At 39.4% G+C, this 115,365-nt stretch overlaps 6 protein-coding genes and 2 long non-coding RNA genes across 14 annotated transcripts; 3 read left to right on the top strand and 5 right to left on the bottom strand.

Annotated features, from left to right (window-relative positions):
• Positions 1–12,659: 12,659 nt before the first annotated feature.
• Positions 12,660–14,304, bottom strand: LOC121750222. The gene is made up of 2 exons (XR_006039834.1): positions 13,923–14,304; positions 12,660–13,545 (listed from the first exon to the last, which is right to left on the bottom strand). It is a non-coding gene; the product is annotated as an uncharacterized LOC121750222 (long non-coding RNA).
• Positions 14,305–25,613: 11,309 nt separating this feature from the next.
• On the top strand, positions 25,614–26,627 carry LOC121750401 (calmodulin-like protein 3). The gene has a single exon (XM_042144931.1). It carries the CDS (start codon positions 25,711–25,713, stop codon positions 26,335–26,337), a length of 627 nt encoding a protein of 208 aa, XP_042000865.1. The 5' UTR covers positions 25,614–25,710; the 3' UTR covers positions 26,338–26,627.
• Positions 26,628–28,863: 2,236 nt separating this feature from the next.
• On the top strand, positions 28,864–32,615 carry LOC121750170. The gene is made up of 3 exons (XR_006039823.1): positions 28,864–29,495; positions 30,452–30,547; positions 32,416–32,615. It is a non-coding gene; the product is annotated as an uncharacterized LOC121750170 (long non-coding RNA).
• A 2,003-nt stretch (positions 32,616–34,618) lies between these two features.
• On the bottom strand, positions 34,619–39,025 carry LOC121753295. Its single transcript, XM_042148549.1, has 5 exons — positions 38,598–39,025; positions 36,772–36,907; positions 35,686–35,873; positions 35,304–35,477; positions 34,619–34,909 (listed from the first exon to the last, which is right to left on the bottom strand). The coding sequence occupies exons 1-5, from the start codon at positions 38,793–38,795 to the stop codon at positions 34,823–34,825; spliced, it is 783 nt and encodes a 260-aa protein (XP_042004483.1). The 5' UTR covers positions 38,796–39,025; the 3' UTR covers positions 34,619–34,822.
• A 119-nt stretch (positions 39,026–39,144) lies between these two features.
• Positions 39,145–40,657, top strand: LOC121753293 (putative pre-16S rRNA nuclease). Of its 5 annotated transcripts, none has more exons than XM_042148548.1 (7): positions 39,145–39,514; positions 39,618–39,677; positions 39,756–39,868; positions 39,956–40,024; positions 40,102–40,153; positions 40,231–40,370; positions 40,478–40,657. In XM_042148548.1, the coding sequence occupies exons 1-6, from the start codon at positions 39,254–39,256 to the stop codon at positions 40,366–40,368; spliced, it is 693 nt and encodes a 230-aa protein (XP_042004482.1). In that variant the 5' UTR covers positions 39,145–39,253; the 3' UTR covers positions 40,369–40,370; positions 40,478–40,657. The 5 variants fall into 5 exon arrangements, with proteins under 5 accessions (XP_042004482.1, XP_042004481.1, XP_042004480.1 ...); XM_042148547.1 differs by having other exon boundaries at positions 40,102–40,162; XM_042148546.1 differs by having other exon boundaries at positions 39,756–40,024; positions 40,234–40,370.
• A 185-nt stretch (positions 40,658–40,842) lies between these two features.
• LOC121752117 (putative clathrin assembly protein At5g35200) lies at positions 40,843–45,341 on the bottom strand. 2 transcript variants are annotated; one of them, XM_042147019.1, is made up of 16 exons: positions 45,184–45,341; positions 44,380–44,492; positions 44,228–44,297; positions 44,027–44,124; positions 43,663–43,804; positions 43,473–43,573; positions 43,229–43,312; positions 43,065–43,115; positions 42,914–42,979; positions 42,770–42,835; positions 42,598–42,678; positions 42,428–42,505; positions 42,202–42,354; positions 42,021–42,096; positions 41,478–41,587; positions 40,843–41,389 (listed from the first exon to the last, which is right to left on the bottom strand). In XM_042147019.1, the coding sequence occupies exons 2-16, from the start codon at positions 44,476–44,478 to the stop codon at positions 41,042–41,044; spliced, it is 1,623 nt and encodes a 540-aa protein (XP_042002953.1). In that variant the 5' UTR covers positions 44,479–44,492; positions 45,184–45,341; the 3' UTR covers positions 40,843–41,041. The 2 variants fall into 2 exon arrangements, with proteins under 2 accessions (XP_042002953.1, XP_042002954.1); XM_042147020.1 differs by having other exon boundaries at positions 44,380–44,483; positions 45,184–45,298.
• Positions 45,342–48,613: 3,272 nt separating this feature from the next.
• LOC121751446 (N-alpha-acetyltransferase 35, NatC auxiliary subunit-like) lies at positions 48,614–64,690 on the bottom strand. 2 transcript variants are annotated; one of them, XM_042146194.1, is made up of 16 exons: positions 64,442–64,690; positions 63,646–63,713; positions 55,645–55,800; positions 55,394–55,561; positions 54,370–54,520; positions 54,018–54,097; positions 53,159–53,431; positions 52,923–53,066; positions 51,546–51,680; positions 51,299–51,397; positions 50,676–50,732; positions 50,340–50,544; positions 50,123–50,241; positions 49,619–49,687; positions 49,197–49,295; positions 48,614–49,122 (listed from the first exon to the last, which is right to left on the bottom strand). In XM_042146194.1, exons 1-16 carry the CDS (start codon positions 64,554–64,556, stop codon positions 48,883–48,885), a joined length of 2,178 nt encoding a protein of 725 aa, XP_042002128.1. In that variant the 5' UTR covers positions 64,557–64,690; the 3' UTR covers positions 48,614–48,882. The 2 variants fall into 2 exon arrangements, with proteins under 2 accessions (XP_042002128.1, XP_042002129.1); XM_042146195.1 differs by lacking the exon at positions 55,645–55,800.
• Positions 64,691–74,978: 10,288 nt separating this feature from the next.
• LOC121753333 lies at positions 74,979–78,197 on the bottom strand. Its single transcript, XM_042148597.1, has 7 exons — positions 77,782–78,197; positions 77,038–77,526; positions 76,791–76,943; positions 76,239–76,367; positions 76,056–76,103; positions 75,524–75,957; positions 74,979–75,392 (listed from the first exon to the last, which is right to left on the bottom strand). The coding sequence occupies exons 1-7, from the start codon at positions 78,170–78,172 to the stop codon at positions 75,072–75,074; spliced, it is 1,965 nt and encodes a 654-aa protein (XP_042004531.1). The 5' UTR covers positions 78,173–78,197; the 3' UTR covers positions 74,979–75,071.
• Between the last annotated feature and the right edge of the window lie 37,168 nt (positions 78,198–115,365).

Below are 115,365 nucleotides of genomic sequence, written 5' to 3'. Positions count from 1 at the left end.
AAATACTAATAATAATCATTTTTCTTTTTAGTTTGTCTCATCTTTACTAAAAATATCATATTTTCATTTTAAAAAAAAATTATCTCTCACATTAATATAATAATTTTATTTCCTCTCTTCATTTAACATATAAAATAAAGCCTTCTATAATCTTGTATTATCCTACAAGTATGACATTTTTTATAGGATGGAGGGAGTATGAGATTGGTAAACTATTGAATATAAATATAGATTTAATAAGCGCACAAACAAAATTTTCATGAGCACAAAAAAAGGGACATATTAAGTGCGATAAGTTTGTTACTTTCTGAGATATTGTGTCCAATTAAGTCCAAATCAAGGCAAATGGGTTATGTTTGGGTCTTTTTTTTTCTTTAAAAATTACAAGTATTGTTTTATGCAATGGATGATGGCATACTGTTTTCCACAATATCTGAACTCTAGAACAACATGCAAAGACTATGTAGAGCAAAAACAAATTACTAAGAGCACCGTGCTCTTGCCAACGAGCACGGTTGTGGGCCCGACGCTACTATTCCTGCCTGCTCTTAGGCAAGAGCACAACACCCACAGTTGTGCTCTTCCGCAAGGACGAGCACAATTCATTTTAAATAAAAACATTCCCATAACATTAAAATTCATTAAAAAAACTGAAATAATATTACAAATTACAAATAAAATAAAAAGACATAATTAAAATCCTAAAAAATAAAAATTACATAATTAAAATCTTAAAAATTAAAAATTACATAATTAAAATACTAAAAAGTAAAAATTACATAATTAAATTCGTAAAATTAAAAAAACCCACTACGCGTTGCCGAATTTCGCCCACATGTATTTGATTAGGTCTTCTTGTAGCTCAACGTGGGTTCGGGTATCACGCATTGTGTGCCTTGTTTGGATCCTCTCACCCACCGTCGTATGCACACCTCGGCGTGGGAGAGAGCTCGCGCTTGAGCTTCCGGCTTCATCCTCGTCGTAGAAGCTAGCCGCCCTCGGTCCTTCGTCGGCTATAATGATTTTGTGTAAGATAATACACGTGTACATGATGTCGGCGATATTGTTCAAGTACCACAGCCGAGCCGGGGCCTTCACAATGTTGAATCGGGCTTGAAGGACCCCAAAGGCTCTTTCGACGTCTTTCCGCACGGACTCTTGACACTGCGCAAAAAGAACCCGTCTCGGGTCTTGCGGGTTGCTGAGTGTCTTCACGAAAGTCGACCACCTTGGGTAGATACCATCGGCGAGATAGTAACTCATGTGGTATGTATTTCCGTTGACGGTGAAGTCGATCGCCGGTGCTACACCATTCAACACATCATTGAAGAGGGGTGAAGAATAGAGCACGTTCAAGTCGTTGTTGGATTCGGCAACGCCGAAATATGCATGCCAAATCAATAGGTGGTAGTCGGCGACCGCCTCAAGGATAAGTGTTGGGCCGCCACCTTTGTGGCCGCTTAAGTGTTGCCCCCTCCAAGCAGTCGGGCAATTCTTCCACCTCCAATGCATGCAGTCAATGCTGCCAAGCATTCCGGGAAAGTCATGGACTGATTCGTGAAGACGAAGCAACCGTTGGCAATCATCGGTGGTGGGTGCCCGAAGGAATTCATCACCGAAAGCTGTACGAACGCCCACGCAAAAATTTTTAAGACAAAGGATTCCAGTGGACTCACCGATATGCAAATACTCGTTGAAGAGGTCGGCCGTTTACCCAGTAGCGAGTTGTCGGATGGCACATGTACACTTCTGCAACGGCGCGATACTTTGCCGGCCGGCTGCATCTAGACCTGTTTGGAAGAATTCAACAAGGGCGGACAATGTGTTGACAATACGCATAAACAAACGCTTTGACATGCGAAAACGACGCCTGAAGTAATCCGCCGGAAACCGCCGCTGGTTGGCAAAATAGTCAGCAACGAGCCTTTCGTGGGCTCCCTCCCGGTCACGATGGATGTAGCAGCGAGTTGATCTAGTTGGTTGAGGAGGAGGGGCGGATGTATTCGCTGCGACATATGCATCATAAGCGGCACGATGTTATTCGTAGTATTCTTGTTCTTCGCGCTCCGCTTCCGCAATAAGATGGGTGAAATTCATTTGAGGTTTTGAGTGAGAGATGAAGGTGTAGATAAGTTGTATGAAAAATATGAATGAGAGATGATTTGATGTGGAAAATGGATGATGAATGTGTGTATTTATCGATGATTTTGAGAAAAAATTTAAAAAAATAAAAAAATACAGAAAAACGGGCAAAAAAAACGGCCATTTTTTGGGATTGGAAAAATATTATTTTATTTTTAATTGATTTTTATAATTAAAAACCGAATTTTTGAAAAAAAAAATATTCAAATGCAACGGCTATGTGGTTGCCCAATCAGCCGTCGACACGTCACCTGCTCGTTGGCACGGACGTGCTCGATGCATCGAGCAGCGCCGTGCCAGCGGCGCGAGCGCAGCGGCGGACGACGTCTTCCGTGCCGCTGGCACAGACGGACGGACGCCGTCCGTCCACCGTTATGGGTGCTCTAACGTTTTAACGGTTTTGTTATTTCACCATTATGCATATTGAAAAATAGAATCTATATCTCTATAACCTTATTAATCATCATATAAAATGTACATATATACAACTAATTACTATATTTCTGAAAATACTAAATAATGGTAAATAGAAAAAATGTTAACACTATACTCTCAAATTTTAAAATAGGACACTTAATTATTAGGGAATAAAAAAACTAAAAATACTAGTATTGTTTACTTAGATAGAAAGGAGTGCCATTTTCGACGCGATATTAATATGTAGTACAACCTAGCTAGGAGAAATTTATTTGTATAGCAAACTAAAATTTGAAAATTCGTTCATCGAGATTCCTATAAATCATTGGGCCCGCCAGTGGATATATATATGGTAATTACCCAAAAAAAAGCTTTAAAATTAACAAGCCAAACAACGGATTTCGTTGATTTTTTTTATTTAAAACACTATCAACAGAATTGGGATATAATCTGATTTAACCTTATTTACAAATATGAAACATAAAATGGGATATTCTACAACGAAAATTTAAATTAATTACAGTCAAATTCCCACTAAACAACTTTAATGATGAAGCGGTAATTTGCATATGAATATATGAAGTTACCATAGGTGACAGATGAACTAACAAGGAAAAGATAATTGGTGACATCTAATCAATCTATGGACAAATAGTATTTAATAATAACTAATAAGGTTACAGCTGCTTAATAATACTCCATAACAAGAATTAGTGTTTGCCAGCTAATCTATACCATTAACACACACTAGTATTTACACCCGTGCTATGCACGGGGCATATAATTTTTAAATAATCAATATAAATTTTAATGAAATATAGAAATTAAGAATTAAAAACAATATAAAGATTTACAAAAACATAAATGTGATTATAAATAAAAGATTTATAATAAATGAAGAATTTACTCATCAACTATAAATGAAATATTTCATATTCGGTAATCAATTTTATACAAATAGAACAAACCATAAGTGGAGTAAAATAAATGACAAATAAGAGATGTATGCCTAATGATCTAATAGTATGAGTTAGTTAGAATAAGATACACAAATAAAGAACTTGTTATTTGAGTAGAGATTAAAGAGAAAAATTAGAACAACAACAAACCAACAAACAGTTCATAAGTTTTGAAAAAACATCTTTGTAAACAACATTAACAGTAGCATCGCTTCTATTATCATCTTCATCTCCACAAACTAAAATCTTAAGACCTCCACGACTCGTAACTCTGGATATAGCAAAATACAACTGTCCATGACTAAAGACTGGTTTTCGTAAAAATAATCCAACATGAGACAGAGATTGACCTTGACTTTTGTTAATGGTCATTGCATACGACACAGCCAAAGAAAATTGTCGTCGTTGGAATTTGAATGGCAACCTTGGATCAGATGGTATTAAAGACATTCGGGGAATCAAAACTTTATGACCAACATTATGGCCACCCAATACTTGTCACTTCAAAACATAATCACCCAAACGCGTAATTATCAGTCTGGTGCCATTACACAATCCATTTGAATGATCTATATTCCTTAACAACATCACAGGAGTACCAACTTTCAATAACAATTCATTATTAGGTGTACCTGAACACTTCAACTTATTAAAAAATTCAACAGAATGTATCTCAACCAATCCATTTGATGTCAAATATGAGTTTGAGATACTATCAGAACTCAAATAAAAGGATGATGATTTAACAATATTTGTAAAAGATTATACTGATAAAATAATCACTTTTTGTAAGCACTTTATAACATGTTAGCATTATTCTTGATTTACATGTAGATTATTCAATTTTAGTACTTCATAAAGTATTAACGCATATTTTTTAAAAATTACATACAAAATATTAATTTACGATGTATTTTGTTCCTTCCAATAAATGTGTATTACATGATATTGTTGGATTGCATAATATTGGAGGAACGAAGTTAGTTATATCAAGTGTGAATTGTAATCCATCGTCTTCTTTCTTTCTTCTTTATTTTTTTAGTTTATTGTTTTTGTAACCCATAATATATATAGTAGTTTATATTAGAAGACTCAATTAATCCAACATGCAAGCATATCCACTTGAAACAACCATTATTTAATTTCTTAACTCATAACTAAATATTCTTGTATGCAAAACAAAAATTAGTATTAAAATGGAGTATTATTGTATCATAAGAAATATATTCCAAGAAAACAATCATAATCAAGAAGTCTATATTTTATTAAATAAAAATATATCAAATAGTATAAAATTATACTTTTATAATTTAAACTTTAAACTATAAACTATAAACTATAAACTATAAAACCTAATACATTAAAAATCCGAATTAAAACATACATGGTATACATATATTAGTACTCCATAGTTTTCAAACTCTAAAAGCCCAACTAAAGCCCAAATAATATATTGTAGTATTACATAAATTTTCTAAACCCTAAAGGAGAGTAGCGCCTATTTCTCTCTCTTTCTCTCCCTATCGGCGCTGCCAGACCGGTGGCTTCTTCGTTCCTCGCCGGGGCTCTCTTCGCCGCCCGCATTGTCAGTTATTCCTCCCCGTTTCACGCCCACCGAATTTTCCAGCCAAGCTGTGGTAAGCTCCGGCGTCTCTCTCGGCTAGCAGCCGCCCCCCGCCGCCCTCTCCTTTTCTCATCTCTCATTCCATCGCCCACCGCCGACCGCCTCGCCTGTTTTTCTCCCTACTCTCCCTTTCTTCCTCTCGTTTTTTTATCTCACGCCTCTCTCACGTCACTGTCGCCACTGCATTCAGTGGCTGGACTCACCGCTGTCACCCGTGTCGTCTAACTTCATTGTGAAAGGGTGAAATCAACTGGGGTAAGATAATCGACTTTAACACTTGGGTGCAGCTGCCTTGTTTGATCAATTTTAATTGGCTATATGTATTAGGCGTGTAGCTTATTACTTCTCATTAATTAGTTGAATTTGTATATTCATAAGTTGTGGAAAATATCTTTTGGATAGTTTTTTTCCACATTTTCTTTTGCTTTTCTGGAAGTTGCACAGTAGGCAGGTTAGTAATCTTGAATGTGCTTCAATATAATGATTTAAGTTGTTAACTTGTAGCTCTTGAATTCTGGTTATGTGAGTAGCTTCCCATCACGAGATTTGTGGATTTCGGTGATAAATTTAGCTGTGTTCGGGAGTTTATATGATGTTCTAACTGAAAATATGTTCTTTTGATATCTTGCGAGCATTCTTGTAGTTTATGGAGAATGACTCAGTATCAATACCTGGTGTTCATATGGCTTGCTTTAGTGGAAATTTTAATTTCAGCCAAGTTTTTTCTTATAATTTGCTCTGCACAGAGTCAGACTTAAGTTTACGTGAACGGAGTGGTGGCATTTACTGTTGACTTAAACAAACCCCTTGTTTAATCTTATTTGAGAAGCTACTATGGCTCAATAGGAGCTGCCTCTTTTCTATCCAATGATTGTCATTTCTCAAAATGACCAAACGGGTAAACAAAATAGCTTCACATTTTCCCTCCAAAAAGGATAAAATTGTCTTTTTATCAAACTGTCACTTTAGATTAGTATAGATTCGTCATCGACATCTTCCATCACCTTATGCCCTAACATGGAACGCCCAATCACATGAACCTCTCTCATACACACAGCAATTGCTTTAAAAACTGTGCAACTCTGTCTTGACGGCTCAAAATTCTTTAATTTTTTGGATTTGGAACAAAAATTTATTCATATTTATAAGTTTGTTTGTCTACTACCGCGGATCGGATACAAGTGAAAGGGGAGAGCTAATTAAAAGCCTTAATCAAACTATTTTGTTACTTAAAATTATCTGAAATTATCTTTAGCTCTTACTTAAAAATTGGTCTGTTGTTAGAATGTAAGTAGTATAAGTTATACTCTGTCCACAAAAAATAGATAAGTTTTACTATTTTTGACCGTTCATTAAAATTAGACTAATTCTAAAATTAAAAAGTTTTAAACTATTATTACTAATTATACACATCATTGCAACATCATTCTAAATATGGACCCCACAGTCCACTAACACTACTTCCATCACATTTTTCCCTTCTCTTTTACTTTACCAATTATGCATAAAACACTTGTTTTGTAAAAATGATAATAAATGGTTAAAATAGAGAAATAGTAAAGTAAGATAGAGAATAAGGTAGATAATACTCTTCTTTATACTATTCTCTATTTTATTTTACTTTTTCTCTATTTTAACCATTTATTATCAATTTTTTAAAAATGAGTGCTCAAAATGAAATGCATCTATTATTGTGGAATGAAGATAGCATAATTTTAGCAGTTAGAAATAAAATATTGAGAGTGTCACGAGTACTTTTTTTACATAACAAATTAACAATAGTAGTATTTGAAGAGGTGGGATTGGGAAATGATATTGTAGAAAGAGAAGATGTCGAGCATGAATACCCGACAGAGGGACCTTTGTCCGGAAAATACGGAGTGCATCTCATCTGTGGGTCACCCTCACATGCTACCATGTGGACTCACTCTTAATTCATCATTATTATTATTAATCTTAATTTATTTATCACCATTCCCATCTCTTTTGGAGTACTATTAATTAATTAATTAATTAACGATAAAAATAAGGTTTGGGTTTCACAAATCGTAATAAGTTAGCTTCAATAAATATTACTACAAAAAACTTCGCCAACAATATTCGCATCCGTATACAATTATTAAATGCAAAAGTGAAAAATTGACTGAACTTAAATATAATCATTTTGTTATTGGTGCAATTGATTTTACCACAACTTCAAATAACGTCTATTTTCAGTAATTGTAGGCTTACATGGGTGTGCATATAGTATATAGTACTACTGTATATAATTTGGATGTACTATTCATTAATTTCTGTTGGTGGGGGCTTTGAACATATGATTACACGGTACATATATATATATATATATATATATATATACACACACATTAAAAATACCATGACGCTCTTTATGTAAATAAATTACTAACATTCACCATAAAAATGTTTTTTTGAGAAAATATACAAATGATCTATCTGAATAGTGAGATCGTGACAATTTCATGATTGAAATTCAGACAAAAAAATTATAGAAATAATGGTAGCGATGTATTATTAATTTATTATATATTGGTATATACTAGTAGACTAGTAGTAGCCAGGTATTATACACTCCATCCGTACAAAAAAAAATATACTACTAGTTTTACCATTTTCTGTCATTCCCTACAAAATTAAACTAAATCTAAATATAAAAAATATTTAACCAGTTACACACCAATAATAATGTGGATTCACAACTGACACTATTTCCAATACTTTTTTTTTCTTCTCTCTCTCTTCCACTCTTTTTTTTTCTTATCTTTCTTACTTTATCAATTACACATTAAAACTCGTGTCATATACAAGCTTGTTTAATTTTTTAGAACGGATGGAATATATATTAAGGTTATTGGGTTCGCCCTAATTTCTCATACTTAGGGACAAGCTAAAAAGAAAAGTGTGACATCTATTATGGGACGAAGGGAGTACTATATTACCGTAATGTAGTTAATTATAAATGTGACCTATTTGATAAGTTGGTAATGCCTAGATATAGATACTTAATTATATGACTATTTCCAAGTGTTTGGTATCATAGTTAACCTGTCATGTAAGCATGTGTTATCGTCTATGGCCCATCTAAGCCCGCAGTTTTTTCCTCAAAATACAAGGATATGTATCTCACAAATTTGGTCGGATGGCATTTATGCCTTATTTCTTGTCTACCAAACAACAACGAAAAAACTCTCATATGAACTTATCTTGACACGAAGCCCGCATTTATTATCTTACTTTGCAAATCTTCCTATACATATCTTCTAATCAAATGAGCTCTTAATGTTCTCATGTACCAGACATGTTACTTACAGAACTAATAAACTATTCTTGATTAATTTATTTAATTTATAATACATGTATCGTTGAACTCAACATTAGTTAGTGTTAAATGTGATTTTAAGGAGAATTGCATTAGGTGTAAATTAAAGAGATTCTAGAACATAAATACAAGTGATGGATTTTTAAATAGACAACTAATGCAAATCGATAATAGTACAAACACATATATGGAGTATATATGACTTATTCATGGTTAGATTGTGTAATTAAGACATTAATCTGAATATTCGAGCAGACACATCTATCACATAAAGAGAGATTAATTATAAAACCTGCTCCTCCATTTTATAATTTTGAATTTTATAATTCCCACAAATCAAGCAATTTGAATTTGGTAGCCGTTTTGATCACGTTCTAATTGATAATTTGAATATAACATACGGAAGATGTAAAATGAAATAATTTAAATTAAAGACACTCATTTATAAGATACTATAATAGAGATATAATTAAACACTGCGCCATAGATATAGCTAAATATAATTAAATTAAGATGATATATAAACTTAGATATACGCAACAAGCCCACGAATGGACAGATCTACGTAGGGACCTTTTCTTATGTGTCCCAAAAGTGAACCATTAGGGACCGTTGGATCCGCTACCTTGCATCGATCCTACCCACACATATAATTATCACACACACATTTGCTCGTGTCTCTCTTTTGGAAAATAAAATACTCCACTAAGTACTAAAAAATATTCGTTTGTTATAATTACAACACTTTATTTCGAAAAACTTGATTTCGGAAAATAATATTCCCTCCGTTCCATTTAGCAGTTCCGATTTACCATTTTTGGGTGTCTCGCTTTAGGAGTCTCGGTTGTAATATTACATAAATGGTAATATGCCCCACATTCCACTAATCATTTTTCACTTCCATTTTATTATAAAATTAAAGTAGGACCCATATTTCACTATTTTTTTTACTAATTTTTCTTCACATTTTTTAAAATTCATTCTGAAATCAAATGGAACTCCTAACATAGGACGGTGGAAGTACTGAATTGATGAAAAACCCTCTAAACTAATGTGTACTGCAACATTGAAAAAGTAAAGAATCAGCAATAATGACATATAAACAATAAGTTTTGCTAAAATCTGCAATAGCATTTTGAAATGGTATACTAATTGACAACATAGGAAAATAATAATAATAATAATAATAATAATAATAATAATAATAATAATAATAATAATAATAATAATAATAATATAAATGTAAAATTACATGTGATAATGGATTAAGTAGTCAGCTTTTGAATAGGCCATATATTCTTCTCGGGATTGGTGGAAATGACTTCCAATTCTCCTATAAATACTGCTATTCTTCTCCACTTTAACCTACACCTCTCTCTCTCTCTCTCCACTCTTATACTCACATATATATATATGGGCGAGTAGAAAGTAGAAACCCTATTTAGGGTTGCAGCAGTTTGTAGCAATGGCCCTCTTCTTATTCTTCCACAGCTTTCTTGAACTGCAGACCTCTAGATTTGCAGTTGATCATTCAACAATCATCTCTGTAGTTCAATAAAGTTGTGGGAAGATACGATGATGGTCAAATTTAACAACAATTCCTTCTCAATTCGCACCTTTTCACTCAACTCCATACTATACATATATATACTCTCTCTCTCTCTCTCCTCTTTCTCTCTCTGAGGCATGTGTATTTAGGTCTAGCAGAGCAGATCTGGTAATGCCCTCTTCCAAGTTCCAACCAATATTGTTATTTCAGATCTTCAATTATGTGATAAAAATGGACTAATTGTGAATTGATGATTTTAGTTACATGTATTTTTTTATGTATGTGTATACTAAAAACGTTACAGAAAACCTACATACTGTATAATTTATGCTGATTTTGAATTTCGTAGTTACTGCAACCAATTTATCCCATCAACTAAATTGCAATAAAAACCCATAAATTGCTCAATAATTTTTTGGCTAGTATGTATATAAATATGTCTCTTGGACCACACAATTGCACAGCCTTTTTTGTATTCAACTACTTCCCTTCATTTCCGAGCATTTTTAACATTCAGAAAAAAAAGTGGTGCACAAAAATCTTCGATTTATTGGGAAATTGAAAGAGAAGTTCTAATTGCATAGGAAAGACAATCAAAATTATAGGCTTTTCTAAATTTTTTACCCTAATCTTGTTTGTTTGATGAGGCTGTCATGACTACGGATCTGATCTAATGCTTCTGCCCACTATTTCGATTAAATGACAAACATATATAATCGGTTTGGTTTAATTATTCCGTATGATAAAAATGTACAACTTGATTCACTTGTATTGAAGCCAGGCTGGAATATAGTATTGTGTTAAATGACTTGCACTTGATTAATTTCAGTTCCTACTTGTACAAATCTTGATTATGGCATCATTTAATTCACAGCATTATGTTTTGTGGAGATTTCTGCTTTTGCAATATATTTATCATATCTAATTCAGTTGCTTCTTTCGTTTGAAATTTCAGAATGAACTTGAGTTGAGTCCATGAATTATTTCTGTTTTAAGTAATTCATCTCGTATGTATTCAATATTTTCTTAGTTTTATGTGTTATTTCATTCTTGCAACTATGCCTAACCAACTTTGCTGCCCCTGTGGGCTCTGTATTATTTCATGATTTATTGTTAAGATTTATCGTTGTACAATTATATTTTCATGTTTTTACTTTTTAGATTATTGTACATTTTCACCCTTTCTCTTGGTGCAGAAATGAATTAGTAATTAATTAACAATAAGTTTCTTTACCATTGCATTAGAGTGGTGCCTTTGCTTAGGATAGAGAGATGTCTTGTAGGGTTTAAAAATATGTGCCTTTCCATTTATTTTTGCATTAATCAGAGGCAGCATTTTGATCGTTCGAATAATGAATTCTTGTTATTGGTTCGCTGTCATTTAAGCTAACTAATTATTTACTATAATCTATATCTTCTATTGTGAAGATATTAGTTCCCTTAATTTGTTGATCATCAATTTCAAGTGTACGTGATTCTTTATTTTTTTCACTAGTAGTAATAATTTCGTAGGAAGTTCATATATCTCTTAAGAAAAACTTTTATGGGTAGTGATATTTTGTCTCAATATGTTAATTTCAAAATTTCGAATACTACATATGTAGATGTAGTATGGTCCACCACAACCAAATAATATGTAGATATAATTAAATTTGTGGTGGGTATAATTTTTGTGAGGCTTAATTTGGTGAATGATTACGAGTTGGATGGATGAGTAGGTGTGACAATGACTCCGTGCTATGCTATCGTTCCAAACACATTGGGACGGAATTATTGGCTCTCCGTCGGCATTATCCACGTCGTTTTTCACCGTTATATTTCAAATTAATTTCCCATTTTTACTACACTTGTCAATTTAATTACGTGTGTGAAAACTAGCTAAAGCTTATAGTGTTAGATGGAAAATAATTCCAACTAACCAAAATTTATAAACTAAATTTAAAACTATTAACTATACACACTTTTATAATAATAATAATAATAATAATAATAATATATACTTAATATAGGAGAATATATCGTATATCACCAATTATAGTATTCAAAACCAATAACGTAAAGCAAGGTTAATTATTCATAATACGAGCCAACTATGTTGGGCCTTGCTCACAAGTGTAAACTCGATATTAAATTAGTAATTATAGGTGAGATAGATGAGCTCGTAGAGCAAACATTATAGGAGCCTACACAATTTTCCCTTTGTGTATTTATAATTACGAATACAACATTTCACAGAACAATAATTCACTATTTTATGCAAACAACTTAATAGAAGCAAAGCTTTTAAATTAGATTATTAATCAGAGGTATGAAAGCCAAATCTATGTGCGCTATCAAGAATTAAATCCAAATCCAGTTTAAATTTTGTGTTACATTTCAATCAAAACGAAATGTAAAAGTAAATGCAGTTGACCTTGTTTTCTTGTCACTTTAGTTTGGTTTGTGGTAAATAGTCAATCCAGACCCTTTTGGGAAAGCAGAGAAACATAAAAACATAAAATAAAATTAAAAGTTAAATCTATTGGCCAATTCGTGCTCGTGTAATTTAAGCCAATAGATATAATGCTTGAAATCTCGTTTGGATAAATTTGGCAAAAATAAGTGTTCCACTCCACATAATATACTTGCTATTATCTCCAAAAATACTAATATATAACTTTTTTGAAAATCCAATACATTGATTCAACAACTTAAAACAGTATGTAGAAGAGATAAATATCACCAAAATATGAGCTTTTATCATAATTTTGTGCCCATATTTATACATACAAATATGCGAGGGGTGCTAAAATTGAGTTACTGCCTACATTATAAAAACAAAGTTTTTAAATTGTGTAAAATTGGCCGGGGGTGCTGAAGCTCCACCTAGCACCCCCTTGTGTTCTTACCACGCCGCCGAAACTTGGTCCACGATCAAACCAGAAGAAGAAAAATAATTGCTGCTAGCTTGAAATTAGCAGGTTATTGAAACAAGAAGAAGCATTTTACACTCCATATTTCTAGCCCAATAAATATTTTTAAATAAAGTAATAACTGAATATCAAGTGGTCCAACAAATTATTAATCCCTTCAAAAATAAGAGGGAAAATTCGAACAAAAAGAGGCGATAGTGTTCTGCAACACAACTATTATTAGTACTATTTTCTGACCTTTGCAAAATAAAAGCCATACCTATTTGTCTGATCTTCTCAAACTAAGTCACTCATTTTCAACTAAGCAACTGTCTCATTTGCATGAAAAAATACACCTCCTTCAATTTTTGGTACCCAATAGATATTAATCTTGATTTTCTAAACTCATCTCAAAATATTATTAAAGAGCTATCTAAATACTTATGAATCAATTAAATAGTTGAATATTGATTGAGAAGTAATCATAACTTTATTCATTGAATTTTGTGAAATTTTGTGAAGCAAGTATATATACATAGAAGAGGTAGATTGAGAGTATAAAAGAGTCATAATTGTGCAGTTGCAGTGACAGTTGAGAATGCAAGGGAGCATTAACGTCTCCTCTGCATATAGAAAACAAATTTACATGAGTTTCAGTGTGTAATGTTAAGTGAGTTTTTCACTGTAAGATAAAATGATGGATGACAAAATGAGGCCTTTTAATTATTTCCACAGAAATGTATGAAATGGGAGAGGGGGCCAAAAAACAAAAGAGCAAACAAGATCAAGTATATATCAATTATTGATGACAAAGAGGAAACAAAGAGCTGCAGGGAATCTTCTCTGCCACAATTAAACTCCAGTTTTCACCCATCATCACTAATTTATGTAACACATACTATAAAAAAAACTTACAAATCTAGATGTTTCAAATTGAATAGGTATATCATATATAGAATTGTAGTATACAATTCATTCACTATATCAAAAGTGTATATACCTCTGAAAAGAATGTGGAATTGAGGCGGCGGCGGCAGCGGTGGAGAGAGAATTTAGCCCAAAATCACCATGTTTTCCCACAACTTTCTTGAACTTAAAACCCCAATTCTTGAGAGAAATGAAGCAATTTGTAGTTCAAGAAAGCTGTGGAAAAGCATGAAGTGGGCTTTGTAATGCTTCTTCAAGACTTCAACTAGCTAGAAATTAATAGAAATGGAGGAAGAGAGTGAGAGTGAGAGTGAGAGAGAGGGAAGAAAATGAAAATGGCATGCCCATACATAGTGAGAAGGAAGGACCACTACAACACAAGGTGTGTGTGTGTGAGAAAGCAGCTTTATAGAGGAAGCAAAGTAGGGTTCACTCACAAACAAGCCCAATTTTCCCCACATGTAGTCTGCTGTTATTGTGAGTGCTTGTGGGGTATATATATGCATCAACACTACACTACTTACCTCATCATCATAACTACTTGTAACAACTATACATCAATTTTCCACATTTACATCCACATAATGCAAATTAATCAGTCACTAATGTCATAAGATATGGATGGTACAATTTTGATTAATTAATAGAATATACACTGTGTCCAATCATATCTTTACACCATCAACATAGACAAACAATGAGAGACGAAAGAATGAACAACGGTCTGTTAACAGCCACTTGAAGGTGACACGACACCGACTATATATTCCACTGGCACCCTCTCATAATTTTTATGTAATTATTTATCGTACTCACTCATCAAAAATCATAGATACACTGCATTGTTAGCATCCCCGACATTTGATACTATTTAAGAAGTAGCATCCTAGTGGGGACCAAATTCTTGAGCAAAAAATGTTAAATCTCATTGGTTGAGTGAAATTGGCGTAATTAGGATATGAATAGCTGTAATTGATCCTACATATCACATGTCGTGCTCAATTGCTGGACCAACCTCTTGTATATAGAGACTATTTAATGATTAATATTGATATTCGTTAAATGTATTTGCTTTATATTTATAATAAGAAGAATATATGTAGAAAATAAAATAAGGTGCAACGGCATTATATTTAAAAGGTGGAAATAGAAAGGGCAAAATGATAAAACTATCCCATCCCTCATCACATGCTTGCATGTGGGCATGATATGATCTCCCACCAATTTATTTTTGGTTTAAAAGGTATGGGGGCAGTTTATGGACCCCAATATTTGTGGTATTTTTCTTGTCATACACATTAATATATTAATATATATACATTCATGTGAGTAACATATGTTATCTTTGCTAATTATATTTGTCGATTGGGAGCTAGATACTTGAATATATTCGATATCTTTATGAATAATTTTGAATTGTCCACACGTGCATGAGGAGAGAAATTAGATTTGAAACATAAAATATCTCATCGAATTTCGGTTTTAAATGAAAATTTATGTATAAATACAATAAAATATGAATATATGTCTATAAGGCTAGAAATACTATACATAAACTCATTTTAACCTAAAAGTTAATCAATTGTACTTACAGCATCAGCAATGGCGTCCGTCCCGGCGGAATTCCGACCAGCGTGCCAAAATTTCGCGGCGGACGTCCGTCATTGTGCATGGTATGCACGGATACGGAATTCCGTCGAGGACACCGCAGTTCCGCGGTGTTACGCGGAATTCCGTCGCGGGCGTGCGGACGTCCGCCATTGCGTTGACTCCCACGGACGCCTGCGCGGAATTCCCGTTTATTGCATTAATTTTTTTTTTAAATTTCTATATATACGGCTCGTTGAACTGCATTTCATTCGCACCACTTGTTTTAACAAGTTTCTCTCTCTACATTTCTTTTATATATCCGGAATGGCTGATAGTGGTAGTGGTAGTGGTAGTGGTGGGCATTATGAACACATGATGCGCCTGATTCATGCACGTGTGCGGGAATCAGCGGAGAGGGGGGAACTAGCGGCCTTGGCGCCGGCGGTACCTCGACCCATCCATCGTCGAACTATAATACCCTAGGACCACCTCGCTGCCTACGCTCGGTTGTATGAGGATTACTTTGCGTCGGAGCCACGGTTTGGGGAGAACCTGTTCCGGCGACGATTTAGGATGCAGCGTCCGCTCTTTTTATGTATCGTGGGCGCTTTGGAGCGTCGATACGGGTATTTCAGGGTGTGGGAGGATGCGGCTGGTAAACCCGGCCACACGCCGATTCAAAAGTGCATTGTCGCAATCAAGCAGCTGGCATACGAAGGCGCGACCGACATGTTCGATGAGTACATCCACATCGGCGAGACGACTGCCCGCAATTGCCTGAAGTATTTTTGTCAGGGCATTAGGGAGATATTCAGGGATATGTATCTTCGGAGGCCTACCCCCGAAGATTGTTAGGCTCTGCTGGATATGCAAGGGAATCAGCACGGGTTTCCAGGGATGTTAGGCAGCATAGATTGTATGCACTGGGAATGGAAGAACTGCCCCGCTGCCTGGAAAGGGATGTACACTACTGGTTTCAAGGCCAAGAATCCCACGATGATCCTTAAAGCGGTAGCTGACTACCGGCTGTGGATTTGACATGCATATTTTGGAGTAGCCTGGTCTAACAACGACATCAACGTCCTCCAGTCGTCGCCCCTTTTCAACGAGCAGTGCATGAGCGTTGGTCCGACCGTTAAATTCGTCGCCAACGGCAACCTACACAATATGGGCTATTATTTGGCGGATGGGATATACCCTATGTGGCCAGTCTTTGTGAAGACAATCAGATGCCCAGGAGATGAAAAGAAGATATATTTTGCGGGTCGCCAGGAGGCAGCACACAAAGATGTGGAGGGTCCAACACGGCTGTGGTATGTTGACAGCATCGCCGACATCATGTACGCATGTATTATCATGCACAACATGATTGTCGAAGATGAAGGTCCAACACTGACTGATTGGACCAATGATGATGCTGGTGCTGCGGGTCCAAGCCACGGCGTGGCCACTAGCAATGTACGCATAGGGATACCCCATGATGATCTCGATTGAGTCCGTGCATTTGCCGACATGCGCCAACGACAAGCCCATGTTCGGCTCCAGAACGATATTATTGAAGAAGTATGGCAGTGGAGGGGTCGTCGTTGATGTAGTTTTAATTATTGAAATGTTTTTTTTTTAATTTGGTGAAATGTACTTTTCTTTTTTTTATTTAAGGGAATTTTCCCCCTTTTGTATCGAAATTTTAATTCCGTAAATTGTTTAATTCCGAAAATTGTTTAATTTGTGAATTTGTGGTTTTTTTAATTGTGGGAAGTCCTTCTGGAAGTCTTTGGGATGTCCGCCACTGTGCAGTGGGAAGTCCTTATGACGTGACAATGCAGTGGGAAGTCCGTATGACGTGGCAGGAGGTGTTTTTGAAATTCCGCGGGGAATTTCGCCGGGAATTCCGCCCCACTGCTGATGCTCTCACCATAATATAATTGCAATATTATGGTCTTGGGTCCAATCCCAAATATTTGAGCATGATTTGTACACCATTTATTGAGTATATATATTCGTTCTACATGTTTGTGTGGTAATTGGTAGCTGGTGCATCTTGTATTTCGCTATTGACATAAAAAAGAATTAATTGTTTAATGTCCAATGAAATAAAAGTTTTAATTAAGTATATTAAGTGCCGCTCATAAATATACATAGACTGATAGAATGCCCTAATTAATTAACTGCGGCGCCCGCCCGCCGGAGCTGCTTTGACGAAGCATTTGTTGCATAATTGTTACATTAACACTAAAATAATGAATAAATAAGTCTGAAAAAACAAATGAATAAACAAATAATTGATACATTAATATGATATTCACATTAAATAAAGATAAATATCAGTTGATCAATACATGCATGCTCAATATAAAATTCATAATTAAGATAAATGTAACGTTCCATGTGTTGGCAAAAATAAATAAAAATAACTATAACAATATTTCGTATCAGTGTAATGAAAGAACTGAAATTATTATATTAGTACTATATTTTAGGTCACTCCTACTACTAATTTATTTTAGGATGGATGTATATCATGATAGCTTTCTAAAAGAAATATGAGGATGTTATAATTAAGGATCACACCCACGAGGTTTACATGACTGTTGTCACTTTTACTACGAACATTTTTGAAGGAATTAAACCTCACCACTGATCACTTGCAACCATAAAAAGTTTTACACAAAATAAAGATTACAACAAATCTGTATACAGAGAATGTACAACGTATGAAGGCTCAGTTTCTAATGTTGAGCATTTTAACACTCATTGAAAAAAAACACTTTATCAATTTATCATCTATTCAATGATTAAAAGCATAGTGTTCTATTTTATTTCTATTTTGGGAATGTCATTTGGCTAGAGAGAAAGCTAAAGGCACTATTTATATATAGTGAAACATGAAAACGAAAAGAGCTCCAACGTCTGAGGATCTGTATTGTAGTTCATGAAGAAAAACGTAAATCAAAGGTGAATAGGATTAGGGGCTTCGGCCCCCACCAATAAATTTTCTTATTATTATAAAAGAATTAAAAAATTATTATGCGTGTTCACGAGCAAATCACCTAATTGAATAATAATATTGAATAATAATTTGAGTTATCGAAATTTTGAACTCGAAAATTGAAAATCCAGCAACAAACACCATTTCTTAAACTACATTATTTAAATTTAAGAACACTTTCCAATAAGTGGGCCTCATTTTAAATTTATAAACATAAAAGTTGTGTTCCAAAACTTGAGATAGATGGAGGGAATATCATTTATACCGATGTTAGATTTATGAATTTTAATTTTAGTTTTTTATTCACTTTAATTCCTTATTTTATTCAATCTACAACGAATACACGTAATTTTTGTTTTCATATACTTATAAAACTAATTATTGGGTTAATCAGACCCATAGTGGTCTCCATATTTTGGTTACATTTATGATGAAAATGGACCCTCTGGAGAAGAACAAATTAAAGACATAGTGATATTACAAATTATCCTTCAAATATACTACTATAGAACACGAAATAAAAAAAAAGAAAGAAGTGGCAATGATAAGTTAATAAAGATATATATAATCATTATAAAATTGGAGAAATACAGCATATCGTTTGTTGTTTAGCTTAATTATTACTCTCCTTTTTTTCTTTTTTAGGTGTCACTTATCAATGCATTACTATAATAATATGTGACAAACAATATTATCAACAAATTGAAAATGCAAAATAAAAGTTAAAAAGGGACCACAAACTTTAGTAGAGATGCCAATCTGTATTAGGGTATGAGTTGCCCACAATTATTAATTTGTACAAAAAAGTTATGCTTAAAGCTGCCCATTTTAATCCTTTGTCTACTTCTTCAACAACGCAACAACCTGTTGAAAGCGAAATTCCTCCAACTCCTACTAGCTTATTAATATTGCTTTTTCTCTGCAACCAATCATACAATGATAATCACATTATAATTCAAATCTATGTCCAATTATTTTCCTAGCTTGCCTACCATTTTATTGTTCATGAATATATACTGCTAAAGTTTCTTTTGCTATATAAACTTAAGTTGTTGATTGATTTACTGTGGTAGTTGGAACAATTGTATTTGTGTTTCAAATGCAGGTTAGGTTTGAGATAAATATAAGAGCACATAGTATTCTGATCTACAAATATTAGTAAAATCCGAATTTATGATCTTTCAGTTTCGAATTAATTATTCCATCGTGATATGATGAATTACTCATGTATCATAGACAATTAGGGCCATAGAATTGGAATTGTCAATTAAAAATGTGAAGTTTGGTATCATAAAATATTTGGATTTGGAATTGAATTACAGTCCTAATTTCTCTCAATACCACAATTTGAATTCTATATTAAAAATAGATAATTTGAATTCCAAAAATAGTTATTGTCAATACAACTGATAAAAAGAAAGTCATTATGATTTTTTAGTGAAGAGAATAAATTAGTTAAATAAGTTAATTTTCTGTAATAAGTATTGTGTTTATATTATTATTGTAGCTTTAAAAATTAATTAAATTAAATACATCGAAATACATGAACTCTTCCTTTTGGGCCATACTAGAGAAAATTTAAACATAGAGGGCAATCTCGTTGGTTAAAAAATAATTTGCTATGAAGTAGTATAAAAATTGAGTAGCAATTTTCTCCTCATCATAAGAAAACACGACATATATAAATAATTAAATATAATAGCAAGAACCGTTGCTGATAAATGATAATCACCCCAATTTCCAAAGTTGAATAAACTCCACCCCAAAATTCTGGAATGCATATTACATCATAGGCCCAAAGGCCCATATGATTAATAAATGGGCCATTTAATTTGGCTAATGGGTTGTACTATTATATTTTGGCACTATCATACGGCCCGTTTATGCTCTTGGGAAGAAATTCATGATTCATGATTTCATAAATTCTTTCACGAAGCTGTTTGTGTTTTGATTCAATTTGTATAAAGTAGATATGGATTTTTATTAGTTTTTTAAACCATAGTTGTTAATGTATAAAGTTTTTTTTATTGCAATAATAATCTCTAGAAAGTTAGGAATGCAACTAAGTTGCAATATTTTGGTTACTTAAATTAATTAGTTTCAATAATAATTTGGTTATATTTGAGACTATGTATGAACCTAACTATTTACTGCTAAACGTGAGATAAATTGTATATCCCTTTAACTTGATTTGATTAAAATGAAGGTAAACCAATTAAATAGTTGCATTATCTTAAACTTCTGCTAGGTTCAAGCATTTCTAATAACATAGTACTTGTAAATACAAAAGTTAACTTCGCATTAGATTTTCAAATAAATTTAACCTTAGTACTAAAGCTTGAGAGAAATTTAAATAGTAGCCCTTTTTGCTTAGATTGTGCTGAACTAAAATATCACGCCTAAGGGTAGGAATTAGTTGATAGTTAAATTGATTATGTGGTTTAACTCTATGTACAGTATAGTCCATCACAGCGACTTTAAAGTAATTAATTGTACAAGTGTCAAAAATTAAAGCAACTTAATTATAGGTTCGATGAGCCAAATTTTCAGGATTTTCAATCGTATTTTTTAATTAGAATTCATGCACTAAAATAATGGAATCGTACACACTGCCGTTAGAGATTGGTGTCTCAGTTTTCCCTTGTATGTATGCAATTTATAAATATATATATGTGGCTCACATCATAATATTTTATGTAATACACACATTCTAAGGAATTTTCCATTTAAACAAGAAGTGTCAAAAAATTATGATGTGGTTATGAGCTGAGCTTCACTATCTTTTAAATACGTGATTGTAGACAGGCTAACAAAACATAACCTCAAAATTCATTTAGTCGAAGACTTGAGACTTGGGACTGGGAAAATGTTTCTTAAATGCCCCACTAATCAAAATATAAATTTGGAGCAAATCATAAGTTTTTGTGAATTTTAATTGTCATGAAAATAAAAACAGAAACTCATTCGGTATGCATTTAGGGAAACATTGCTCATAGTATATAATAATTGCAAATTATATAATAAACAATTATTCATAAAAAAATCACATGCATGATGCATGTACTAAGACATGTAGAATTGTTAGTGAATTTAGTGTTCTTTTGCTAGGTAGTTAATGTCTGACTTTTGAGGAAAAAAGCTAATTAAGACCAAGACTTGGTACTTGGTAGGTTACATTAATTCTCGTGAACATTTTAGGATTTGAATAAATCTAGTTGGTAGAAATTGACATGGCCCAATATTTCCTACCCACTAGAATTCAATATTATAGGATTATATATAATATAACACGCTCCCGATTTCAGGGTATAAATTCTAAGTCATTGCCTAAACCATAGGATATTGAAAACGTAAGATGATATAAAATAAGTGTTTTGGAATTTATGAAAAGTGTGTAACTTATGCGTTTATAAATATAAATATATTGTGATTATTTGGAGATGAATCGGTATATAAGTTCAATTTAATGTTTATTTTATTGCTAAAAATCATGCATGAAAATCATATTTAGAAATTCACAGTTATATAGATACTAGATAAATAAAATATAAAGTGACGTTAGGTATTAAGTTTTGAATTTGGCATTAATCGTGCATTTTTATGTGAATTTCAATTGAGTAATTGAGATCCACATAAGAAAAGTTCAGGACCATTTGATATCTATTGATTATTAAATATATGTGCATATAGCAGTATAGTAGAAGGAATATATGTGCTTCACGATTTTCAGTTGAAGCCATAAATGCTAGTACTATCTAACTAAAATTTATGTGAAATAGTTGACAAGGAATAAATCATACTCATAGTGTGAATGTGTGATTGTGTTCTATCTGGAAAATTACTAAAGAAAACGATGAAACATGTCAATTAATACAAGGAATTAAACACTTTTACAAATTTTAACGCATCTGCTTAGCCGTGGATCGTACGTTACTAAGTGAGAGGGAAAGTGATGAATGAGTTTGGGCTTGCATTCAATTAGTGCTTTTTTTTTGGTTTCTAATTTCTTTATGTATAGGTAACTCATACTCCCACGTCCCGCTTTAGCAGTCCCAGTTACTTTTGAGCACTCGTTTTGTAAAAATGATAATAAATAGTTAAAGTGAAGAAATGGTAAAGTAAGTTAGAGAATAATGTACATAAGACTATTCTCTACACTATTCTTTAACTTACTTTATCATTTCTCCACTTTAACTATTTATTATCATTTTTTACAAAACTAGTGCTCAAAAGTGACTGGGACTGCTAAAGCGGGACGGAGGGAATACTATATAACGGGGAAAAGAACTAAATATATTTTGTGGTTTATTCTTTTAGGAAGACTCAACATGTTAAGGATAAATTGTCAAAGGCTATTGATCATATCATTTCTAAGTGGAGGTGTTCTAGTAGTGTTTGCTTCTTCTACCATTGTTGGACTTTATCATTTTGCTTGCATAATGGCCTAGTCTTATGCTTTCCCAATTGGATGCACACATGTTTTTCAAGTGGATAAAAAGTCATGGAACTCCCTCTCCTGTTGGATAGGGTGGTCTATCCAGCAGTTTAAGAACAAAATTATCTTTCAAAATATGAATCTACATAAAGAGTTTGAAAAACACACTTATTTCGAGATTAAGTTCGTGGAACAAAATGTGGTGTCCAAAGTTTCCTTTTTGCAAATGTATGATGATTTACTTTTTGGTTTGTTCGTTTCGTTTGAAGTATGTATTTTTCTTTTATTATCTGTTGGTCTATGTGTATTGACAATAGATAGCTGTTATTGTAATTTGTTGTTAGTTGTGAATTTATCTGCTTCCCATGTTTTAGAATATTTGATCACCGTTTTATAGTTGAATATTTTTGTTTATCAAAATAAAAGCAAATGCTTAAGCATGACATGCATGGTTTCACACATGCAAATTTTTGTTTTGGGAAATAAAACAAATACATTGAAATTTATGTGAGATCCCAATTAACTATTAATAAGTTATATCCACACAATCCTTTATGTGATTTAGGGTATCCACTATGAGACTGCCGCGCCTATAGCCCCGGCGGGGGCGATCCCGGGGCTATCTATAGTGGGGAGCACGTCCGCCCGAGGCGGACGGTCATCTGGCCTCTTCGGGGCGAGGACGCGCCGGTCTGGGGCGGACGCGGCGAATAGGCGCGCCGGCTATAGTGGGGCGGTGCCCGGCGCTCCGGTCCATATGCGAAAATATTTTTTTTAATTCAATTTAATTCACCTATAAATACACCTCATTCCATTCATTATTTTCACACTATTCCAACTCTTCATCACTCAAACTTTCTCACTAGAATTTGTGGACTGAAATGGACAATTTGTGGAATGGCGCGTGGAATTCTCTGATTCAAGAGGTGCAACACCAAGCCGCCCAGGAGGATGCGGCGCGCTTGGCGGAGGAGGCGGAGGCCGCGATCTCTCGTGCGATTACTCATCGGCGGACCATCCAACGAGACCACCTCGGTGCGCACCAGCGTCTAACGGCTGATTACTTTGTGGATAATCCAACGAGACCATCCAATGAATATTTGATCCAACGTTTTACTGATATGCGCAGGACCACAGCACATACCATACTCCAGGCCGATGTGATTGAAGAAGTTTGGGCACGTAGGGGAGGCGGCGCAGTGTGAACACCTTTGTGATTTGCACTAGATTAAATTTTCGTTGTATAATTTTGCATGTACTTTAATACGACGAAAATTTAGTGTTTAATTTTAATTTCTTCACGTATAGCCGTTTTCTTCTAATTGCGTATAGTCCGATAGATTTAATTATAATTGAATTAAACATAAATGAAAAAAAAAGATTGGGACTATTGGAAGTGTCCACCATAATGGCAGAAACAAATTTTTGAAGCCGTGGACAAAAAAGGGGACGGGGCTATTTAGGTGTTCTCGTGGACACTCTTACTAATTACAATCGCGCGTGTTCCAATTTTGGCTGTTTAAATGATCTCTAATTATTGGCCTATGCCCGAAACAAGCAACTTGTTTTGATAATTGAATAAGAATATTTCCAATATTAATTAAGAGATTTAAATATTCATTATATTTTCATGTTTCTTCAACCATTGTCTAGAGTCTATGAAATATTCAAAAAGTGGCATTCCATTTTATGTTTCGAAGACAATGTCAATCTGAATTAAATACTTTTGTATGGGGAATTTTCATTTGACCTCAACTGAATAAAAAAGTATAGACTTGTCAAGTCTTCCAAGACTTATTAATTACGAGTCAATGAAAGGGGGAGTCTATTCTAAAATGAGTACTATTTTTTTTTTTAAATTATGGTGCGAGTTAGTACATCTTACATATTAATTACGTTTTAAATATATTTGTTATATTTAAAACGTACACACACTGATATTGAGAGACGCAACATAAAAATTTTACTACTTTAATATATATGCGGATGCGTATACGCATGTGGTTATGGTATCACATATGTCAACGTAATTTTGGAAGACATTAATGTGACAAAAATAATTCCAATTTGCAACAATGTGAATTACTACAATTGATATGCGTTAGTGAGAGTTGTGAGTTTGTCTTTGTGATGAAATAAAACCGCATATGGAAAAGACCGACTTACCCCTCAGGGACAATGGGAATCTCCCAATGTTAACGTTTATTCGAATAGAATCTTGATATATGAAGAAACTGTCGCGATATGTGTGATTTGGCATCAAGGGTTAAAGAAAATGAGGTAAGACATTAGGCCATCCATAATATTATTAATTAATGGGCTCACTCCATCTTTTACCTCTCATCCCTAAATTCTCACAATCAAAGTATAATATCATCAATTTCTCTATTTATATGTCGAGTATTTTTAATTCGTTCGTATATCACATAATTTGTAATTATGTACTTATATATATTATGCTTTTGTGTGGACTTGAGGGCAGCATCTGCCTCCGACTGGAAACCATGCCATGCTTAAGCATGTGGATGTGAGTGAGTCCACACAAATTCTTGAGGGCACATCCACATTTGTAACCGCTCGATTAAAAATCCAATCTAATTATAAATTAAAGAAGAGCAAGTTCCACTAATTAAGTAGTGTCATTAAATCACCCCTTCCATCAAAACTATTTTTTTACAGTTATGACAGTTTCACGCGGTTTGTGGGATCTACAAACTCTTCCATCATATTTATTAGCCCTTTCAATTTTCCTTCCACTCCAACCCCCCATTTTCTCTCTCTCCTAAATTGGTGTTGCTATTACATCAATTCTGAGAAAGAAAACAACAACAAACAAAAGAAACACAAATGATTGCAGTGGTGCTCTACTTTCTCCTCTTCCTCCTCGGCCTCCTCTACACCCTCCTCTCCCCCACCAAGAACCTCCTCTCTCCATGGCTCAATTCACTCAAAGATCCCCCCGCCTCCCCTCCTCCTCCTCCTCCGGCGCCGATCGGAGGGCTGAGAGGCGTGTTCGCGACGTTCGACAAGAACAAGGACGGATTCATCACGAAGCAGGAGCTGAGGGAGTCTCTCCACAACATGGGGATTTTGGCGGGAGAGAAGGACGTAGAGGACATGGTGGACAAGGTGGATTTCAACGGCGACGGCCTCATCGACTTCGATGAATTCTGCAAGCTCTACGAGTCCATGGATGGCAGCGGAGGTGGAGAATCAGCGGCGGCGGAGGGAGGGGATGGGGATGGGGATTTGAGAGATGCGTTTGATGTGTTCGATGGGAACAAAGACGGGCGGATCACGGTGGAGGAATTGGGGATGGTTCTGTCCTCCTTGGGATTCAGTGAGGGGAGCAAGATTGAGGACTGCAAGGAGATGATCAGAAAGGTGGATGTTGATGGAGATGGGATGGTTGATTTTGAGGAGTTCAAGAAGATGATGAGGCACGGCCTTGGAAGGACTTTTTTACCGATTTGAATTCTTGTTTTACTCCAATTCAACTGCTACTACTGATTTTCCATCAATATAGGTAGTATCTAACTCTTGATCATTATCATCATCTGTCAAAGTTGATTAGTGACACTCTTGAATCTTGATTAGTGTGTTTGGATTGTTAATTGGGTGTACAGATGGCTTAACATGTGGGGTTTGGGAGATCCTCTGACTCTTGTTAGATCTGATACTAGTTTATTATTGTTGAAACGAGGATACATATGTTTACTTTACTTATGATATGGAGCTATGTTAATAATTTGTTATGGAATCAATCGGAGGGTTGAGATTATCAAGATTTGATCTCTGCAATGGTGTGCTAATAAATTTGCTATAACCAAGGTACAGTACCTCTTAATGTCACTAAGCTAGTTATAAATAAAATTGAATGGATAACATGAAAAAATAAACTTGAAAACCCGACAGTTTTATGCAAGATCGCTAGTTATCTACCGAAATTTCCGGATTTTAGTCCCTGCCCCAACCATTGGATAAACCATTGTTTATTATAGGGATGTCAATCGGGCCGGCCCATCGGGTTTCGAGCCAACCCTACTCGGGTTGCGGGTCAATCGGGTGCGGGCTAACCGGGTTGTGATTTCTTTCGGGTTATAAAAGTTCGACCCTAACCCTAAAAGCTCGGGTTTCGGGCTAGCCCAGTGAATTAATCGGGTTTCTACCGATAAGATTAAGATGCGAACAATCCAATAAATCATGATGAAAATTAGTTATATTTATAAAATATAAAATATTTAGTTACGATAAATTTGAGACAAATATGATCAAATACTAATATTTGAGATATTTTGTGAAATTTTAATGTATGATTTAGAAATTTAAATATTTTTTAGTGAGTTTAATTTATTTATTAATTATAATATTAATAAAAATTCAATATATAATTTGTATATTTAATATAAAAGTGAAAGCTATTTTTTTAGTTATCTATATCATAAAATTAGTCAATGAAGCGTCGAAATAGGAGTAAAAAAAATAGAATAATAGAAATTTTATCGGATTTTCGGGTCTGACCCTAACGGGTTGCTGGTTAATCGAGTGCGGCTTATCGGGTATTAATTTTACCGGGCTAGAATTTTTGGCCCTAACCCTGTAAATTTACCGGGCTATTCGGGCTAGCCCACAGGTTGCGGGCTATCCTGACATCCCTAGTTTATTACTTTATCCCACTCAATACAAATAGACTAATTGGAGTAGTACAAGTTTTAATGCATTATTAGTAAAGTAAAAGAGAATGAGAAAAAGTAATTGAAATAATATAATAATAAATAACAGGGCACATTAATAATATAGTATTCCATTCGTCTCCTAATATGTGTCCCACTCAGATTTTAAGAGAAGTAATAGAAAGTGAGTCAAAAAAATTAGTGAAATGCGAGTCTTACTTTTAGTTATTAGTTATATATAATAAAATGTAAGTGAGATTGAGTTAGTAGAATGCGGGATTCACTACCAAAAGTGATAAAAATAAAGTGTTATAATTAAGATGAGATAGACTAAAAAAATTAGAATACATAATAGAAACGAATGGAGTAAAAGTGATTTTTTTATCCAATTCAGGTTGAAATTTAGTGATCGAGATGAACCAAATCAAAGCTCAATTCTTCTTGAGTTGTAGTATTAGATTTCCGGGTTGTATTTCTTCTTTAGTTTTATAGCTTTGATCATTATTCTGTTAGCTCGTGATCATATCAACATCAGTAACAACGACCAAGGAGGGTTGTGCCACAATCATGGGATAATACTTGACTGAACACCTCAAGAACAATCGCACTCAAAAATTGTTGGCAGAGTTAGCTTCTAATTTTTGTTTCATTTTATCTTTTCTATCAAAAGTCTAGGAGAATATTTGTTTGGAAAATTTTTGCAAGACATTTTAAAGTGATGTTATTTAGATACCCTTGTGCAATTACACTAAAGATTGAGACTTCAGATGTTTTAGCTAAAACGCTAAGAGCATCCGCAATGGTGGACTTCGCAGCGGAATTCCCACGAATTTGCCAGAATTCCGTGGCGGACGTCCGCCATTAGGCACGAATGGCGCGGATACGGAATTCAGCTGAGGACGTGGCAGGTCCGGGGCCTTCCGCGGAATTCCGCGCGGAATTCCGCAGGGACGTCCGCCATTGCATCGACTCCCGCGGAATTACGCGCGGAATACCAATTTTTTTTTTGTAATGTCTATATATACTGCTCGATGAATTTCACTTCATTCACACCACTTGTTTTAACAAGTTTCTCTGTCTTTAAATTTCTTTATATAATAGTAATGGCTGGTAGTGGTAGTGGCCATCACGAAGACCCTATGGCTCGGATTTGGGCACATGTGCGGGAGGCCGCAGCGAGAGAGGAACAAGCGGTTGGCGCCGGCGGTGCCTCGACCCATCCATCGTCGCACTATAGTATCCCGCGACCATCTCGCTGCCCATCGTCGGTTGTACGATGACTACTTTGCTCCGGAGCCACGGTTTGGGGAGAACCTATTCCTGTAACATCCCGAATTATAGGCACCAATAAAAGGTTTGGATATGTGGTGAGGAATAGTAGTTAAGTTAAACCGTAAGGTATAAATTTGATACGAAATGCCGATTAGTCAATTTTCGGCAATTTCTTTTGTCCGTGTAAAATCATAAATCGAAGCTAAGGGGTAATAATTTTATAAATTACAAATTATGGCCTAGAATAATTGTTGATAATGTGAGGAATTGTTTTGGGCCATTTGAAGGTAATTAAAAAAAATTTCTATCGCCGATAATTTCAGTTTTTAACGAAAACGATCGGCGAAACTTTTGAAGATATAGACAGGAATAATTTTGCCTTAAACTAGAATTTAAATGCTAAATGATGATATAAAGAGTTCCTAAATGTGATATCATATGATAGGGCAATAAAATGTTACAAGATAATTAATTTATTTAAAAACTAACTAAATAATTAAATAATGATTAGAATTCTCTAGAGAATTCTTTTGTCTATCATCAACTCCAAACCCCCCCTCATTTCAGCCACAAGCACGTCCTCCCCCTCTCCATGGAAGACCAAAAGCTTAAGCTTTTTAATTTCCAAATATTTGTCATTTAATCGGTAAATCGATCGGGTAATCTTGTATCCGCCAGCAAATCGAGGTAGCCCTTTCTTCCTATTCTATTTTTATACCTTGAACTTGAGTATATGTTGATGTTGAAGGGCTGAAATTTCATTCACTCGGGGGTAGGAAAACTAACCGATTAAATTTCGATATATTGACGTTTACGCGATCATAGGCCTTCATTTGTCGTTGTTTGATATTTGAATTAGAAGTTTGATTACATGGATGTGAATTTGGATGAATATTGAACAGGGGGGAGCTGAATTGATGATATTTGATGTGGAATGGTTGGGTTTGAGATAAAAGCTTGAGAAGAATCAAACTCTCTAATCTGCCGCCTCCTAGTTTGAATTATTAAGCATTTTAAGAAAGGTTAAAACTTTTGTTTAACAATTTTAAAAATAACTATATTTAGTCTTGAGGTCCCCTGAATTTTATGGAGAATTTAGGAGTTCAGTTACTGCATGTATAAATTGTTAAGACAATACCGCCGGAAACTGTCAAAATTGTGGTAAACTGCCATATTTTAGTATGTTCTATCCGAATTATTCAGGGCATTTAAGGTCAATGAAAACTTGATTTCATAATTTCTAAATTAACTATAAGGTGTCTCGTTGTTCTCTGAATTTTGTGACTAATTAAAGAGTACAAATACTATTTATAAAAATTGTGTAGAAAATGTTGCCAGAAACTGTTCGATTTTGTTAGTCTCTGGTAAAAGGAGAATATCTCTCAAACCATTAGAAATTTTTGAATGAATCTTGTTGGATTATAAACTATACTTCTTTGGGCATTTAAAAATATTAGGTCAAGCCTCTAAATCCTTCCGAATGAATATAGAATTTTTATGACGAATCAGTCCAGTGCAGTTGTATAGTTAGATGATTTAAGTTAATATAGCAAATTAATTTATTTAGATGATTTAATGATGAAAACATGATCATGGGTAAATATGAGTTATTAATTGGTACGCTATTTATATTATGCATAAAGCGAAGGAGCATATAGTGCGTTTTGATCACAAAGGAGTGGATTTAGAGGGTAGAGAAGTATCAAGGTGAAATAGGCTTATGTTCATAAGCCTGCGAGGTAGCGTATCCTCTCTATGGTTTTCGATTCTTTAGGTTGAGATGATGTGTGCTATAATGTGATTATATGTGAGATGTTTAAATAATGTGCTTAAATATGCTTATAATTTAATATGTGGATTATTATGATTCTTATTAATTTTAATATGAATGATCTGTGGAAAAAAAATGGTACGAATATGAATAAAGACAATGGATATGATATGCAATGAAGTGTAATAAATTATGAAGATCTGAATAATGTGAAATATGTCTGAATAGATTATGAAAAAAAATATCTGAATATATATGAAAAAGAGTGTCTGTGAATTCGATAAGAATGATTATCTGAAGTGATATTTGGAAATGGAATAAATGTGAAAAAGAGATTTGAAAGAAGAATATGAAATAAAACGTCCTGTTTGCTTGGTCATATGTGTTGGGTACAATTGGCATGCCATAGGACAGCAGCGCTGCATTATCTGTGATCACTCGTCTTCTGGATAACCGAAGCGAGGATCGTCTGTTATCTGATGGGCCCCTATCTGATCTGTCTGATCTGCACCCTAATGGGTGGTCTAATTATCTGTCCGCACCCTCATGGGTGGTCTGATTATATGTCTGCACCCTCATGGGTGGTCTGATTATCTGTCTGCACCCTATGGGTGGTCTGTGCGGAGTCCTCTCGAGGACAAAATCCGCGTCTGCATCTGATTCTGTTTCTGATCTGGTCCGTGTACCCTGCCTGAAACCAAGTAGATATTGGGGCTATAAGATAAAATAATATCTGATGATTTCTGAATAAAGGATCTGTAATCTGTAATCTGTGATATATGATAATATAAGATAAAATAATATCTGATGATTTCTGAATAAATGATCTGTAAGCTGTAATCTGTGATATATGATAATATAAGATAAAATAATATCTGATGATTTCTGAATAAATGATCTGTAATCTGTAATATGTGATATATGATAATATAAGATAAAATAATATCTGATGATTTCTGAATAAATGATCTGTAAGCTGTAATCTGTGATATATGATAATATAAGATAAAATAATATCTGATGATTTCTGAATAAATGATCTGTAATCTGTAATATGAGATATATGATAATATAAGATAAAATAATATCTGATGATTTCTGAATAAATGATCTGTAATATATGATAAGATAAGAAAAAATTAATATCTGATGACTTGTGAATAAAGGATCTGTAATATGTGATATGTGATATGTGATTTGTGAAATATGATATATGATATGATTGTTGATCAGTCCTCACGGAGGAAATGATATTTTATGTTGAACGGTCCCCGCTCGGGGTAATTAACACGGAAGAATAGTATACGAAAATAAATGGTAAAATGAGAAAAATGTGATACGAAATGATATATGATGATATGCGAAATCTGGAGAAACCAAAGCTATAAGATACAATGAAAATGTTGTAGTATAGAAATAAATATATGAATATGTTATCAAGAGACCATAAGAGAAATATGACGAGGATGATATGATGAATATATATGGGTATATGAACAGGTATGCTTTGGTGTGAAAATTCTGAGAATTTGGAATATATATATTGTAATAATAAGTCAAGATAATAAGGAAATGGCATTAAGAATGAAATCTCTGAAGAGACATGAGTAAGAATATATGGAAAAGTTGTATGACGATAATACAAATAAGTTTGATATAATGTGATTGTAAGTAATTTTGGAAATCTGTGAAATTGAAATGAAAACAAGCAAAAGATTAAAAAGGAAATAATATAGTTATTATAGTTACTATTGTCTTAGCTGAGAGGGTTGGATTCTGTAGTTTGGATATTGCTACTGGGCTTTCGAGCTCACTCCCCCTCTTTCCCCCCTGCAGGTTAGAGTCGACATTATGTCAGTGGTGTTGCGCAGCTTTGCATCTTTGGCGAGTCACTGGTGGTCAACTTGGTTTAGTAGTCGTGGCATGTTATGTAATAGTTTAATCTTTAACCTTCCGCTGGATAAATGTTAAGTTTTTAAATGTAATAGATTTTAATTATGCTTTTAAGCTAAAAAGAAAAAGGAAAAATTTCAGCACGGGTTTTCGATACTGAAACGTGACATCACTTATTCGGTGGGTTACCTACCGGGTAAGGGGTGTTACAATTCCGGCGACGGTTTAGGATGCATCGGCCGCTGTTTATGCGTATCGTTGGCGCTTTGGAGTGTCGATACGAGTAGTTCAAGGTGCGGGAGGATGCAACAGTTAAACCCGGCCACATGCCGATCCAGAAGTGCACTGCAGGCAGTTGGTGTACGGAGGTGCGGCGGACATGTTCGACGAGTACCTCCACATCGGCGAGTCGACAGCCCGCGATTGCCTGAAGTATTTTTGTCAGGGCGTGAGGGAGATATTCAGGGATAGATATCTTCGGAAGCCTACTCCCGAAGATTGTCAGGCTCTGCTAGATATGCACGGGTCTCAGCACGACTTCCCGGGGATGCTGGGCAGTATAGATTGTATGCACTGGGAATGGAAGAACTGCCCCGCTGCCTGGAAATGGCTGTACACTACCGGTTTCAAGGCCAAGAATCCTACGATGATCCTTGAAGCGGTAACTGACTACCGGTTGTGGATTTGACATGCCTATTTTGGAGTAGCCGGGGCGAACAACGACATCAACGTCCTCCAGTCGTCGCCCCTTTTCAACGAACAGTGCATGGGCGTCGGTCCGGCCATCGACTTCGTCGCCAACGGCAACCAGCACAACATGGGCTATTATTTGGTGGATGGAATATACCCGATGTGGCCCGTCTTTGTGAAGACAATCAGATGCCCAACGGATGAGAAGAAGGTATACTTTGCGCAACGTCAGGAGGCAGCGCGCAAGGATGTGGAGCGGGCATTTGGTGTGCTCCAAGCTCAATGGGCGGTAGTGAAGGGTCCGTCACGGCTGTGGTACGTTGACAGCATCGCCGACATCATGTACGCATGTATTATCATGCACAACATGATCATCGAAGATGAAGGCCCAGCACTGACCGATTGGGCCAATGATGATGCTGACGCTGCGGGTCCAAGCCACGGCGTGGCCACGAGCAATGTACGCATGGGGATACCTCATGACGACGTCGAGCGAGTCCGTGCATTTGCGACATGCGCCAAAAACAAGCTCACGTTCGACTCCAGAACGATATTATCGAAGAAGTGTGGCAGCGTAGGGTCGTCGTTGATGTAGTTTTTAATTATTGAAATGTATTTTTTTTAAAAATTTGGTGAAATGTTCTTTTCTTTTTTTAATGGATTTTTTTCCCTATTTGTGTCGGAATTTTAATTCCGTAACTTGTTTACTTCCGAAAATTGGTTAATTTGTGTATTTGTGATTTTTTTTTAATGTGGGAATTCCGTCGGAAATTCCGCAGGGGAATTCCGCCACTGTGCAGTGAGAAGTCCTTATGACGTGGCAGAGCAGTGGGAAGTCCTTATGACGTGACAGTGGGAATTCCGCGGGGAAGAGCGCCGGGACATCCGCACCACTGCGGATGCCCTAAAATGATAGGACAAACCTGAAAATTGGTACACACCGAAATAAATTAAATACTTATACTACCATTATCTGCAAGAATTATGTCGCAGAAATATTAGGTCAAGTATCCAATTCAGAGGAAAGATTGATAATTAATGAATTTCATGCGAAACCCCCAATTAGGTAAATAGTAGATCAACCAAAAAGAAAAATCAGCATCATGAAAAGACAGAGAAAAAGAAAATGCACCCAGAAAAGAAAAGGCAATAGGAATATAATATAAGCTGTTTGAGTAAAAAGAAGGCAAGCTGCAGCTGCGAATATCATAACGTGTTACAAGAGGCATCCAAACCCTGTAGCTTCGATACAAAGATAAATTCTCCAAAGAGAAACGCATAAAACCAGAATGGAAGCAAATCGACAAGAGATCATGCTAACATCAATCAAAAGAGAATATTCAAGCTCGATGTATGTCGCTGTAATATTGAAGATGCTATATTAAAAGTAACGACGATTATAAGGGCATATGCACCGCCCATATCACGCTTAGGGGGAGGTGTGGAGGGGAAGAGAGAAATCCAAACGGAGCCATAATGTATAACAGCAATCGTTAATTCGTTCGGCATCACAAACCAGCTAATATTATAATGTGGTCTCACTCATACAAATTACGCATACCAGCTAGGGCCAGGAATCTAGGCTAGATCCAGGAATCTAGGCTAGATCCTGTATTATTGATTCTACTATAGCACACGCAATACACACTGGGATGAATAACTAAAACACATCCGGGTGAAAACGTCCAGGGAGTGAACCACTTTGTTGGGCCTGCTTGAGATGCATTGTAAGAGCATAGTTGTTTACCTAGAGAAAAAATATGAATGAATCATATACTGGACCTACTCTCTGTAAAAATATATATTCAAATATGATAACCCAATCTGAAAATTCAGATAAGGTAATGCCTAAAATCATCGCATTTTTTCTAGATTCTTTCATCAGCATGTTTTTGGGGTCTGGCATGAGCTGGTATTGAAGTATAAAACCTTTTGTTGAGGAAATAGTTCCCAGTATATTGGAATACTGTACATTTAAGGTGGATGGTCTCAACCTCTTAGTTATGTTTTGTGTATTTGAAAGGAATATTTTGTTCATTTGCATTGAGCCTGATGATCAGAGCAAGGACGAAAATAAAATAGTTTCGCTAGCCAACTAAACTATCGACAAGTTTATGCATGTTTTACACTGTAAAACTGACCTCGAGAGTCCGTAGTTGCTCCTGGTATTGAGACACTAGCTGCTTCAGCTGATGCAACTCATGGCCCGTTTCCTCGAATTCCTTCTGTCGTTCATGTTGTATAGAAACTGCTCGCTTCAAAATAGTATTTTCCTGTATGAGTGCCTCTAGTTGCTGCTTCAGCACTATGTTCTCCTACAAAGCATTACAAAAGTGTAAATGCAATTAGAAAAGTTACCAAGCATAGAATCAACTTCCATTTTAATTGATGACTGATACTCATTTCGACGAGCTAGCATAAACAATAATTTACTCACAAGAGAGAGGCAGACTTTAGGAAATTGAATATCAATTGAATCTGTGTTATATTCCATAGGAGGTAGGCATTGATTAAACGACTCACCTTCTGGAAGCTTTTAGCTGCCTCTGCATTAGCATTCGCACAAATTGACTTCTCTAATGCCTCAAGTGCTTGGGACAAACGTGCTTTAGCATCCTCTACACTGGCTGCAGTCAAGACTTCTCTAACCAAAAGCTCCACCCACTCCGCTCCATCTACAGGAAGATTGTTTACACCAGGTGGTTCCTCTCCTGAAGCAGGGCCCCCATTATTCACCACCGTACATGAATAATGAAATAAAGTTATTCATGATAAAAGTACTCATTTGGGCAGACACAAAGCACATAACAGAATGGATATAAATGGTGTCCAAGTTTAGTAAAAGAATAAGGTGCTTTTGTTTGATATGAAGGATGAGAAAATCAAATACTATGTCGTACGACAGGTGGATAACTAAACAAAGAAACATGCGTTTTAGAATCATTCAGTCACCCAGCAAAAGAACTAAAATATAAACACGGTTAAGATGTCAGAAGTCATAGGCAAAAGTCCAGTGTTTCTGTTCACTTGGGACAGGGCCACAAGGAGATATCCAGGAGGACTCCAATAGAACAAGCTTCGGGAGTCAGCTCGAACAATAAGGGAATAAAGCAGAACTAGAATAATTAAAATGAGGTGGGCTATGCCAAGAACATGTGCCTCCATGTCGTACAGAAATTTGGAAATGGCAGCAGAACATAATGGATATGCAGAGAACCAATGACGATTCACATAGTAGGCCTGGAGCCTACACATCTTCAGAAATTTAACATTTACTTATTGTTATATATCATTGAATTTACAAGTATTAGGGCATAAAACATATACTTAGAAACATACTACCTCCGTCCTTTAAAAATAAAAACTTTTGAAATGACACATGTTTTAATGCACAATTGGTAAAGTAAGAGAGAGATAAAAAGAAAAAATTATTGAAGTATTGTTAGTGGAGAATGAGTCACACCTCATTAGAGAGAATTTTTTTTTCTTAGAATAGAAAGTGCATGATTTCAAAGAAAGGAACAAAATGAAAATAGTAGCTAATTTTCAAGGATGGAGGTAGTATGAAGCATGGGTTACCAAACAATGCACTAAAATTGAGAAAAACACCTTTAGCCAAAAACTGATTGTCAATATCCTGGGTAAGATCTGATGAACTTGCGACAACACTCAGTTGAAGATCATTTAATCTCTTGATAGCTAGATCCAAATCATCACCACACTCTTCCAGGGCATTTTCCAGAAACTAGAAGCCAAAATCATTCATAATGAGTTAATAAGTTTAACATTTTAAGCACAAGAAATAAGAATAACGTATATCAGATTGTCGCTAAACAGTACTTCCATTCTAGAGTTAAATCAGAACTTGATGACACATATGACATATCCATTCACAAAGAACGAAGAGCAATTTTCATACCATACTTTGATATTTGTTAAAAGTAAATATACTATGATTCAACTGATCATGTAATGGGTGTTATGCAAAGCAATTGGGTATATAAAACGAGAAAGCATAATGATGGATAACATAAGGAAAGTGCCCTGTCAGCACTGGAAAATTATCGAAATCCAGAAGATGACAAAATCCAATTAATAAGAGAAGGCATCATAATTAATAGATTATGAGATCCACATTCTTTCGTCCACTCTTAAGGGAGAAATAAAATGCGAAGTATAGCACTTGCGGTAATATGATGAGAAATGCAGCAGTGTGGCATTCATCACTTCCTGTGTAATGGAATCAAATTTCCCTTATAAGTAACTACATGGCAAATAATGGTTGCAATTTGAAGACTAACATACAAAATTTTGTCTCACTTGCGCAACAAGATCTCTCAAGTAGCTACCATAACCACGTCACAGAAATATGGACAATCTTAACATGTACTTGTGCACCAACTTAATCATATTCTTGATTCTGCTATGTATCACTATGAAAATACCCACAAGATATAAAACTACAACTATCAAACATATAACCACAAACAGGAAGTACCAACTTAACAATTGAACATGCTCAACAGATTCTCACTTATAAAACTACTAAACCTGATCGTTTCTCAAGAATTATAAGGCAGAACAGGGCCTGTCGACCAAAAATCAAGAACCCACTTCAGAAAGTAAGAAGGGGTAAAAATGGGTATGAGCACTATTGTGACTTGAGAAAAAACTAGAAACTTGAATACTAGACTACTAGTATACTACCCCTCATACAAATTCCTAACTGAGTTGCTAATATTATGCATGCTTTCACTCTTTTTCCTTGTTCGATTCAAACCTGGTAAGAGTAACGAATGTGATTAGTTTCACAACCAGTTGAAATCAAAATATAACCTTTAAGCTGACCAGTTCAAAATTTTCACAAAACTGTGGTGTGGAGAATAGCATAGCAATGTAGGTCAACAAGAATGCAACATGAAATATTTCATGAGAACATATCCACTATTTATTAGCCTTAAAAATCACAATCTAACCATGAAAAGAGATTGAAAGGTATAACAATCACAATCTTATCATGAAAAGAGAATGAACGGTACAAGGCCAAGCAATTCAATGATAGTAGTAAAGTGTCTCAAACATGAAATTTACAAAACTCAACATTACCAGGTAAAATGATCAGATAAATTCACCTGTCACTAGTCACTACCTACATTGCACATTTTCAATTCCAGCGATTACAAATTATGAACAACAATACAGACTCACATCAGCCTAAATAACATTTCCTTTTTCAATAACTAAAGCAATAAAATCCCACAAAATAAATAAAAATTCCTATAAATTGCAACAAGAGTGCTAATTTAAGATCCAACCAGGAACAAATTTCACCACCATTTCCTCCCAATCAAATAGCTGGAAAACACACGTGCGAGAACCATAAAATCTCAAATGCAGAGTGACATCAAATTAAGAAGAAATTGAAAAACAATAACCTGTTTGTCCATATCAGGAAAGAGGGCGACAAGATGATCGATCGCAGAAGTGGAGGAGGTATAAGCAGCAGCCCTCGGCGGAGAAAAAGTACGGCCGGGCGACGACGACGATGAGCAGCGGATCCTTTTAGTAACAGGCGGCGACGACGGAGATTCCTCAAAGATGTTCGATCTCTTTCCGCACACTACGGCAGACATGTTTCGCTACCAGAAACAAAATACTCTCTCTCTCTCTCTCTACTATCTCTCCACCACCACTTTTCTCATGCAGATTCAGCAAATTATTTCTACACAAGCTAAGAATAAAATCTCCAGAAAAGGAATCAGATCAGTTCAATCGAGATTATCTCATTCCAAAACCTTCTATCAAAACCATACTCAAAAAGCTTTACTAAATTGGGAAATTTACTGTTTTGTATTGCTAGAATTGAATAAATTAATGCTGTATACTTTCTATGCACCATATACCATACAGAAATGGATTAAAAAAAGTGTGCAGACACATTATTATAAATTTATATAAAATGACGTGATTACGTCATTAACTTCATCCATTCATCGAAAGCGCGCTAATTCAAGTAGCGATTTATAAACCAAATTCGCGCTCTTATCTGCCAGCCCTTTGGCATGGAGGGAATAACAAAATTGAACCATCCATGGCGATTCAATTCGTCGCTCTAAAACCCCTAAACCCTCTTCTCCCTCCTCAATGCAAAATTTCAATTTCTCAGCGCAGACGATCGCAATTATCGGTGTCCGCGGCAGAATCAGTAGCGTGGGAGGAGCAAATTCCCCCAAACGCCGTTCGCCGGAAGCGCGATCCATCGTGGCGCGGCGGCTTTAGCCTAGGGGTAGATTTAGGGCTGTTGCGGACGGGCGTTGCTATTAGCAAAGGCTTCACAGTTCGCCCCTTAACGGTAATGCCGCGAGTGTTAGTAATAGAAATATGCACAAACTTCGATTCCAAACTGGTAAATTGCAGATGTTAGTCTTACAAATGTGTTGTGGTGGTGTGATTAGGTACTTGAATTACGAGGGCGGAAGCTCGAGCTCAGGCTTCTTGATCTTGCTGAAAAGCAGGTTTGTGCTATAATGTGAGATTGCAAAAGCTAATATCAGCTTCGTATTGATTGATTGAGTATTGTGTGATCACAATAGGAAGTGGATGAATTCATCATTGGGCTTCCGAAGAGCAGCGATGGGAAGGAAACAGAGCAGTCGAATAAAGTTCGTAGCGTGGCCGGAAGGTTTGCAGTCCGAGCCGCAGAGAGGTGCATCAAGATTCTTGCGTGGCTGAGTAAATGCATAGATAAGAAAAGCTTAATTAATGGAGGTTTAAATTTAATGAGGAGGTGCAGGGGTTGGAGAGTCTACCTTCAGGATGAGCACGGGACCTCTTCGGAGGCGCTGGAGCATATGATAGCCAAGTTATGATCTCCTCCAAGCTCCATTTCCTCTCACTTTTTAAGCTTTGTTATATTAGTGATGATGATGTTGATTGCAGAGGGGTGAGTAAATCTGCGCGGGATGGAAAACTTGATGCTTATGCAGCTATGGTGAGTGAGGTTGGTGAATGGTTATGATGATGATGATGGTAGAGTGTAAAAATGATGGGGGTAAGCGGGTTTTGCAGAAGGTGCTTGAGAGATATTTTTCAGAAGAGGGGAATGGGATTGAGGTTGTTGTGCCAAAGCAGCTAGAGCTTCAGAACAAGCTCAGGGAAGGTCCCCCTAAAGATGTAGACTTTTACTCACCCACCACCAACACTTAGTAGTGAGTTGCATTAATCTTCCCTTGTTTTTTTACTTTGAAAAGCTTGATTCTTGCAAAATCAACCTCATGCTTTCTTACTCCTTTGAGATGTTTGATTTCCTGAGCAGGATGGAAAAAGAATTGCCCTTTATAATGCCAAGGCGCGGATAAGCTGCCACGTGGAGGATTGTCTTGGCGCGGAAAGAGCAAAAATGGAGTATTCTTCTTTTCGTAATTCTTGAATGAAAAATCACATTTTTAAACAACTTTACTTTTATAGAATTCTCAAGTACAACCATTTTTGGAAACAGTAAGCGTCTCAGTTTATTTATCCAAGAGCAATGGTATATATAATTTGAGGAGAAGATATCATCCATCGCAAGATTTATTACGTGACCAAATTTCGATTCATTCATCAATTAAAAAAACAGAGAAAAATAATAAACGGTCCAAAAAAAAAACATCAACCACCCCAGCCAACATGGTATACAAATTTTGACAAAGAATACAAAAAGATTATATTACTTGATTATTCAAAAATGAATTTTGATCTAATCTACTTCATTCGCACAACATATGATACAAACAACCATATCTATCTCCGATGCAATACATAAAATAATAATAAATCAAGAGAGCTAACCATCTTAAAATCCTAGTATTTCCAACAATTGAATTTAATGAATTTTCGCTCAAATGAGGCCAGAATAAGGATTGTAGGCTTGCACGGGCATACCAGCTCCGTACGGGTGGGGCTGAACACCAGTCATGTATGGATTCATTGGTTGCTGTGGGGCCATCATCATCATCGGCTGCTGCTGCTGCGGCTGGAACATGAACATATTCGGCTGGTTCGACATCTGTACGTTTGGTGGAGCAGCCACTGCGTTGGACGCGTAGAATGGGTCGTGTCCCATCATGGAGTTCCCCATTGGGCCTTGCTCCCACGGGTTGTAGCTCGTGACCTGGTGATTGTGGTTGCTTTGTCTGATTGCGTCGTCGTATAGACTGTCCAGTGTGAGCATGTCCAGCCCTCCAGCCTTTGGAAATAAAGGGTCCGTTTGGTCAGTGAAGGACGCTTTTGACTGTGGATGGAAAACTCATTGTGACGGGAGCGGAGAAACGTACCAGTTTGCTCGTTGCAGCAGCGGTCTCATTGGAGCTTGGAGCTGTGACAAGCGCTAGCTCCCAGCCGGTGGCTCCATTTGAGAGGTTTGGTCCGGTTGAGGCCGGTTGTTCTGCAACACACGTATTGGTAAGGAAGCAAGGAGTTACAAAGACGACGTTTTGTTACTATATATCAACCTTATCCAAAAACTAAAGGCGAGTCGAGGTGAAGTCCCATTGCAGAAAGGATTTAATGCTTAAAATTTACGAACATTGACCTAATTTCAGCTTTTTGAAATGTTTTACTATAAAGTATAGTAACAATGACTCCACTCTGCTCAAAACATTCAATGCGTTTCGAATAAATCTGCTCAAAACCAAATCAGATCAAAGTTCGAGACTCTTTTAGCAGGTAAGCATTGCAAAAAGTTGCAACTTTGTGTTTATAGTTGCAAGGTTGTAATAATCGCCCTAGTTGTATTATTCCCGCAATTAACATTTCTTTAACTAGTTAAAGAAAAGCCTAAGCTGGACACCGTTAAACTCAAGTCAAGGAAAACTTACCAGTAGTAACAATGGCCAAAGCCAGAGAATTTTTCTCATCCAGCTCAGTTGCAGCAGGGGTGGGCTCGTTCAGGCCCTATGCACAATGACAAACACAGTCACTCGCTTGAATGTTGGAAATAATAAGATGGCAAAGCTAAATGAATCAGTAGTTCCATGCATTGAGTATATGAATAATCACCAGCAAATCAGGCGGTTGTTCAGGAACTGCAGTCTCCACTTTAACAGGCTCTGGTTCAGGTTCAGCTGGAGGTGGCGTCTGAAGATACTCTTCTTTTACCTCTGAAATCGTTTTGTACTCAATAGCCAAGACTGCCTTAGGCTTATCGTCACCCTGTTTAATTCGAACATATTTAATACTCCATATAGAAATTCCTATATATAAATCGGAGAATTTAGATCAGTACCAGATCTTTGCGGGCTGTGGAAGCACGTGGTGCTTCTCGAACATACTCTTCCATAGCTTGCAGAAATGATGCTGGTGGCTTTACCATTCATCACCATAATAAACAACGTGAGAAACATATCCAAAGCTAGAAGTGATATAGTTGGCAAAAAACAGTATTTGGAGGCAAACCTGTTCGATCTTGATAAATCGCTCTCCACGCCCAACATCAAGATTTTTACATATTTCATAGAATTCCGACAATCTCTCAGCCTAGAAAAGTTGCATTGCAACAAAATCAGTTAATTTGGGAAGAAGCTTTGCTTTGTCAATCCGGCATGAAATAACTACTTGAAGGCTGTACCTGATTTCCAGCTCTTTGATATATATCCAAAGATTTAAGAGCATCGTGTTTTTGCATCTCGAAGAACTGTTGGAAAAAAGTCGTAAGTTTGATGCCACCAAAGCCAGTGATATTTAGAGTAGTAAGACGCTGTTTTAGTTATACCTTGTCGACCAAATTAGCAGTACCATCGCTTATCGCGGTGTACATTTTAATGCTTTCAGAAGCAACCTACGAGGGGGAGAAAAAAAGGTACAGGATTATGGACAGTACGAACGAGCCATTTTATCTGTAGCAGATTAAAACCGGAACTCACCATGGAAAGTGCTAATTGAATGATGAAATTATGAAGAGCTGCTCCTTGGGGCTGCATTTTGAAAATGTCGCACTTCAAGTTACTATGTAAGGGAGAAGCTAAACGAGGACATTACTATTTTACAGACGATCTACCATCATTGAACTGATTAACTATAGATCTACCTGACAGCCAATCACACGGTGAAGAAGTTGCTGTAGTGCCGGTAAATGTTCGAGTAGATCTGGAGTGTCAACGTCTTTCGTTCTCTGCAATTTGATGAAATATATAAAAAAGGTAGACGAAATTTATCCATGTAACAAAGTTCTGTATTCCACGATATATTGTTTTATCAGTCTATGAAAGAAGAAAAATAAATTTTTGGAGAGAAAAAGTTAATGTAAATCGATGTTCGCAAGAGAAACCCACCGGACGGTCAGTTTCTATGTCATATTTCAACACTCGATAACATTCCATCCTCTCCTCCAAAAATAGTGCATAGCAGCGTACCCATGCAGAATAATCCCAAGCTGCTCAAAAGAACAAAATGCAATATATTAATGATAAGTTTGTTTCCTTAATATATTTTGCCAATATTCAAAAGCAAATTAATCCATACCATTAGGGCTGGAATCATCCTTGAAGTGGGCTAAGTTAAGCATATGACCTCTGCTCCTACCATAATTAATGATTTCTTCTTGGAATGTTGGGTCTACCTCTCTCAACGCACGATGTATAACAATTAGAGTCTTCAAGGCAACCTATGCAGTTCGACAAAAGAGATATACATATATCAGAATCTGGCAGTTCATTTCTTTTAACAAGACAAGCATCATAGTGACATAGTGCTTTCATGAAGTAAACAGCATCAATAATACCAAGATCTATATTTAACGCATCAAAATCCTAATAATTGAAGCATCTATTACAACTATCCATGAAACCATTATCATGCAATGCTCAACATGGCCATAATCACATACCGCCCAGTTATGAGTTTTTGCCAATCTTCTTGCAAGAGCATGTATACAATAGGCAACATCAGCTCGAGGCCTGGTGGCCGATACAGCAGCAAAGACAGCTGGAAGTTAGATTGAAGATACAGTTAAAGATGTTTCCTTCAAAATTGGACTCCGTTAGAACACAATGAATAAAAGTACATTAAATATTTTGTGAATAACAACCTTGAATATGCCTCTCTTTTGCAGGGCGTTCAACATGGTTCGTTGCCTTAACAATAGCAATGTCCAACTCCTGTGAAACAAGAATGAAATAAAAAAGTCAGCAATTAGACTAGAATTTGAGTTTTGATCACGTAATAGGACCTAAATACTACCTTGTAGTCACTGTTTATTTTCGCCAAGCTAACAGTCGTGGTGTCCTTGAGAGCACCAAGGGTTTTTCTTATACTGCTCTGTGTACCGCCACGTGACATTGTGTCTGCAAATTCTACAAACATAGATCCAATGAACTAATAGAACTTACTTCATTAAGTATATCTCAATTTTCAATTATTTATACCATAAATGAACTTATAAGAAAAGCTCATACTACCAAATCCACAATCATGCACATTTAAAACGGCAAACATCTCCAGATAATAAATCATGAAAGGTTCAAACAATAATGAAATATGAAGTAAAATGTTCCCACATCATTTCCTCAACAAAATGGACTAAAAAAATCCAGCTACACTTCATTCAATCTACAAATAAACCCTAATCAAACTCAAAATCCAAATTTCAATTACCATAACCGAAGCTTGCTGATATTTACTCATAAATGCTTTCACGCATTGCGATTAAATCACAACCAAAATTCCATCACCATAAACATCGCATAATACTCGAAACAGTGAAACACACATATATAAAACTGAAAATTCAAAAATAGCAAAAATATCACCTCATATGCCAAGTAAAAAAAAAGGAGAATCAGAATTAACAAAGCATTTCTCCACAAAACAAGAGATAATAAACCATAATCCGCATGAATTAAACACTTAAAACAACAAATCAGCAACAAACACTGATTCAAAGAAGGAAAGGATCCAAAACAAGAGCAGATTTCTTCACAAACACTTAGCCTTTTCAGCTCAAATCCTTCACAGCTAGGAATGGAAAAAAGACAAGGAAAATACCTCAATCAAGAGATGGCAATACAGAGATCAGGAGCCGAAAATGTTCTGGCTTTTAACTTGGAATTGAGAGAGAGAGAGAGATGGTCCTTTTATTTGTTTGTTGTCTCTGGAAAAAGAATAGTCTGCAAAAAAGACTTCCATGAATCTTTTCTGGTTGGCCGTCGGCATCATTATTTTTTCTTTTTTTTTAATTGCAATTTGCAAACACCAATTATTCTGTACCTGTATCGCACTGTCAATCGCTATTTTGTTTATTATAAATAATTTTATTGGGTTATATTGTAATTTGAATATTAAATCAATCGTTTTCTGCCACTAATATTAGTAAAAGTATTTCTTGGACTTCACTTTTAAGATATTACTTATACATATTCTGGACCTGCTTTTCTGATTTTTTTACTTTTTTTATAAGAATTTCAGAGCTATAGTTAAGGAATCAACGACAAGATAAGCAATTAATTAATAATTATTTTTTTTGAGAGAATGGTCATTTGTGAAAATTTATTTCTCATTTACTAAAATCCTCCATCTAATTATATTTGTATCATATGCCCACATCAGTTTTTTACCAAAATTAAAACTTATACTCAAAGAGTGCAAAAATTGTTTTTGAATAATGGTGTTTGCATGAAAACTTATTTGTAGCTCAGAGTTTTAATGGAGTAGTATTTTCTTTTGATTGGGCAATTTTTCCAATATATAAATGTCTATCTCATATTTTATTAAAAATCATGTTTTATCCAATATTGGAGTACATTCTTAGTAAACGAAATGAGTATAAAATTATGTGATTATGGTGATTCTGACTTCTACATGTCACCTAAAATTATCGAAATAAGATGAAAATGTATATTTTGCATATATGATGTATTTTTATACCGCGCAAATAAATCTATAGCTTCATGAATATATTTTACATAAACTATGTTAATAATATGGATAAATGCAACGTAAATCACATTAGTAGCGTCACGTCCAAAGTGCTCTATGTATTAAATATTGGAGTATTTATTTTTTGGACTTTTAATTTCGATCACTAAGTTATTAACCTAATTAAGAATTACCATTATATTTTATTATATTTATTTTTTTCAAAAGTTTGAGTGAATCTGAATCTGTCGGTTGATACTTGATAGTGACACATATATCAAATTATGAAATATGTGGGTCTCAATATAAGGTCTGCACTCTGCACTTTGTTTTATAACTGGTTTGAAACTAGTCGATTTTGTATATGGTCAGAAATTCAAATTACAGAGCACCAAAAATAGACAATAGTTGATAATATACGAAAATAGAACATGTATTAGTATAAAATCATTTTGTACAGTATGATTTTGGTTTATTAAGAATTTCGACCACCAACTTTTATCCCATCGTCAGATGTTTTTTATACTAGTATTTTTTAAAGATTTTCGTCTTGAATTTGCACTATAAAATAAAAATTTGTAAGCCTCGTTATTAAAAATCCAAATTATTATGCCTGAGCTGCCAAATTATAAATCATGTTTGTTGTGTTTTTTGACTCAGTAAATACATAATCGGAGCAGAAGAATTATAGAGTATTTGATTGGGCATTATTAATATATTATGTAATTTAAGGAATTGCAATGATTTATGTTTTTACTGTATTTACTACAACTAATGAGAACGCAGACAAAATAGGCCTCCTGCTTTATCTATATACGACTAAAATATATACTTATAATTAAAACTTTTAATATTTTAACCCCAATTGTGTAATTGGTTAAAGTATAGATCAAAACAATCTAGAAGATTTGACAATATATTTGTTTAATTTTATGTGCGTTTGATTTAAAATTATTGGTCAACAGGGCACGTTGACAGCTGAATTAGTTATTCTGTCAAGATTATCTCCAAACCATGTTATTTGAGGTGTTTTTGTATTTAATAAGTGAAATAAAACAAAAATAGAGTGAATAAAAAAAGAAAATAAGTAAAATTAGATATTTTATTTTAATTTAATTTTTTTTACTCAAATAACTTGAGACCGTCCAAAATAAAATAACTCATATTGTACTATTAAATAACTAGGTATATTAGGCTATTAAATATTCAACTACAATTACAGGTTACCCACCTAATTTAAAAAATTAACTGAAGCTATAATTCTAGTTGCGCGTTTTAACTCAATTAAAAATGTCAGGTAAATCCAAAATAAGAAACACAAAGTGCAGAGTTAATAATGAATATATCTTGCAGAGTTGCAGTGTTAAAAGTTGTTGTACTTACTAAATTTTAAGCTCTTAAGACTCTCAATTTAATGAGATTTTACAGTATTTTAAAGTACTGAGCTACCGATGTTAATCTCCAATAAGTATTCGCGTTATAAATTGTAGGGGTGGCAAATCGTGCGTGTCGGGTCGTTATCGTGTCGACACGATAACGACACGAACACGATAACAACAAATAGGAACACGACCGGTTAAGAAAACCCCAAACACGAACACGACCCGCTACCCTCAGACCCGAACACAACACGAACCCATTAACGACACGATAACAACACGTATTGAAAAGTGATTAAATATTTAAATGATTTAAATGAGATATGACCATATGAGACTATGAGAGTCAATTTAATAAATATTGAAAAATGAAAATAATAAGAATTAATAATATTAAAATATTATTTGTTAACGGATAACACGAACCCGACACGTATTGTTAACGGATAACACGAACACGACACGAAATTTTCGTGTCCTTAATGGGTCGACCCGATAAGGACCCGATAAGGACACAGACCCAATAAGCTCTGACCCAAACCCATTAATTTCGTGCCGGTTCGTGTCGTGTTATCGTGTCGTGTCAAAAATTGCCAGCCCTAATAAATTGTACTTAATTGACCAATTAACCCTAAATAAGTAGGTGTTATAATTATTATAGGAGCCATTAGCCTCCACAACACAAAGTTACCCCCCTAAGCATAGCTGTTGTTTATAGAATTAATAAATGCTAATTACCTAACATGGTGTAATTAATTTATTTTGAATTCAAAAGCTTTCATTATTATAAAGAGATCAGTCAAATACATGCATATCATTTTTAACGAGGGGAATCCTCCACAATCACATCTATGACAATTTGAAATTGATAAACACATTATTAGACCACAAGTATATAGCATATATACACACAACTTCCACACAAAAAACAAACTCCAAAAAGAAGCTTGTAATAGTCAACAGAAATCAACCATCAAGAAAATATAAATACTCCCTCCGTCCCGCACTACTCGCACGTATTTCCTTTTTGGGCGTCCCAAGTTACTTGCACTCTTTCAATTTTTAGTAAAAATTTTCACCTATAGCCGTCATTTTTGACTTTCCTATACACTCATTCCTTAATCTCCGTGCCGAAAAGGAAATGAGCGAGTAGCTCGGGACGGAGGGAGTACTTTATGAACTAAAAGAAACATGATCACATTGTACTGCAATCAAGAAAAACAAGATACAAGACTTTTCCAAGTAGTATATGTTTTCTATAAACAAACTCCAATATCACAAAATTGCTAGCAAGAGAAGCTTCTAAACTATGGTTGCTGTATATTCATTTAATAACTTCCACCTTCTAACAATAGTACAATTCTTATCTTCAATTTTTGGGGTGAAGGTCCAAAAAATAATAGAATGGCTCAAAAGGTGGGTGGTGATTAGTATCAAAATTTTGAGGTTATCAAGACCTCTTCACAGAAGCTGTGGCAAAATGTGGATGGTGAATAAAATCGAAGGAAACTTTGAGCGATGGTTCAAGACTTCCTAACCGGCAGAGAAGGTTTAGAGCAACATGGTTATGTTCAGCTACCTGTTCTATCCGGCGAAGCTCAGCCAGTCTGTCTGGATTATTGGCAAAACCACCGCGCAGATCCTTAGCAATTTTTTGTGCATCTTTGAAGCAGTTATGCATGGATACGGTCTGGGAAATGATAAGGATCACAATTTATGGAAGAAGATAGTTTAAGGATGTATAATACAATGACAAATACTTACAGAAAAACGAATATTAGCTACAGTCTCACTGAAGGAAAAGAAGGACGCATGATCAGGAAGGCAAGCCTTCTGCAACACCTCAAAGTGCTGGACAAATCTCTGGAAACATTGTGAACGTCAAGGAACCATCATTGTGTATACTAGTTTTATATGAATATATAAATGGGAAAAAGGAAATTGTGGAATGCTACTGACATAGCCCTCTGATGCATGCCATTTAATATCAAAACTAAGGAGTTGAGGGGAGGGAAGATGAGGTTCTAACAAGAAAGACTCATATATTGATATATAGTTGCCAGAAAACAAAGATACAAAAAAGGTATGAAGCTTGGAAAGTTTGACTTAGCCACTAATGGATATAGTATCTATTTTCCAATTAAAGAACTTAAGCGCAAACAATGGAACCAGTATAGTAAACACACCTCATGCTCGCTGTTGAAAGGACCCTGACACAAGAAGATCTTGTTTTCGTTCCGTAAGGAAGCAAGCATCTGAAAGTTTTCAATAAGAATTAGAGCAGTTAGTGTGCAATTAATAATAGTTTTTGTAAAAGATAAGTCATTCAACTTGGAGTAACGCACTCGAATGATAAGATTGACGTTTCCTATATCCAAGTTCTGCATTGCCATTTTGAGCAGGTTTAGACTAACTGAAGCAAATATTAATCTTATCTTTTAAGGTTAAAGTAAAAAATCATAGGGTCCACTGATTAATACGTATAGGGACCAAAGCTCACTGTAACATAATCTAGGAATTAGTGTCGATCTATATACAGTTGATAAGAGTAGCATTATCTGTCATCTGACTGAACTAACCACTGTTGCTCAAATCCATACACATTCTACCGAATCTAACAAAATCTGGCATAAAAAGAATTAGCTGACCTAAGTAACTGGGGATTGAGATACTACAAAGAGTATAATTACCATCATAAGACCTTGTGCAACATATATATAGCACTGAATTAACTGGACCACAGGTGGAACTTGATAGTCTTTGCCAACATCCTTTACAAAATCCTTCTTCTTTTTCGATTTTCGTCGACCTGCTCATGAAGCAAAAGAGTTGATAAAGCTCATAAAAATGTAAATGTTATGCATCATAATGTGACATGAAAAGAAGAGAATCTTTGCATTTACTCACTAGAATCATTGCTCAGCATTATTTTGAGATGAGTTTTCTCAGCTAGCTTGATCAGGTAGATATAAATGTACCAATATACCATGCAATATTCATCGGTTGAATATAGATCTAATTCAAAACCAAGCATAAGGAAACGTAAAGCTATCCAATATGTTTGCTCCTCTACCCAAATAAGGATATGTTTGCAGACCCTTAACAACAAGTCCTGCAAGAAGGGAGCAAAAGATTCAAGGACATGCAACTAGACTCTTGAAAGGCTTAACAAATTAGAATAAGTACGGGCATGCAGTTGCCAAGAAAATAGATGTGATGATCAGAAAATATGCAGATATCTACCTGTTCAACCGGCGTACTTGCAGCCTCCCCAAACACCTTTCTAAAAGCTAACTCAAGCTGTTTGAGATAAATTGCAAACAAAAATATCAATCAGCCACAAGTATAGGTAAGCAATCAGATAAAGCTGTGAAGACTGAGGCAGCAGCAATGCTAGTCAATCAAAAACACCAAAGAGGGACCAATGTTGCTATATATTCAGTTATACGTCAGGATGATAGAGAATGCTATTTTGCTAAGGCTGGGTACCCCAGAATTTGGATTTTAACTACAATCATGGCAAACTTCTTAATCATGCCTGCATCTAATCACTTCCGAAGAGATACACCTATTTCATTTAGCTCATTCTTGGGAAGAAATGTCTGTCCCTTCTTGGCACTAAACACTAACAACTAAACAAACCAAAACTTCACAGAAAATGCTATATTCATGTTTGGAATACCATAGCTTAGCTACCACCTGTAAGTTTAGGAGTTAACTACATTAACCTCCTGCAAGAGACTTAAGAACCAAAGTTAAGATTTAAATGGGAACATGGATGCAAAACCAATACGAGACAACAAAACAGCAGGTTCATGGAAAGCAGTACATTGCGATCTATAGTTTTATTGAGAATATCGGCAAACCTGGACATATATTATTCTCCAATCCTGTAAGATCTTCCCTAGTTTACGCCTCTGCCAAGCAGTGTTAGCACATAGGACTCGGAACAAAGTAATAAGTAACTGCATCAACAAGGTATGCTTTCATCAAATTTTATAGGCTAACAATGTTGGGGAGAATTTTTTTTTATAAAAGCCCATGTTATGCCAATATAGGAAGGGACAACACTTTTAGAAACTTTGAGTATCAGGAAGACAATTGGCACTCCACCTGCCCTAGTTGTTGAACACTCTCATTCTTCTGGATATCATGATTCTTTGCTCCTTCAGGTAATAGGGCAGCCTTGCATATGACAGCAAACAAAGATTCACGTCCATAAAGCTTCCCATCTTGTACCAGCAGAAGCTGTTCATTAGCTATTCGCATGAGAATCCATTGCATAACATAAGACTTAAATCACTAATCAGCAAAACAGCAGAAGGACAAATCTTACTGAAGACTAACCATACACAGAAAAAAAAATAGAGGGCCAAAAATCATTGAAGTTCACTATTCAAAAATGAGATCTCAATAAGAAAATGAAAGATAAGGTATAAATCGCTAGTTTGAAATATAACTCAAGAAAATGGTAAAATCTAAATCCACCACAGATAAGGAAACATTCGTCATAGTCTCTCTTTCACAGAAGAGTATCTATACTCTAAAAACAGCACAGAAAAAATGCGCTTCATAAACCTTAATAAAAATATTTTTAACTAAAATCCTCTTCCACGTAGTAGTGTAGTACTAACTTATTTGCATCCATATAGGCATCCTAAACATTTGAACTCATTTGTGTTCAGTTAGTGTACAGTTACAAATGTGTTCGAGGAGGCAAATCCACTTGGTCAATTGAGGCCATTTTGCTTTATCCCATTGGCTTTTGTTGCTTAGGGACATTCTAAGTTGTCCATTTCCATCATTGTACAGACTTGGCCACTTTTTGTGTTGCTTGGGTATGACGACTGTATTTTTCACAAATTAAGGGAGGCATAACCAACCAAATTAAACCTGGTACCACCAACTAATTGTAGCTTGTGACTCACTTAGTACCGTTAATTCAGACTAATGAAGACAGCAGCAGGATATTTGCAGAAAGAAACTAATGAGAGGGAAAGAGAGGTGGCAAGTGAGCTTGGCTTTACTGTAGAAGAGTTTGAACTTTGGGTGACAGGCATTACTGTAGAATTCAATTTTTAGCTGTACTATACAGTATACACTTTCCACCACCCATCTATGATCACATATATATATACCAAGTAGTCGTTTTATCAAATATCTTGGTCGTTGCTCTACCAGATTATGCTTCATAAATTTTACAAGTAGTCATCTGATAGCATACTGGACTCTTGATCTTAGTTCCAAGCTCTCAGAGAAACCTTCAGAATACTTGCATTAAAGCTGCACAATATACATTCCCCTTACCATCTTTTCAGTAAGAACATTTCAATTTTCAAGAAGCCAGAACTTGACATTTATATTTAGTCCCTTATCCAGTGAAACACTCTCCATAAATTAATGATTATTTTTATTATTCTTTTAGAGTGGTACAGTTCTAGAAGAATTAAATTATGGGATCCAAATTTCAAAGAAGTACCAGACTCGAACCTGGATATGAGCTCTAGCCACCAAATCTGGTTGAAACTTCTGAATGTCAACCACAAAGCGCATGGCACCTTCGAAAACAGGATCTAAAGGGTAGGAACATATAACACCCAGATCATGCAGAAGCTTCTGGAAATAATTGACTGCCTGACAGAAACAGAAGCGAAAAGAATAACAGAGTTACTTCCATGTCTGTGATGGATGATTGAAAGGTTAATTAAACAGCAAATAAAACTAACCTTTTTCCAGCTTAGTAGTTTAATTGCACGGGGCGGAGTTGGGGCTGCTGACCTGCTGTTTAATGTAGAATCAAAACCAACTGGTTGACAACCTGAGGCAGTTGTTTTCTCATCTTCATTCTTAACAGTTCCACATGCAGAGTTGTGCCTCAGAAATTCTTCAGTGTTAAGCATGGAATCTAGCTCAGATAAGCAGGAAATAATATGTTTCTTTGCCAACTCCAAGCCTCTTCCTTGGGGTTTCCTCAAGCATGTTAATACATGGTAAAAGTGCTGAACACACAGAAGAATCCCTAAATGTTAGTGGAGGAAAAATGATGGACATCACATGCAAAAGAAGTCACATTAGAATTGGAAAGAGGGACAGTTTAAGGTTAGACAAAAGGACAACAAACCCAATGCCTGAAAAGTATAAATGATAAAAGCAATGAATGCAGATTCCAGGTAAAAGAACCTATTATTACCTACTCCCTAGTCCAACTCGATGACTCACAGTGTCTCATTTCTTTTGGACATGGGTGTTAAGAAAAAGGTGATTAGAGAATAAAGATAATAGCCCACATGTGTTTTTAGAGAGAGGGAGAAAAGAATTGGCAATTACACAACTAAAACCCCTACTGCTTCCTAAATGGAATGCTACAACTCAAAACGGAAAGTGTGACACTTCAATGAGATGAAGGGAGTATTATCTTTTGAAGGCATGGCAAAAAGGGGAAGAGGGGGAAAACAAGTTTATGTGATAGCTAATACGAATATTAAGGGTGGGAATTGAAGAAAATTCAAAAGTATCTCAATGCATCTCATATTCACAATTAGAAAAAATGCTATTGAAGATAATACAAGAAATACAAGATAAGACCTTACGAAAACGAATGCGGCACAAAACAGCTTTGCAAAAATCTTCTTCAAGATCGAGATGGGTTTGCAGAGGCTCTATATCTGCACAAACAACCACATTAGCCTGAAACTTGTATACAGTAGTTTTGAAAATATAAGCTACTCACAACCATTCAAAAAAAGCATATCATGTAATGTAATTCTTGCATGTGTTTCTTTTATTTGTTATGCCAAAAGTAGCTTGTGCCCAATTTCATATGTATACTTATTTGCAGGGCATCTGAGAAGCCACAAGCCAGTACAAAACCATACTGGAGGTCTAGTAATTCTCTGATAGGTCTTGGAAATCAGTACGAAAATTCTAAGTTTCATACCTTCGAGGACTGCTTTTTCTGACACTGGTGCACTACATGCCTTCAGTTGCCGACAGAGTGTTTCGTCTACTGCATGTATCATAGATAAGCATTTTTCATCTCCATTGGCCTTTAACGGTAGTCCATAAGCCATAGTAAAAAGATCTTCTTCCTGAACAACCATACTTCATTACTGGTCAAGATTAACAATATATACCCATAAAGTCTAAGACATTTAAGTTTGAAAAGAATACACGCACTGATAGCCAGGCCAAAATGCTGCGGAAAAAAAGAAGCAAGGACTGATATCTCAGTATCTTCAACCCAGATGTAAAACTTCGCAAACGAGGGCATGATACCCAAAAACAGAAACCACGGAAAATTCAGACAAGGAATGAAGCATACACACACACAACAAAAAAATGAATTCCAGTACCAATATCCTGCTTCCCTTCATATTGGGTAGTTTATGATATAAGAGAAGTATCGACACAGAATGGATAAATCTATTAGCTTTTTTGAAAAAGAAAATAAGAAACAAAGATATTTTATTAGTAAACACTAAAGTAGTAAAACGGACAAGTCATCCTTTGAATATAAATATCATCCTATTTTATTATACAACTCCATCTCTAAGTCTGATACAAAATATGCTTTAAAGTCAAACTTGATATTTGCCAGCTAGTCTAAACATAACCCTATCCCAGATCACCTCTAGTTATTCCTCATGACCCTCAAAAGTCCTCCAACTCATTTCAAGCCAAAGAGACCACTTAGTTGTGTAATTGCCTTTTCTTTTCTCCCTCTCTCTAAAAAGTAAAAACACATGTGAGCTATTGCCTTTAATGCTGAAACAATTAGCCCCTGTACAACTTTATTCTTTTTGCTAAAGAGGTAGGTACTAGGGAACTTCTGACAATTCTATCTCTTGAAGAAAGAGCTGAAGATTCATTTGAGTACTTACGAAATAATAAATATATAAATATTTTAAGCACTAAAAGTATCTTTAGAAAATAGCGAGCAAAGATTCGTTGAAGTACTTTACTTCATTTGTGCGTGCATCTGAAACAGCTGAAACAAGAGCACTACAAGTAGCACGTATAACTCTGCAGAAGGAATGCAGCAGGGCATGAGATGATGTTCTCTCAGGCCTCAACAGGTAGATGCAAGAATACACTGTTTGCGCTAATGAACCTCCTTTATGCCATGTTGCCTGCGTCAAAAAAATGAACTTAAGAGGGGTATATTGGTCACCATTTATGAGTGCTATCTAGAATGGCTACTGATCGACGATACCTCACAAGCAAGAAAATGATCCATTATATCAATAACACATTGAATATCACTTGTTCTATCAAAGTTCAATGGAATAGGAGCAGCACCATTCTCAATGGCTTCATCAACGGAATAATAAGTAGATACAATACCTGAATCCATCTTCGGGTCCATTATCTAGTAAAAACAGAAATTTTATCAATAAAACATAAGCACAATATAGTAGGAACTACAGCCTAATACAGAGCAAAATGTCCAATGCCACACCATTTAACATAAAAATATGCATAAACTACAGCTGAATATTGTAGTAAAAGCAGAAATTGTATTAACAAAACGTAAACACAATCTGATGTTAAATATTTTGCATGCCACGTCATGCTATTTACTCCATCTGCCCCTTAAATTTTGTCACATTTTTCCATTTCCGTCTGTCCCACAAAATTTGTCCCATTTCACTTTTTACCATTTTTGGTAGTGGACCTCATATTCCACTAACTCATTCCAAGTTTCCAACTCACATTTTATTATAAAACTAATATATAAAACTAGGACCCACTCTCCAATAACTTTTTCAACTCACTTTCCATTACATTTCTTAAAACCTGTGCCGTTCAAAGTGTGACAGAATTTAAGGGATGGAGGAAGTAACATTAAAAAGGAAGAAAAATGTCCTATATAAGTATGATGAACATGTACTCCTGCATACCAAAGACAAGAAGATGTGCTTAATACACTGTTGGTACTTTTTCTTAGTAAGAAAACTACTAGTATAAGATGAGGAACCACAAATTAAAGAAGACCTGAATAAACTAAATAACACTACTATAACAAGCTCGTGCTACATTGGTCCCAGTATATTTAAGCAAAACAATGACAGTGTTAAATTACTATTAGCATAGAAAATAGCTATTGTAAATTTTCCTTTTTGACAACTTCCAACATGAGATCATAGTTATTCTTAGCCATGCTGGTGTATAAAGTCTAGAATAAATTTAGTTTTCAATTTAATCATTATTTTTTTATACTATATTTTTTTCTTCTTAGAGCAAAAAAAAGACAAATTTCAACCATTGATGATGAAAAACATAGAAACAACTAATCTGAAAGTGGAACCAATGGTGTCAAAAGTGCATCTGGGTCGTGCGGGGCTCTACTGGAATCTCCCCAAGGTGGCTGAGGCAAGCCTGGGGCGAGCAACATTCAGGGGACGAGCCAGGGTGACAGGGGAGATTTATAACTTTTCAAATCGCTAAACTGTAAACCCTCAAATCTGATCAGAAACCCTTCAAATCGCCAAAATTAATTACTTTTGCATTCCTCCAAAAATAATGAACTTTCCAGCTCTTCTCCTCTTCTTAAGAAAATAAATCTCTCCTTTCTTTTTTAAGTTCTTCTCTTCTTCTAAATTAATTTTTCCATCTTCAAATCAAATTCTTAATGGACGTTGCAGGAAAAGAAGAACCCGCTTCTGGATGTGTTGTTTTCTATGTCTCTTTTGAATACAAGGAATATCCACAATGGCCAAAATCTATAGAAAGTGAAGTCATGTTTGAAATTGCCCATGTATAGTTTTCTTTTGTTTTTTTGAAGGGAAAAGAAAATTGGCCTATGTTAACTTAGCCACCCTATTCTTTAACATAAGTAGCAATGATTGGATATTATGATTTAATTAGAGTCAGTAATGTCTTTTTCCAAATTGAAAATATATCGCATCCCATTTTATTTGTGAATATGTAAAGACTAAAGAAGAATTCTAGTGTTTTTTTATCTAGTGTAGATTGACTATTTTTGAACTGCTAGTGTGCCCCGTCGCCCTGCATCCTGGCAATACTTAGTGGAACCGAGAGTTGATTGGATGTTTTGTAAACAATTGAGGAACGATTTGAGTAGCAAGATCAATCGGTTGAAGATTGGAATGAAATTGTAAAGGAAATTTTATTCACTGGGATGAGAAAAAAAAACGAGAGCGAGAAGATGAGCTACAGTATGTAAAACTAACTACTGAAAAAAGCTATTTAACAGAAACTAAAACTAACGGCTAGTTTCAATCCTACGGCTAGGATTAAAACTTGACTAACAAACAGATCTAACGGCTGCCGGAAACGAGTTGTCATAACAGCCGAGCTGCCGAGCTGCCGAGCTTGACGAGCTTGACGAGCTTGCCGATCTTGACGAGCTTGCCGAACTTGCCGAGCTTGACGAGCTTGCCGAACTTGCCGAGCTTGGCGAGCTTGCCGAACTTGCCGAACTTGGCGAGCTTGCCGAACTTGGTGCTTGAGCCATCACAATCTACCAACAAACTCCACCTTGATTGCTCAATCACCAACCAAACTCTTCCTTTCCAGTCCCACTAGTTTCAAACATAGCAGAAACTTTTCCTTAGGCAATGGTTTAGTTAACATGTCTGCCGGGTTCTCTGAAGTATGAACTTTGAAGACTTTCACATTGCCTCTTTCAATCTCCTCCCTGATGAAGTGATACCGCACATCAATGTGCTTTGATCTCTCGTGATAAGCTTGATGCTTGGCCAGAAATAGGGCACTATTATTGTCACAGCCAACTGCTATCGCCCCTTGCTCAATCCCAAGATCAGACAACATTCCTTTCAACCAGAAACTTTCTTTGATTGCAGCAGCAAGTGAGATAAATTCTGCTTCCGTTGTGGAAAGTGCCACCACACTTTGGAGACTTGATTTCCAGCTAATAGCAGACCCAAACATTGTGAATATGTATGCCGACTGAGACTTCCTGTTGTCTAAGTTACCAGCAAAGTCCGAGTCACAATATCCCACAATAGCATCAGCTCCACCTCCATCATTCACTCCATATAGAATGCCTACATCCCCAGCACCCCTTAGATACCTCATCAACCATTTGAGAGCAATCCAATGTTCTCTTCCATGATTTGCCATAAACCGGCTGACAACACTTGTGGCTTGTGCTATATCTGCTCTGGTGCTGATCATAGCATACATAATGCTCCCTACTATATTAGCATAGGGTATCTTCATCATTTCTCTGGACTCAGCCTCACTGTTGGGCCTCTGATCAGCCTTGAGCTTGAAGTGCATTGCTAGTGGAGTAGCCACTGCCTTCATATTCTCCACCTTGAACCTTTTCAGCAACTTTGATATATAATCAGATTGTGTGAGCCATAATTGCCTTTTAGCTCTATCTCTGATAATGTTCATGCCTAAGATTCTCCTTGCTGGCCCGAGGTCTTTCATTTCAAACGCAGCATTGAGTTCATCCTTCACTTCTTGCACTGCCTTCCTGCTAGTTCCAGCAACAAGCATGTCATCTACATAAAGTAGAAGATATGTAGGATGTATGCCCCTTTTTCTGACATATACACAGGAGTCATAACTTGATCTCTGAAAACCAATCTTGATCATATAATCATCAAAAGTCTTATTCCACTGTCTACTAGCCTGCTTCAAACCATATATACTTCTTTTCAGCAAGCATACTTTATTTTCATTCCCTGGTTTGATGAAGCCCTCAGGCTGGGCCATGTAGATAGTTTCCTCTAGTCCTCCATGTAAGAAGGCCGTTTTCACATCAAGCTGCTCCAATTCCAGATCCAACTTAGCAACCAAAGCCAGCAACATTCGAATGGAAGAATGCTTTACAACCGGTGAGAAGACCTCATTGAAATCAACTCCATGCTCTTGAGTGAATCCTCTAGCCACTAACCGGGCTTTAAATCTGATCTGATCACCCTCAGCACCTTCCAGCTTCTTTTTGAATATCCATTTACAGCTGATAACCTTCCTTCCATCAGGTTTCTCAACCAATATCCAAGTGCCATTTTTCAGTAGAGAATCAATTTCATCCACCATTGCTTTCATCCACTTTTCCCATTCTTTGCTCTCCATTGCTTCCTTATATGAGGATGGCTCTATATACTCAACATCTTCAGCCACACATAATGCATAAAATAGCATCTCAGAATCATCAAATCTTGATGGCAGCTTGATCTTTCTTCTGACTCGATCCCTAGCCAGCTGGTAGTTTTCCAGATTATCTTGAGGCTGTGTTTGTGTCTCATTCTGAGCACTCTGAGGCTCAGTGACTTCTTCACTCTCCCCACGTTTCTCATGCCTCCCATGCTCCACCTCAAAGTCAGCTTTATCAACAGAATCAGTCACAGAATCAGGCTTCTCAACTATCACTTTGTTCTTATCCAGAAAAGGCATTTCAGTTTCAGAGAATACAACATCTCTACTAATCACAATCTTGTGATTCCCTGGCTCTACACACCACAAACAATATCCCTTCACCCCAGGTTGATATCCCAACATCACACACCTAATAGCCCGAGCATTCAACTTCCCTTGTTTGAGATGAGCATATGCCTTGCAGCCAAACACTCTCAATGTGGTGTAATCTCCATGGCTGCCATACCATCTAAAATCAGGTGTGTCTCCCTCTATACTTGATGAGGGACATTTGTTGATAAGTTTCACAGCCGTGGATGCAGCCTCAGCCCAAAACTTCTTCTCAAGTCCAGATGAGAGGAGCATACACCTCACCCTCTCTAATATGGTTCTATTTGCCCTTTCTGCTATGCCATTCTGCTGAGGATTCAGAGGTACAGTCCGGTGCCTTTTAATTCCCCTCTCCTTACAAAAGTTATCAAACTCTTTGGAGAGATACTCCAAGCCGTTATCAGTCCTCAAACATTTAAGAACCACTGACTTCTCCTTCTCCACTTCCAGGCACCATTGCTTGAACTTACTAAAAGCCTCTGATTTCTCTCTCAAAATGTATATCCACATTTTTCTAGAGTAGTCATCTATGATACTCATATAATACTTCCCTCCACCTACTGACACCACAGATGCAGGACCCCACAAGTCACTATGGGCATAATCAAGAGTGGATGTGGAAGTGTGCTTGCCTTTGGGATAGGGCTGTTTCTTGGACTTACCCAAAATGCATTCCTCACATGGAGTAGTGTCCATCTGCCCAGAACTTTGTATAATCCCCTTCTTGGCCAGCTCCTTAATGCTTCCCTCAGCTGCATGAGCAAGCCGCATATGCCAGATTTTGAAGTCATCAGCCTTCACAATATTTGCCTGTGCAGTAGGGATCTCAACACTAGCCAGTAGATAGTACAAGCTTCCCCTCCTTTCAGCTTCCATCACCACTCTTTGATCCTTGGAAACTGTCATTTTTCCCCCAGTAGAGCAGAATGTATATCCCTTGCGTTCAAGAAGCCCAAGTGAAATGAGATTCCTCTTGATATCAGGTATATATCTCACTTCACTTATAATCTTCACAGATCCATCTTGCATTCTCAGCCTGATCTTGCCTATACCTTGGATGGTACAAACTTGGTTGTTGCCCAATATAACCGATCCAGTCATCTCTTGGATCTCCTCAAACCAGCCAAGATTCGGACTCATATGTAGACTACACCCCGAGTCCATGATCCAAGATCCTCCCAGACCACCCTCCATCACATTCAGAATTTCTGGCACATCAGTTTCCTCAACACAGTCAGTGGATGGAACACGGTTTCCACCACCATTTGCTTGCCTTCTTTTCCATGCGAAGCAATCCTTTTTGAGGTGACCCGGCTTCTTGCACCAATGACATGAGCGGGTTTCCTTTTGATTATTTGATGGAGTTTTCTGATTTTCTTGGCTCGGCTTCTGAAACCTCTTGACTCCCTTGAACTTCTTGACATTTAGGCTCTCAGCCATAGCCTCTGGATTCTTAGAGCCTGACTTCTGAATTTCTTTTGCTCTTATGGCCGACTGAACTTCAACAAGGGTGATAGTACCCTCTCGGCCATACAATATGGCATCTCGTAGCTGATCAAATGACTTCGGCAGAGCATTCAAAAGTAATATTGCCTTATCTTCATCCCCTATCGAGGCGTCGATATTTTCAAGATCATCGACCGCCTTATTGAAGTCTTCAAGTTGCTCCAATATCCCTTTATCATCCAAGAATCGATAGGAGTATAACCGCTGCTTCATGAGCAGCCTATTGGCCAAGGACTTAGCCATGTACAAGTCTTCGAGCTTCGCGATTATTCCGGCTGCAGTCTTTTCTTTTGCAACCTCTCGAAGAACTTTATCCCCGAGGCATAGCACAATTGCACTATGAGCTTTCGCCTCGATCTCAGCTCGTTTAAGGATCTCCTTTTCGTCAAGATCCATCTTCTCCCCTTTCTCCGACTTGTCCTCCTTTCCGCCCGCCTCCAACGCCGAAGCAAGGCCTTGATGAATCAGCATAGCCCGCATTTTCATCCGCCATAAGCCGAAATCATTCCTACCCGTGAATTTCTCGGCCTCAAACCTAGAAGCCATAACACCCTCCAATCTCACCACCGAAAGAACAAATCAGAAATCAATCGCGCCTCCCGATTCCCACAGACGGCGCCAATTTGTAAACAATTGAGGAACGATTTGAGTAGCAAGATCAATCGGTTGAAGATTGGAATGAAATTGTAAAGGAAATTTTATTCACTGGGATGAGAAAAAAAAACGAGAGCGAGAAGTTGAGCTACAGTATGTAAAACTAACTACTGAAAAAAGCTATTTAACAGAAACTAAAACTAACGGCTAGTTTCAATCCTACGGCTAGGATTAAAACTTGACTAACAAACAGATCTAACGGCTGCCGGAAACGAGTTGTCATAACAGCCGAGCTGCCGAGCTGCCGAGCTTGACGAGCTTGACGAGCTTGCCGATCTTGACGAGCTTGCCGAACTTGCCGAGCTTGACGAGCTTGCCGAACTTGCCGAGCTTGGCGAGCTTGCCGAACTTGCCGAACTTGGCGAGCTTGCCGAACTTGGTGCTTGAGCCATCACAATCTACCAACATGTTTCAATGAGTTGCTAAGAGACTCAAAAGATTAAGATCATCAATCACATACTTTAATTTATCCAATATTCCAATTACACAAACATATGGTCAAGTAATTTGAGAGAGAGGTTGGGGGAATGGGGGTCAAAAATTGGAGAGTTGAAATGGAGAGGGGAAGGTTGCAGTTTGGGATAGAGAGGGTGATGACCTATCCGGTAATCTTTTGATGTGCTATTTAAATGAATAAAGGGCAGGGTAGTTGATATTCTGACTGAAAGCTGTCTTTATGGGAGTGACAAAAATAAAACATTGTTCTATAAAAGTGGTTATTTAAAATTGTCTCCCAAATTAATTGAAAGGACTTAGTGCATGAGCAATGTAAATCATTTGTACCTGTTCTATCCTCCAAAATCTCTTTGACTTGTCCTCGTGGGTGGTTTTCGTAATATTTCTCAACTTATGATACAAAACATATAGAAATGCTAAGCATTTCATTCAGATATCAAAAAACAAGGAGAAATCTGAATGTTTCCAAACTTTCTTACTTGACATGGGTCTCATTACCTAGTGATGATGCAGAGCGTTACACTACTATTCACTCAGTGATATCAATATCTTAAAGATAAAGGAGGGTTTCATAAAGAGGAGGAGAAGGTGTGAAAGTTCAGGATTATTATCAAACCACATGTTTCATCAACAATCAACCTAGTAGTAAATGCTAAGTTTAGACAAATAAAGCCAACATATCTATACCTGAGTTCTAAATAAACTGATCACTGAATAGGCTCACAACCAAAGTTTAATAGAGCATCAACTATCTAAAATAGGGAAATAACAATTAGAAAATTTCATGCATAAGCCAATTAACAGAAATGTGTTTAAGATATGCTCTTGCCCCATGTCTCGTGATAATAATAAATTCCATTTCTGATATTGCCATAACTTCTAATGAAACAAGAAAATACATATATCACCTTTCTTTTATCATTAAGAAGATAATCTAATAGTAAAATCTTTTACTGAAAATAGGATGCATTAACAGTTTGTTCAGCCATAGTCAAATTGACATCTATTGCTGATATTCCTGATATTCTTTTTTCTCTGGATCACTGGAGCTCTACCGTTACTTGCAGTATACCTTAATTCAAAATTAATTTCATGAAAGGTCTTCGACTCTTCGGAAGAAAAACAGTATTACCTCTAAAGCAGACATGGCAGCAAACAGATTGAAATCATCCCCTGTGATAAGCTCATCATTTCGAAGATCTGTGAATAAATTACAAGTAAAAAATAAATAAGATGCTGTATTTCTTACTAACTTTTTCTGGGGGTGGGGACGGAAATTGGGCATGGAAGGTGGAGGGGGAAGTACAGAATAGAGTTACATATGAATATATATATATATATATATATAGGGTTTTGATCTATGCAAAACTGGATTTAAATACAGAAACGCAGAACAATATCATAATTAGGGCACTTTTAGGTCATAATTAGGTAATTTGTAGGTCATGCTAACAAAGCATGACCTAAAACGATCTTAGTATGACATTAAATCCAAATATTATAATATGACCTAAAATTGCTTAATTATGACCTTCCGTGTTTTTGGTTAATTATTGACCATTAGATCATCTAATCCTAGGGCTGAGATTTGGTCTGCATTTCTGGATTTAAACACATACTTATTTTGATCATCTCCCTATATATATATATATATATATATATATATATATATATATATGCAAAGTGTCAGCTTAATTTTGCTGCATAAGAAAAACATACATATCTCCCTAACAAAATAGTAGTAGATCGTTTAGCCTAAGAAGGGAATAAATACTGCTGCAATTGAATAGAATCATAACCGAAATTGAGAAAACAGCGAATGTTACCCGGCCTGGGCAACCCTCTCATTCCAATTTATAAATTTAAAAAAAGAGTAAAAAAATAAAAGCCAGAAAACATTAGTGATCGCAATTGAGAGAGAAACGGACCGTGGGAGGCGCGATGGAGGAGAGACGAGACGTCAAACCAGGCGGTGTCCTTGCCGGAAGGGATGGGAGGGCTTAGAGGTGCTTTCGCGTCCTCTCCTCCGTCAGCTTCAGCCATAATTGGATTCCTTCCTTTTCAGTGAGAGAGAGAGGGGGAGATTGTAGAGGTTTATTATGAGTGAGAGAGCGTTGCTCAGCTATGGAGTTCGGTGTGCCCGAACCGCTCAGAAGTGAGTAACAGAGTCGCACGAGAAGTTTGGGGGCGGGTTGGATATTTATAATTTGAGAAAATTGTCATTTAAATCAATACTTTTAATAATTATTATTTTTAAATTTCAGTCAATCTCATCATTTTTAAACCCGATGTAGTGAATCGTAAATTTTATGACGTTTGCAATTGTCTAATGTGATTTATTTTGCAGCAATTTGTTAGGGACGATTGTTGATTCTACATCACCGTTTTTGCAAGTTAAAACATAGTGGGACAATGCAATGCAATGCAATGAATATGAAAACTTTAGTGTATCTGAAATACATTAATGACACGCCATTAAATAGCATCACATAATCGTGGAAAATAAATCATATGGAATAAAAGCGTGAGATTTAAAAAAAAATGTCTCAATTCGTTGGCATTTCGGACTTTGAGATTAAATTCATTGATATGTCAAAATATGAGATCATGTCATGCGAATTTTTGGAAAAAGTTCTCTCTCACATTAATATAAATGAATTACTATTTTCTCTCTCCGACTGCTTAAAATACAAAACAATATCTCCTAAAATCTCGTGTCATTGTCCAAATATATCATCTATTATAGGACCGATGGAGAAAGTACTACATATTAAAAGGATTTGCAGGAGCAATGAGTAAATCTTTTGTACCTATTCTATCCTCCAAAGTCTCAAGTCTCTTTGACTAGTCCTCGTGGGTGGTTTTCGTAATATTTCTCTAACTTATGATACAAAACCTATAGAAATGCTAAGCATTTAATTCAAATATCAAATTAAACTAAATAACAATTTATAATGTATTAACATAAATTAAATAATAATAAAAGAAAATGTTAAACATACATCAAATCAAATGAGACTAGTACTATGTAACAGTTATTTTCATTTTCCTACATTAGGCTATTTAAAAGTGAAATAATTTGTTGTTACAAACTGATGTATCTACTGAAACCAGTATACATAGTAGCAATAAACAAGCCCATAAATTACAAATACAAGTACAAACCACTTGATCTTCTTAAGAACAGCATGCATGGGAAATTGGTAATAGAAAAAAAATCTTATGGTAACAACTATGACTATATATGAGGTTATTAGAGAATGCAATTGGTCTTCTTATTAAAAATGCTAGTCATAAGTTGAAATAGATGACATGTATAAGGAGTGAGAATTGTAGCAAGACGGATGATGCAATGAGCTGGTAAGCGAAGGCCGTGAGAAGCACCATAAATCATGCACATCTCGTTGTCTCTGAAGCACCAGATAGAGCGTAGCACTAAATGCAACCAACATAAATGTAATGGACATGAAGAAGGCCCAAGCTTAACCTCTTGGGTAAAACATACAAAAATTCCTCTTTTTTTATAACGTCAAGTCAGAATGGAGAGGAACAAGAGTAGACAAGTTATGGAAGTGAACAATGATATGACATCCGACACTGCAAACAACATGAATGAAGGTTTGTTTGAGAGAAGTGAGTTGCCGGCTGCTGCAGCGAACATGATTATTGCAATTAGTGTTGCCACAATGGTTGCATGCATTAGCCGTGTCTTTCATCCACTTCTCTCCGGCTTCTTTTAGCTTTTCATGCTCCTTTGTGAATAAAATCTGTGGAGTTTGCTTTTCGTGGTTGGGCCATGTTCTACGTGAAGCAAGGACAAAATATTCCCTCTCCTGTATATCAAAGTACTAATTTGATATATATATTAACTTGTTACTTTTTCTAGTCAGCTGCTACTAATGTCTCGGTTTCGTTCATGTTTTAAAATGTTGAAAGGTAATTGGGTTTTGATTTGAAATGGTACCTTTAGCCATTGCGATTCGCACTGCATCTGTAGAGCGAGACCAGCTACAAGATGGAGCCGGTAAGGGGCTAGTTTTACACATATGTGCAGTAAATTGTTGTCATGATGGCATGTGGAGCTGCAAAACATATATATGTGGTCATTCATATTATATACAACGTTGATAACATTCTCAAAGCGATTGGCCATTGCTACCGAAAACACATCCTTGTCCGTGTCAGAATCTCTATAATAAATTTCCTCATGATATTCGTCTATTATCATTTCCACAAGCTCACTGATCCCATAGATTTCCGCAAGATGTATAGATTTCTCAAATATCTTCAAAGCCTCATTTCCATGCAAAGTCGCTATTTGGTTGCACAAGTGCTTTGCAAGTTGTAGTGTTTGTGCGCGCATTGATTTCTTCTCCCTTAGCTCTGTCACGTTAGGCACTGAATAATTAATTATTATATTACTACATAAACAAGATGAGTTTGAAACGCTAACCACCAAATCAGCCTAACAACGACCTTAGATTTATGTCACAAACAACAAGAGACGCTACTAATCAATACAAATTTGGAAATGACTTTTTTTAAGTTTGAGCAATAATATAATGGAAATGAGAAATGCAGCTTTCCCCGAGAGAAAATGTGAATCGAGTACTTCCAGTGCACTGCACCATGGCTATTTAAATTTTCATTGTCACGTGTTGCATTTGCCTGTGCCGCATGACCATAATTTTCCTCTTTAGAAATACTAATTTTTACAAGGATACAAGTAAGCGTATATATAGGAAAAAATTTTAAAAATACTACTTCTAATGGTATATATGTAGTTACGATGGCAGCTAACAGATTGAAATTCTCCCCAGTGATGAACTCCTGTTTTCGAAGATCTGGGAATAAAACTAACCACATACATTAGGCTATATAAAAGTCATTTTCATGGGAACGAGAATAATTTGCGGTTACCAACTAATGTATCTACTGAAACGAGAATAGTAGTATTAAACAAACCCATACATCACAAATACAAGTATAAACCACTTAATATTCTTAACAACAACATGCATGGGAAATTGGGAGTAAAATGCAAGGAAATAAGTCCAATACTAACAACCATGACTATATATGAGCTTATTAGAGACGACGTTTGGTTTTCTTATTAAAAATACCAGGGCCATAAGTTGAATAGATGACGTCTACAAGGAGTGGAAACTGTAGCAGCACAAATGATGCAATGGGTAGACAAGCGAAGGCCATGAGAAGCACCACAAACCACGCCACGTCTCTTTGAAGCACCAGATAGAGTGTAGCACTAAACGCAGCCAACATAAATATAATGGACACGAAGATGGTAACAAGGCCAATGCTTAACCTCTTGGGTAAAACATACAAGAAATCCTCTTCCGCATAACGTGAAGTCAGGATGGAAAGGAACAGGAGCAGAGAAGTTACGGAAGTGAATGATGGTTGGGCGAATTTTTGATGGTAGTAAATGCAGGTAATAAATATAGATCACGACACAAGGAATTACGTGGTTCGATTTACTGAGGTAAATCTACGTCCACGGGAAGAAAGGAGGGCAAGATTGTATTGCTTGATCTGGTTTACCAGCTTACAAATACAGACTTGCTATATGATATTTGATGTCTAGAGAGCTCTCTTTTCTCCTCTAGTCTATCTGATCTAAGTTCTATTTATACATTGAACTAAGATCGTGGCTTGCATCACCACTAACTAGGTCGTGGCTTACATCATCACTAATTAGGTCGTGGCTTACATCATCAGTAATTAGGTCGTGGATGTCGTGGAGGTCATGAGATCCTGCATGGGTCCACTATCTCTTTGTTTGGTCCGCTATCCTGCATGAGATCCTGCATGAGTTGACACCACTATCTCCCAGTTCGGTCGAATAATGAGACCGAACTGCTGAACTATTGCCGAGCAGCTTTTGCCGATCTGAGAGTAGAGCTTGATTGGTCGGCTTTTACCGAGCTGTAGGCTGGGGCCGAACTCTTTCGTAATGCCGAACTGATACTCTTCCTTGGGCTTTGGGCTGATGGGCCGTCACTGCTATTGGGCTTGTTTAGTACGTACCCCATCACTACCCCCCCGAAAAGCGAAGTGAATCACTTCGGCGAAGCGAGTCACTTCGGCATTCTGGATAAAGGTACGGGGGAGGCTGACGACAGGGGACGTGCCTTGCGCGTGACTGCATTAAATGCGACAGTAAAATCCGGCCGTTGAATCCTGAAAAGGTGGGATTCGAAACGGTGCGATGATTTTGAAATCTTCTCCGAATCTGATAAATACGTCCTTTCTTCATCATTTGAACACTTTTGCTATTGCTTCTTCTGCATTCTCTCTCTTTTGCGTAAAAATTTCCTTCCGCTTTCAAGAATTTCTTCAGAATTTCTTCAGACTTTCAAAGAGTAAGAACCATGTCTTCTTCTTCTTCTTCTGAGTCAGGTAGCGGTAGGAAAGGGGGTAAGGGGTCTTCTAGCCGGAAAGAATCCGGGGAGAAGACCGTAGAGTATTTTCACAGCATCTTGAGTAAGGATACTGTGATATCCTTACACGAAAAATATTTTTTTCCTGGGGGGAAGGTTGCGATTCCCGACGACCTTCATAGGGCTGACTCGCCGCCGGAGGGTTACGCCACCGTTTATGAAGCCGGCTTGGAATGCGGGCTTCGTTTCCCTCTTCCCCCTGCCTTTGTAGAGCTGCTAGATTTTTTTCAACTCCCTTTAGGTCAGGTGACTCCGAACTCTTGGAGGCACTTATCGGCCTTTGCTGCCGAACTGCGTAGGCTAGACAAGGATCTGTCTCTGAGGGCAATCCTTAATTTTTTCCAGTTTAAGAGAAAAGGATCTTGGTTTTACTTGATCCCTTTACAGCCTTTTAGGGCCTTCTGCAAAACCAAGTGGCCAAAGTGGCAACATCGCTTCTTTTTTTATAATAGGACAGCGGCTCCGGGCTTTCCCTGGAGAGGGCCGAAGTCCGTGATTCCTCATCCTCGGTTAGAACCGTTGGACGAGCTCGAGGGCGAGCTCAATAAGATTCCTATGATTAGGAAGCAGTACCTGGAGTCTGAGCTCGTCAAGGGCGACTTCGTGTTCGACTCCTCGTCTTCGGACGAAGAGACCGAGGGTGAGGAATTCTTTTTTGTGCCTTACTGCTTTTGTGGCGAAAACTAACCTTGCTTTCTTGCTTTTTGGCAGTGAACATGCTAAATAAGATTAGCCGCAAATCCTCCGAGCTTAAGGAGCCGGAGAAACAGAAGGCTACCAGCTCGGCGCCTGATGCCGAGAAGAATCCGAAGAGGCAGAAGACCTCTTCTTCGGATCCAAAAGAGCCGGAGTCCACTTCGGCAAAGAGGAAGGGGAAGACCCAGAAGCCCCCAAGAGCGCCGGAGAGAGACATCGTCTTGGCGCCCCCTTCGGAGCATGTCTGTGAGCCTTTTGCATGGCCAACGGACTTTGCCGAGGTAACTTCTCTTCTTGATTCTTTGGCTTTGCTTCTTTCCTATGTTTTTTTTTGGTGGCCCCTCTGTTGACTCTTTCCTTTTTCCATTTTCAGAGGAATAGCATGCTCAGCAAGCTCGTCGCGGTCGAACTCTCTAAAGCGTCCAGCGACTATGCTGAGATGCAGAGGAAGTTGGCGGCTGCTCGTCACCAGGCCGAACAGGCTAAGGCAGACTTTGAGAAGGCCAGAGCTGCTAGGATCTCGGCCCAGGATGAAGCCCAGTTTGCCAAAAACCAGCTCGTCATACAGCGAGAGCAGACGAAACGGAGGGATGCTGCCGCCGTGGTTGCCCAAGGGGAGGTTCTCCGTGCTTTCGCGGAGAAACTCTTTCTGAGCAATCAATTTTCGGCCTTTGTCGGTGATCTGCTGAAACTGATGACCGATAATGCCGAGCAGGGGCCCGAAGTCGTCCTGCCGCTGTACGGCCGAGAGATAGCAGCTCGTCTCCAGAGTCTGCCGCTCCTTGAGGAGCTTGCTTCGTCCTCGGTCCTGCTTTCTGCTGACCGAGTTCGTAGTTGCCGAGCTGACCGGGACGAGAATATGGAGGCTATCTTTGCCTCCTTAGGGCCAGTTTCACCCGCTCCAATTTTCCACGGAGAGGGTGAGACCGAGCAGCTTGATCAGCAGACCGGAGACAGGCAGGCCGAGCAAGAGGTGCTGCTGATCGGTGATGGGGGCACCGAGCAGGCTGGGGGGAGCAGGGAGGCCGAGGCTGAAGCTGAGGCAGACAAGGAGAGGGAAGCTGAACCTCACCGAGGAGCCGGAGACGAAGCTGGCGGAGTATGATTTCGTCTCCCTTCTCTTAGTTTAGTTTCTTCCTTGTTGTAAAATGGCCTTGAAGCCCTCCTTGTGTATAAAATTTTTTCTTATGAATGAAAAAATTCTTCTTTCTGCACTTGTGTCTTCGTATAGCTTTTCGTACTCTCTTTTACTCCTGTTGTGGTTTACTACCTGCTCAGTAAACTGAAATGCCGAACTGACATAGGCTGCTTTGTATTCTTAACTCTTAAGGAGCTGGAGGTACTTCACTGGAAGCGGCTGTACTCTTCCGCTTTAGACGAAGCTGAGAAAAAAGCCATAGCTGACCAGATGAAGAATGACGAACTCTTGGCTTGTTTAGTGAAGCTGGAGGCCGACAATAAGGACTTAGAGTCCGAAAAGAAAGATCTGGAGGCCGAGCTGAATACTGCCGTCGCTGAGAGGACTGCGTATGAGGATTTCATCTGCAGGCGCGGGGGAATGACCATCTCTGAAGTTCAGGAACGAGTTGACGAACTGTGGGAGGAATATCATGTACTCCGGAGGAACAATGCGCTGGAGAGCTCGGCTTGCCAACAAGTCGTGAAATCATTGCGGCGCTGGGCTTCTCGGTACGACATCATTCTTTCCCGGCGTCCCTCAATTGAGAGATTCCTTAGGCATTTCCCGCCAACAGATGCTCGCACTCCAGCTCAAACCTCTGATTCACTTGCTCAAAACCCTACTCCAAGTCAGCAACGAACTCAGGAACAACCGGAGACGTCAAGACGAGGACGGACTGAAGTTCGCAGAGGAGCGATGACTATGAGTGAGCAAGATCGGCAAATGATTCGTGAAGAGACTCTTCGCCGCCGAGGTGCTAGAGCTTCCCGGGCTCAGGGAAGAGGCGGTAGGTCGATTAGAGCATCTCGTCGACCTGCTTATTCTTCAGCTGCCCGGAATGACCGAACTCGGCTTCACGAGGATTTTGTGAATAGATGGCTCAACTTTAGCAACCATGGACAGTAGAATAGTCCTTTGTAATGGCGTAACGCCTTCTCGTAGGGCAGCAGAATTATATGCCGAACAAGATTTAATAAATGAAATTTTCATTTCGCTTCTATCACTGCGTATTTACAGCTCAGCGAAAAAATTTCATCGTGCTCGTCCTCGGTCTTATGAAGTAAACTTCTTTGACCGGACTCGTCCTCGGTCTTATGAAGTAAGCTTCTTTGACCGGACTCGTCTTTGGTCTTATGAAGTAAACTTCTTTGACCGGACTTGGTCCTCGGTCTTATGAAATAAACTTCTTTGACCGGACTCGTCTTTGGTCTTATGAAGTAAACTTCTTTGACCGGACTTGGTCCTCGGTCTTATGAAATAAACTTCTTTGACCGGACTCATCTTTGGTCTTATGAAGTAAATTTCTTTGACCGGACTAAGCTTGTGTCCTAATTTGGCGAGTTTTATCGCTCGGATCGGACTTTCCCTTGTCCTAATTTGGGGATCGGACTTTCCCTTGTCCTAATTCGGCGAGTTTTATCGCGTGGATCGGACTTTCCCTTGTCCTAATTCGGCGAGTTTTATCGCGTGGATCGGACTTTCCCTTGTCCTAATTCGGCGAGTTTTATCGCGTGGATCGGACTTTCCCTTTGTTGCAGTTCGTTTCAGACGAACTGCTTGTTTCTTAAGCTGAATTGTGGTCTTGTATCCTCCTTAGAAGCTTGGACTCACAATCGTTGGCTTATACATGTTCTAAAAAGGGGATCAGCCTTCGAAGAACAAGATACCTCAGTAACATTTGTAAGAGACGACACGCACATAGACAGACAAAACGCACATAGACAAACAAAACGCACATAGACAAACATGAAAAACAAGTAAAAAACAAAGAAAGCACATACCCCTAGGACCGAACTAGACACAAGACTGACTGACCGGACTGTCTCTTACAAATGGAACTTCTTGAGGTTGGAAATGTACCATGTTCGGGGTACTTGTTCTCCTGACATGTGAGTCAATTTGTAAGACCCTTTGCCGAGGACTTCTGACACCCGATATGGACCTTCCCATGTGGGTTCGAGTTTGCCCAGCTTTTCTGCTCGGCTTACTTCGTTGTTTCTCAAGACGAGATCTCCCACTTGAAATTGCAGCTTTTTCACCCTTTGGTTATAATACCGGGCTACTTGCTCCTTGTACTTGGCTGCTTTTATGCAGGCCAATTCTCTTCTTTCTTCGGCCAGATCTAGTTCGGCTCTCAGTCCGTCATCATTCATTTCTGAGGAGAAATTTAGAGTTCGGGGACTGGGTACGCCGATCTCAACCGGAATCACGGCTTCAGTGCCGTACACCAGACTGTACGGAGTTTCACCGTTGGAGGTTTTGGGTGTAGTTCGGTAGGACCATAGGACTTGAGGGAGATTTTCTACCCATTGTCCTTTGGCTTGTTCTAACCGAGCTGAGCGGGCGGCTTCTCAGGATTGAGACGTGGCCCCAATCGGTCTTGCACCGGAGTCCTTTGAATCCTTTCAAAAGGAGTTCGGCGAGGATGTCCCTGATCGCCAAAAGGAGCTCGGCGAGGATGTCCCTGATCGCCAAAAGGAGTTCGGCGAGGATGTCCCTGATCGCTATGATCGGGCTTCCTCCTGTCTCCTCGGGATGAGCTGTCTAAAGACCGTTTGCGACGGTCTGCCTCATCGGCACGGGAGAACTGGTCCGCAATGTCCCACATCTCTTGAGCTGTTTGCGGACTGCATTCCACGAGCTTTCTGTAGAGAGCTCCGGGCAGGATTCCATTTTGGAATGCCGAAATGACAAGTAGATCATTGAGATCATCTACTTGTAGGCATTCCTTGTGGAATCTCGTCATAAAGTCGCTGATCTTTTCGTCACGACCTTGACGTATAGAAAGCAGCTGAGCCGAAGTGATTCGGGCTTCCGCTTTCTGAAAGAACCTCCTGTGGAAAGCATCCATTAGATCTCGGTAAGATCTAATGCTGCCTTGGGGGAGGCTATCGAACCACCTTCTTGCGTTCCCGATAAGCAGCTCGGGAAACAGCTTGCACATATGGACCTCATTGAGACCCTGGTTCGCCATGTTATACTGATAGCGTCCCAGGAAGTCATGAGGATTCACTAACCCGTCATAAGTCATCGACGGAGTTCGGTAGTTCTGTGGCAAGGGAGTTCGGGTGATATCGTCCGAGAACGGAGTCTTCAATGCTCCGTACATGGCGAACCCGACATCTCTTCGGTATGGAGGAGATGGAGTTCTCCTGTGATTCCGGTACCGAGGAGGAACAGGAACATGTCGGGGTTGAGGATTCTTCTTCCTGGAAGACACGGCACTACTGCGGTAGTGACTTTCATGTCTGGATGAGGAGGGAGAATCCACCGTTTTCGTCTCCGGCTTTTGGCCCTTTTGCAGGAAAATTAAGAACTCTTCCTGCTTCTCGGCCAAAAACAACTTGACAGCCTCGTTCAAATCGGGCTGCTGGGAAGACTCGGTGCGATGAGTCTTTGAGCGGTTTGTTCCTTCTCCGTGAGAACTGGAAGTAGATTTCTCCCGAGGCTGTTTTCCAGACCTGCGGGCTGGACTAGCTTCCTCATGGTTATCACGAACGGTATTATGGGTGTTACGTGATCTGGTATGCATTTTTTTTTTTGGGGTGGAAAAAGGGTCAAAAATTCGCTTTATCACAAATTTGGTTCTCTGTTTCCCACAGACGGCGCCAGTGATGGTTGGGCGAATTTTTGATGGTAGTAAATGCAGGTAATAAATATAGATCACGACACAAGGAATTACGTGGTTCGATTTACTGAGGTAAATCTACGTCCACGGGAAGAAAGGAGGGCAAGATTGTATTGCTTGATCTGGTTTACCAGCTTACAAATACAGACTTGCTATATGATATTTGATGTCTAGAGAGCTCTCTTTTCTCCTCTAGTCTATCTGATCTAAGTTCTATTTATACATTGAACTAAGATCGTGGCTTGCATCACCACTAACTAGGTCGTGGCTTACATCATCACTAATTAGGTCGTGGCTTACATCATCAGTAATTAGGTCGTGGATGTCGTGGAGGTCATGAGATCCTGCATGGGTCCACTATCTCTTTGTTTGGTCCGCTATCCTGCATGAGATCCTGCATGAGTTGACACCACTATCTCCCAGTTCGGTCGAATAATGAGACCGAACTGCTGAACTATTGCCGAGCAGCTTTTGCCGATCTGAGAGTAGAGCTTGATTGGTCGGCTTTTACCGAGCTGTAGGCTGGGGCCGAACTCTTTGGTAATGCCGAACTGATACTCTTCCTTGGGCTTTGGGCTGATGGGCCGTCACTGCTATTGGGCTTGTTTAGTACGTACCCCATCAGTGAACAAGGATATGGAATCCGACACTGCAAACAACATGAATGGAGGTTTGTTTGACAGAAGTGGCTTGCCGGATGCTTCTTCAATCCCACCAGGAACAGTGAAAGCTGCAGCGAACATGACTGTTGCAATTAGTGCTGCCACGATGGTGCATGCATTAGCTGTGTCTTTCATCCACTTCTCTCCAGCTTCTTTTAGCTTTTCGTGCTCCTTTGTGAATATCATCTGTGGAGTTTGGTCTTCGTCATTGCGACATGTTCTGCGTGGAGCAGGGACAATATTTTCCATCTCCTGTTTTTCAAAGTGACTATTTTGTTATGTATATTAATTCTTCTTTTTTTCTAGTTAGCTGCTACTACTATTCTTACAGTTCACGTTTTAAAAATGTTGAAAAGTAATTGGGATTTGATTTGAAATGGTACCTTAAACCACTGCAATTCACGCTGCATTTGTAGAGCAGGACCAGCTACAAGATTGAGCCTGTCAGATGGGGATAATTTTCCACATATGTGCATTAAATTGTTTTTCTGATTGTCGCTGATGCCCCAAAATAAATATTTGCTGTCGTTCATATTATATAAGAGGTTGATAACATTTTCAAAGCGATAGGTCGCTGCCAGCATAAACATATCCCTGCCTTCAGTATCGCGATATAAAATAGCCCAAGGGCATATGTCCATTATCATTTCCACAAGCTCACTAATCCCATAGAATGCAGCCTTTTGTAAAGATTTCGCAAATATCGGATTAGCCTTATTTCCAGGCAAAATTCTTATTTGGTCGCACAAGTGCTTCGCTAGTTGTAGTGCTTGTGCACGCGCTGATTTCTTCTCCTTCAGCTCCTTCACTTTAGGCACTGATGAATTAACCAATAAACTATTAGAATTAATTACTACATTACCACATAAACAAGATGAGTGTGGAGTGATAACCATGCCCAGACTAAATTGTTACCTAAATTTTCGGTGACATACCAAATCATGTCTTCCAACTTCTTCCATACTGTAAATCAACCCAACAAGGATCTTAGATTTATGTCACAACCAACAACAGATTCTAATAAGCATTACAAATTTGAAAAGGACTTTGTAAAGTATGAGCGATATATATATAATGGAAAAAAGAAGTGTAGCTTTCCTCGAGAGATAATGTGAAACAAGTACATCCTATGCGCTGCACCATGGTTATTTGAACTTTCAATGTCATGGGTTACATCATGTGTCGTGCGACCAGTTTCCGCTTCAGAATTGGTTTTTACACTAATACCTACATGTATTCAGACAATAAATTTTTATGCATTAAACAAATGCTGTTTGTCGACAACAGACATGAGAAATTATCATTTTTTGAGGATCAATTAATTGGAAAATTGAAATCGTGATTAAAGAGCATAGCTTAATTTTATATTTTAGTTGCACCTTGTAATGGTAAGTATGTACTCATTCCGTTTGTGAATAGGAGTCCCATTTTTTTTTATTTTGGTCCGTCAGCGAATATGAGTCTCAATTCATAATTACTATAAATGGTGAGACCCCACATTCCACTAATCATTTCACTCACATATCATTTAAAACTAATATACGCAAGTGAGACTCATATTCTAATAACTTTTACCCATTTTCTAAACATTTTTTAAAACCGTAGCGAAAAGAAATGAGACCACTATTCATGGATGGAGAGAGTACTTACAATGGTAAACAAACTGTTGCCACCAGGTGAAAGCTCCTGTCCTTGAGAATAAGGAGTCGTTCTGAGCAATGATTGATAGTGCGTAATTACCGGTCTCATAATCTACCATTTGAGCCACATTTGGGTATTTGAGAGTCAAATCCAATGCAATATCTAATTATAAACAAGGATATACATATAATTCAGTTATGGTATGAAATGTGTATAATATATATTAGAGCACTGAAGCAATTAATTTGGAACTCACCAAAATATTCGGAAGATATTATTGCATTCAAGACCCTGATTCCAATTTGACCCAGAAATATAGAAGGGTGATTGCTGGAGTTGGTCTCGTGCTGCAATATCCAATATTCTAACGTTTTCTTTTGGTAATTTCCAGCTGCTATGACCACTGGCAACTCATTATAATTGTTCATAACATGCAGTAAATTTGGATTTCTGTCAACCAAAGCAGTTGCTGCTGCTGTATTTCCAACCTTGGCAGCTTTGTGTAAGGCAGTTTCCCCTTTGGAATCCATGAGGGCCAGCGCCTCTGGTGGTATTATTTCCACCATCTTGATCACTAAATCGTTTGCATTTCCTGTCAAAACGGCTATGTGCAGAATTGTATCCAAACGTGAAGATATAAAGGTGGTGCATAGGTCGTTTATGTCTGGGAAGTTATGCTTAGTGGACTGCCAGTTATCTCTCATTATTGCCTGGTATAGTGGCAAATATCTGTCATACTCGTCACCTGCACAATATTCTCTGTTATTTTTTAATCATGTATGTTCATGTTTGATTATTTGAGATGACGCTGAATAATCTAAGGGTGGGGAAAAAAATGCTTGGATTGATATAAAAAAACCAAAAATATTAAAAGGTATTTTTTATTTGATAAACCAATTTGGTTAACAAACGAAACCAATTCTTCCTCCCCTCAGCCATCCTAATAGCTAATCACTATTCAATTCAAATGAGGGAAATTGGAGAGAAAATGAAAACTGACCGGTCATTTCTTCTTCTTCTTCGTCTTCTTGTTTGAAAATTTTGTCTAGTAATTGTAGCCATACGTCCCTTGCAGTTTCACAACCCTGCAGTTGGTGAAGCACGTCTGTTCCGATCGATCCAAGAATCCATCCTTTGACAAGTCTATCCGTTCTGCTCCACAAAGAGTACTGCTCAAAGCTGGCGAAGCCCGTCGGTGCCACAATTTCACCGTTGACGAACCCCATCACACCCTGGCTCTCTAGAAGGAAAATCATCTGCTTTTTCCAGACTTTGAATTCGTTTGTTTTATCATCTCCCTCACTGCTCGGCCGCACTGTCACAAAGTTTGCTACGTTCACACTACACTGCCATTCATATTTCACTTCTGAAAAAGCCATTAATTCAAACATGACTCTATCAACTAATTAACGCACACTATAGATTTGCAATTTTACATATATGTTGTACGTATTGAATATATATAAGCTCTTTGCAATAATAGTTGTACCTGCTGTAGTAAATGATCCGCCAACTACTTTTATACAAAGAAACGTCAAAACCGTCAATTTCTTAATTAATGTAATTTTAAATTTGATTATATTTAAGGTCAAACCGTCAAAATATCACAAAGTTTGGTTAAATTTTAGTTAATTCCTCAACTTTAAAAATATCATCTATATCACAAGTTTGATATTTTTCTTAATTGTCCCATTATAGATTAATTTGAGAGAGAATTATGTAGTACTCCCTCCGTCCCAAATAATGTAAGAAAAATAGTAATTGAATATTTTAATAAAGAGAATGGAGAGAGATATTTATTTTCAAATATAGAAAGTGGACATTTTGAGTGAGACAAATTAAAAATAAAAGATGGACATCTTAAGTGGGATGGAGGGAGTATGATCTAGATGCTGAAACTTTTTCTATTTTGCAAAATTGTATACCACTCATAAAAGCCAATAACTTTGATATAAAAATATATAGAATATAAATTAGGCTAAATTTTGTTTACTTCCAAATCATAAAAAATTTCCCTCAGATATACATCAATGGGATAATGGGAAAAAATTCAAAAATTATGATATATGATGGACCCGCGAATTTCTGATGTTAGTAAATGCTGGTAGAGAATGAAGATTACGACACAAAGAATTTACGTGGTTCGATTTACTGAAGTAAATCTACGTCCACGGGAAGAAGGGAGGGCAAGATTGTATTGCTTGATCTGGGATTACAGCTTACAACACAGACTTGCTATATGGTATTTTATCTCTAGAGAGCTTAACCCTTTTCTATCTGATCTAAGTTCTATTTATACATTGAACTAAGATCGTGGTTTGCAGCCCCACTAACAAGATCGTGGGTGAGCAATAACTGCTCAATAACTGCTTCGTACCACTAAATAGATCGTGGGTATAGCGGAGGTCGTGGAGGCCTTTCATGAGTCCACTAACTCCTAGTTCGGTCGAATGCTGAGACCGAACTGCTGGACTTTACCGATCAGCTCTTGCCGATCTGAGAGGAGAGCTTGACTGGTCGGCTTTTACCGAGCTGTAGGCTGAGTCCGAACTCTTTGGTGCCGAACAGATACTCTTTCTTGGGCTCTGGGCTGATGGGCCGTCACTGTTATTGGGCTTGCCATTAGGGTTTAGTTCGTACCCCATCACTACCCCCCCCGAAAAGCGAAGTGAATCACTTCGGCGAAGCGAGACACTTCGGCATTTTGATAAAGGTACGGGGGAGGCTGACGTCAGGGGACGTGCCTTGCGCGTGGCCGCATTAAATGCGACAGTAAAATCCGGCCGTTGAATCCTGAAAAGGTGGGATTTGAAACGGCGCAACGATTTCGAAATCTTTCCCGAATCTGATAAATATGCTCTTTCTTCCTCATTTGAACACTTTTGCTGTTGCGTCTTCTATACTCTCTCTTTCTCGAGAAATTTTCTTCCGCTTTCAAGAGCTTCTTCAGACTTTCTTCACCTTCAAAAAGTAAGAAAAATGGCTTCTATTTCTTCTTCGGAGTCGGGTAGCGGTAGGAAAGGGGGCAAGGGGTCTTCTAGCCGGAAAGAGTCCGGGGAGAAGACCGTAGAGTATTTCCATAGTATTTTGAGTAAGGATACTGTGATATCCCTACCCGAAAAATACTTTTTTCCTGGGGGGAGGGCGGTGGTACCTGACGGTGATCATAGGGCTGACTCCCCGCCGGAGGGTTACGCCACCGTGTACGAAGCCTGCTTAGAATGCGGGCTTCGTTTCCCCCTCCCTTCTGCCTTTATAGATTTACTAGATTTTTTTCAGCTTCCTTTAGGCCAGGTGACTCCGAACTCTTGGAGGCACTTGTCGGCCTTCGCTGCCGAACTCCGTAGGTTAGGAAGGGATTTGTCTTTGAAGGCGATCCTTAAATTCTTTCAATTTAAGAGGAAGGGGTCTTGGTTTTACTTGATCCCTGTACAGCCCTTTAGGGCCTTTTGTAAAACGAAGTGGCCGAAGTGGCAAAATCGCTTCTTCTACTATGATAGGACCGCGGCTCCTAGTTTTCCCTGGAGAGGGCCGGAGTCCGTTATCCGTCATCCTCGGCCTGAACCGTTGGACGAGCTCGATGGCGAGCTCAACAAGATTCCCATAGTTAGGAAACAATACACGGAGTCTGAGCTCGTCAAGGGCGACGTCGTGTTCGACATCTCGTCTTCGGACGAAGAGGCCGAGGGTGAGGATTTCTCTTTATCTTTATGCTCTACTGCTTTAACGAAGAAAATCTGACTTTGCTTTCTTGCTTTTTGGCAGTGTACATGCTGAATAAGGCTAGCCGCAAATCTTCGGAGTCCAAGGAGCCGGAGAGGCCGAAAACCACCAGCTCGGCGTCTGATGCCGAGAGGACTCCGAAAAGGCAAAAAACCTCTTCGGATCCGAAGAAGCCGGAGTCGACTTCGGCAAAGGGGAAGGGGAAGGCCCAGAAGCCCCCGAGAGCGCCAGAGAAAGATGTGGTCTTGGCGCCTCCTTCGGAACATATCTGTGAGCCGTTTTTATGGCCCACGGACTTCGCCGAGGTGAATTCTCTTCTTGATTTTCTGGCCTTGCTTTTTTCCTGTATTTTTTGTGGCCCCTTTGTTGACTTTTTTCTTTATCCATTTTCAGAGGAACGATATGCTCTCCAAGCTCGTCGCCGTCGAACTCTCCAAAGCGTCCAATGACTATGCTGAGATGCAGAGGAAGTTGGCGGCTGCTTGTCATCGGGCCGAACAGGCTGAGGCTAACTTTGAGAAGGCCAGAGCTGCTAGGATTTCGGCCCAGGATGAAGCTCAGTTTGCCAAAAACCAGCTCGTCATCCAGCGAGAGCAGACGAAACGGAGGGAGGCTGCCGCCGTGGCTGCCCAGGGGGAGGCTCTCCGTGTTTACACGGAGAAACTCTTTTTGAGCAGCCAGTTCTCGGCCTTTGTCGGTAGTCTGGTAAGGCTAATTACCGATAAGGGCGAGCAGGGGGCCGACGTCGTGCTGCCTCTGTACAGCCGAGAGATAGCAGCTCGGCTTCAGAATCTGCCGCTCCTTGAGGAGCTCGCTTCATCCTCGGTCCTGCTTTCTGCAGACCGAGTCCGGAGTTGTCGAGCTGATCGGGACGAGAACCTGGAGGCTATCTTTGCCTCCGTGGGACCCGTTTCACCCGCTTCGACTTACAACGGAGAGGGTGAGGCCGAGCCGCTGGAGCTGGAGGCCGAAGTCGAGCGGGCTGGGCATCCGGAGAAGGAAGCCGATCAGGAGGCGGAGGCGAGGCCGGCAGGAGGCGAGGCCGAGGCTGAGGTAGCTCAGGAGAAAGAAGCTGAACCAGACCAAGGAGCCGGAGACGAAGCTGGTGGAGTATGATTTCGTCTCCCTTCTCTTAGTCTAGTTTCTTCCTTGTAAAATGGCCTTGAAGCCCTCCTAGTGTAAAAGATTTTCCTTGTGAATGAAAAATTCTCCACACTTGTCTTCGTATAGCTTTTCGTACTCGCCTTTATTCCTGTTGTATTTTACTATCTGCTCGGTACAGCTGCCGAACTAATATAGCTGCTTTGTACTCAAGGAGATGGAGATACTTCACTGGAAACGGCTGTACTCTTCGGCTTTAGACGAAGCTGAGAAAAGAGCTATAGCCGATCAGACGAGGAATGACGAGCTTCTGGCTCGTTTAGTGAAGCTGGAGGCCGATAATAAGGACTTAGAGTCCGATAAGAAGGATCTGGAGGCCGAGCTGAATACGACCATTGCTGAGAGGACTGCGTACGAGGATTACATCCGTGTGCGCGGGGGAGTGACCATATCAGATGTTCAGAGTCGAGTTGACGAACTGTGGGAGGAATATCATGTACTCCGGAGGAACAATGCGCTGGAGAGCTCGGCTTGCCAACAAGTTGTGAAATCATTGCGGCGCTGGGCTTCTCGGTACGACATCATTCTTTCCCGGCGTCCCGCAATCGAGAGATTCCTTAGGCATTTCCCGCCAACAGATGCTCGCACTCCAGATCAAGCCTTTGGTTCCCTTGTTCAAAATCCTACTCCAAGTCAACAACGAACTCCGGAACAGCCGGAAACGTCAAGACGAGAACGGGCTCAGGAACAACCGGAATCGTCAAGACAGGGACGGACTGAAATTCGCCGAGGAGTTGTGACTATGAGCGAGCAAGATCAGCAGATGCTTATTGCAGAGACTCTTCATCGCCGAGGTGTTAGGACTTCTCGGGCTCGGGGAAGAGGCGTTGGGTCGAGGATAGCATCTCGTCGACCTGCTTATTCTTCATCTGCTCGGAACAACCGAACTCGGCTTCCAGAGGATTTTGCAGATAGGTGGCTTAACTTCAGCAACCCTGGACAGTAGAATAGTCCTTTGTAATAGCGTAACGCCATTTTGTAGGGTAGCGGAGTTGTATGCCGAACAAGATTTGAAAAATGAAATTTTGTTTTCGCTTCTAACACTGTATTTACAGCTTAGCGAAAAAATTTCATCGTACTTGTCCTCGGTCTTATGAAGTAAACTTCTTTGACCGGACTTGGTCCTTGGTCTCATGAAGTAAACTTCTTTGACCGGACTTGGTCCTTGGTCTGATGAAATAAACATCTTTGACCGGACTCGTCTTTGGTCTGATGAAATAAACATCTTTGACCGGACTCGTCTTTAGTCTGATGAAATAAACATCTTTGACCGGACTCGTCTTTGGTCTGATGAAATAAACATCTTTGACCGGACTCGTCTTTGGTCCGATGAAATAAACATCTTTGACCGGACTCGTCTTTGGTCTGATGAAATAAACATCTTTGACCGGACTCGTCTTTGGTCTGACGAAATAAACATCTTTGACCGGACTCGTCTTTGGTCTGATGAAATAAACATCTTTGACCGGACTCGTCTTTGTGTTCTAATTTGGCGATTTTTGTCGCCGGGATCGAACTTTCCCTTGTCCTAATTCGGCGAGTTTTATCGCGTGGATCGGACTTTCCCAGTTAACCGAAGTGGTCTTATGCAGTAAACCTCTTTGACTAGACGTGGTCGTCCCCGGTCTTATGAGGTAAACTTCTTTGACCGAACTTGGTCGTCCTAATTCGGCGAGGTTTATCGCGTGGATCGGACTTTCCCTTATTGCAGTTCGTTTCAGACGAAGTGCTTATTTCTTAAGCCGAATTGTGGTCTTGTATCTTCCTGAGAAGCTTGGACTCACAATCGTTGGCTTATTGCAGTTCGTTTCAGACGGACTGCTTGTTAAGCTGAATTGTGGTCTTATATCCTCCTTAGAAGCTTGGACTCACAATAGTCTTTAATGATCGATCTAAAAAGGGGATCAGTCTTTAAAGAACGATATACCTTGGTACCATTTGTAAGAGACGACAAGCACATAGAGACAAAACACATAGAGAAAAAATGAAAAAGATGAAAGAAAAAACCTTAAACTTTTTATAAAACGACAAGTAAAAGGTACAAGTAAAAAACAAACAAATAAAAACATGTACCCCTATGACCGAACTAGACACAAGACAGACTGACCGGACTTTGTCTCTTACAAGTGGAACTTCTTGAGGTTGGAGACGTGCCATGTTCGGGGTACTTGTTCTCCTGACATGTGAGTCAATTTATAAGACCCTTTGCCGAGGACTTCTGACACCCGATACGGACCCTCCCATGTGGGTTCGAGTTTGCCCAGCTTTTCTGCTCGGCTTACTTCGTTGTTTCTCAAGACGAGATCTCCCACTTGAAATTGAAGCTTTTTCACCCTTTGGTTATAATACCGGGCTACTTGCTCCTTATACTTGGCTGCTTTTATGCACGCCAATTCTCTTCTTTCTTCGGCGAGATCTAGTTCTGCTCTTAGTCCGTCGTCATTCATTTCTGAGGAGAAATTTAGAGTTCGGGGACTGGGTACGCCGATCTCCACCGGAATTACGGCTTCAGTGCCGTACACCAGACTATACGGAGTTTCACCGTTGGAGGTTTTGGGCGTAGTTCGGTAGGACCATAGGACTTGAGGGAGATTTTCTACCCATTGTCCTTTGGCTTGTTCTAACCGAGCTTTTAGCCCTTTCACCAGAATCCGGTTCGTTACTTCCGTTTGTCCGTTTGCTTGGGGATGGGAGACCGAAGTGAACCGCTGTTGAATGTTCAGCTCTTGGCACCAATTCTTGAACGTCTTGTCGGTGAACTGAGTCCCATTATCCGAGATGAGGATGTGGGGTATGCCAAATCGGCACACTATGTTCTTCCAGACGAAGTCCAATGCCTTTGAGCTCGTTATCGTAGCTAATGGTTCAGCCTCCACCCACTTCGTGAAGTAGTCCACGGCAACAATAAGGAATTTCATTTGCCGAGGAGCTTGAGGAAGTGGTCCCACTATGTCTATGCCCCATTGCATGAAAGGCCAAGGGCTTTGCATAGTGTATAGATCGGTCTGCGGCATCCTTGGGACATTTGCATGAATTTGGCACTTCGTACACTTCTTGACGAGCTGCACTGCCTCTTGTACCATGGTTGGCCAATAATATCCCCATCTCAGAACTTTTTTAGCTAAAGCTCTGGCTCCGATGTGGCTACCGCACGATCCTTCATGAACTTCTCTGAGGATGTAGTCCGTCTCTTCTGGTCCTACGCACCGCAATAACGGCTGGAGGTAAGACTTTCTAAAGAGGACTCCTTCATGAAGTTCGTACCGAAGTGCTCGGCACGTGATCTTCCGAGCTTCTCTCTTATCCTCGGGCAATTGTCCTTGATCCAGATACTGCAAGATCGGCGTCATCCAGTTCGGCGAGCTGGATACTGAATGTACCTCGGCTTCATCAATGCTTCGATGCATTAATTCTTCCGCCTTTGAGCTCGGATCTGAGGCCAACTTACTTAAGGTATCTGCTCGGCTATTTTCCGCTCTGGGAATGCGGATTATCCGAAAATAGGAGAAACTTCGGCTGATGCTTTGCGCTTTGTCCAAATACTTCTTCATTCTCTCGTCACGAGCTTCACTTGTACCCAACATGTGATTTACTATGACTTGTGAATCACAATGGACTTTGAGAGATTTGACGAGCAGACTTTGCGCTAACTGGAGTCCGGCCAGGAGGGCTTCGTACTCGGCTTCATTATTAGTAGTGGGGAATAGGAACCGAAGTGAGTAGGTTACCTCGTGTCCGTCGGGAGCGACAAGTAAAATACCATCTTGTTTGAAGCTCCATCTACGAATCCGCTCCAGCAGTCCGGCGGCTCTACTTCGAATTCCAAGGGCTGTGCTAGTTCGGCATTGGCAGAATTCTTATGTTCGGCAATAACAGGAATTGCTTGATCGAACTTTGCTTCTGCAAGAAAATCTGCCAAGGCTTGTCCCTTGATGGCTTTCCGAGGTAGATATTCAATTGTGTGCTCTCCCAGCTCTATGGCCCACTTGGCGATTCTGCCTGATGCTTCTGGTTTGGTCAACACTTGCCGAAGTGGCAGATCAGTTAAGACGCATACCTTGTGAGCATAGAAGTATGGCCGCAGTCTCCTTGCTGCATTTACTAATGCCAGAGCAATCTTTTCCAGAGGTTGATACCTGGTTTCTGGACCTCTTAATGCTCGGCTTGTAAAATAGATGGGAAGCTGCTTTAGGCCTTCTTCTCGTACAAGCACCGCGCTGATGGTTTGATCCGATGCCGCTAAGTATAAGAATATTACTTCAGCTTCGGTTGGAGCAGAGAGAATAGGAAGCTCGGCTAGATAACTTTTGAGCTCGTCAAAGGCCTTTTTCTGCTCGGCTCCCCACTCGAACTTTGGTGCCTTTTTCAACACCTTGAAGAACGGCAGTTGCTTTTCGGCTGCTTGGGAAAGGAATCGATTCAGTGCGGCTAGACATCCGGTTAGCCTTTGCACGTCATGTATGGACTTCGGCATTGCCATGTTCTGAACGACTTGAACTTTTGAGGGGTTTGCCTTGAGTCCGTCCTTTGAAACCCAACAACCCAGAAACTTTCCCGAATCTACCAAAAAGGTACACTTTTTGGGATTAAGTTTGAGGTTGGCTTTCTTGAGCACGTTGAGAGTGGACTTGAGGTTGTGCTCGTACTCCGAAGTGCTTTTGCTTTTGACGACTATATCGTCAACATACACTTCGACCTCCTTTCCAATCAGGTGCCGAAAAAGCTTGTCTACCATCCTTTGATAAGTGGCTCCGGCATTCTTTAAACCGAATGGCATCTTTTTATAAGCGAAAATGCCGAAATCAGTAATGAAGGCCGTTTTTGAAGCGTCAATCTCATCCATTAAAACTTGATGGTATCCTTTGTACAGATCAAGAAAACAAAAAATTTCAAAGCCTATCAAAGCTTCTACTTTTTTATCTATGTTCGGAAGGGGATAGCAATCTTTGGGACAGTGCTTATTTAGATCGGTGAAATCTATGCACATCCGCCATCCTCCTTCCTTTTTCTTGATCATGACAGGATTGGCCACCCACGAAGGATACTTCACTTCGAATAACACATCCGCCTTCAATAATTGACGGACTTCGTCATGGATGACTTGACTTCGTTCTGCCGCAAAGAGTCTTTGCTTCTGTTTTATCGGCCGTACTGAAGGATCAATATTTAACCGATGAGTGATTACCTCGGGGGGTACTCCGGTCATGTCCAACGGAGACCATGCAAAGACGTCTTTATACTCCTTGAGGAGCTGGATGGTTTTTTCCCGAAGTAGGGGCGTTCCCGCGAAGCCGATCTTAACCGTTCTGGATGGATCGTCTTCGTACAGCTGAACTGTCATCGAGTTCGGCTCCGGTATGACTTCGGTCATCGCCTCAGACTCCGGCTGCTGTGATTGCTATGCTTGGTGGTGCCGATCTGACTGCTCGGCACTTCTAAGCGCAATTTGCAGACATTCCTTTGCTCTCTTTTGGTCACCTCGGATGACCGCTATCCCTCCTTTAGTAGGGATCTTGATGGTGAGGTGATAGGTGGAGCAAACGGCCCGAACTGTGTTGAGCCAGTCTCTTCCCAGGATGACGTTGTACGGGGACCGAGCTTTCACCACGAAAAACTCAATCATCGTACTGGAGCTAGTAGGCGCTTTCCCCACCGTGATCGGAAGGCTGATAATACCTTCAGGGCGGGTGTCCTCCTGGGTGAAGCTCTTCAGGGGAAGCGGAGCCGGACTGAGCCGAGCTGGGTCCACTTCTAGTTTGTCGAAGCACTCTTTAAAAAGAATGCTAACCGACGCTCCTGTATCCACAAACACCCTGTGGATCAGTTTGTTTGCCACTCCGGCTTGGATGACAATGGCGTCTTGGTGAGGAGAGATGGCTGGGACGGGATCAGCAGCCGAGAACGTAATCACTTCGTCCTGCTTCAGCCTTTTATGCGTTGGCTCCTCTCGATTGGAGCCTCTGCGTTCTGACTTTAGGGACGACTTGGTCTTCCCGGCAGGGAGCGCGTCAATAGTCTGGATTACTCCATCATATTGCGGCTCGTCATCGTCTTCGGGATCCGGCTGCCTTTTCGGATCCTGAGGAGCGCAGTTCGCACCACTCTGCTTTTTATTCTTCTTTGGCTGCTTGCTTCGGTATTTTTTCAATGTCCCTGCCTTCACAAGAACATCGATACCTGCAGCCAAGTTTCTGCACTCCTCAGTATCGTGACCGTGGTCTTGATGGTAGGAGCAGTAGCTATCCTGTGGTCGGCGCGCGGCTGATTTCGTCATCCGCTTTGGCTTTTCGAATAGGTCAGAGTGCAGTTCGAAAATTTCCGCTCTCGGCTTGTTCAGCGGTACGAACTGAGCGGTCGGCTTCTCGGGATTGAGACGGGGTCCCAATCTGTCTTGCACCGGAGCCCTTTGAATTCTTTCAAATGGAGTCCGGCGAGGATGCCCCTGATCGCTATGATCGGGCTTCCTTCTGTCTCCTCGGGTCGATGAGCTGTCTAACGACCGTTTGCGACGGTCTGCCTCATCGGCCCGGGAGTACTGGTCCGCAATGTCCCACATTTCCTGAGCTGTCTGCGGACCGCACTCAACGAGCTTCCTGTAGAGAGCTCCGGGCAGGATTCCATTTTGGAATGCCGAGATGACAAGCAGATCGTTGAGATCGTCTACTTGCAGGCATTCCTTGTGGAATCTTGTCATAAAGTCGCTGATTTTTTCGTCGCGACCTTGACGAATGGAAAGCAGCTGAGCCGAAGTGATTCGGGCTTCCGCTTTCTGAAAGAACCTCCTGTGGAAGGCATCCATTAGATCTCGGTAAGATCTGATGCTGCCCTGGGGGAGGCTATCGAACCACCTTCTCGCGTTCCCGATGAGCAGCTCGGGAAACAGCTTGCACATGTGGACCTCGTTGAGACCCTGGTTCGCCATGTTATATTGATAGCGCCCCAAGAAATCGTGAGGGTCCACGAGCCCATCGTAAGTCATCGACGGAGTTCGGTAGTTCTGTGGTAGGGGAGTTCGGGTGATGTCGTCCGAGAACGGAGTCTTCAGTGCTCCGTACACGGCGAATCCGATATCTCGTCGGTATGGAGGAGATTGAGTTCTCCTGTGATTCCGGTACCGAGGAGGAACTGGAACATGTGGGGGACGGGGATTCTTTCTCCTGGGAGATGCGACACTACTGCGGTAGTGACTTTCTTGTGCGGAGGGAGAAGGAGAATCCGCCGTTTTCGTCTCCGGCTGCTTTTGGCTTTTTCGCAGGAAGGTTAAGAATTCCTCCTGCTTCGCCTCCAAAAACTGCTTGACAGCCTCATTCAAATCGGGCTGCTGGGAAGACTCAGTGGGACGATTTTTGGAGCGGCTTGTTCCTTCGCCATGAGAACTGGTGGTGGATTTATCCCTAGGCTGTTTTCCAGACCTATGGGATGGATTGGCTTCCTCCTGGTTCTCACGGGCAGGAATACGGGTACTCTGCGATCTGGTATGCATTTTTTGGGTGGAAAAAATGGATCAAAAATTCGCTTTATCACAAATTTTGTTCTCTGGTTCCCACAGACGGCGCCAGTGATGGACCCGCGAATTTCTGATGTTAGTAAATGCTGGTAGAGAATGAAGATTACGACACAAAGAATTTACGTGGTTCGATTTACTGAAGTAAATCTACGTCCACGGGAAGAAGGGAGGGCAAGATTGTATTGCTTGATCTGGGATTACAGCTTACAACACAGACTTGCTATATGGTATTTTATCTCTAGAGAGCTTAACCCTTTTCTATCTGATCTAAGTTCTATTTATACATTGAACTAAGATCGTGGTTTGCAGCCCCACTAACAAGATCGTGGGTGAGCAATAACTGCTCAATAACTGCTTCGTACCACTAAATAGATCGTGGGTATAGCGGAGGTCGTGGAGGCCTTTCATGAGTCCACTAACTCCTAGTTCGGTCGAATGCTGAGACCGAACTGCTGGACTTTACCGATCAGCTCTTGCCGATCTGAGAGGAGAGCTTGACTGGTCGGCTTTTACCGAGCTGTAGGCTGAGTCCGAACTCTTTGGTGCCGAACAGATACTCTTTCTTGGGCTCTGGGCTGATGGGCCGTCACTGTTATTGGGCTTGCCATTAGGGTTTAGTTCGTACCCCATCAATATATTAATTGACTATTTTTAAAAGTTTGTCGTGATTTATTTGGCAATTTGCCTATATTTTGTACTCCGCACAATTTAAACTCAATAAAAAGTTGCATAGTTAAATTCTAAAATTATATAAAATAAAAAATTACATAATTATAATTACAAATTGCATAGTCATTAGTACAGAATAAAATCTAAGATTACATCATTGAGCCGTTTGAATGGTGCTCAAATTTATTCACATAGATTTTGTTGGGAAAATGAATTAACATTCTTATGGCAACCGGACTCAAGATGTTGTTGGAACACTCGGAGTGACGCACTTGGATTGGAGTGTCGGTTGCAATGGAGCTTGAGGTGACAATTGTACATTGTCCAAAAATTCAGAGACCCCAATCCTTCGTCGTTGACTATAATATTATATATTCATTATGATGCCACTAATGCTTATTAATTTGTTATCGCTTTATTATGTATTGGCTAATATATCAGTACATAAATGGAAAACAGATAAACTATAGTCCCCTTCTTATATTAATCAACGACTAATATAGTTTTTTTGTCAGGTATTTTGCAATATAACCAATCCCCTTATATATATATTTACACAATTGTATTTAATGTCGAACAAATTTTAAAGATTGAACTAGAGACTAAGTTTCAACCATTCATTTTTATAATCAAGTGGATAAAATAAATCAAGCAATTGATTTACTTCATTTTTAGATTGTTGTACTTCATTTTATACCTACTTTATTATTAGACCGTTTTAATTCACTGCAGAAAGACCGAACTAAAATGATCTTAAAATGAAGTATCTCATACCTAATAATGAACTATATTTTGGTTTGATGGTTCGGCACTAGAAATTAGTTCTGGCTATATTACAACTCCTAGGGACAATATTCAAATTCCAATTAAATTTTACTCCATGTTAACTAACCAAATTTGAATCACTGGATTTTAAGATCCAGCGCTTATAAAATGCGCATGTTCAATTTCGTGTTTTCTAAAAGAGATATATATACATAGAAAATTGAATTTGGTATACTATACTGCCAAAAGCAATCTGTATTTTATTCAGCATAGATCTAAATATTGTAACTATTGTTCAACATAGATTTGTATTGTTCAAAATAAATATGCATTTTACTTATATTGTTCAACATTGATATGTATTTTACACAGCATACATATATCTATTTCAAACTAAATCAATATATATTTGATCAATACAAAATTAATTTTAAATGCGGAACGTGGAGCTAAAAAATAATACTACTACTCATTATAACGAAATAGTATACTCCTACTATCTAACGGGCATGCTTACAAAGTAAAAATAAATGTTCTTTTCTAGTAGCTTATTTTTTTTGGTTCTCCGTTTTTCAATTTAAAAATAATTTAGTAAAAACTGATATGGGTTTTCTCATGTTCAGCCCTACTCCATTCAAATTTATTTCAAACGGCGGAACAAAAAAATGTTGAATGTTTCTCCCACAAATTTCAAACGAGTATCAGTGTATTAGATAATTATGGATATTTATATATTAGATATTTATTGCATTAGCAAAACAAACACAACAACTTTATTATTCTTTTTATAAAACCTGTGTTGAATTAATTTTATGTATTAGACATTTATGCGATTTTTACAATTTTATTATTATGATTTTTTTAAATATATATACATATAGAATCCCTCCGTTTATGAATAGATGTCTAATTGTTGGCCGGTTCGGGTTTTAAAAAATTGTTTAACTCTGTGAAGAAAAGTGGATGGAAAAATTTAGTGAATCTGGATCCTACTTTTGCATAATAGTTTTATAATAAATGTGAGTGGATGTAGGATTAAAAATAGTAAAAGCGAAATGAGATATTTATCTATGGACATACAAAAATGGAAAAAATGAGATATTTAATGGCGTAAGGAGGGAGTATATAGTATGAAAAAATTTAGTAAACCCCCTGCCAAAATTTATTTCTGCGTCCGCCATTGTTTTATATTGTTGTGTTTTACATTATAAATATAAATTATTTACAATGAAAAATAAACGATATATAAATGTAATTCGTCTATATATATAATACAAAATAAAAAGTCTATGTCTAAAATGCAAAACTCAAAATAAAAAATGCAATATGTCTATAACTAAAATGTAATTTGCGAAAATTCATCTACAACTTCCATAAATATAGTTGTGTTTATAATATTGCATATTACGTGTCATATGGCAGCACGAGGTTGGAACTACACTATGTATGCATATTATATAATGGAATCCTAATAATTAGATTTTCTTTTTTTCAACCCTTGTCAACTAAACACTGCATAAATAATGGAAACCAACAACCTCATATTTAAATGTTTGCATATTTAACGGGAAACCATGAACCTGAGAGTACCTCAATAATACTCCCTCCGTCTCCTAATAGAAATCGTTGTTTGACCGGGCACAAGTTTTAAGAAAGGTAAAGAAAAGTTAGTTGAAAAAGTTAGTGGAATGTGGGACCCATTTTTTTATATTGATTTTATAATAAAATGTAAGTGAAGTGAATTAGTGGAATGTGGGACCTACTACTATTTATGGTAAAAATAAAGAGTGACTCTTAATGGGGGACGACCCAAAAAGGAAATTAGCGACTCTTATTTGGGAACGGAGGGAGTAATAAGCAACAATGCCTGCGTTGTCCGTACGAGTGAGACGATGGACATGTGTTGTACCGTAAATTAGTTTGCATTTATTCTTCTTAGCTAACCCCAGCTTGGTACCTGTGATTGGTTAGCATTTATTTTTCTTATCTAAACTTAGCTTCATAGCTGGATACCAGAGTAAAACTTACTCTATTTTCATTAAGTTGGCCACATTTTTTTATTAGGGTGATTTTCCTATCATAACCAATCGGCGGCCACAGCTTGGCGATCTCAACGATAATGTCCATCGCGGGGCTTCCTGTCGAGCAAGACTTTGGTTTTAGGGTTTTGCTTCTTGCGACTTGCGTGAAAGTAAAGAAATGAGAAAAAATAGAATATTGATTGATGGGGTGCGTACTAAACAAGCCCAACAGCAATGACGGCCCATCAGCCCAAAGCCCAAGGAAGAGTATGAGTTCGGCATTACCAAAGAGTTCGGCCTCAGCCTACAGCTCGGTAAAAGCCAACCTATCAAGCTCTGCTCTCAGGTCGGCATCAAGCTCTACTCTCAGATCGGCAACCAAAGCAGGAGTATGAGTTCGGCATTACCAAAGAGTTCGGCCTCAGCCTACAGCTCGGTAAAAGCCATCCAATCAAGCTCTGCTCTCAGGTCGGCATCAAGCTCTACTCTCAGATCGGCAACCAAAGCAGTTCGGTCTCAGTATTCGACCGAACAAGGAGTTAGTGGACCCATACAGGATGTCCAACACACCCACTACCACGTGGTGTCAACTCAGGCCACGATCGTAGGCCATGACCTACGCTACATCCACGATCTTAGGCCATGACCTACACGACATCCACGACTTGGGGTGGTGATGCAAGCCACGATCTTAGTTCAAGATATAAATAGAACTTAGATCTGATAGAAGAAGGTTAAGCTCTCTAGAGATAAAACACCATATAGCAAATAGCAAGTTTGTATTTGTAAGCTGTAGAAAACAGATCAAGCAATACAATCTTGCCCTCCCTTTTTCCCGTGGACGTAGATTTACTTCAGTAAATCGAACCACGTAAATTCTTTGTGTCATAATCTTCATTCTCTACCAGCATTTACAAACATCAGAAATTCGCGGATCCATCACTGGCGCCGTCTGTGGGAACCGAAGAACAAAATTTGTGATAAAGCGAATTTTTGATCCATTTTTTCCACCCAAAAAATGCATACCAGATCGCAGAGTACCCGTATTCCTGCTCGTGAGAACCAGGAGGAAGCCAATCCATCCCATAGGTCTGGAAAACAGCCTAGGGATAAATCCACCACCAGTTCTCATGGCGAAGGAACAGGCCGCTCCAAAAATCGTCCCACTGAGTCTTCCCAGCAGCCTGATTTGAATGAGGCTGTCAAGCTGTTCTTGGCTGAGAAGCAGGATGAGTTCTTAGCCTTCCTGCAAAAGAGCCAAGAGCCGAAGACGAAAGCGGAGGATTCTCCTTCCTCATCCAGACATGAAAGTCACTACCGCAGTAGTGCCGTGTCTTCCAGGAAGAAGAATCCTCAACCCCGACATATTCCTGTTCTTCCTCGGTACCGGAATCACAGGAGAACTCAATCTCCTCCATACCGACGAGATATCGGATTCGCCGTGTACGGAGCACTGAAGACTCCGTTCTCGGACGACATCACCCGAACTCCCCTACCACAGAACTACCGAACTCCGTCGATGACTTACGACGGGCTCGTGGACCCTCACGATTTCTTGGGGCGCTATCAGTATAACATGGCGAACCAGGGTCTCAACGAGGTCCACATGTGCAAGCTGTTTCCCGAGCTGCTCATCGGGAACGCGAGAAGGTGGTTCGATAGCCTCCCCCAGGGCAGCATCAGATCTTACCGAGATCTAATGGATGCCTTCCACAGGAGGTTCTTTCAGAAAGCGGAAGCCCGAATCACTTCGGCTCAGCTGCTTTCCATTCGTCAAGGTCGCGACGAAAAAATCAGCGACTTTATGACAAGATTCCACAAGGAATGCCTGCAAGTAGACGATCTCAACGATCTGCTTGTCATCTCGGCATTCCAAAATGGAATCCTGCCCGGAGCTCTCTACAGGAAGCTCGTTGAGTGCGGTCCGCAGACAGCTCAGGAAATGTGGGACATTGCGGACCAGTACTCCCGGGCCGATGAGGCAGACCGTCGCAAACGGTCGTTAGACAGCTCATCGTCCCGAGGAGACAGGAGGAAGCCCGATCATAGCGATCAGGGACATCCTCGCCGAACTCCTTTTGGCGATCAGGGACATCCTCGCCGAACTCCTTTTGAAAGGATTCAAAGGACTCCGGTGCAAGACAGATTGGGACCCCGTCTCAATCCCGAGAAGCCGCCCGCTCAGTTCGTACCGCTGAACAAGCCGAGAGCGGAAATTTTCGAACTACACTCTGACCTGTTCGAAAAGCCAAAGCGGATGACGAAATCGGCCGCGCGCCGACCCCAGGATAACTACTGCTCCTACCATCAAGACCACGGTCACGATACCGAGGAGTGCAGAAACTTGGCTGCAGGTATCGATGTTCTTGTGAGGGCAGGGACATTGAAAAAATACCAAAGCAAGCAGTCAAAGAAGAACAAGAAGCAGAGAGGTGCGAACTGCGCTCCTCAGGATCCGAAAAGGCAGCCGGATCCCGAAGACGATGACGAGCCGCAATATGATGGAGTAATCCTGACTATTGACGCTCTCCCAGCCGGGAAGACCAAGTCGTCCCTGAAGTCAGAGCGCAGGGGCTCCAATCGAGAGGAGCCAACGCATAAAAGGCTGAAGCAGGACGAAGTGATTACGTTCTCGGATGCTGATCCCGTCCCGGCCATCTCTCCTCACCAAGACGCCATTGTCATCCAAGCCGGAGTGGCAAACAAACTGATCCACAGGGTGTTTGTGGATACAGGAGCGTCAGTCAGCATTCTTTTTAAAGAGTGCTTCGACAAACTAGAAGTGGACCCAGCTCGGCTCAGCCCGGCTCCGCTTCCCCTGAAGAGCTTCGCCCAGGAGGACACCCGCCCTGAAGGTATTATCAGCCTTCCGATCACGGTGGGGAAAGCGCCTACTAGCTCCAGTACGATGATTGAGTTTTTCGTGGTGAAAGCTCGGTCCCCGTACAACGTCATCCTGGGAAGAGACTGGCTCAACACAGTTCGGGCCATTTGCTCCACTTATCACCTCACCATCAAGATCCCTACTAAAGGAGGGATAGCGGTCATCCGAGGTGACCAAAAGAGAGCAAAGGAATGTCTGCAAATTGCGCTTAGAAGTGCCGAGCAGTCAGATCGGCACCACCAAGCATAGCAATCACAGCAGCCGGAGTCAGAGGCGATGACCGAAGTCATACATGAGCCGAACTCGATGACAGTTCAGCTGTACGAAGACGATCCATCCAGAACGGTTAAGATCGGCTTCGCGGGAACGCCTCTACTTCGGGAAAAAACCATCCAGCTCCTCAAGGAGTACAAAGACGTCTTTGCATGGTCTCCGTTGGACATGACCGGAGTGCCCCCCGAGGTAATCACTCATCGTTTAAATATTGATCCTTCGGTCCGGCCGATAAAACAGAAGCAAAGACTCTTTGCGGCAGAACGAAGTCAAGTCATCCATGACGAAGTCCGTCAATTATTGAAGGCGGATGTGTTATTCGAAGTGAAGTACCCTTCGTGGGTGGCCAATCCTGTCATGATCAAGAAAAAGGAAGGAGGATGGCGGATGTGCATAGATTTCACCGATCTAAATAAGCACTGTCCCAAAGATTGCTATCCCCTTCCGAACATAGATAAAAAAGTAGAAGCTCTGATAGGCTTTGAAATTTTTTGTTTTCTTGATCTATACAAAGGATACCATCAGGTTTTAATGGATGAGATTGACGCTTCAAAGACAGCCTTCATTACTGATTTCGGCATTTTCGCTTATAAAAAGATGCCATTCGGTTTAAAGAATGCCGGAGCCACTTATCAAAGGATGGTAGACAAGCTTTTTCGGCACCTGATTGGAAAGGAGGTCGAAGTGTATGTTGACGATATAGTCGTCAAGAGCAAAAGCACCTCGGAGTACGAGCACAACCTCAAGTCCACTCTCAACGTGCTCAAGAAAGCCAACCTCAAACTTAATCCCCAAAAGTGTACCTTTTTGGTAGATTCGGGAAAGTTTCTGGGTTGTTGGGTTTCAAAAGACGGACTCAAGGCAAACCCCTCAAAAGTTCAAGTCGTTCAGAACATGGCAATGCCGAAGTCCATACATGACGTGCAAAGGCTAACCGGATGTCTAGCCGCACTGAGTCGATTCCTTTCCCAAGCAGCCGAAAAGCAACTGCCGTTCTTCAAGGTGTTGAAAAAGGCACCAAAGTTCGAGTGGGGAGCCGAGCAGAAAAAGGCCTTTGACGAGCTCAAAAGTTATCTAGCCGAGCTTCCTATTCTCTCTGCTCCAGCCGAAGCCGAAGTACTATTCTTATACTTAGCGGCATCGGATCAAACCATCAGCGCGGTGCTTGTACGAGAAGAAGGCCTAAAGCAGTTTCCCATCTACTTTACAAGCCGAGCATTAAGAGGTCCAGAAACAAGGTATCAACCTCTGGAAAAAATTGCTCTGGCGTTAGTAAATGCAGCAAGGAGACTGCGGCCATACTTCTATGCTCACAAGGTATGCGTCTTAACCGATCTACCTCTTCGGCAAGTTTTGACCAAGCCAGAAGCATCAGGCAGAATCGCCAAGTGGGCTATAGAGTTGGGAGAGCACACAATTGAATATCTACCTCGGAAAGCCATCAAGGGACAAGCCTTGGCAGATTTTCTTGCAGAAGCGAAGTTCGATCAAGCAATTCCTGTTATTGCCGAACAGAAGAATTCTGCCAATGCCGAACTAGCACAGCCCTTGGAATCCGAAGTAGAGCCGCCGGACTGCTGGAGCGGATTCGTAGATGGAGCTTCAAACAAGATGGGAAGTGGAGCTGGTATTTTACTTGTCGCTCCCGACGGACACGAGGTAACCTACTCACTTCGTTTCCTATTCCCCACTACTAATAATGAAGCCGAGTACGAAGCCCTCCTGGCCGGACTCCAGTTAGCGCAAAGTCTGCTCGTCAAATCTCTCAAAGTCCATTGTGATTCACAAGTCATAGTAAATCACATGTTGGGTACAAGTGAAGCTCGTGACGAGAGAATGAAGAAGTATTTGGACAAAGCGCGAAGCATCAGCCGGAGTTTCTCCTATTTTCGGATAATCCGCATTCCTAGAGCGGAAAATAGCCGAGCAGATACCTTAAGTAAGTTGGCCTCAGATCCGAGCTCAAAGGCGGAAGAATTAATGCATCGAAGCATTGATGAAGCCGAGGTACATTCAGTATCCAGCTCGCCGAACTGGATGACGCCGATCTTGCAGTATCTGGATCAAGGACAATTGCCCGAGGATAAGAGAGAAGCTCGGAAGATCACGTGCCGAGCACTTCGGTACGAACTTCATGAAGGAGTCCTCTTTAGAAAGTCTTACCTCCAGCCGTTATTGCGGTGCGTAGGACCAGAAGAGACGGACTACATCCTCAGAGAAGTTCATGAAGGATCGTGCGGTAGCCACATCGGAGCCAGAGCTTTAGCTAAAAAAGTTCTGAGATGGGGATATTATTGGCCAACCATGGTACAAGAGGCAGTGCAGCTCGTCAAGAAGTGTACGAAGTGCCAAATTCATGCAAATGTCCCAAGGATGCCGCAGACCGATCTACACACTATGCAAAGCCCTTGGCCTTTCATGCAATGGGGCATAGACATAGTGGGACCACTTCCTCAAGCTCCTCGGCAAATGAAATTCCTTATCGTTGCCGTGGACTACTTCACGAAGTGGGTGGAGGCTGAACCATTAGCTACGATAACGAGCTCAAAGGCATTGGACTTCGTCTGGAAGAACATAGTGTGCCGATTTGGCATACCCCACATCCTCATCTCGGATAATGGGACTCAGTTCACCGACAAGACGTTCAAGAATTGGTGCCAAGAGCTGAACATTCAACAGCGGTTCACTTCGGTCTCCCATCCCCAAGCAAACGGACAAACGGAAGTAACGAACCGGATTCTGGTGAAAGGGTTAAAAGCTCGGTTAGAACAAGCCAAAGGACAATGGGTAGAAAATCTCCCTCAAGTCTTATGGTCCTACCGAACTACACCCAAAACCTCCAACGGTGAAACTCCGTATAGCCTGGTGTACGGCACTGAAGCCGTAATTCCGGTGGAGATCGGCGTACCCAGTCCCCGAACTCTAAATTTCTCCTCAGAAATGAATGACGACGGACTGAGAGCCGAACTAGATCTCGCCGAAGAAAGAAGAGAATTGGCGTGCATAAAAGCAGCCAAGTATAAGGAGCAAGTAGCCCGGTATTATAACCAAAGGGTGAAAAAGCTTCAATTTCAAGTGGGAGATCTCGTCTTGAGAAACAACGAAGTAAGCCGAGCAGAAAAGCTGGGCAAACTCGAACCCACATGGGAGGGTCCATATCGGGTGTCAGAAGTCCTCGGCAAAGGGTCTTATAAATTGACTCACATGTCAGGAGAACAAGTACCCCGAACATGGCACGTCTCCAACCTCAAGAAGTTCCACTTGTAAGAGACAAGTCCGGTCAGTCCGTCTCGTGTCTAGTTCGGTCATAGGGGTATGTGTTTTTATTTGTTTGTTTTTTACTTGTACCTTTTACTTGTCGTTTTTAAAAGGTTTAAAGTCTTTTTCTTTCGTCTTTTTCATTTTTTCTCTATGTGTTTTGTCTCTATGTGCTTGTCGTCTCTTACAAATGGTACCAAGGTATATCGTTCTTTAAAGACTGATCCCCTTTTTAGATCGATTATTAAAGACTATTGTGAGTCCAAGCTTCTAAGGAGGATATAAGACCACAATTCAGCTTAACAAGCAGTCCGTCTGAAACGAACTGCAATAAGCCAACGATTGTGAGTCCAAGCTTCCAAGGAGGATACAAGACCGCAATTCAGCTTAATAAGCACTTCGTCTGAAGCGAACTGCAAAGGGAAAGTCCGATCCACGCGATAAACCTCGCCGAATTAGGACGACCAAGTTCGGTCAAAGAAGTTTACCTCATAAGACCGGGGACGACCATGTCTAGTCAAAGAGGTTTACTGCATAAGACCACTTCGGTTAACTGGGAAAGTCCGATCCACGCGATAAAACTCGCCGAATTAGGACAAGGGAAAGTTCGATCCCGGCGACAAAAATCGCCAAATTAGAACACAAACCAAGTCCGGTCAAAGATGTTTATTTCATCAGACCAAAGACGAGTCCGGTCGAAGATGTTTATTTCATCAGACCAAAGACGAGTCCGGTCAAAGATGTTTATTTCATCAGACCAAAGACGAGTCCGGTCTAAGATGTTTATTTCATCAGACCAAAGACGAGTCCGGTCGAAGATGTTTATTTCATCAGACCAAAGACGAGTCCGGTCAAGGATGTTTATTTCATCAGACCAAGGACCAAGTCCGGTCAAAGAAGTTTACTTCATAAGACCGAGGACAAGTACGATGAAATTTTTTCGCTAAGCTGTAAATACAGTGTTAGAAGCGAAAACAAAATTTCATTTATCAAATCTTGTTCGGCATACAACTCCGCTACCCTACAAAATGGCGTTACGCTATTACAAAGGACTATTCTACTGTCCAGGGTTGCTAAAGTTAAGCCACCTATCTGCAAAATCCTCTGGAAGCCGAGTTCGGTTGTTCCGAACAGATGAAGAATAAGCAGGTCGACGAGATGCTATCCTCGACCCAACGCCTCTTCCCCGAGCCCGAGAAGTCCTAACACCTCGGCGATGAAGAGTCTCTGCAATAAGCATCTGCTGATCTTGCTCGCTCATAGTCACAACTCCTCGGCGAATTTCAGTCCGTCCCCGTCTTGACGATTCCGGTTGCTCCTGAGCCCGTTCTCGTCTTGACGTTTCCGGCTGTTCCGGAGTTCGTTGTTGGCTGGGAGTAGGATTTTGAACAAGGGAACCAGAGGTTTGATCTGGAGTGCGAGCATCTGTTGGCGCGATATGCCGGAGGAATCTCTCAATTGAGGGACGCCGGGCAAGAACAATGTCGTACCGAGAAGCCCAGCGCCGCAATGATTTCACGACTTGTTGGCAAGCCGAGCTCTCCAGCGCATTGTTCCTCCGGAGTACATTATACTCCTCCCACAGTTCGTCAACTCGTTCCTGAACTTCTGATACGGTCATTCCCCCGCGCACACGGATGTAATCCTCATACGCAGTCCTCTCAGCAATGGCCGTATTCAGCTCGGCATCCAGATCTTTCTTATCGGACTCTAAGTCCTTGATATCGGCCTCCAGCTTCACTAAACGAGCCAGAAGCTCGTCATTCTTCGTCTGATCGGCTATAGCTCTTCTCTCAGCTTCGTCCAAAGCCGAAGAGTACAGCCGTTTCCAGTGAAGTATCTCCATCTCCTTGGGTACAAAGCAGCTATATTAGTTCGGCAGCTGTACCGAGCAGATAGTAAAATACAACAGGAATAAAGGCGAGTACGAAAAGCTATACGAAGACAAGTGTAGAAAATTTTTCATTCACAAGGAAAATTTTTACACTAGGGCTTCAAGGCCATTTTACAAGGAAGAAACTAGACTAAGAGAAGGGAGACGAAATCATACTCCGCCAGCTTCGTCTCCGGCTCCTCGGTCTGGTACAGCTTCTTTCTCCTGGGCTACCTCAGCCTCAGCCTCGCCTCCTGCCGGCCTCGCCTCCGCCTCCTGATCGGCTTCCTTCTCCGGATGCCCGGCCCGCTCAACTTCGGCCTCCAGCTCCAGCGGCTCGGCCTCACCCTCTCCGTTGTAAGTCGAAGCGGGTGAAACGGGTCCCACGGAGGCAAAGATAGCCTCCAGGTTCTCGTCCCGATCAGCTCGACAACTCCGGACTCGGTCTGCAGAAAGCAGGACCGAGGATGAAGCGAGCTCCTCAAGGAGCGGCAGATTCTGAAGCCGAGCTGCTATCTCTCGGCTGTACAGAGGCAGCACGACGTCGGCCCCCTGCTCGCCCTTATCGGCAATTAACCTTACCAGGCTACCGACAAAGGCCGAGAACTGGCTGCTCAAAAAGAGTTTCTCCGTGTAAACACGGAGAGCCTCCCCTTGGGCAACCACGGCAGCAGCATCGCTCCGCTTCGTCTGCTCTCGCTGGATGACGAGCTGGTTTTTGGCAAACTGAGCTTCATCCTGGGCCGAAATCCTAGCAGCTCTGGCCTTCTCAAAGTTAGCCTCAGCCTGTTCGGCCCGATGACAAGCAGCCGCCAACTTCCTCTGCATCTCGGCATAGTCATTGGACGCTTTGGAGAGTTCGACGGCGACGAGCTTGGAGAGCATATCGTTCCTCTGAAAATGAATAAAGAAAAAAGTCAACAAAGGGGCCACAAAAAATACAGGAAAAAAGCAAGGCCAGAAAATCAAGAAGAGAATTCACCTCGGCGAAGTCCGTGGGCCATAAAAACGGCTCACAGATATGTTCCGAAGGAGGCGCCAAGACCACGTCTTTCTCTGGCGCTCTCGGGGGCTTCTGGGCCTTCCCCCTCCCCTTTGCCGAAGTTGACTCCGGCTTCTTCGGATCCGAAGAGGTTTTTTGCCTTTTCGGAGTCCTCTCGGCATCAGACGCCGAGCTGGTGGTTTTCGGCCTCTCCGGCTCCTTGGACTCCGAAGATTTTCGGGTAGCCTTGTTCAGCATGAACACTGCCAAAAAGCAAGAAAGCAAGGTTAGTTTTCTTCGTTAAAGCAGTAGAACATAAAGGTAAAGAGAAATCCTCACCCTCGGCCTCTTCGTCCGAAGACGAGATGTCGAACACGACGTCGCCCTTGACGAGCTCAGACTCCGTGTATTGTTTCCTAACTAGGGGAATCTTGTTGAGCTCGTCATCGAGCTCGGCCAATGGTTCTAACCGAGGGTGAGGAATCACGGACTTCGGCCCTCTCCAGGGGAAGCCCGGAGCCGCTGTCCTATTATAAAAAAAGAAGCGGTTTTGCCATTTCGGCCACTTGGTTTTGCAGAATGCCCTAAAAGGCTGTAAGGGGATCAAGTAAAACCAAGATCCCTTCCTTTTAAATTGGAAAAAATTAAGGATTGCCCGCAGAGACAGATCCTTATCTAACCTACGGAGTTCGGCAGCAAAAGCCGACAAGTGCCTCCAAGAATTCGGAGTCACCTGACCTAAAGGGAGTTGAAAAAAATCAAGAAGCTCTACGAAAGGTGGGGGAAGAGGGAAACGAAGCCCGCATTCTAAGCAGGCTTCGTAAACGGTGGCATAACCCTCCGGCGGGTCGTTAGCCCTATGATCATCATCGGGAACCACCGCCTTCCCCCCAGGAAAAGAGTATTTTTCGTAAAGGGATATCACAGTATCCTTACTCAAGATACTGTGAAAATACTCTACGGTCTTCTCCCCGGATTCTTTCCGGCTAGAAGACCCCTTACCCCCTTTTCTACCGCTACCAGACTCAGACGAAGAAGAAGCAGACATGGTTCTTACTCTTTGAAAGTTTGAAGAAATCCTGAGGAAATTTTTGAAAGCGGAAGGAAATTTTTCACGCAAAAGATAGAGAGTGCAGAAGAAGCCAATAGCAAAGGTGTTCAAATGATGAAGAAAGGCGGTATTTATCAGATTTGGAAAAGATTTCAAATCATCGCACCGTTTCATATCCCACCTTTTCAGGATTCGACGGCCGGATTTTACTGTCGCATTTAATGCCGCATTTAATGCAGTCACGCGCAGGGCACGTCCCCTGACTTCAGCCTCCCCCGTACCCTTTTCCAGAATGCCGAAGTGACTCGCTTCGCCGAAGTGATTCACTTCGCTTTTCGGGGGGGGTAGTGATGGGGTGCGTACTAAACAAGCCCAACAGCAATGACGGCCCATCAGCCCAAAGCCCAAGGAAGAGTATGAGTTCGGCATTACCAAAGAGTTCGGCCTCAGCCTACAGCTCGGTAAAAGCCAACCTATCAAGCTCTGCTCTCAGGTCGGCATCAAGCTCTACTCTCAGATCGGCAACCAAAGCAGGAGTATGAGTTCGGCATTACCAAAGAGTTCGGCCTCAGCCTACAGCTCGGTAAAAGCCATCCAATCAAGCTCTGCTCTCAGGTCGGCATCAAGCTCTACTCTCAGATCGGCAACCAAAGCAGTTCGGTCTCAGTATTCGACCGAACAAGGAGTTAGTGGACCCATACAGGATGTCCAACACACCCACTACCACGTGGTGTCAACTCAGGCCACGATCGTAGGCCATGACCTACGCTACATCCACGATCTTAGGCCATGACCTACACGACATCCACGACTTGGGGTGGTGATGCAAGCCACGATCTTAGTTCAAGATATAAATAGAACTTAGATCTGATAGAAGAAGGTTAAGCTCTCTAGAGATAAAACACCATATAGCAAATAGCAAGTTTGTATTTGTAAGCTGTAGAAAACAGATCAAGCAATACAATCTTGCCCTCCCTTTTTCCCGTGGACGTAGATTTACTTCAGTAAATCGAACCACGTAAATTCTTTGTGTCATAATCTTCATTCTCTACCAGCATTTACAAACATCAGAAATTCGCGGATCCATCATTGATATTTCTTGAATGAAAAATATGAAAGACTCCACACATTTATAATAAACGGGGATGAGGTGTGATCATAACTCATGTGTTAATTGCTAACTACAATTAATTTAGAGATCTAATGATCTATAAATTGTCATGTTTAATTTCATTTTTTATTTTTTAATAAAAACTATCAATTTAGGGTTTAAGAACGTAATATCAATATAGTGTATTAAATATATCAACATGAAGACATAGCAATGTCAACACAATTTCCTATTGACATTGATTGTACAAGCACTGTATTAACATATTATGTAAGATGTATTAATATAAAGTTGTTTTGTGAAATTTATGAATATTTATGAAAATTTTACTCTCTCCGTTTCTCCATAGTTGAGTCATTTTTCATTTTGGGAAGTTCCCTCATAGTTGAGTCATTTCCTTATATAGTAACTTTTTTCTCTTTCTTACTTTACTCTCCCTTACTTTATTCACTTTCTACTTTATTCTCTCTACATTTTTCCATCTCTTACTTCTTTATCTATTTATTTAACACATTCATTATCCCTTTCTTAAACTCCGTGCCGAAAAGTTTTACCTCAATTATGAAGAAACGGAGGGAGTATCTAATTTTGACATCGAAACATATGCATGTAGAATCTTGTTGGAATCATTATAAAATTATTTTTGATTTGATACATGTTTTACGAAAAAAAATTAAATTTAAAAATTAGTTATAACTAATTTGTTGTTAATTTACAATAATTCCCTAATGGACATTTTTTTGTCCATGATACTGATACTCGAGGCTGAGGCTGAATGATCACGGCCCTTGATTTGAAGATCTAATGCATATCATTTAGTTCTAGTTAGCAATTTAAGGGTGAGTTAGCAATATAACATACCCCATATGGGAATATTCTACGAAAATAAAGTATATCAACTCATATCCTGAACATATAGAAAATATGGCAAATCAAAGGATAACTGAAATATGGATAATATCATATGATATGGCGGTAGGGATTGGAGATATGGCGGTAGGGATTGGACTTGGAGGCTCGTATCATTTTTAAAGGACACGAGAATTTAGGTTAAGTAATTAAGTATGATAAGGCTGAATGAAAATGTGATTGAGTATTTTTAATGAGAAAATAAGAAATGATAATTATTTTCTAAATATAAAAGGTGAACATCTTAAAAGAGACAAATCGAAATGAAGTCAACTTGAAAGGGACATTGGAGTACTATTTACTCCCTCTGTCCGTGAATAGGAGTCCCGTTTTTCCATTTTGATCCGTCCACGAATAAGAATCCCGGTTCATAATTATTATAAATGGTAAAGAGGTCTCACATTCCACTAACTCATTCCAGTCACATACCATTTAAAACTAATATATACAAGTGGAGCTTCTATTCCACTAACTTTCTTCCATCCACTTTTCTTAACATTTCTTAAAACTCGTGACAATAAGAAATGGAACTCTTATTCACCGACGGAGAAAGTATTTTGTAAATGATACCCCATAGTCTCACTCTAAATGGAACATTTCCTATTCGTGTAAGGGATTACATGCACTTTTGTTTTGTAAGTTGGGTATAGAGCGGATAAAATAAGAGAAATAATAAAATAATTGTAATGTTTAGATATAATAATGTTTCCACTTTAAGAAATATGTTAATTAGAGATTTGGAGTGGAATATCCAAAAAAGATAAATGAGTCACTTACAATAAGACAAGCAAAATACTGGTTTAGTATTAAGATGCAAGAACATCCACAGGAAGAGCCTCACGCCATATTTAGCATCTAACCATCTTCCATTATTTTTTGAGTGATCTACATTTTAGGGACCTGAACTTTCAGATTGAACTTTTGCCTTCGCAGGAAAAAATATGTCCTGAAAGATCTCTAGTATTTGCTGCAAGTTTAAGGTATTTTTACACTTTCCCACAAATTTTTGACCTAAAATGCCCCCAAATCTATAAGACTATGATTATCAGCAATCATCCAATCCAACTCAATCATATATTTTTTTAATATTTAATTAATTTCTATCTAATATTCATCCAACCCACCCATATCTATTTTTAATGATTTATCTTTTTATATTATTTTTAAATAATACTCCAATTTCTATTTGTTTTAAATTATATTTTTATTGTAAAATTTTTAAAACACAAAAAATAAGAAATTAAAAATTATAGACTAATAAACCAAAAACAAAATTATATTGTGTACTACAAAATTAAGGATAAATAATTGTTAGTGCTAAAAAAATAAGAAATTATAGTAAATAAAAATGGATTATAATTGAAATAAAAATTACATAAAACATATAGCAAATTTGATCTCTATTTATCGAGAATGAAAAAATATGAATTTTGGTATAATTTTAGTTTGTTTAATATAATATATTAAAGATAGATATACATTAATAAAAATAATCAAGCACTAATGAAATTGTGCCAAATGGCAAAATCTCTTTAGTGAATGTATGGTAGAAAGAGGCTACCAAGTGGTCTCATTTTTCATTTGGTCGACCATAGGTTAAGGAGGGAGATCCTCCCTCCGTCCCTATGTAGCTGAGTCATATTTCTTTTTGAATTCTCTCACTATAGTTGAGTCGTTTTCTTTATTGGCAAAAGACAACAACTTTTCTTCTCTCTTACTTTACTCTCTTTTACTTTATTCTCTTTTCATCTTTCTACATTTTTCCTTTCCTACTTTATTAGAATTTATTTACTTATCTCACTTAATACAACTTTCTTAAATCTTATGCCGAAAAGAAACGCCCTTACTGCAGAGGGACAGAGGAGTATCGTTTTCTATTTTATTGTATCCCTCCGTCCCATAGAAATAGGTCATATTTCCTTTTTCGTCCGTCTCATAGAAATAGTCCATATCATTTATGACAACCTTTTTCTCCTTCTCATTTAATTTATCATTTATGGCCCCATCTTCTATTGCACAATTTCAGCTACTTTTTCCACTTCTCTTTTACTTTATCAAATTACACATTAAAATTTGTGCCAACCCTACAGGGCTTATTTCTATGGGACGAAAGGAGTATATTTTTTTATGAATGAGATGGAGGAGAGAGGGGGACCTAGGTGATTGATAAACATGATCTAAGGGGAGTTGGATCCCCTGCTGTGCTCCAACCACAGCAGAGGCTGTTGTGGACACAAAAACATATATTTTATTAATAAAAAAATTAATATTAAAATATTGTGATGGGTGAGGCACAGCAGTACTGCTATGATTGGAGCACAGTAGAGGATCCAACTCCGATCTAAGGAGATTTTTGCGCATTTTTCCACTTGCCTCAACATTAAATGCCCTCACATGAAATGAAATTAAATGTCAAATCAGTTCGACTTTTCAATTAGTGTGGACCCATTTATTTTTATATAATTTCTTTTTCGTCATTTTACTTCTATTTTTAGTTGATATATTATTATTCCTTACGCCCTAAAAGAATATATATGCATTTTGGGTACGACACGAGTTTTAATTATAATATAGTAATTGATTATTTTTAAAAGTTGTCGTGATTTATTTGACAATTTGCCTATATTTTGCAATCCACACAATTTCAACTCAATAAAAAGTTGCATAGTTAAATTTTAAAATTATATAAAATAAAAAATTACACAATTAAAATTACAAACTGCATAATCATATAGTACTAGTACATAATAAAATATAAGATTACATAATTCAAATAGAAATGCTCTAATCTTCATTGAGCCGTTTAAATGGTGCCCAAATTTCTTCACAGATTTTGTTGGAAAAATGAATTAACATTGTTATGGCAACCAGACTGAAGATGTTGTTGGAACATGTTGTTTCTGGATTACAAGAGATAACAAAACCGGGCGTAATACAACCCAAAAGAAAAGAAAAGGAGGAACTGAACTTAAAAAATTACAACGTAGAATCGAAACTACTAAACCAGTATGATTAGCCGAGTCGAGGAGGCCTCTTCCCGCAAGACGAGATACGCCCCGGTAGTGCTCTTCGGTTTGGCGTGTCGTCCCCAAAGGTAAAACGGCTACGTCTCTATTGATGCAGCACCGCAATCAGTAGAGCTCCGGCGAACGGGATGGAGGAGAGAGCAGAGCTTCGATAGAAGGACAATGCAGAGAGAGGGAGAGAGCTTATGCAGAGAATGCTTGTATGTGTTGTGTCCTAATGCAGTGGTATGGCTAGCCTATTTATAGGTCAAGCCACCATGCAGGGTCAACCAGCCATTGAAGGCTCATCATGGCCAATTCGTAACCGACGTCGGTTACAGGCGTGTGGCAGGAGTGTGCCATCCGTGTGTGGAGCGTGTGGATTTCTCACGTGGCACCCGTGACTGTGCCTCGCTTGACGACGTGTCAAGCCACTTGGATTGCTGACTCGGCGGTGGTCCAAAAAGAATAGTTTGGGCCAAGCCCCAAGCCCAAAGACCACCCAAAGACCAATTGCCAAGATCCAAGTCCAAGTCCAAGTCCAAGTCCAAGCCCAAGATCAAGATCGAGATCGAGATCGGGATCGGGCTCGGGCTCGGGCGGGGCGGGCGGCGCGCGCGTGTGCGCGCGTGTGGGCTTTTTCACCCATCTTGATCCACTATAATTATTAAGTAACATAAAGTCACTTAATTTAAACACATTAAAGATGTATTAATCTTCCAATGTGGGATAATTAACACTAGTTAATTATTACCTAAGCACATGCTCCAAGCTTTAATTAAAAGCTAATTATGCCCAACTTTAATCCACTATTTCTCACTCACCGGAAATCGGATTTGAGAAAGTGAATATACTACATTTATCTACGTAAACTGTAGATCGACGCTATATCATTTAATTTCACAAAATTAAATGTCTCGTCACATTTATTCTTTGGTCAAAACCATTGACCGAGCATATTTAATCCATGATTTTTACAATCCCCCACATGAGTGGAAATAGCCAAATGCATATGCATGCAGACATAAGCTCAACCCTCGAGAGGTATATAAGCATAAGGATAGGTAGTTGTTGACTTTGAACCCTCCATAGTCGACACCATCGGATACACAGGCGGCTTAGTAGCGCGATGCTTTGAACTAATCCCCCACGGCGTGCACCGAGACAATGGTGTTAACGCTTAAACACCTCAACCTCATCCGTTCTCACGTTTTGTGTCCATTGCGGTCTTGGACACCACTTTGGATTCATAAGTACGTTTTATGAAGCGACCACACTTCGCACTTACATAGGTGATTCTTAGTCAAGTACCTTGCCATACTTGGTCTCTTTGAGAACTCCATCTCTTTGAGATCCTTAAGAATCATTAAAAGTCATAGACTTAGCCTTTACCACAAGGCAAGTTCTCCAACACTCTATTGCTCTTAGGGAATAGATATAGTTGAGTGTTTCTCTTGAACTCTCATAGCTTAGTTGTCCTTTGAACCAAGTTCTTGGGATCTCCAGTCATCATGGTTGGGTTACCACTATGATAATTCTTTAGTTTGTGGATTTCAAACCCATTCCCTCTAGCAACTTATTCATTTGATCACGGTTTAACCCTTTGGTTAGCGGATCCGCTAGATTATCTATTGACTTCACATAGTCAATTGTAATCACCCCTGTTGTGATCAAATGTCTCACGGTGTTATGTCGTCGACGTATATGTCGAGACTTACCGTTATAGAAGCCATTGTTTGCCCTTCCAATAGCTGCTTGGCTATCGCAGTGGATCAGCACTGGTGGCACTGGCTTAGACCAACATGGAATGTCTTCAAGGAAGTTCTTAAGCCACTCGGCTTCCTCACCAGCCTTATCCAAGGCAATGAACTCCGATTCCATTGTTGATCGGGCTATACAGGTCTGTTTTGTGGATTTCCACGATACAGCACCACCCCCATTAGTAAAGACGTATCCACTTGTCGAAAGTGAGTCTCTATTATCAGATATCCAATTGGCATCACAGTACCCTTCAAGTACCGGGGGGTATCTCGAGAAGAGTAGCCCATGATTTTGAGTATGTTTTAGATATCTCAAAACCCTCACAAGAGCTCTCCAATGCTCTTTGCTTGGATTGCTCGTGTAATGACTTAACTTGTTCACGGCACAAGCAATGTCAGGTCGAGTGCAATTAGTCAAGTACATAATGCACCCGATGACCCGTGCATACTCTTCTTGAGCAACGGGCTCGCCTTTGTTTTTGCTCAAGTGAACGTCGAGTTCAATTGGAGTTTTAACCGGCGCGCCATCATATGCTTTGAATTTATTCAATATCTTCTCAACATAATGTGATTGTGTTAAGATGATTCCATCATTCGTTCTTAGAATCTTCATTCCAAGAATTACATCGGCTAGACTCATGTCTTTCATGTCAAAGTTTCTCTTTAACATGACCTTTGTATCGTTAATTACTTGAGTGTTGCTACCCAAGATTAACATATCATCAACGTAGAGACACACTATAACATGACCGTTATTAGTGCTCTTGATGTAGACACATTTGTCACACTCGTTGATTTTAAACTCATTTGATAACATCACATTATCAAACTTCAAGTGCCATTGCAATGGCGCTTGTTTCAATCCATAGAGGGATTTAACCAGTTTGCAGACCTTTTTCTCTTGTCCAGGTACTACAAACCCTTCAGGTTGTTCCATATAGATTTCATCTTCTAGTTCACCATTTAGAAACGCAGTCTTTACGTCCATTTGGTGAATCTCAAGATTGTGCAATGCAGCAATCGCGAGAAGCACGCGGATGGAAGTAATCCTCGTTACAGGTGAGTATGTATCGAAGAAGTCATGTCTTTCCTTTTGTTTAAAACCCTTTACTACTAGTCGGGCTTTATACTTATCCACTGTTCCATCGGTTAAATTTTCTTTTAAGTACCCATTTACAACCCAGAGGTTTCGCACCTTCAGGTAGATCAACCAACACCCACGTGTGATTTAGCAAAATTGAATCAATTTCGCTTTGAACAGCTTCTTTCCAATGCAACCCGTCTGGGCCATCGAAAGCTACTTTTATAGATGTCGGTTCTTCATCTAGCATAAAAGCAATGTAGTCAGGACCAAATGTTTTTGGTGTTCTGACCCTATTACCACGTCTTAGTACTGTATCATTAGGATCGGGCCTTGCACGCTTGCGCGATTCAGGTTCCGCATCCGCTGATTTAGAACTAGTGGCTTCTTCTTCCACTTGTTTAGAACTAGTGGCTTCTTCAATTCTTGTTTCAGAATTGGTTGAGACTTTTTCCTTGTCTTTGCAAGGAAATGTATTTTCGAGAAATACAGCATTCCTCGACTCAATTGTTGTTCCTACTGTGATAGTCGATATTTCAGACTTGTGAACAACAAATCGATATGCACTACTGTTAAGTGCATATCCAATGAAGATGCAATCAACCGTCTTAGGTCCGATTGTAACTTCTTTGGGCGGAGGAACCATCACCTTTGCCAAACACCCCCACACTTTGAGGTATTTGTAGGATGGCTTCCTTCCCTTCCACAACTCATAAGGAGTGACATCTTTTCCTTTGAGAGGGATCTTATTAAAGATATAGTTGGCTGTCAAAACAGCTTCCCCCCACATGTTATGTGGTAATCCTGAAGTTAGAAGCAGTGCATTCATCATCTCTTTTAGAGTTCGATTTTTGCGTTCTGCAACACCATTAGATTGTGGTGAATATGGAGCAGTTGTTTGATGAATTATACCACTTGCGTTGCATAACTCCTCAAACGGGGCTACATATTCGCCTCCTCTATCGCTTCGAATCATTTTGATTTTACAACCAAGTTGATTCTCAACTTCGTTCTTATAATTTTTGAACGCTTCTATTGCTTCATCTTTACTTCTTAAAAGATAAATGTAGCAATACCTTGTGCAATCATCTATGAAAGTGATAAAGTACTTTTTACCACCTCTTGTTTGCACCATCTTTAAATCGCATACGTCCGTGTGAATTAATTCAAGGGGTTTTGTGCTTCGTTCAACCGAGTGAAACGGCAACTTAGTCATTTTTGCTTCAAGACAAATTTCACATTTATCTTGGGTATCCAATTCATTAGCATTTAGTAAATCTAAATTCACTAATCTTTTAAAAGCTTTTGAATTCACATGTCCCAATCTACAATGCCACAAATTTGAAGACTCAATCAAATAAGAGGAAGTATATGTTTTATTCTTATTAGCCAGTGGCTTTGGAACACGCAGTGTTGCTACACTAAGCTTGAAAAGTCCGTCGGTTACATAACCTTTTCCGAGGGACTTCCCAAACTTATACAATGCAAACCTATCGGATTCAAATACAAGTTTAAAACCCTTATTCACTAGTATTGATCCTGAAACTAGGTTCTTCCGGATGTCCGGAACGTGCAGCGCATCCTTCAAGGTGATTGAGACGCCAGACGTCATCTTTAGGATTACATCACCAATTCCGAGGATTTCAGACGAGGCTTGATTCCCCATGTTTATCTTTCTCCCTTCAACGTTGTTGTAGGTGGAGAACATACTCCTATCTGCACAAACATGTGCAGTAGCGCCGGTATCAATATACCAGCCACCCTTGTTGTTGTTGACAAGGTTGACCTCTTCAGTGACCACATCAATGAGGTCGTTCTCATCCCAGTCCTTGAATTCCTTCTCAATGACGTGGGCAGCCGGCTTCTTCTTCTTGCTGCGGCAGTCTTTAGCAAAGTGGCCTGGTTTGCCACACTTGTAGCAGTCGCCTTCAAACTTCTTTGAAGGCTGTTTTCCCTTCCCTTTGTCGTTTGGACGGTTTGGGCGAGGGCGTTTGTTGGAGGGTCCGCCCCGCTCCAACAGATTGGCCTTGGCTTCATTTGGGGTGAATCCCTTAGCCTTTTGATCACTTTTGCGCACGTCGGCCTCGATGCGCAACTTCACGATCAAGTCTTCAAGGGTCATCTGCTTTCGCTTGTGCTTGAGATAACTCTTGAAGTCCTTCCAACTTGGAGGGAGCTTGTCAATGATCGTGCACCTTAGGAATTTGTCGGGCAAGGTCATCCCTTCAGCCACTAATGAGTGGATGATCATTTGGAGCTCTTGGACTTGCTCCATGACGGGTCGAGAGTCGACCATTTTGTAGTCCGTAAATTTGGAAGCTACAACTTGCTCCGTCCCTGCAGCATTATCTATGCTATACTTCTTTTCTAGGTTTTCCCACATTTGTTTAGATGTGGTTACATTGGAGTATACATTGTACAAACTATCATCTAAAGCACTTAGAATGAAATTTTTACAAAGGTAATCTCCTTTCCTCCAAGCTTCATAATCTGCCATGACTTCGAGCCTAGTCTCTTGGTCGCTTGGTGCGGGCGGCTCATTCTCCGTGAGGAAGTTGGCGACGCCCAATGTTGTCAAGTAGAACAACATCTTCTGGTACCACCGCTTGAAGTCAGATCCTCCAAACTTTGGTGGCTTCTCGGCGGGTGGCATCATTCTTGGTGCCATAGGTGCCGCACTTGGTCCATTGAAGGAACCAATTCCGTTGCCCCCGAAGGAGCCAACAACTTGGTTGGGCATAGAGCCCCCCATGTTCGTGTTGGGCATAGTACCCCCCCACATTCGTGTTGGGCATAGTGCCCCCCACATTCGTGTTGATCCCGGAAGATCCAACACCAGTATTGAGCCCGAAGGCACCAACACTCGATCCATTAAAGGATCCGAAGGAACCACTAAAAGTGGAACCAACCGAACCACCAAAGGTGAAACCAGTGGACGCCCCGAAGGGGTTGTCCCAAACCCAAGGGACGGTGGATGAGGCAGCTGGGAAGCCGGGGGTTGGCATCATCGAGGGAATCGATGAAGTGTTGACCGGTCCAGTGGTCGCCATGGTGGAGGGAATGGCGGAGGTGGTGGTTGCAGCAGCAGTGTTGGATTCCGTCGACATCTCCAGCAAAGGTTTAAGTTTCGAAAGTTTTTAGTTCAGTTTAAAAGGTCCAAATCCCTTCAAAGGCAAGTTATCTCGTTTTGCGATTGTTGTTTCTGGATTACAAGAGATAACAAAATCGGGCGTAATACAACCCAAAAGAAAAGAAAAGGAGGAACTGAACTTAAAAAATTACAACGTAGAATCGAAACTACTAAACCAGTATGATTAGCCGAGTCGAGGAGGCCTCTTCCCGCAAGACGAGATACGCCCCGGTAGTGCTCTTCGGTTTGGCGTGTCGTCCCCAAAGGTAAAACGGCTACGTCTCTATTGATGCAGCACCGCAATCAGTAGAGCTCCGGCGAACGGGATGGAGGAGAGAGCAGAGCTTCGACAGAAGGACAATGCAGAGAGAGGGAGAGAGCTTATGCAGAGAATGCTTGTATGTGTTGTGTCCTAATGCAGTGGTATGGCTAGCCTATTTATAGGCCAAGCCACCATGCAGGGTCAACCAGCCATTGAAGGCTCATCATGGCCAATTCATAACCGACGTCGGTTACAGGCGTGTGGCAGGAGTGTGCCATCCGTGTGTGGAGCGTGTGGATTTCTCACGTGGCACCCGTGACTGTGCCTCGCTTGACGACGTGTCAAGCCACTTGGATTGCTGACTCGGCGGTGGTCCAAAAAGAATAGATTGGGCCAAGCCCCAAGCCCAAAGACCAATTGCCAAGGTCCAAGTCCAAGTCCAAGTCCAAGTCCAAGTCCAAGTCCAAGTCCAAGTCCAAGTCCAAGTCCCGGGCCCGAGCCCGATCCCGATCCCACGCCCACGCCCACGCCCACGCCCATGCCCACGAGCACGGGCTCGGGCTCGGGCGGGGCGGGCGGCGGCGGCGGCGCGCGCGTGCGTGCGCGTGTGGGCTTTTTCACCCATCTTGATCCACTATAATTATTAAGTAACATAAAGTCACTTAATTTAAACACATTAAAGATGTATTAATCTTCCAATGTGGGATAATTAACACTAGTTAATTATTCCCTAAGCACATGCTCCAAGCTTTAATTAAAAGCTAATTATGCCCAACTTTAATCCACTATTTCTCACTCACCGGAAATCGGATTTGAGAAAGTGAATATACTACATTTATCTACGTAAACTGTAGATCGACGCTATATCATTTAATTTCACAAAATTAAATGTCTCGTCACATTTATTCTTTGGTCAAAACCATTGACCGGGCATATTTAATCCATGATTTTTACAGAACACTCGGAGTGACGATGACACACCTGGATTGGAGTGTCGGTTGCAATGGAGCTTGAGGTGTCAATCATACATGTAATTAGTTTACTTTACTACTCTATCCTCCGTCCATAAAAATTAAATAAGTTTTATCATTTTTCATTGTTCACCAAAATTAGACTTTTTTTAAATATGAAAAATTTTAAATATTTAAATACTATTAAT

Source organism: Salvia splendens, chromosome 10 (assembly GCF_004379255.2).
Source record: "Salvia splendens isolate huo1 chromosome 10, SspV2, whole genome shotgun sequence".
Taxonomy (NCBI): Eukaryota; Viridiplantae; Streptophyta; class Magnoliopsida; order Lamiales; family Lamiaceae; genus Salvia; species Salvia splendens.
Note: the sequence above shows the minus strand (reverse complement) of the source record. Positions and strands in the feature narration are given on the sequence as shown.

What these genes read in the sequence shown, in the direction of transcription:
- LOC121753295 (XM_042148549.1), bottom strand. Translation starts at nt 38,795, where the DNA reads ATGTCTGCCGTAGTGTGCGGAAAGAGATCGAACATCTTTGAGGAATCT. An exon ending in CAATCAGTTTTTGGCTAAAG is followed by an intron (nt 35,874 to 36,771) that starts GTGTTTTTCTCA and finishes GCCCTGCTTCAG; the next exon opens with GAGAGGAACCACCTGGTGTA. An exon ending in CAGCTAAAAGCTTCCAGAAG is followed by an intron (nt 35,478 to 35,685) that starts GTGAGTCGTTTA and finishes AATGCTTTGTAG; the next exon opens with GAGAACATAGTGCTGAAGCA.
- LOC121751446 (XM_042146194.1), bottom strand. Translation starts at nt 64,556, where the DNA reads ATGGCTGAAGCTGACGGAGGAGAGGACGCGAAAGCACCTCTAAGCCCT. An exon ending in AACTACTAAGCTGGAAAAAG is followed by an intron (nt 53,067 to 53,158) that starts GTTAGTTTTATT and finishes TGTTTCTGTCAG; the next exon opens with GCAGTCAATTATTTCCAGAA. An exon ending in AATGCTGAGCAATGATTCTA is followed by an intron (nt 50,242 to 50,339) that starts GTGAGTAAATGC and finishes CTTCATGAGCAG; the next exon opens with GTCGACGAAAATCGAAAAAG.
- LOC121753333 (XM_042148597.1), bottom strand. Translation starts at nt 78,172, where the DNA reads ATGTTTGAATTAATGGCTTTTTCAGAAGTGAAATATGAATGGCAGTGT. An exon ending in AGAAGAAGAAGAAATGACCG is followed by an intron (nt 77,527 to 77,781) that starts GTCAGTTTTCAT and finishes AATATTGTGCAG; the next exon opens with GTGACGAGTATGACAGATAT. An exon ending in GCAACAGTTTGTTTACCATT is followed by an intron (nt 76,368 to 76,790) that starts GTAAGTACTCTC and finishes GAATACATGTAG; the next exon opens with GTATTAGTGTAAAAACCAAT.
- LOC121752117 (XM_042147019.1), bottom strand. Translation starts at nt 44,478, where the DNA reads ATGTCACGTGGCGGTACACAGAGCAGTATAAGAAAAACCCTTGGTGCT. An exon ending in AAAAGAGAGGCATATTCAAG is followed by an intron (nt 44,125 to 44,227) that starts GTTGTTATTCAC and finishes TCTAACTTCCAG; the next exon opens with CTGTCTTTGCTGCTGTATCG. An exon ending in CAAAAACTCATAACTGGGCG is followed by an intron (nt 43,805 to 44,026) that starts GTATGTGATTAT and finishes CGAACTGCATAG; the next exon opens with GTTGCCTTGAAGACTCTAAT.
- LOC121753293 (XM_042148544.1), top strand. Translation starts at nt 39,254, where the DNA reads ATGGCGATTCAATTCGTCGCTCTAAAACCCCTAAACCCTCTTCTCCCT. An exon ending in TTGATCTTGCTGAAAAGCAG is followed by an intron (nt 39,678 to 39,755) that starts GTTTGTGCTATA and finishes TGATCACAATAG; the next exon opens with GAAGTGGATGAATTCATCAT. An exon ending in CTGGAGCATATGATAGCCAA is followed by an intron (nt 40,025 to 40,101) that starts GTTATGATCTCC and finishes TGTTGATTGCAG; the next exon opens with AGGGGTGAGTAAATCTGCGC.
- LOC121750401 (XM_042144931.1), top strand. Translation starts at nt 25,711, where the DNA reads ATGATTGCAGTGGTGCTCTACTTTCTCCTCTTCCTCCTCGGCCTCCTC.